Source organism: Meles meles, chromosome 7 (genome assembly GCF_922984935.1).
Source record: "Meles meles chromosome 7, mMelMel3.1 paternal haplotype, whole genome shotgun sequence".
NCBI lineage: Eukaryota > Metazoa > Chordata > Mammalia > Carnivora > Mustelidae > Meles > Meles meles.
In genome coordinates this window covers 61,148,498-61,270,393 of record NC_060072.1, presented here as the reverse complement: position 1 = coordinate 61,270,393, position 121,896 = coordinate 61,148,498, and the positions used below count along the sequence as shown (strand labels likewise).

Here is a 121,896-nt window from a genome sequence, read left to right as displayed (position 1 = left end):
TTTGTAAAAAAAAATTTTCAGTCCTTGTGCATACTTTTCCTCTCCTTATTTTCTTGAGTAGGACTTCTGGTACAAATCGAGATAGAAATAATAATAATGAATATCTTTGCCTGGTTCTGACCTAAGAGAGAAGTACATTTTTACCTTCGAGTATGATTTAAGATGTAGGCGTTTTGTAAATACTATTAATCAGATTAAGCAGGTTCCTTTCTATTGCTATTGTATTGACAATTTTATCCTGAATGGGTGCTCTTTTATCTAATGACTTTTCTGTACCTAACAGAAGAACATATATTTTTTCTGTTCAGTGTTTTGGTGAGATTACTGTATTTGATTTTTGGAAGCTTCTTAGAAGTGATTTCAAATTTATAGAAAAGTTATAAGCATTAATTAAAGGAACATCTATATCCCTTTTTCCAGTAAAACTTATTAATATTTTATTTTATTTCATTTTAAATTATTTGATGCACGTGTACTCTCTTCAATATATACAAAGTTTTTTATTGAACTGTTTAAAGTAGATTGGGTGCATCATAGTCCTTTGCCCCTGAATGCTCCAATGTCTATTTCTTAAGAGTAGAGATATTATTGGGGTGCCTGGGTGGCTCAGTTGGTTAAGCATCTGTCTGGCTCAGGTCATGATCCCAGGGTCCTGGGGTTGAGCCCTGCACTGCATCCGGGTCACTGCACATTGGGGAGTCTGGTTCTCCCTCTGCCTTTACCTGGCTCTATCCCTACTTGTGCTCTTCCATACTCTCTCTCTCTAATAAATAAATAAATTCTTTAAAAAATATAGATATTACCTAATCAAAGTACAGTTACCAAATGTGGTCAATTTACCATCATTTGAAGTACTTTCATTTAAGCTACCATTCCTACTCCAATTTTTTCCATTCACCCATAATGTCACTAAAGCCTTTGTTCCCCTCTAGTACCGTACTAGTCTAGTTCAGAAACTCCATTTAGTCATCTTGCCACTTCAGATTTTTAAAAATATGGAACATTTCTGCAGTCTTATTTTGCCTTTTGTGACATTTAAGAATATAGCTCCCTCACCTTTTATTGAGAGAATGGTTTTTAAATTTTTTTTTTTCTGATTTGATTCAGGTAATGTATTCTTGGGTGAAAAATTACATATATAAGACTGTGTTTTTCTCAGAATATTACATCTCAGGGGCGCATATTTTCCATTTGTTCCTCATTGGTGATATTTATTTTGCTCATTTCACCCGGGTCTGATTTTTCCACTGTAGAATTACCGCTTTTATTTCTGGCAAACAATAAGCTGTCTGTGGGAATATTTTAAGACCATATAATTATTAGATGAAGATGACTTCATTATTGTCAAGAATAGGTTTTCGGCTATGTGACGGCTAATGCACTTCAACTTTCCTTACTCCCATCCATAAACCTTAGGAATCTCAGCTGAAAGCCTGATAACTTGTCTTTATCAGGTCTCTTGAACTCTGAGTTCTGTCTTCCCAGAACTATAAATCTGTTAAAAACTTCTGTTCAGGTCTTTAGCATCCCAGCTCTGCTTTCTGGTGTGTGTGTGTGTGTGTGTGTGTGTGTGTGTGTGTGTGTGTTGAGACATGCCCTTCCTTTGAGCAGTTTTGACATTCAAACTGTCAAAAACAAATTTCATGCAAATTTTGACTTCACATTTCTGCATTTCCTTCCCCTTAATTTCTAGCCCCTTAGAGATCCTAGATTTCATATCCCCTTCTTCAGCTCTGTGTGAGGGGAGTTTTCTGTTCATATTCTATTGTTCTTCACTGACAATTGGCAAAATTAGAAGCAAAGGTGACGATGGAAATCATGTCCATGCATTTCCCTTCTCTCAAGGATCACAGGCCTCAAGTTCTGACTCTGTTGCTGATCTCTCTGACTATTGCTGATATATAAAACATTCAAATAGGTGTTTCATGTATTTTAAATTACTTTTTAGAAAACAATTTTATTTATTTATTTGAGAGAGAGAGAGCATGAACAGGGGGAGTGGCAGAGGCAGAGGGAGAAGCAGACTTTCCACTGAGCAGGGAGCAGGATAAGGGGCTCAATTCCAGGACCCTGGGATCATGACCTGAGTCCAAAGTAGGGGCTTAACTGACTTAGCCGACCAGGGGCTCCTTGCATTGCTTTGATAGTTGTTTTGGCAGACAGGTTATATTTATTTATTTATTTTAAAGATTTGATTGATTGATTGATGATTGACTTATCTGAGAGAGAGGGAGAGAGAGCAAGTGCACAAGCAGGGGGAGCAGCAGGCAGAGGGAGAAGCAGGCTCCCCACTGAGCAAGGAACCCAATGCAGGACGTGACTCAAGGACCCTGGGATCAGGACCTGAGCCAAAAGCAGCCTCTTAACTGACTGAGCCACCCAGGTGTCCCAGACAGGTTATTTTTATACAAACTATTCTCTAATAGCCAAATTGGAAGTCTACTCACTCTTCTTCTTTTTATTAAAAAAAAAATTATTTATTTATTTTAGAGAGAAAGAGAGAGGGAGGAGAGAGAGCTGGGGGAGGGGCTGAGGGAAAGGGAGAGAGAGAATTTCCACTGAGTGCAAAGCCTGATGGGGGCTCAATCCCAGGACCCTGTGATCATGACCTGAGCTGAAATCAAGAGCTGGTCGCCTAACAAACTGAGCCATCCAGGCACCCCTAATCACTCTTCTCTTAATAGCAGTTAAATTGTGCATATCCAGCTTCTTTTCCTATAACCTAAAAGTTACTTAATTTAAAAAATGAAAGTGTCAATAGATATGACAACTATTTTTAAATGTTTTTATATTTTATTGAGTAATTCTTCACCGCTGCCCTAAACCTAATTAAAAATTCAAATCCGTGAATTGTCGATCTCTTTGTTTTTTCAATGCTTGTACCAAAAGTTAATCACAAATCAAGAATAGAAAATGTTTTGTTTTGGTTTCGATGCCATTCTTAACCTATGACATAGTAACCTGAGGGTTGAATACATGTTTATTGCTGTTTCATTCACAACTTCTTTACTACACTTGGTCAAACAGAGAAATCAGTGGTTTAAGTGGCCTAACTGGCATGCCTGGGTGGCACAGTCACATTGATTTCAGCTTAGGTCGTGATGTCAAGGACATGATTTCAGGGTGGTCGGATCTAGCTCCACACTCAGCACAGAGTTTGCTTAATATTTTCTCTCCCTCTGCCTCTTTGCTCTGTGTGCTCTCCCTCTAACTCTCAAATAAGTAAGTCTTAGAAGTGTTCCGACTATTCTTTGTTTTCCTCTTCTTCCAAACCTAAATCTATTCTCTGCCATTTTGCACCTTACTCTGTGCTCTTAGAGACTGTCTGCTATAGGCTGCATCATCTGGAGTTCCTCCATTTTGACATCTAGTTGGGACTAGACACAGGGAATAATTAGGGTAGACACAGTGGGGAAAATTTTCTGTATTCTTGCTAAGCCCCAACACAGTCTGACAATATCTGCATTTCTTTGTGTGTTTGCTTATAGTTCCAGGAGACCTTACCTTCTGACGCTGCCTCAGCAGGTACTAGTCCTGCTAGTTTTCTTCAGGGCTTGGAGAGTAACAGTGTCCACGATTACTTCTCACTGCGTTCTTCACCATTCATTATTAGTTTCTTAGGCATAACTTCACTTCTGAAAATAGCTGATCCATTAAATACGCTTCAGTTAAATCCTCTGGAATAAACCATCACTTTCTTATAGAAATTTTCACTGATACGTTAGATCAGTAATTTTTGAGAAACACTACCAGAGAAAAAAGAGAAAAATATAAATAGAAGAAGATTTAAAAGAGGACAGACTGAGAATTTTTAAAGTTTGTTTCATAGGTTTTTATGTCATATTCTACTAAGACAAAGCTAAGTAAAAAGGACTGAAATGTATTAGTAATAAAAATAAAAAATGTGTAGTGTTTTTTTTTTTAAGATTTTATCCATTTGACAGGCAGAGATCACAAGTAGGCAGAGAGGCAGGCAGAGGGAGGAGGAAGCAGGCTCCCTGCTGAGCAGAGAGCCCCATGTGGGGCTTGATCCCTGGACCCTTGGATCATGACCCGAGCTGAAGGCAGAGGCTTTAACCCACTGAGCCACCCAGGCACTCCACAAATGTGTAGTTCTTATTTAGAAAGCATGTTATGGGCAATGGGAGGGATATGATGCAACTATGTCATTATTATCTTAATGTATCTGCATAGTAGGTGGCTCATACCACTCCCACTTGAATTTCAATGGTCAAGTCATATGGATTAGCCCAATTATAGTGTAGTAGAGACATATAATTCTTCCACAAAATACTGTGAATATTCTGAGCACTGGTGCACTAAACTTATTTGTGGAGCATAACAAAGAACATGGAGGACATGGGGAGATGGAGAGGAGAAGGGAGTTGAGGGAAACTGGAAGGGGAGATGAACCATGAGAGACTATGGACTCTGAAAAACAACCAGAGGGTTTTGAAGGGGCGTGGGTGGGGGGTGGGAGGTTGAGGAACCAGGTGGTGGGTAATAGAAAGGGCACGTACTGCATGGAGCACTGGGTGTGGTGCAAAAACAATGAATACTGTTACACGGAAAAAAAAAAAAAGAATTGCAGAAGAAAAAAAAAATGGAGGAAAAGGAGAAAAAGAAATATATGAATGGACAGCAATTTAGAATCCTCCAGAATTGAAGGAATTTATGAATCACCAAATCAAGTATCTACTCTGTGTACTAAGCCAATCAACATAATATGAAACCATACTCAGAGAATCAAAGTGAATTATAAAATACTAAAGGTGAAATGAAAATGTTAAAATATGTGAGAGGAAAATAACGTACCTACAAAAGTACGATAACTAGATTAAAAGGTTTCTTCTCGTTAACAACAATAAATACCAGAATACTCTTCCAGGATATTGTCTTAAGTTCTGAGAAACTTAGACAGTCTAGCATTTTATGGTAGCCAAGCTATTGTCTGTGAGTGGAAACAATAAAGACATTTGTGTCATAAAACATTAAACAAAGTTTCAACTCACAGGCTTTTACAGAAAGAACTGTTACAGAACATTATTGAGCATGAAGAACCCAAGGTGTGGGGAGGAGGATGAAAAGAAAAATATTAGTGCCCCCAAATTTGATGTTACAATAATAATGCCAGATAAAAAAGATGAGAGATAGGAATACAATTTAGTAATGAAGTGAGAATCCACAAAGATGTAGAATAATTGAACTTGCATACATCCAATAACATGGCTTTAACATTTATAAAGCAAATCTGAAAAATTAATAGAGAAATTCTTAAATAGTGACTCAATGGAGAGATTTTAATACAGTTCTAAAGAAAATAAAGTCATAAAGGAGATTAAGAAATAATCTCCTTTAAAATGAAGATTTAAGATGGGCTTATCTAACAGAAAAATGGTAATCTCTGAAGCCCAATATCGAAAAAATACATTTATTTTTGTGTGCAAATATACTTACAAAAAAATGAGCCATTCACAATTATGTCTATAGAAATTTAAAACAATAAATATTATAGAGACCTCATTGATATAATGCAGTTAAGTGAGACATGCAATAATAACTAACATAGTAAAAAAATTACTATAGGTTGCAAAAGTTTCAAATGCCCTGAAAAGAAAATCCATGCCTTTGAGAGGGAAAAGAATCAATGGACTTTACAAAAAAGAACTGAATGCATTGATTTTAAAAGATATGACAAGGGATGCCTGGGTGGCTCAGTTGGTTAAGCGGCTGCCTTTGGCTCAGGTCATGGTCCCAGCGTCCTGGGATCGAGTCCCACATCGGGCTCCATGCTCGGCGGGGAGGCTGCTTCTCTCTGTCTCTGCCTGCCACTCTGTCTGCCTGTGCTCTCTCTCTCTCTGACAAATAAATTAAAAAAAAAAAGATATGACAAGATTTTGGAATATTGTACTTTTAATCAAGAAAAATTTTTCTTTAATCAAGAAAAATTCCAATTTTTAGCTCAGAATCTAACACAGGAAACTTACAAGGACAGGAATGTAGCCAAAAGAAAAGGAGAATGAACACAATAAAGATAAGAGCAGAAATTAATAAAATAAAAATAAAAATAGTGAATCCTACAATATACATGTGAGGATCATAAAACCAGAGCTAGTTTTTAGGAAGGATAATAAAATAAAAAATCTTTAGTGACATTTATCAGGAAAATAAAACAATAACAAAAGACTTCATTCAAATGTGAAACAAAAACCAGAAATAACTGGAGATATAATAGAAATTAAATATGTATCATAATATATATATAGTGAAAAAGCTTATGTCAATAAATTTGAAAATTTTTATGCAATGGATTATTTACTAAAATAACACCAATAATCAAAATTCTTTTTTTTTTTAAGATTTTATTTATTTACTTGAAAGACAGAGCACACAGAAAGAGAGGAAGAAACAGACCCCTGCTGAGCAGGGAGCTGGATGCAGGACTCAATTCCAGGACTCCAGAATCATGACCTGAGCTGAAAGCAGATGTTTAACTGTCTGAGCCATCCAGGTGCCCAATAATCAAAATTCTTTAAGAAAAAATAGAGATCTTTAAAATACTCTAAGCACTAAAAATTATAATTATTAATCAAGATAAACTACTCATCCCCCAAAGACACCAGAACCAGACCATTTTGAAGGAGAAATTTACTAGAACTTCAAAGAACTAATTGTTAAAAAAAAAATTGAAAAGGTGAGAATGTTTAATGAAAAAAAAAAAAAAGGAGGTAGACAAAGATCTTATGCCCTTAACAAAAAAATTACTCAAAATAGATCACAGACCCAATGTAAAATGCAGAACCATAAAACTTCTAGGAAATAACAGAAAAAAAAATCTAGGTGACCTTGGGTGTGGTGATGATTTCTTCAATACAACACTAGAACCACTAGCCACACAAAAAAACATTGGTTAAGTTAAAAAAGCTAAAAAAATTCTGCTCTTTGAAGGACACTGATAAGAGAATGAGAAACAAGCTACAGACTGGGAGAAATATTTGCAAAATCCAGAGCCATTAGAGAACTGGTATCCAAAATATACACAGAACTTCTCAGACTCTACAATCAGAAAACAATTAAAAATGGTCAAGAATCTGAAAAGATACCTCTTCAAAGATTTACAGATGATTTATAAGCACATGAAAAGATGCTCAAAATTATGTCATTAAAGAATTGTAAGTTAAAACCAACAAGATACCATAATGTCACATATTCAGTAGAATGGCAAAAATTCAGCAAAGAAGCAAACTCCCCATAAAACCTGAAAATACTCAATATTTGAAGGAATACAGACATTGCATTACATTAGGAGTGTAAAATGGTACAGTTTGCTTTCAAAAACACTTTAGCAGTTTCACGCTCCCCTCCTCCTCTTACCCATTTTCCTCCTCTTTCTCCTTGTCCTTTTGTGGCAATTTCTTTCTTTCTTTTTTTTTTTTTTAAGATGTTATTTATTTACTTGACAGAGATCACAAGTAGGCAGAGAGGCAGGCAGAGAGAGAGGGAGAAGCAGGGTCCCTGCTAAGCAGAAAGCCTGATGTGGGGCTCAATTCCAGGATCCCAAGATCCTAACCTGAGCCGAAGGCAGAGGCTTAACCCACTGAGCCAACTAGGTGCCCCTTTTGTGGCAATTTCTTACAAAGGTAAACATAATGTTACTGAGTGATCCAGTAATTACTCTGCTAGGTATTTACTCAATTGAGTCGACAACTATGTCTACACAAAAACCTGCACAACAATATTTTTTTTTTTTAAAGGAAAATACTTATTTAATTTGGTTACCAATGTTCTTTAATAAAGGAAAAACAGCAGTTTTTTCACATGAATATCTTATCTGTCAAGCTTTTCTTTATCAGTCTTGTAATTTTTTAATATTTTTATTGTTATGTTAGTACATCACTAGTTTTTGATGTAGTGTTCCATGATTCATTGTTTGCACATATCACCCAGTGCTCCATGCACTCTCTGACCTCCCTAATACCCATCACCAGGCTCACCCACCCCCCACCCCCCTCCCTTCTAAAACTCTCCATTTGTTTCCCGGAGTCTATAGTCTCTCATGGTTCATCTCCCCCCTCTGATGGTTCATTTTCTGGAGTCCACAGTCTCTCATGGTTCATTCTCCCACTTCATTTTTCCCTTCTCCTAATGTCCTCCATGCTATTTCTTATTTTCCACAATTAAGTGAAACCGTATGATAACTGACCGTCTCTGCTTGACTTATTTCATCAGCACAATCTCCTCCAGTCCCATCCATGTTGATACAAAAGTTGGGTATTCATCCTTCCTGATGGAGGCATATTGTATATGCCTCCATGTATGTATATGCCTCAATGGCCCTATTGCATATGGCATATGGCCATTGTATATATGGACCATATCTTCTTTATCCATTCATCTGTTGAAGGGCATCTTGGCTCTTTCCACAGTTTGTCAACTGTCGCCATTGCTGATATGAACATTGGGGTACAGATGGCCCCTCTTTTTACTACATCTGTATCTTTGGGGTAAATACTGAGTAGTGCAATTGCTGGGTCATAAAGTAGTTATATTTTAATTTTTTGAGGAACCTCCACACTGTTTTCTAAAGTGGCTGCACCAATTTGCATTCCCACCCACAGTGTAAGAGGGTTCTTCTTGCTCCACAACTTCTCCAACATTTGTTGTTTCTTGCCTTGTCAATTTTTGCCATTCTAACTGGTGTAAGGTATCTCAATCTGGTTTTGATTTGAATTTCCGTGATGGCTAATGATGATGAACACTTTTTCATGTGTCTGTTAGCCATTTGTATGTCTTCTGTAGAAAAGTGTTTACTCATGTCTTCCACTCATTTTTTCACTATCTGTTTTTTGGGTGTTGAGTTTGAGAAGGTCTTTATAGATTGTGGGCCCTTTTTCTGTAGTGTCATTTGCAAATATCTTCTCCCATTCTGTGGGTTGCCTCTTTGTTTTGTTGACTGTTTTCTTTGCTATGTGGAAGCTTTTTCTCTATAAATGGTGCTGGGAAAATTGAATGGCTATATAGAGAAGAAAGAAACTGGACTATTCTCTTACACCATAAACTCTAAATGGATGAAAGTCCTCAATGTAAGACAGGAATCCATCAAAATCCTAAAGGAGAACATAGGCAATAACTACTCTTTGACATCCACCACAGCAACTTCTTTCAAGACGAGTCTCCAAAGGCAAGGGAAAAAGTGAAAATGAACTTTTGGGACTTCATCAAGACAATCTTTAGAGTAGTTTTATTTATAACTGACCTAAACCAAAATATCCTTCAAAAGGTGACAAAATAAACATACTGTCTTACATCTGTACAATGCAGTATCATTCAATGACAACAAAAAAAATGAGCTAGAAAGCCACACAAAAAAATATGAAACTTCATTGCATATTACTAAATAATAGAAGCCAGTCTGTAATAGCTATTACATGATTCCAGCTCTGAAAAAGGGAAAACTGTAGAGACAGTAAAAATCAGTGGTTTCCAGGGCCTCAAGGGTCTGGAGAGGGATGAACAGGTGAATCTCAAGGAATTTTTAGAACAATGAAACTATTCTGTATGATCCTGTAATGGTGGATATATGAAATTATACATGTCAAAACCCAAAGAACTTTTTACAACACAAACAGTGAACCTTAAGGCAAACTATGGAATTTAGTTAATAATAATGTATTAAGACTGGATTCATTAATTATAAAAAAGATACCAAGCCAATGCAAAACATTAATAATAGGTGAATTGTGCACAGGGAAGGAGAATATATGGGAACTCTTTGTGTACAACCTCCTAAATTTTTTTGTAAGCTTAAAACTGTTTTAATCAATAAGTCTTTAAGTGAAAAACAAAACAAAGCAAAACAAAACAAAACAAAAAAACAATACTCCCTTGCATGAAACCATAGAAGAGAATGGGGAAGGATGGAGAGTGGTAGTGATGGGCAAATGAAATAGATCCAGCATTTGGGGAACCATTTGGCTTCCAGACATCAAGGTATACTATAATGCTATATTCATTCAGGGGGACTGGTATTGGGAAAAGCTTTGCTAGGACAGTTTAATTAATGAAACCTGAGAGACAGATTCACAGACAAATGGAACTTTAATTTCATGAACTGGGAAGCATTTCAGATCAGCAGAAAGGATAGATTCTTCAACGGTGCAGAGAGTACTGATTTTCTATGTGGAAAAAAGAAAGTTAAAATCCTACATTACTGCAAACATAGAAAAAATTCCTGATGGGCAAAAGAGCTAAATGATAAAAACTAAGCTTTACATTTTTAGAAGAAAACACATTACCTTGTAGTAGTGAAGTTGTTCTTAAATAAGACTCAGTGTCATAAAATGTGAAAATTTGTAAAAATTGTCTATGTTAATGCATGGTTTTATAAAAGATATAACAAAAGTTAATTAAAAAACACAGACTGGGAGAAAATAATCACAACAAATACTTGACAAAGAACTAGTAACTAATATTTCTAAATTATTAGGGAGGAATCAACAGAATAGAAAAATGAGCAAAATATGTAACAGAAGATCTTAGTGAGCAAGGATCATATACATTAATACTCAACCTTATTATTTATAATATTTGGGAAAATGCATAAAATAAAAAGATGCTATTTTACACATAATAGAATGACAAAATGAAAATATTTGCTAATACCAGCCTTTGGAGGGGTGTGGAGAAACAAACATTTCTAAACCATGATAATAGCAATATAACCAGTACAACTTGGTGTGAATTTGGTAATATCCAATACATTTGAAAAATGCACATTTTTTACCAAAGTATTTGACTCTCAGATTAGGGAAATTACTACCTGTTTTGTCATTGCTATACTTTTATTAGTATGTGTGGTTTTGTGTGCCTAATTACTATTCTAAAAATCTTTTCAGTTGTAAAGTATATTTTATTTTAACTTTGTGTAAAGACACCTCTACCCGGCAGAGAGAGCATTGTTCATTGTAAAAGCAAGCAAACAACAACAACAACAACAAATACACATTTCTAAAATTACCTAGTGTCTAGTCAGAAATCTAACTATTCAATAGCATTGTTAAATTTCTTCAATATAGTTGAAAATAAAATTGTCCATTGTATTTACTAATGAAGATCAAACTCTTCTACTTCTTTATTTACATAGTTTATTTTTCTCCCAAAAGAGAAAACAGTTTTGAAGGGCAAACAATATTTGATACTTCTTCTTGAGAATCCTGGGTAATAGACAAAAATCCCATTGGCATTTCCATCATTCACAAGCTCAATGCCTTTTGCATTCTTTTGTATGGGCTCTGACAATATAATGGTGTTTGTTAGCCTTTTATTCTTGATCTTGAACAAGAATCCTAGTGTGCCTGTCAGAATTGTAAGGGAAAGGAGAAAGAAATTATGCACTGTGGTGCCAGAAAATGAGAGGCAAATGAACAGTTTGAAATGGTAGATTTTACAGGGACAGAACAGAATTTGCTATTCTGAAGAAAGTTTACTAAGGCAGTTAAGACAGAAAAGAATATCTAAGTTAATGTATTTCTCTAACTGCTGGACCATAAATAAAACTTATTGATCTTTGTATTTTAAACCAATGTTTTTTTATTTTACCTTCAAATACTCTGGAAATTTCCAAAATAGATTATTTGACTGTAATAGTCTTTATCAAAATGTACTTATTTTGTCCATATAAACTATGTTGTGAGAGAGTACATTATTCAGACAGTACAAAAATAAGAAATTCATTCTGACAGTTTCATAAATTTTATGAGTTTTAGGGAAACATCTATGAAAAATTCTAATCCAAAATGAATATCCAGTGTGACTATATTAATATGAATTAATATATTACTATAAACTATATTACTATACACTCTATACCATTAATATTAATATATTAATGTTCCTGTTACATGTCCAACTTTTCAAGCAGAGAATCAAAAGTCATTCAGACTGGGGCACCTGGGTGGCTCAGTGGGTTAAGCCTCTGCCTTCAGCTCGGGTCATGGTCTCAGGGTCCTTGGATCGGAGGCATCAAGCTTTCTGCTCAGCAGGGAGTCTGCTTCCCCTCTCCCCACCACCCCCGCCTACCTCTCTGCCTACTTGTGATTTCTCTCTCTGTCAAATGAATAAATAGAATTAAAAAAAAAATCATTCAGACTAAGTCTTTCTGACATCTTAAAATAAAACTTCATTAAAATGTTCCAAAATCAAGCTTACAGTTGCTTGAATAATACATATTGTGTCTAAATTGTCATTGTATTCAGTTATAAATTTATTTCACATTTTCGTATCTTATGCAAATTTGTGACAATGTGCATTTCAGCTAAGAAGATTCTCCACTTTCCTTGGCATCGCTTCGGATGGAAGTCCACTGAAATTCTTATCCTTGTACCTCTGTAGGTAAGATGTTCCTTACTTTCAAGACTATTTCTCTGATTTCTGCAGGATAAATAGGATGTGGTTAATTTTTTTTTTCTCAATCTTGGTGGTGGTTTCTGAGTTTCCTCTATTTGTGATTTGATGTCTGCCATTCATTTTGGAAAATTCTCAACCACCATTACTTCAAGTCCTTCTTCAACTCCATTTTCTCTTGCTTCTCTTCTGTAAATCTAATTACATGTGTATTACAACATTTGATAATGTCCCACACTTCTTATATTTTTGGGTCTGTTTTGTTCATTCTTATCCCTTTTTACAATATTTAACCTTCAGTTTAATCTGTGTTTCTGTGGGTCCATGTATGTGGGTTCTGACCTCAGTATTTCTCCAGTTGTATAACTTTTTTTTTCCCCCTCTCCTGTCCCTACCTCATTTCCTGGCTGTAGTCTTTTCAATCTATATTCCTGAAGGCTTGAATTCTGTTGAATTTTTTCCTCCTGTATGTGAGACAGCAAACCCAGATGAGAACAAGTTAAGAGGAATGCCCTTCCCCATTCTGGAAAAAAAGGCTCTGGTACAGGTATTTTCCCTTCAAAGCAGGCTTTCATTAAAGAGAAGGTTCTGAACATATTTTGCAGTGGTTGTTATTCCCCTCCTCCTGCCAGAACCATCAGGAAATCTTTCTTAGACTTTCATAGTGATAAATGGAAGTTTTGTTGTTGTTGTTTGTTTCTCTGTTTAGATTTTATTAATTTATTTGAGAGATAGAGAAAGAAAGATAAGAGAGTAAGCCAGGGAGAGAGGCAGAGGCAGAGGGAGGGGGAGAAGCAGATTCCCTGCTGAGCAGGAAGCCCGATGTGGGGCTCAATCCCAGAACCCTGGGATCATGACCTGAACAAAAGGCAGCCACTTAACTGACTGAGTCACCCAGGCATCCTAATAATCTGGTTTGTAGTTATTCTCTCTCCCCACGATTCCAGCTCCCAGGATTTTCTCACTCCTAAATTAGACTTCACTTAATCTCCAGTACTTTGTAACACTTACCATGAAAGTATTCCTGCAAGTTTATGATTACAGTGGCTTCTGTTCGACATATGTAGGTGGTGACTGACTCTCTAGATTGATCTGATCTGTCCCTCCAGATTTCAGTGTGGCAGTTTGCCCTGCAACCTTAGTTCTCTGATGGAAGCAAGAGAAGTGATTGATTTTCACTTCGCCGAGCTTTTATTTGTAAGGATGACAGTGACAACTTCCATCCTGTTTATATGCAGTAGCTGACACCAGGAATCCAAGTTCAATCATATGTGTATGTGTACACACACACACACACATACACACGCATGCATACATATATGCACACCTTTTACAGATGAGTTACTGAATTTAGAGACTCCTATAAAGAGACATCAATTCAGGGCCTTACACCAAAGTCACATAGCTATAAGATGGCAGTGCCAGACCTAAAGCTTTAAGTCTTCTTACTCAAATTCAAGATGTTTTCTGCTATAACACAGTGCAGTTCTTCTCACTTCTCTTTCTTTCCCATAATTTCTATCATCTGGCTTAAGATCAACTGCTTCCAGTCTGAGCTTCCTCAGTTTGTAGAGATACCCTATATGTTGCAAACCTAATTTTCCACCCACAATAATTAATGTAGTCAAGGTTGCTTCAAGATACACTTACAATTCCTCATAAAGAGCTCCTAATTTTCCTTTATTACTCCACCTGAATAATGTAGGAGGATCACTTGAGTGTTCACAAACACTCAATAAATCATTTCTTCGAGTGTTGTGCTCTGGAACTCAACTTTCTCAATCGATGTTTGTCACTAGCAGAAGTGGATTTAAGCATTTGGGGCCGGGAAAGAGTTTTATTTCTTTTTTTTAAAAAAAGATTTATTTATTTATTTTGGAGAGAAAGAGAGAGAATACAAGTGCAGAGGAGAAAGGCAGAGGGAGAGGGAAAGTCTTAAGCGGTTACTATGCTGAGCACAGAGCCCAATGTGGGGCTTGATCTAACAACTTGAGATCATGACCTGAGCCAAAATCAAGAGTCAGACACTGAACTGACTGTGTTACCCAGATGACCCAGGGGGCAAGGAAATTTAAGATTGCATTCCAGTGAATAATTCAATTTTTCTCTAAAGAAGGTGAACCTCATGAGCATATTCTGGTTCTCTATGAAAGGATAGTACCAAAGAAAATGATTTAATATGGCATCAAGTAATTTGAGGATTAAATTACTGTATGTTGTTGTCTGTGCCTTCATATGCAAGGATACTGACTGAAGCGCTTTTGTGTCTCACTATGATTTCTGTAGTAGTAAACCATATCTTTTCTGTTCCCTGGTAGTGAGTGCTTGAGTTATTTAGATGCCAGTACACAGAATTCTTAGTCATCCCATACATTACCTTCAAAATTACCCTGGTTGCAAGACTGTACAGAATCTGGCCTTCACTTTTCATGTCACAAAACTACCATTTTGTAGGCCATGCTCTATGTACACTTGCTTTTCCATTTCTCAAACACATCAAGGTCATTTTCACCTTAGAAGTTGTATCACTGTTTGGTGTGCCTAGAATGATCTTTCCAGTGACTTCTCTGCTATTCAGCTTAGCTTTGGTGTCATTTCCTCACTCAAAACCTCTTCTGACTTCCCAACTAAAAAGCATCATGTTGTACTCTATTTTGAGTCTATGTATCAGAGTTATCACTAATGTTGTATTTTGTTCATTTTCTTTCTCTCTTCTACTAGGATGTATTTTGTTTAGTCATTAGAATTCCAGTATTTAAAGCAATAATTCATAGTAATTTTCAAAATATCTATTGAATGAGTAAATGATCTTCTTTTTTCTCAGACTCCTCATCTAAGTAAATTGTACCCAGTTGCTTCAGAAAAAAATCCAAAAGCCATCCTTGATTCTTCTCTAACTCCGCAACCTAATACATTAGCAAGTATTTCGGCCCTATTTCAATAATTAACTCCAAATCCTCCATTCCTATACATTTCCACTAATTACTTCTAAAGCCAGACCAATGCAACCTCGTGTTTGGACTATCAGTATTTTTGCTTCTTTTTTTCCCCCTCAGTTCCATCCTTGATAATCAAGATACTTTTTGAAAATATATGAATCAGATCATACCACTCTCTTGCATAAAATCTTTAGCAGATTATGAACAGACTTGGAATACAACCTAAATTCCTCAACATAGCCTATAATGTTGTCATGATCCATGTCCTTGTGGATCCTTCTTTCTTGCTCATTCTGCTTCGGGCACACCGGCCTTCTTTTGGTTTCTTGACCATGCTGCTTTGGACATGTGCCTGGTTTCTACCTAGGGGTCTTTATTTGTTGTTCCTAAGACTTGAAACCTATTTTTTCTCAGAATTTCATATGATTAATTACTTATTATTCAGCTTTTAGCTCAAATATCATAGTCTGAGAGTGAAGCACCAGCAACATCCTATCTAATATTTCCCACTGACACTGATTCATTCTTTATTTTGTCACCCTACTTGATTTTCTACAAAGCATTCAGTACTATATGATTCTTTTTTTTACTTGTTTAGTGTTGAACTTTCTTAGCAAAAGTTATCTTAGAGCCTTAAATCCCTTTTGTTGTTTTGGGTACAACTAAGGGCTCGTGTTGGAGAGTAATAAAAGATAATGCTAGAAAGTAGTTTAGAGCCAGAATGAAATGAGCTTTAAATACCAAGATGAAAATGTAGACTTTATCCCATGGATGATAAGAAGACATTGAAAATTTTGGAACAAGTAATATAATGAGCAAAGTGTTTTATGGAGATTAGCTCGGATTTATAGTTAGTGCAGTAAACAAATTAGAGTAATACTTTAATACTCCATTGTATACATGTGTAGTAAATATGGGAATGAACAAAGAAAGGAACATTTAACTGATAGATAGTAATAATATAGAACTGGCTGAAGGGTTGGATTGAGGAGGAGAGGAGAGCATGAATCTTAAATCACCTGCCATAGAATTTTACAATTTATATTATCTAAGCATACTTGTTCCCCATGTAAATTATCCCATCACTGAAAATGTAAACAACTGATCTTCAGAAATCTGTGTGAAGCTGAATTAGTTTTAGCTATATAAAACAAAAACAAATAACTTTCTATCAAAAACCAAGTAAGATGTACTTTTATTAATTATTGCTATTTCAATGACATCGATTGCAATTATCATTTTATTTGCAATAAAATACCACAAATGGACAGAAGCCAAAGCAAGTAGGAGATTGTAAAAGCTAAATCATATATTCTCATAGCTAGCTTGGATTTTCATAAGTACCTCGTTATCATCAAAATAAGCCCAATAAAACTTTTTGTAAGAAATGAGTAAGCAAAAATTTGGTATGTGTTATTTCAGTATGAGAAATATATTACTATGTTTTAGGTTCTGTATAATTTTTATATAAAAATAATAACTTTAGTCTTTCATTTCTTTATAATAAACTATAACTTAAGCCAAAGGTTCTATGAGCCAAATTTTTTCTTCCCTTAAAATATTCCAGCTAGAATATTTATGTGGAAACTCTCAGCATATCTATTAGATTTCCAGAAAATTCAACCAAACATTTCTTGAAATTCTCCTAATTCCCACTGGTAAAGAATAAGAGTGATATTGATTGAGTGTAATGCTTCACTTTATCAACTGTCACCAAGAATGAGGACAACTGATGTCTCCTTCATGAAACCCAAATAACTCAAGACTTAAAATCAACTTTTAATAACATAAATTTGCAAGAACCCTGTTTACATATTGTTTATTAAGAAAACACAACATAAAAAATTATAATTTTAAGTTAAATTTCATGATTAAAAATATCAAATTGTTATTAGATATACAGCATATTAAATACTACTTAACCCATAATAAATGCCTTTTTTGTTGATGTTTCTCTTTTTAAACTAAGATATATTTTATCTTGTACTACATTTCTAATTTATTGTCTTGAATTTACCCATTTCAACCATATAATGGCAAGTAAATATAATTTTATTTTCTCTCTTCAATTTTTTATGCCTTGCATATATTGCTTTCACACAATTACAGTGGTGGTTATTATTGCAACAATGAACAAAAATGGTAATTGGGTACATTCTTGTTTTATTTGTGACTTTAATGAGAATACTGCAATCTCTTCCTATTAAGTGTAAGACTAGTTCTTTAGATTGTATGTATCTGTGTAATGTATATATGACATATAAGCATGCTAGTTAGAATCTAATTTCAGTTGCTGTACAGACATACAGACTGGACATATTCATGGACGAAGCACAAGAAAAGTTCATTTCTTGGTTGGCTGTGCGCAGAGAAGTTTTAAGGAGATTGACACCTGTCTTGTTGCACTGTTCTACAATCTCACCCTCACCACTCTGGTGCAGAATGTTTCAGAATCACATCTACATGTCAGAAATGGAAGGAAGGGGAAGGTTGCATCACACTTATTGCAAGCATCTAAAAAAGAAGCAATCCAAACTCAGCTTTCTATGATCTTAAAAAAAAAAACCAGTGTTTTCAATATTCCCACACCGAACTGAGCACTTAACTCAATTCAGATAGGAAAGAGGAAAGAAGAGAACATTACAGTTGGGGTTAACAATGTAAGCAATGGTTCTAATGTTCATATTTTCTAGACACATATGATTTTTTAAAAATAAATACAGCTCATAGGATCCTGTTCTATTCCAGTTCCAATGCAGCAAAAAGCATGGTAAGAATAGGAGGTAGAGGAAAAAATGTTTAAATTAGGTATCTTCATTAAAAAGGCATCCTTTGCCCTGGAGCTGTCGCTGCACCACGGTGTTTGATGGTAGTTCGTGAATCCATCGATTCACATATACTAGGTCAGGTGCATATTCTAGCACCTGCTACATATTTTATTCTGCGTGTTTATAAAAATAAGAAAATGAAAAACAAATCATCTGAAAGGCTTTCAGTGTCTTGTTAAAGTAAACTTGAGGGGAGAGGAAATGTAGAACAGTATTTCTGAAATACCTTCAAGTGGTTTGAAAATCAGGAATAGGTTGGAACCCTGACATGGTTCTGATTTACAACTTAATAACTTCAGTTTTTAGGAATAAAGTGGAGTTTCACATTTAAAGGCTGGAATACTACCATTTTCTCTGAATACCAATAATGACTTAAATTCATGACTTCTGTATTCGTGCAGCTCAATTTAATATGAACAGTGTTTCTTGTGTTCAGTGTTTAGGAAAGGTATGACTTGAGGGTGTACTGAGCTGTATAACAAACAGATGCTAAAAAGTAACTGCCCTGTGTGTTGCCTTTATGAGTTGGAGTCTGATATATATATTACCTTTCTTGCAACCCGAATACAAACAACTTTTTTTCTTTCTTAAATTAAAAAAATACAGTAGGGAGATGCGTACTTTAAAAGCAAACATACAAAAATTATTGTTTACAAAAGGAGATTTTTTTTTTAAATAGTGAAAGTCATATTTTGAAATTTGAGGTATATTGATAGTGATTTCTTCAACTTAGACACTGGTGTGTTTATCACAGAGAAACAATGTTTTAGAAAATATTACTAACTGAAAATACACTAGAAGAAAACTAAAGCAGGTAAATATGACATGTTGGGAATGTAGTTTAAATGTTAAATATTACTTTAGATATAATACTAAAATTGCTGTATGAAAAACAGTGAGCATGACTAGAGGTTTTAAACATTTGTTGCATGAAATTGGAAACTCCTTTATAAAATTGTGTTCCAGAATATTTAAATGATGACCGTTGGTGATTTTTATTTATATGTTAAAAACTAATACAACTCAATAACAATAACAACAAAAAATGACCACCTGAATTAAAAATGGACAGTTCTTGTGAATAGCTATTTTTCCAAAATATTTACTTACTTTGTAATTTAAGAGTGTGACTTTTGGGATACAACATGCCTGGCTCTTTCCAAACACTTATTAATTTAACAAATATTTGTTGAGCAAAGAACTGTGCTAAATTCTGCAGGTATAGTCTCCTGTAAGTGTTCCATCCCTAATGGAATTTCAGCTGGTGATGTTGAAATGTAATACTATACAATTAGAGATTGCCTAATTTTTCTAGGCCTTAATTTATACACTATTATGAGGATAATAAAATGGATCACAGGATTGTGCTCAAAATTAAACATGATTATGTATGAAAAGTGTTCATTTTAGTTTTTACTATATTAAGCACTCAGTGAATTATGATAATTAATTTATTGTTATTATTGCTATTAGTTTTTTATTGTCTTTTATATACATATTTCTAAAGCTCTTGACTATTTTAAAAGTTAGTATTGCAAAATCCTTTCTTTACAGATAAGTTGACCAAAGCTGAGATAAGTTGTTCTGTTATCCAGGATTACAGTCAAAATGTCAGCACCAAGTCCTGAACAGCCATGACCCACCAGGTGGGACACCACTTTGCCCACAATCACTAACCTAATAACACTTTATCCCCTGCAAAGACACAGGCTCTTTCCTCTGTCTCCAGAACTCAGATCTGATGTCATCTCATCCAGAAAGGCTTCCTGACTCCTAAGTAAGATTTTTTTTTTAATTCTATAGTGATTGTATGTACATATTTCAATTTATGCTATCCCTTTAAATCGTCAGATTTTATTGGTTTACTTGTATCTCTTCCTTACTCAGCCAAGAGCTTTTTGCAGCCTTTAGTCTAACTCTGTATCTGTGTGTCCCCAGGACCTTTCACAATGCCTGGCAGGTAATAGTTTCTTAATAAATGTTTGTTGAATTGAATTGAAAATAATCATGACATTTATATCTGTAACACTTTACATATTGATTAAAAGACATTATGCATCTTTGTCTTTGTGGTAAACAGCAAGTCCCTTTCCACATTTAGATAGCTATCCTTTTTTCTATATATTATGTACTTGAGGAGATCTTGGTTTATTCATAAGTATCTGTATCTGATAACTTGAAATCCTGACAATTCTTTTTTCCAATATCCTCCCACTCTATCTTCTGCCTGGCTGAAATTAATAAATCAACTTGTTATCAGTCTTGTTAAGAACTGATAACTAAAGGAAGAAACTTGTAATTCCATCATGTTGTGCTTCCATATCTAGTCCATCCATCAAAATAACTTAAACTCTGTGTTGTGAATTTACTTCATGGCATGCCATGGGGATTGCGTGATACTCATTTACCATAGAAATGCTAATTCCTTATGTTTATTCCATACTAGATAGTGTGTAGAACATCTGCCTAGAGCAAAAACTTTATATAGTGCCAGCATTTTCACAGACTAGCCTATTTTTCCATCAGTGGGAAAATATCTCTGATATATTAAACTGTTTTGAGTTCAGGGCCAATTGAGCTTTTGAAAAGTGTGGGTTTCCCATTTTAGACTCAACTTTTCCTCCCAATCCCTTACAAACAAATCAATATCAAGAAAATCAAAATTCTTTTACAAGAAGGATTTTCCACATTCCTTCCCAGTCTTCCATATAATTATGATTCATTTTAGGATTAAAAGAAATAAAGTTTCACTTATTTAACATACTTACTTTGCATCTGGTCAGCTTTAAATATTATAGGAAGTGGTTTAAAAATATTTTGAATAAAAATTCTATGTATAATAGCACTTTGAATTTATGTTATAAAATTAAAACCACTCAAATATAGACTTGTAATGAATAGAGAAATTGTCACACAGAAGAAACACAGGGCAGTTTTACACACCTATGTATGAGGTAATATGCTTATACACATTAAACAAGCAGGGATATGTCAGTTGCAATAATAATTACCCTGCATACTCCACACATGGTAACTGATATAATTTTCCTTTATGTCTCATTTGGTTCTGCTATTTAGTGCTAAGCAATTCTACCAGGCAAGTATTACAGAGCCTTTAAAATTCTCCTATTAAAACTTAAATTTTTCCTTATTATGAAAAAAACTTCCCTATATACTTAATTTTCCTTCCCTATTTGTAATATAATTTATTTGTGCCATCACTTTTTTCTTTATCTGTTTTACTAGAGGTTTCAAATAATTGTTTTTTTTTTAATTTTTAAGAACTATTTCCTTCTGTTTTTCAAAATTAATTTATGCTATTTGTTTTTAATATTCTTCCACTTTTTTAAGATAGGTCTCTGTTCTCTTCCAACCTTCTTGAGTTAACTCTGCTTAACAGTTTCTTTCAGTTACTTATTAAATTGATGAATTTAAGATTGTAAATAATCTTACTTAACAATTTCTTTCAGTTACTTATTAACTGAAATAACTTTTCAGTTAACAGTTGACTGCTTAACAGTTTCTTTCAGTTACTTATTAAATTGATGAATTTAAGATTGTAAAATTTTCACTAAAAACTACTTAGCTGCATTCTATATTCATTGACATGCATTATTTCTGTTGCCTACAATTCTTAAGATTTTGGAAACCTATTATCAAGAAGAACCTATTGTTCTTTGTGAGTCATTGAGGAATATGCCTATATTTGAGTTTTTAAACCCCTAAGAGTTTTATCTCTTTTCAGTTTTGTGCCACAACATATTCACATTATGGTGAGAGTAAATAGTCTGTATGATGTCAATTTTTTAGCTTTATTGATAGTTCTTTCAAGAGTAGCACATGAAAGTTATAAAGAAAATGCTTCATGTATGCTTAAAAAAATAATATCTGTTGTTAGATATAGGTTCCATTTGTAGATGTTCGTTAGAATAACTTTGTTAATTCAAACCTCTGTAATCTTATTAAATTTTGAGCTACTGTCTATAACTTTTTCATAGACATGCATAAAAGCCTCCTTGAATGATCAAATTTTTTATGAGTTATTCTTGGAATTATGTCAGTTTTTGCTTCATATATTTCAAAGCTATATTTTTGTGTGCTTAGAAAATCAGGATTGTTGTTTTCTTTGTATCTTTGTGATATGTGGAATATGATTCAGTTTAAAGATTAAAATTTTCGGTGGCAGCAAAGATTTCTTTCTTTTTCATACAAAATCCATTGTAAATCTACTCGATTCCTTGGGGAAATTGTCATCTGTAAGTTAACCTGGCAACCCCAAGTGATGTGAGCTCCACATGGCAAGTCCACTCTGTAAAACTATGGTGTCCAATATAGTAGGACTCATATTAGTTATTGAGCACTTGATATGTGGCAACCTGAACAGAAATATGCTATAAGCATAAAGTACTCTGAATTTCACTGAAAGAATGCCAGACATTTTATTAATAATTTTTATATTGAGAGGCACCTGGGTGGCTCAGATGGCTAAGCATCTGCCTTCGGCTCAGGTCATGGTCTCAGGATCCTGGGATTGAGCCCCGCATCAGACTTCCTGCTCAGCAGGAAGCCTGATTCTCCCTCTCTCTCTCTGTTGGCCTCTGTCTACTTGTGACCTCTGTCAAATAAATTTTTAAAAACTTTAAAAATAATAATAATAATTTTTATATTGATTACATGTTGAAATGGCATTATTTTGGATATATTTGGGTTAAATAAGATATGCTATTTAAATTAATTTTATTGGTTTCATATTACTTTTTTTTTAAAAAATTGGCTAAAAAAATATTTTTAACCATCTATGTGAGTCACAGTATATTTCTATTGGCAACCTCTGATCAAGAACAGACAGCCTCAGTCTTTGTGGCAGGAGAAGAACCAGACTGGAGAAATCATGTATGGACTGTCCATTGCTTCAGCAGCTAAGGGATGCACATCTTTTCTCCTCTCATTCTATTACCTAGAATTACTCACATAGGACCACCTCCCTGCAAAGGAAATGAAAGTTCCAAGTTTCCATACATCTAGAAGGACGGGATAATAAGATGTCTGTGAGCACTGGTAAGCCTAACATAATTTTTGTTGAATTATGCCTTTTGTTGTTATGTACATGTCCATCTGCTTCTCTACATTTTTACCTTAAATTCAGGTTTATTTCTTTTTATTTTTAATAGATCCGTTTTCCAAATTCACCTGTTTTTAATGTTATTTCATTGGCTCTATTTTGAAAAGCATTTTTCTGAAAGTTTTTTTGCTTAATATATTCTTGTCTTTTTATTTTTTAAATTTTCTATGAGATGAGATATATCTTTAACATTCATCTTGTTAGCAGATTAAACATAGTTATGTTTGGGTTTCCTTATTTTTTTTTTTTAAATATTTTATTTATTTGACAGAGAGAAATCACAACTAGGCAGAGAGGCAGGCAGAGAGAGAGGAGGAAGCAGGCTCCCTGCGGAGCAGAGAGCCCGATGTGGGGCTCGATCCCAGGACCCTGGGATCATGACCCAAGCCGAAGGCAGAGGCTTTAACCCACTGAGCCACCCAGGTGCCCCTGGGTTTCCTTATTTAATAAGTGGCTGTAACTAGTTTATATTTATCATGAGTATATATGCTATGGGATTTATTTTGTGTCTTATATTTACCAGTTTTATTTTTTATCTTTTATTTTTAATTCCTTACTCCCTTTTGTTTTATGCACCTGGGTGGACAGATAATATATTCTCTGTCTCTTCCTCATGCCTCTGTTGTTTTAGAAGTAATAGAACATATAACTCTTCTTACAACAGTTACCTTTAAATATGTAATATGCATCCCTAATTTTTTCTAACACAGTGTAAAAATTATGCAACATTATCTCTTCAAAAGACAAGAAAGTTAATTGTCTTAACCACTCTGAATAATCCCGATCTTGCTGCTATTGTTTTAGAATCTTTGTCATTTTTTTTTGCTCACCAGTTGTATACCATATGTCTCACAAATCATTCTACCATTTTTCATTATATTTTTCATACAATCGCTCCTCACATCCGGGCTCAATTTTCTTCCTGTTCAAGTATATAAGTCTCATTCTTTTTTTTTTAATTTTTATTAAAGACTTTTGTTTATTTATTTGACAGAGAGAGATCACAAGTAGGCAGAGAGGCAGGCAGGGAGAGAGAGGAGGAAGCAGGCTCTCTGAGGAGCAGAGAGCCCAATGTGGGATTCAATCCCAGGACGCTGGGATCATGACCCGATATGGAGGCAGAGGCTTTAACCCACTGAGCCACCCAGGCGCCCCCTCTCATTCTTTTTACGTCTGAAATTATCTTGATTTTACTCATATTTTTATTTTTAGAAATTTATTTTTTTAAGTATGTTCTATACACAATATGGAACTTGACCTCACAATCCCGAGATCAAGAGTTCCATGTTAGAGATCAAGAGTAGTCCACTGACTACCAGCCAGCCCCCACACTGGTATTCTTAAGTAATAATGCAGCTGGAAATAAAAATTTTAGTTGAATGTTATTTTCCTTCAGCATATTAGGCCAATGTCATTTGGCATTTATTATTGTTGATAGTAAGTATATTATAAGTCTAATTGTCTCTAATCAGCTCTAACATGATCTTTTTTGGTGATCTGAATTTCCTCTCCATTTACATTTATAATTATTTGTCTTTAATTCCTGATAATTTGCAGTTTCAATATATAATCTAACTAGGTAAGAATTTATTTTATTTATCCTGCTTGGAACTCAGAATGCAAACATTCTCTCGGGACTCAGGCCTTTCACTCAGCTCTTGTTTTCTGAAGTGATTCTCCACAATTCATTCATGTTTTTTAGATTTCTATTAGAGGTGGTGCCTATCAATTTATCTTTCAAGTCTCCTCATTCTCTTTTGTACTTTTTACATTTACTTGTCCCTCAGTACCGGATTCTATAGAAATTCCTCATTATCTGTATTTCTCCAAGTTTCTGCCTATGTCCAGCTCTCTTCTATTGGACAGTTTTCTTTTAGAGATAGCATTTTGACTTGTCAGATTTTCAATTTATTTACTTTTTCATACCCATTTTCTTGGTATCATTTATGCCTTTTCAACTTTGGGGAAGCAGTTCCTTTATTTAGCTTTCTAAAGACTCTAGACATTTAAAAGAAATCTTTTCAAAAACTTCAATTATTTATCTGGAATGAATCCAGCTTCTAACTGCTGATATTTTGGGCTATCATTCTCTCTTGTGCTTTTGAATACCTTGATTCTACAGCCTGCTATTTCTTTTAATGGATTATCATGAAATTTTTACATGTCATTAAATATTCTTCTAGATTTACTGTTACTATAAATGTTATTGCACTCTCAGCTCTAACATGTTTAGAAAGTTTTATTAATATAGAGTCCAAATGCACATTTTTACACATAAAATATTACAGATAATTTGATTATTTTATTTATTCATAGAATTGAAAGGTTTGACTCAAAAGAGTCTGAACATACTTAGAAATATTTTATCGGGTATATTTTCAACTTGCATAGAAAATTGTGTTGGGGGCACCTGGGTGGCTCAGTCATTAATCATCTGCCTTTGGCTCAGGTCATGATCCTAGGGTCCTGGGATCGAGCTCTGCATTGGGCTCCCTGCTCAGCGGGATGCCTGCTTCTCTCTCTCCCACTCCCCCTGCTTGAATTCCCTCTCTCGTGGTCTCTCTCTCTTTGTCAAATAAATAAATAAAATCTTAAAAAAAAAAAGAAAGAAAGTTGTGTGATTTTCTCTTCTGTATTACAAATTTATGTCAAACAAGTTAGTGCAAATAAAGTAGAACATGATAATAAACATTAACAAGCAGAAGGATTTTCCTAGACTATCACCGATAACTTTAGAGAATTTTCCATTTAATAGCTGAAGCCAAGTTGCTATCAAAGGAGTCATTTTAAGTATAAAGAAAGATGTAGGGGCTCCTGGGTGGCTCCTTTGTTTAAGTGTCTAACTCATGATTTCAGCTCAGGTCACGATCTCATTCATGGGTTGTGGAATAGAACCCCATGTCAGGCTCCATGCTCAGAAGGGAGTCTGCTTGGGATTTTCTTTCTTTCTCTCCCTCTGCCCCTCCATCCACTTGAGCTTTCTCATTCTCAAATAAATAAATAAATACTTAAAAAAAGAATAAAGAAGGACGCATTTGTGGAGTTAGTTATCTCATTAAAGTGTATCTGACATGATGAGATACCACCTCACACCTGTCAGAACGGCTAAAATTAACAACACAAAAAACAACAGGTGTAGGTGAGGAGGCAGAGAAAGCAGAACCCCCTTATACTTTTGGTGGGAATGCAAACTAGTGCAGCCACTCTGGAAAACAGTATGAAGTTTCCTCAAAAAGTTAAAAATAAAACTACCCTATGATTCAGCATTTGCACTATGAGGTATTTAAACAAAGAATACAGAACTATAGATCAGAGGAGTATAGGCACCCTGATGTTTATAGCAGCATTATCAACAATAGCCAAACTAGGACAAAATCACAATTGTTCAATGACTGATGAATGGATAAAGAAGATGTGTGTGTGTGTGTGTGTGTGTACTTACTCAGCCATCGACAAGAATGAAATCTTGCCATTTGTAATGACATAGATGGAACAAGGGTATATGATGCTAGGTGAAATAAGTCAGTTAGAGAAAGATAAATATCATATGATTTCACTCATACGTGGAATTTAAGAAACAAAACAGGTGAACATATGGGAAGGGGAAAAAAAGGAGAGATGGAAACAGACCATAAGAGACTCTTAATGATAGAGATCAAACTGAAGGTTGATGGAGTGTAGTTGGTAGGGGATGGGCTAGATGAGTTGAGGGTGTTAAGGAGGGCACTTTTTATGATGAGCCCTGGATGTTGTATGTAAGTGATGAACCACTGATTTCTACTCCTGAAATCAATATCGCACTATATGTTAGCTAACTGTAATTTAAATAAAAATTTGAAAAAAATTGTATCTAAATCCACAGCAATTTGGCTTTAAATATCAAATCCAATAGAGAGTTTTTATAGGGATAAAAACCTTTTCACATTATTGCATAGTCCATCACTCTTTATCTTTTACAACTGTCATTTTCTCATACTTCTTTCTTCCAGAAATATAAAGCTAAAATAAGTACATTTGGAGAAAAAAAAAGGAAAAGAAATAATGAAGATCAATAATCTAAAAATCCAACTCCAGAAACTGAAAAATAAACAACATATCAAAGAAAATTAGCATATCACAGAAAACTGGAGGAAAGTAATAAAGATGAGAGGATATATTAGTAAAATTAAGGGAGTAAATTAAATTATTAATGTATTAAATTAATGAAATAGATAATTACATATACTAGTAAGTATCAAATAAGACAAAGGTTGGCTCATAGAAAAACCTTGAAGGAATAAATCTCTAGTTAAACTGAACAAAAAAAGGAGAAAATAACTTAATATAAAGAAGATAAAAGGAAATATCACCATGGGTACAGTTCATATATCAAGAGGTATTAAGATAACTTTATGAACAAGTTTAGTTTAAAATATTTGAAAATTTAGATGAAATGGACACATTTTGTTAAAGAACTTAAAAAGTACAAATAAGAGATGAGAAAATCTCAACCATTTAAAAACTATTCAGAAAATGAAACTGTAATTTAAGGTCTTCAAATACAATAACCCAGTGTTTCCTAGTGAATTTCACTGAAAGTTTGTAAGGGGGGCGGTAAACTTCCCAGAGAATAGAAAAAGAAAGAAAGCTTTTAAACTTTTTTAACTAACTAGTAAAAAACCTGACAAGGAGTTTTCAAGAAAGGATCATTACATGCCAATTTTTACTTAAGAATATAAATGCAGGTATCCTAGAAAAATATTAAAAATCCAATCAAGCCATGTATAAAAAAGCATATGTCATGAGAAAGTAATATTGCGAATTCAAGGGTTTTTTTTTTACATTCTTTGACCAAATAATGTAATTCACTACATTAATAGAATAAAGAAAAAAATCATTTAATTATTTGAATAGAGTCAGAAAAAGCATTTGAGGAAATTCCGTATCTATCAATGATAAAAACTTATTAGTAAAGTAGGAGCAGAGAGTTCTTTAATATAAAATGTATGTGATAAGTTTTGGCCACCCTCACATTCAGTGGTGAAACATTTGATGTAGTTTTGAATGTAAGTGAAGCTTAGTTGGGTGGGGTCCAATGCTGTGGGCCAAGACAGTATTCTTGAGACATCTTTGATGCAAAATGGTGGTTTTATTAAACACAGGACAGGACTTGTGGGCAAAAAGAGCTGCTATACCTGGGTTGTGAGGGGTGAGTGATGATATACTTTATTAGAGTTGGGGGTAAAGAAAAAGGGAGGTTTTCAAAAAAATTTTTGTATGCTAAAGAGGACCTACAAGATATTGGAGGCCTTGCTATTGTCAAGTTAAGGTTGTTTTTCCCTCTACTAAGGCATTAACATTAAGGTGGTTGGGAGTTTCCTTCTGGAAGTCAGGTTATCGTTTTTTGTTTTTGTTTTTTATTTAATTTAAAATCAGTTAGTCAAGGTATAGTACATCAGTAGTTTTTGATATCATGTTCAATGATACATTAGTTGAGTATCTCATCCAGTGCTCATCATATCACGTACCTTCTTTCATGCCTATACCCAGTTACCCCATCCCTCACCGACCTCCCTTTCCACAACTTTCGGTTTTATTTCCTGGAGTCAAGATTGTCATTTATTTTGTCTCCCTCTCTGATTGGAAGTCAGGTTACTAAAAAGAATGCTTTTTTCTTGTAAATCACTAAGACATTTTGTAAGTTGAAGACTTTTGTCTTTGGGCTATGATCTCTATTAGTTAATAGAGGATGTTATATTTTAAACTAATAGAGTATGTTTAATAATGTATGTTTTTCCTTACATTAGCTTTAGGACAGCCAGGAGTGCCTGAGGAATGTCACACATATCCCACCTGGGAGTGCGGCAGTGTGGGAGATTGTTACGTGGTGGTCTTGAGGTGTTAGCTTGTGCTGTGTCCTTGGCCTTCTGCTCCCTCATCACATTGAGAGTTTTCTCTCTAACATTGGGAATGAATAAAGGATATTTCATTTCCATTCAACATTGTATTGAACATCCCAGTGAGTGAAATGAAGCAAAACAAACCAAAGAATTAAAAAAAGGATTCAAAGGATTGAACAAAAATAATATTGTCAATATTTAGAAACAATATGTCTTTGTGTATAGACTCTAAGGAAGACTATTATACATCATACAAGAGTATAGCAGCTTCTGATACCAGACAATATAAAAATCAACTGTATTTTCATATTTCAGAGTCAGTTCAAAAATGCAGTTTATTAGAGATATCCTTGCAGTGCTGAAAGATACAACTTCTGTTATTCAGACAGAAAAAGATGCATTTAGAAATGCTCTGAATAACAAAGAATGACTAAAACTCAACCTACAAGCAAAATTCTACCCAAGTTTTGTTCAAAAGCCCTTTATAGTAAAAACTCTAAATGGATCACGGTGATCCTAGTGTGGAAAAATAATCAGACCTGTGAGAGAGAAGTAGGAGAACTCAGATTTATTTTATACCGGCAGACTCAGATGAGCTCATGCTCCAAGTTCTAGGCCCCGGGCAACGGGGTTATAGGGCTTTTATAGGGGACTGTGGGCAGTCAGGTTCCCAGGGCCATGCTGACTACTTGTAGGTGGGTTTAAACAGGAGGTGTAGGAGCTGATTTTGGTGGGAACAGTCATGTAGGAAGCCTGTGGTGGGGACGCCTGTTTACAGAAGCAGAAGCGGCTGGTTACCTCTTGCTCCCAATAGGCCTTAAGTTATTGCTAGCTTATTGTTAGTAACTTTCCATCTTCTGGGACCTCCTGGCCTGGGCCTGCTCTAGGTCATTTTCCTCTTTAGTCCTAGCAAATGTGTTCACGGCAGAAAGTGGTTCAGAACAAAAAGACTAAGTTTGGCTCTGCCAAGAAAGCTAGTTAACTTTAGACAAAGCCTTATCTTGAACATAATTGTAGACATTGCTATTGGAACTTTAGCAACATTTAATTAATTTGAATAAAATTGACAAAAGGCCAATAAGGTGCTGGAGAGCATCACACTGCCAAAGGGCCACCAGCCTGAATTCAGAGCGAGGCTCTTCAAGATGTTGACTTGAAGTTTCCTAAATTTCTACTGGTTAAGAAGTGGCTGAAGAGAAAAAAAGAAAAAGAAAGGGATAACCCGGAGGGTGAAGTCAAAAGGACAAGGATTGGGGAGCCACTCCTAGAAAGCAAGCATAACAAGATTCTAAGGAACATTCTTTATCTTCCAGATACTCTCTCTTGGCAAAATTTGCCCGCAGAAATTCACAATTGCTATGGATCAGTTAGTTACTGCTCTGTGCCTCCTTTTCGTCTTTCTGAATGGGAGGGTTTGTTGTGATTATTTTAACTGTATTTCTGAGGTTGTTATGTCACCTTATGTACAAGGTTGGTACAAACATAGATACACACTTTCCCATGAGCTGTTTGTAAGGGTCTATTTAGCCAGAGTGATTCCAGCTGGTTAAACAATGACTTTGTTGTTTATGCAGTAAAACTTAAACAGTCCCTGCCCCCCCCCCCCCCCCCCCCCAGTCCTGGAAACCCGTCCAAACCAGTAACAAAGCCCAAATACAAGGGTGGGTCAGACCAGGTGGAGACATCCGATCGGTGGGGGGGGGGGGTGTACATACTGTCTCCCTAGTTACCAAGGAGTATGGGCCCCACCTTTTGGGTGCCTTTTGGGCACCAATTCCGACCAAGATGATAGGCTAGTTCAAATATCTACTAGGGTAAATTGATTGTAATTCAACTGGTCACTTATGTGTGACCTAACATGATTGTGCATCTTTCTCTGTGTGTTATAATCTCATTGGCCACCTGTGCGTGGCCAGGCCCAACCCATGGCCTTTGCCCTTAAAAGCTAGTCTGTAAGGCAGAGAGGGGTCACCTCTTTATAAGAGATGGCCCCGGCCGGTAGGTTTGATTCTTCCTGCTTGGTGCAAAATAAAGCTTTGCTTGACCTTTGCTTTGTATCAGTCTTGCTCCCTTGATTACGGACCTAACACTCTTCTCATTTTATTCCTTCAGAATTTATAGAAGTGTATCAGTGTGGGCCATGTCAGGAAAGCAGATGCCACTCTCTCTTCCAAGAAATAGTGGTTTGTTTGTTTTTTTTTTTAAAAAGATTTTTATTTATTCAGCAGAGAGAGTAGGCAGAGAGGCAGGCAGAGAGAGAGGAAGGAAAGCGGGCTGCCTGCTGAGCAGAGAGCCCGATGCGGGGCTCGATCTGAAGACCCTGGGACCATGACCTGAGCCAAAGACAGAGGCTTTAACCCACTGAGCCACCCAGGCGCCCCGAAATAGTGGTTTTTATATGGGGGTTCGAGGTTTACACATCTGTTGAAATGGACTGGGGATGGAGCACCTGGGTGGCTCAGTGGGTTAAGCGTCTGCCTTCAGCTCGGGTCATGATCTCAGGGTTCTGGGATCTAGCCCCGCGTCAGGCTCTCTGCTCAGTGGGGAGCCTGCTTACCCCTCTCTGCCAAGCCTCTCTGCCTACTTGTGATCTCTCTCTCTCTGTTAAATACATAAATAAAATCTTAAAAAAAAAAAAAAAAAAGAAATGGACTGGGGAGTAAAGGTCAGAAAGAATGCTGCCAGAGATTACAAAAGTTACATTGTAGTCAACGCTGTCTACATTGTTGCCTACAACCTCAAATAGGTAATTTGCAGAAACTCACTTAGATGTTATCAACTTGAAAGATACCAGGAAAACCTGCCCATCCCAGGCGCCTAGAACACTGAGATGGAGGATTTATAGGGATTCATTTTCCTATGGAAATGCACATACCTCCCATGTGCTTGCCTCTCTGTTTGCAAATGCCATTGCAAAATAAGGGCTTTTCTTTTTCTTCTGTCTTTCAAATCTCAAATGAGAGGCTCTCATTGTTAGATCTTAATCTAGGACTACACTGGGAAGGGATTCTCTCGAGAATATAAGTAATGAATAGGATGAAGAATTGATAACAGACAATCAGATAAATAGGCAAAACAAAATCTGATGTAGAGGGAAGACGTGTAATTATTTCAGAGTGTTTTGCTAGTACAACTTCTTAGCTTTTGAAACTTATAAATATCAGCCCCAAATAAGTCATCTATTTAGTGTAATTAGAAACCATCAGTGCAACCTTTTTGATATCAAGATATTTTAAGTGATTTTGACATATAACCATTTTACAATTTGTTCTCAAGGACAACCAAGGGGAAGTCCAAGTAGCGAAACTCCACAAGAAAAAAAATGTTGTGTGTAAACATAACAGGTGAGCCATGGTAACTTTAGGTCAAGAATTTAAAAGCAAAACTTCAGTGTTTGCCAAAGCTCTGGTTGATGTATTATTCATACTGCTGTTTTAAAATATCTCATAGATTTTTAAAATATTAATTTGGGAAATCACTCTTTGATATGATTTCAACAATTATAAATCCCATCTTTATTTTCAAGACAGTAAAAAAAAAAAAAAAACCCTGAAAACTTCAACTTTGCTTTAGAAAACTGAAAAAATATTTATACTATTTGACCCGAACACTTGTTCTTATAGAGTAATGTCACCATCTTGTGGTGTTTTAAGATATTGCTGCTGAAGGCATTAAAGGATATTTTTGTATCTAGTAATAATAGGAAGGTACGTCTCTCATTCAGTACGCCATGTATTTAGCCAATGAATAAGCACTTGTGTTTCAATCTTAATATAAATATCTGCTTCAAAACAGATTTTAAAATTATTTTGTGTTTGGGAAATGCCGATCACACGGAAGCCTTTTAGTAAATTTAATACCACCTAAAACTTGTTTGTTTGCTGCCTTTATTTCAATGTAAACTGCATGAGAATAGAAACATTGTCTTGTTCAGGGATTAATCTCCCAGGCTTACAAAGCAATTCCCCCCAGGGTGGGCCCAACAAACGCCTGATGAATGCAAATGTGAGTGAATGGATGCTTTCAATCTCTTGTAAATATTTTAAGACAAATTAGCTTCAGAATTTTCCTAGTTTGCTAACAAACCATGCAAATAAAAGCTTTGTTTTATTTTTTTCAAACCACCAAATTTGGTATGCTCTGAGAGATTTTAGTGTTTTTGTTTTGTTTTATCAAGACTTTCATAAAGTGACTTATTTCAGTAATATATTGATAACTTGATTTGGTTTTAATTAAATCCATTAGAAAAATATGCAGGTATGTTATGAATTATTCTGGCTCACCATAAAATGTGGAGGAAAGAGTGCAGCCTTTGGAGTCAAGGATACCAGTTTATACTTCTGGCTTTGCCGGTGGTGTGATTTGGGAAACTAAACTTTCTAAGCATTGATTTTTTTCTCTTCTGATATTGGAGATAATAATTACCTCTTTCATTGTACATAGGTAAACTAGAAATGTGAGTTTGTATTAATTTGAGCATTTGACTGTTCAAAACCAACAGACTGCCTCCCCCTGGATAAACATGGAAGATGTTCTTTTAACACTTGTTGAAAAAAAGTATTTAGAAACAGCCAGTTAATATTATTTATTCTGAATTGAAACTCCAGTTAAGTCCAAACCCTGACATTTATTAAAATAAATTTCAACTAATATAATTTTGGAAATCTTGTAATGTCAGCAATTAATTAATTTTAGTATCATATTTTAAAAACATAAAATGTTATTATTTTTAATAAGGTACAATACATTTTCAATCACAAAATTCATGATATAATAACTTTTTTTTTTGGTCAGCCATCATCCCTTTAACCTAGCAGTGAGAGCCTCCATTTTTGATTGCACCTCATTAATAGCTTTTTTGATTTCAACTTGGTTAGATTTTAGTCTTTTATTTCTCCAGAAAGGGCTTTTATATCTCCAGAGAGGGTTTCTCTAATATCTTCCATGCCTTTTCGAGCCTGGCTAGAACCTTCAGAATCGTCATTCTGAACTCTAGATCTGACATATTACCAATGTCTGTATTGATTAGGTCCCCAGCCTTCGGTACTGCCTCTTGTTCGCCATCATCCCTTTAAAATGCACTAAATTGGGGTAAAAATTCCCTGGCCCTATATGAAAGTTTTGGTTGGTCCCCTGGTTTTTCTGTTTGCTTATAGGTAAGTCTTTCAAGACATTTAGTTTTCAAATGCTGTCTTAATTTAGTAGTTGGAATTTCAAGTTCTTTACAAAATTAAAAACCTCAAAATTGGCTTGAGGTTTGTTCTTCTTGCCTCAGAGTTATTCCAGATTTCCCACAGCTACCTTATATTTTGCCTTCAATTATATTCAAGATAGAGGGAGGGAGGAGATTTAATTGGATAATCTCTATTTGTGGATCCTTTCCAGCTTCCCATGCAAGGCAGCTGGTTAAAGCCAACTCTCTCCAGGGCTCTTTGGGGGATTTTTGTTATCTCTCCCCCTTGACCTTCCCTCATGGATAACCATTTCTGATTCCCAGGATATCAGGAATTATACCTCCAGCTTCTTAGTGGTTCCCGGTTATATGAGACACTCATCTCTAGAAAACATCTGTGCAACTCATGTCTGAAAATTGTGAGTGCAAACCTATCTCATGGTGATGGTACTCCTTAGATATGCCCCCAGACCGTCTATGAGCTTTCTCCTTGGTCTCTAGATTTTCCACGTAGGAGTCTTAACCCAGTTTAAAGGTGGCTTTGACTTTATCAGACATTAGTCAGACTTTGGTCTCCCATGTCTGCAAATCTCAGGGAACTTATATCTGAGCCCTACCAGAGAGGCCTTCTGTGGTTAGGAGGGAGAGAGGCCTCACATCTCCTCTTTGACAAGCCAGAAGCTCAGAGGGAGGCACAAGTCTTCATCACAGAAAATTTCCTTGCGATGCTTCCACTTGACTATTTTATACTCTCAAAGTGGATGAGGGGAGTCAAGAATCCTAGAAACAGTTCTCATAATTACCTTTTGGAAGATTAGATTTTGGTTTGAAAACTTCCATTAGAATTTCGTATCTATTACAGTTTATGCTTCAGTGTAAAATTATATGTATTTTTTTTATACTCCATTGTACATCATCTGATCTAAAGTTTCAAGCTATGCTGTGGGAAAGTAATACTCTAGTAAGCAAAGAACTGCTTCAATAGTAACATTTCCAAGATCTGGGCAGACCTAAATCCAAGGGACATAATTAATTTTTAGCATTAGTCTTTAGCAGTAGTTATTTCTTGCTATCAGCATAAGTGCAATTGAAGTTTGATTTTAAGATGAATGATTTCACACACCATGTTACAGATATATGACATGTGAAAAATCACTTCTGTCCATTTCGAAGAGATCGATTACAAAACATTATCAAAGGCCAAGTAGAGAAAACATACTTGATGTTTATGGGAGACTATCAACTGCATAAGAAGACATTTAATGATGTGTGAATCAGGTAGCAGAAATGAGAAAGTTCTGTGTGAAATGTAATGATATAAATTAAATTACAGAATTAAAATAAAAGAGCTTAATCGGAACATTTATAAGTACAATGAGTCATTAAACTGCCAAATGTCTGACAGCGCCAAGGCTGCAAAGACATCTTTTGCCCTTTTATAGAATTCTGTAGGGACAGATCGTATTGAAGAGATTTTAGAAGAAAAAAAAATCAATAGACTTTTAAAATTCTGAAGCGATTATTAGGCTGGATTAATATGGTTGTCTTTTTAAGAATTTAAGACAAAAGATAAGGCAACTTAATTAAATGTTCACAAGCTTTCACAATAGTAAATATTCACACATTCTGAAATCAACCTGTCATCATAGGACCATTTCTTTCTTTTTTTGTGTGTGATTTTTTTTTTCATATTGATCCAAATATATTTTAAAGGCAGCCTGAGGATGGGACTGAATTTGTACTAAATTTCTTCCATGTGTATTTTTTCTGACAATCAGACCCAAAAATGTGGCTAAAAGGAAGTTGGGTAGTAAGAATTTTGTGCTGGAATAAGACATGTTAGGCAGAATCTATGTATTTCAACAAAACCAAATCAATATCTTGTATTCCTTGTTAACATAAGAGGTCCTAAAGTTTATACATGCTATTTATGCAGCATTACTATGATAAACTGAAATGTAAAATCAAGGTAAACAATCAGCATATTCAGTGGTATAAGTGAGTTTTGATTAGTCACAGTGCAGCTCTCTGTGAGCTCTTGCAAATGAAAGCTGAACACTAACATTTATAAGTGGGTCATCCCGATCATCATTCCTATTTAAGAGAAGGAAAACTTGAGACCTGTTTAAGAAGAAAAATTCAAATTGTTCTCTCAGAACTATTCTTAAAGCCAAATCATCCTTTCAAAGAACAAAATTGCGATCCGTTAATGAAAGTGAAGACAATGCAGTTATGATTATTTATTTTAATTTAATATATATTAAATTTTAAAACTGCAGTGCTGGATAATTATATGTTCAACTACTTGTTGCAGAGCATAGCTAGGCAGGCTACATCCTGACTTTACAAAATAGAATAGAGTGTAGCGTATGTTTCTTATCTTCTTGGTGGCTTGACTAAGATCAGATCAGATCAGTAAGGGAGAGGATGGGAAGGGAAGGGAAGTTGGAATGTGAATGGTGCCTTGCTCTATGTTTGTATGCTTTTCCACTGGGAAGAGGAGATGGTTAAAAACTCCGTGTGACATGTAGGTGAAGTCACTAGGGATAGCCTTCAGCTTATTTTGCTTTCCACAAATTTTTTAAATTTAAAGATTTTTAGAAATTTAAAAGATTTAAAAAATTTTAAACTTAAGATTTACTTCTTTGAGAGAAAGTGTTCATGCACATGCACACGCAAGCAGGTTGGGGTATGGGGGGGGGGGGTGGGGAAGGGCTAAAGGAGAGGGAGAGAGAATCTTAAGCAGTCTTCACATCCACCAGACCCAAGGCTCATCTCAGGACCCTGTGATCAGGCTCTGATCCCAAACCAAGAGTAGGATGCTTAACCCAGGGTTCCTTACCCCAGCCCCCCTTCTTTCCATAAATTTTAAAGTCCATACCTGCTGGGTTTAAAATGTATGGTGATCCTGTGCACTCTACAGTCTGTAACCTAGAAAACTAGCCTTCTTATATAGCTGTTTTGCACTCTGGAGCCACTGCTTTTTTTCCTATTCTGTTTCAAAAAAAGAAATGACCATTTTTCTAGATGTAACCACAACTATTTCAGGTACATCCCCAAATCCCATATTCTTCATCACCACTGTTGTGCTGTACAAATTGGGTTGTTCATTATTTTAGCTGAACCATAGTTTCTATCTCTGATTTTTACTTCCATCCTAAATAATGCCTAATATTGTTCCCACAGTAAGCTGCTGTTATCAGTCAGCTTTGTTATAAAATTGTGGCACAGCAGTTATCAAATCTCAGTGCCATAATACCTGCATAATACATGCTTAGTATCTGCAGCTCGATTGAAAGAGTTCTGCTGGTCTTGGCTTAGCTAGATAGCTGGGTGTCGGGCTATAAGTCTGCCTGGGCTTGACTTCATGCTGCTAACCAGGCTCTATTCTGCACTTCCTGTGTTCATTCTTCACCCATGTATTAAGGGTCACAAGTTTCTTCTACTCACAATAGCAAGAATGCGAGAGAGCAAGGTCCACTGTACATGCCCATTTCAAGAATTTTTCTCTGGCCAAAGCAAATCCGAAGTCTAAGTCCAGCTTCCATGAAAGTGAATATTTCCTGAATAATCCAAATGATCAGAACTTTTCTTGTTTTAATTACTATTGACATATTAAAATTACCACAGAATAAGTGATTAAAAAAGAATTTACTTTTGCCTGTGAGTTTGCATGTCAGGAATTTGGGCATGACTTTTCCATATAATTTTTATTTGAAGTAGCTCAGGGGTCATAGTGCGAGGGTAGTGGGGGCTTCAGTCATTTGAGGATGGATGGATGGGCTGGATAGCAAAGGACTTACATGGCTGGCCACTGATGCTGGCTGTTGGCTAACAGCTTAGCCAGGCTGTTGGCTAATAGCTCAGCTGGTCTGTTGCCTGGAGAGCTCATATGAATCCTCTCCTGTGTGGAGGTCATAAGGCAGTGGGATTTTTCATGATAGAGTCCAAGCAGAGTCAGAAAGAACTGGGGAATGGAAGAGTAAGGAATAGAAGAAGTCTTACTCGATTGCCTTGGTGTTGGTTCACAACCCTCTTGGAAGCTTCCTGGGTGAAATGTGAGCTGGTTTCTCATCTGGAGGGCAGGGAGAGACACGAGGAAAAGGAAGGCCCTCCAGATTGGCAGGGAGCAGGTTTAATGAGCAAAGGAACTTACTTAATGAGATTTGTCTTGGGCAGCAGCAAGATGAATAGGTCTCAACACCCACCTGCCAAATCTCAAAAGTTTATATAGAGGCCTTACCTGGGTTTAGTCACATGTACTGGCCAGATGCTTTCAACACCACATCACTATGTCAAGGATTTGTCCTTGGGGCAGCTTCTGGGAGTGGGGGAGGCAAGCAGAAGCCACTCTCTAAGGACAAGTAGTGGGTGAGGAGCCTTCAGTCGCTGGGCTCAGCTCACTGGTCAACCAGCCAGTCACATCCTCTTGATGAACTTCCTGGCAATTAGTGGTACCCTCCAATTTTAGCAGGTGGTTAAAGGTAACTCTGTGTGTGTGTGTGTGTGTGTGTGTGTGTGTGTGTGTGTGTAGACATTTTCAGATTGTTAGGAATATTTTAGTGTTAGAAATATTCTTGCAGTTTTCTTTTAAAGGATAATGCATGTCCTCCAGAAAGACACTTATAATATCCCACTTCCATCACTCAATGTCTATCAATGACGCTGTTCTTTCTGCTGAGAATATGTCCCCTATTAGAAAACCTTTCAATAATGACCTCTTGACAACCTCCCTTAAGGTCCACATATGACTGAGGTCTACAGGAAACAAGAGCCTCTGACAGGCTGCAGGTGGACAGCCTGGCTGGTTTCCCTTTAGCTCCCGATCACTTGCTGAGGTCCAGCAACTGAGGTCCACATGGCTCTTGAAATTTCAGGGATGTTTCAAATACACTTACTTACTGCTGTCCCCAAATACCAAACTTTTGGTCCTTTTGCCTCAAGATTTTACTTTCCAATTTCTAAATCTCCTGGTGGCTGTGATTTCTACCTTGTTGCCTTCTCAGACCAGTAAGACCACTCCTTTCAGTCTGGACTCTATGCCATGGTCCATGCAGCAAACTGGAAAGGGGCCTCACGGACAAAGTTAGGTAAATGCTTACCTTGTAATGAGGTTTGAATTCTTCCAATCATGACTACATTTGCATATATATTCAGTGTTTCAATGTTTCTAAACTTTGCCCAAATATCTTTAAATTCATTTGTGCACAAATGTAACACATATATTTTATGCCATTTCATGGTGATTACACCTTATTGAATTTTTTTTTCAAGTGACACATCTACTTGGTTAGACCTATGGCAGTTTGCTTTTATTATCTAATTTTAATTGTGCTTCTTTCTCATCAATATTCTTAATCCATCTTTGTCATTATATTTCCATTTTAGTCCCCTAGACTATTTGATTGCTTCCAATACTCATTAGTATCTAATTTATTCTATTGTTACACATAGTACAGGCATTTTTATACATCTTAGAGCTTTAAAAGCTTGTTTAGTGATTTTATGCTGAAAATACAAAAAATAGGCAGTTACCGTAAGTAGTTCCTCCTTTTTGTAAATTGTAGGCAAGCATTTTATATACATGCATTGATGGGATTGAATAATCATGTAAAATACCTGCCTACTTATACTGGGGTGAAAGATAATATTCATACATCACAATTTTAAAGTTTCTGTAAATGTCAGGTTCTTGATTCTTAAATAATTAGGAATAAGTGCTTTTTAGTGGTTTTATTTTATTTTGTCTGTAAAATGTCTTTCTGCTACTAGTTGTATCCAGCCCAGGATTCTGCTTGATATTTCATTAGACTAAGATAATACAAAGTAATGGGTGTAGTAAACATGATTATTTTTTACCAAAATCTCAATTTCTAAAATGAAAGATGAAGGTAATGATGTTAAACTTTTAGTGGAGCTGTTATGTGTTTTGTTTTCTGTGATACTCTTTCCCAATGTATTTTTTACCCCAAATACCTCATAAAATAAAACCAAAAAGTGTTCACTTACATATAAAACTATGCAAACATTTAATAAACATATGGTATTCAACTTGCAATCTTTTAATTTAATAGTTAAAATAAGCATAATCTAAAGCAAGATGACAAAATTTGATCCCACAAAAATGGTGTAGGGATGTAAATTTAAAACCAGTTTTCTAATTTTCAGAAATCTAGGTTTATGGGCTTGAAGCGATATGGCTTATTTTAATAACAGTAAAATAATCATGTAAACCAAACAAAAATGCACTTCAGCTAAACTTCTTTAATTATAAACTTTGATTAGTATATTGGAATTGAAAATTTTAAAAAACCCCATTAACATGAGGCCATAAAACTTGATATGAACAAATAACATCAATATTTATAAACGAAATTATGGTTTAGAAATAAATGATAAGAAACCAAAATAAATCAGAGATATAAGATACACAGTGGACTGTCTAGTGAATGCAGGCACATTTTCAATGGAATTTAATGTTAGACATTTCACTAAATGAGCTGAAACGTTTTCCAGATACATGTTATAAAACAAGTTAATCTGCAAGTAATTTAATTTACTTATGTGAAAAAGCTCAGCAATGCTCTGTGTGGCATTAGGTGTCTGAGACATATCACAAAAGCAATTAGATCATACTGGAAACCAGCTGTGCATCAAGTAGATTGCTTTTATCTAAGTGATAAAAACCTTGTAGAGTGTGAACAATATTGGGTATAAAATGTAACATTTTAAAGAGCTACATAAAAGAGGGATAGAATGAACAAGGGAAATGGCAAATTTGCACAGGGTGTGTGCAACTGGAGGAAAGGAAAAAGGAAGGGATAAAGATTTGTATTGGATTGTGATAAACTGTTCACGGGTTCTAAATTTAATCAGAAAAACCTCAACATCATTTAATTTATCAAATATGTGATCCCAATTTCTAGTTCAGTCATTCTGGGAAAATTCAGTTTGTAGGTTATATTCTAAAAGAAGGTAGACATGATGTTATCAAGCCCTGTTCTTCACCAGGGAAGGTTTGGAGAAAAAGAGGTGAGAAGGAAGGGAGGCAAGGAGTCAGGAAGGCAGGAAAGAAGGAAGGAAGGGAGGGAGGAAGGCAGGCAGGCAGGCAGGCAGCACAGATGAAGAGTAAGAGAGAATCTGGTTATTGGGTTATTTTGATGGACATTCATGATTAAGAGGCTAGTTCAGACAAACCAGCTCCTATCATCCACACGGGACACTGTGATTTTGGATTCACTGAATAAATGTTAGATGAATGAATGGATGGATGATCTTGCCCAAGTTGGAGAAATAAGTTTCGAGCCAAGGAAAAGGGTAGTCAAGAGTACCACAAGGTTTTCTAAGTATTATTAAGGAGGATGTTACTTACTAACTTTTAACTTTTAACTTTTTAACTTTTAATGTAACTTTTAACATCCACTGAGTCTGTTTCTTACTAATGAGATTTTATATTTTAAATATTTCCAAACTTTGTTGCAGTTTAAGAACACAGCTGCAAACTACATCTGATTATGAACAATCACGTATCTGGGGACAAGAGAGTATTATTTCCCATTCTAAATTATTTATAATTGTTACCATGTATTGAGCATTTACTATGTGCCAGGCCATCTACCAACCATATTATGTTTATTAAGTTTTTTAAATTAATTCAAACAACTTTTTAAATTTAAAAATCTTATTTATTTATTTTTAAAAACTAATTTATTTATTTGAGGGGAGAGAGAGTTAAGTAGACTCTGTGCTGAGTGTGGAGCCCTACATAGGGTTTGATCTCTTGACCTGAGATCATAACCTGAGCTGAAACCAAGAGTGAGATGCCCTCACCATGTTTTTAAAACTTCTTTGATTTGATGGTGATGTGCATCTGTTTTTCACATAGTGATGTATAGACCGAAGCGCTAATATAAAATGGAAAATCATATTTGAATTGTGCTGTTCGGGAGACTGGTGTTATTTAACTAAATTGTAGCCACTGAAATTTTTGCATATCAGAACCACACAAAGCAAGGGCTGTTTGTGTGTGTGTGTGCCCATGTGTGTATATGTGTGTGTGTTTAGAGAGACTTATTTCAATATTGAATCCTTACAGTAAACATATAAAGCACTCCACTTGAAATTTTTAAACATCATCTTACAATAAAATTGAATAGGTCTTCTGTGTTTATTCCTAAGTAGTTCATAATACACTGCTATTTTCTGAATGACATATTTTACTTTCAGCATTTCTACTGGTAATTGGATATTTTTCTTAACATATTGACCATTTGTAAGATAATTTGTTTTCATTTTGTTTCTTAGGTTTCTCAAAATATGACCATAACATCTGGAAATAATTTTATGTTGTTTTTACTTTCATAGCAATTATAACTCATAAATTATACAATTATTCAAAATTTATAAATGTGTAATTTTTCCTATTTTACTGCATCGACTAGTATGTCCACAATTCTCTCCTATGTTCTAAATTAAATGTAAATCTAGTATTTTATACTTGATTAAGTTGTTGATTATTAGTTTCTCATCATGGTTTGGAAATTTTATTACATTATTAATTTTTTTAAAGATTTTATTTATTTATTTGATACAGAGAGAGAGATCACAAGTAGGCAGAGAGGCAGGCAGAAAGAGAGGCAGAAGCAGGCTCCCTGCTGAGCAGAGAGCCTGATGCAGGGCTCAATCCCAGGACCCTGAGATCATGACTTGAGCCAAAGGCAGAGGCTAAACCCACTGAGCCACTCAGGCACCCCACATTATTAATTTTTAAATAATACTATAAAATCAGATAATAAACTATCAAACATTTACCTTTTGAATCACAGATATTTTTATAGGTTTCCAAATACTACTTTCTGAGGATACTGCTTACCCACTGAAAAAAGTTACAACTTTATCCAAGATGCTTCCTTCTATTTGGCAGGTCATGCCTCATGTCTAATTAGAAATGTTCCAATGTGTACTTGATATGCTTCCTGAATTTATAACAATGATTTGGGATTTTCTTTACAAAACCTCTTGGTCATCAGAATAGAGAAATAGAGATTAAAAAAATCTGTATCTTCACTCAAGTCAATTTTTCACAGCCAGAACCTGAACTTCTATATTTTTTTCATAACCTAGTCACATCATCAGAGATGGGAGAAAAATAATTTAAAAATTAAAATAAGAAATGATCAATATAATTGTCATCATAATGTACTGCAAAAGTCAAAATGGCTAGAAATAAGGAAAACTCAAATCTAGAAAATTTTTGTCTTTTGCCTTCCTTTCAGTGCTCCACAGTTACAATCATGAACATATCTACACTGTTTTATCAATAAGTTTTTTCATTACATTTTACTCCAGAGTCAAATACTTTCCTAAGGAATATAAGAAACACATAGAGAATTATTTTTGATATTTTTTTATCTTTTTAAAAAATTTTTTTATTTATTTCTTTTTTTTTATAAACATATAATGTATTTTTATACCCAGGGGTACAGGTCTGTGAATCGCCAGGTTTACACACTTCACATCACTCACCATAGCACATACCCTCCGCAATGTCCACTCTCCTCCCCTTCTCCCAACCACCTCTCTCCCAGCAACCCTCAGTTTGTTTTGTGGGATTAAGAGTCACTTATGGTTTGTCTCCCTCCCAATCCCATCTTTTTTCATTTATTCTTCTCCTATCCCCCTTACTCCCCATGTTGCATCTCCATGTCCTCGTATCAGGGAGATCATGTGATAGTTGTCTTTCTCCAATTGACTTATTTCACTAAGCATGATACCCTCTAGTTCCATCCACGTCGTCGCAAATGGCAAGATTTCATTTCTTTTGATGGCTGCATAGTATTCCATTGTGTATATAGACCACATCATTTTTATCCATTCATCTGTTGATGGACACCTAGGTTCTTTCCATAGTTTGGCTATTGTAGACATTGCTGCTATAAACATTTGGGTGCACGTGCCCCTTTGGATCACTGCATTTGTATCTTTAGGGTAAATACCCAGTAGTGCAATTGTTGGGTTCATAGGGTAGTTCTCTTTTCAACTTTTTGAGGAACCTCCATGCTGTTTTCCAGAGTGGTTGCACCAGCTTGTATTCCCACCAACAGTGTAGGAGGGTTCCCCTTTCTCTGCATCCTCGCCAGCATCTCTCATTTCCTGACTTGTTAATTTTAGCCATTCTGACTGGTGTGAGGTGATATCTCATTGTGGTTTTGATTTGTATTTCTCTGATGCCGAGTGATGTGGAGCACTTTTTCATGTGTCTGTTGGCCATCTGGATGTCTTCTTTGCAGAAATGTCTGTTCATGTCCTCTGCCCATTTCTTGATTGGATTGTTTGTTCTTTGGGTGTTGAGTTTGCTAAGTTCCTTATAGATTTTGGACACTAGCCCTTTATCTGATATGTCATTTGCAAATATCTTCTCCCATTCTGTCAGTTGTCTTTTGGTTTTGTTAACTGTTTCCTTTGCTATGCAAAAGCTTTTGATCTCGATGAAATCCCAATAGTTCATTTTTGCCCTTGCTTCCCTTGCCTTTGGTGATGTTCCTAGGAAGATGTTGCTGGGGCTGAGGTCGAAGAGATTGCTGCCTGCGTTCTCCTCAAGGATTTTGATGGATTCCTTTCTCACATTGAGGTCTTTCATCCATTTTGAGTCTATTTTCATGTGTGGTGTAAGGAAGTGGTCCAGTTTCATTTTTCTGCATGTGGTTATCCAATTTTCCTAGCACCATTTATTGAAGAGGCTGTCTTTTTTCCATTGGACATTCTTTCCTGCTTTGTCAAAGATTAGTTGACCATAGAGTTGAGGGTCTATTTCTGGGCTCTCTATTCTGTTCCATTGATCTATGTGTCTGTTTTTGTGCCACTACCATGCTGTCTTGATGACGACAGCTTTGTAATAGAGCTTGAAGTCCGGAATTGTGATGGCACCAACTTTGGCTTTCTTTTTCAATATTCCTTTGGCTATTCGAGGTCTTTTCTGGTTCCATATAAATTTTAGGATTACTTGTTCCATTTCTTTGAAAAAAATGGATGGTATTTTGATAGGAATTGCAATAAATGTGTAGATTGCTTTAGGTAGCATAGACATTTTCACAATATTTTTTTTTTCCAATCCAGGAGCATGGAACATTTTTCCATTTCTTTGTGTCTTCCTCAATTTCTTTCATGAGTACTTTACAGTTTTCTGCATAGAGATTCTTAGCCTCTTTGGTTAGGTTTATTCCTAGGTATCTTATAGTTTTGGGTGCAATTGTAAATGGGATTGACTCCTTAATTTCTCTTTCTTCTGTCTTGTTGTTGGTGTACAGAAATGCAGCTGATTTCTGTGCATTGATTTTATATCCTGACACTTTACTGAATTCCTGTACAAGTTCTAGCAGTTTTGGAGTGGAGTCTTTTGGGTTTTCCACATATAGTATCATATCATCTGTGAAGAGTGATTGTTTCACTTTTTCTTTCCTGATTTGGATGCCTTTAATTTCTTTTTGTTGTCTGATTGCTGAGGCTAGGACTTCAAGTACTATGTTGAATAGCAGTGGTGATAATGGACATCCCTGCCGTGTTCCTGACCTTAGCAGAAAAGCTTTCAGTTTTTCTCCATTGAGAATGATATTTGCGGTGGGTTTTTCATAGATGGCTTTGATAATATTGAGGTATGTGCCCTCTATCCCTACACTTTGAAGAGTTTTGATCAGGAAGGGATGCTGTACTTTGTCAAATGCTTTTTCAGCATCTATTGAGAGTATCATATGGTTCTTGTGCTTTCTTTTATTAATGTATTGTATCACATTGATTGATTTGTGGATGTTGAACCAACCTTGCAGCCCTGGAATAAATCCCACTTGGTCGTGGTGAATAATACTTTTAATGTAATGTTGAATCCTATTGGCTTGTATTTTGGTGAGAATTCTTGCATCTGTGTTCATCAAGGATATAGGTATGTAGTTCTCTTTTTTGGTGGGATCTTTGTCTAGTTTTGGGATCAAAACCAAGGTGATGCTGGCCTCATAAAATGAGTTTGGAAGTTTTCCTTCTATTTCTATTTTTTGGAACAGTTTCAGGAGAATAGGAATTAGTTCTTCTTTAAATGTTTGGTAGAATTCCCCTGGGAAGCGGTCTGGCCCTGGGCTTTTGTTTGTTTGGAGATTTTTGATGACTGTTTCAATCTCCTTACTGGTTATGGGCCTGTTCAGGTTTTCTATTTCTTCCTGGTTCCATTGTGGTAGTTTATATGTCTCTAGGAGTGCATCCATTTCTTCCAGATTGTCAAATTTGTTGGCGTAGAGTTAGTTGCTCATAGTATGTTCTTATAATTGTCTGTATTTCTTTGGTGTTAGTTGTGATCTCTCCTCTTTCATTCATGATTTTATTTATTTGGGTCCTTTCTCTTTTCTTTTTGGTAAGTCTGGCCAGGGGTTTATCAATCTTATTAATTCTTTCAAAGAACTAGCTCCTAGTTTCCTTGACTTGTTTTATTGTTTTTTTGGTTTCTATTTCTTTGATTTCTGCTCTGATCTTTATGATTTCTCTTCTCCTGTTGGGTTTAGGGTTTCTTTCTTGTTCTTTCTCCAGCTCCTTTAGGTGTAGGGTTAAGTTGTGTACTTGAAACCTTTCTTGTTTCTTGAGAAAGGCTTGTACCGCTATATATTTTCCTCTCAGGACTGCCTTTGCTGTGTCCCACAGATTTTGAACTGTTGTGTTTTCATTATCATTTGTTTCCATGAATTTTTTCAATTCTTCTTTAATTTCCTGGTTGACCCATTCATTCTTTAGAAGAATGCTGTTTAGTCTCCATGTATTTGGATTCTTTCCAAATTTGCTCTTGTGATTGAGTTCTAGCTTCAGAGCATTGTGGTCTGAAAATATGCAGGGAATGATCCTAATCTTTTGATACCGGTTGAGACCTGATTTGTGACCCAGGATATGATCTATTCTGGAGAATGTTCCATGTGCACTAGAGAAGAATGTGTATTCTGTTGCTTTGGGATGAAATGTTCTGAATATATCTGTGATGTCCATCTGGTCCAGTGTGTCATTTAAGGCCTTTATTTCCTTGTTGATCTTTTGCTTGGATGATCTGTCCATTTCAGTGAGGGGAGTGTTAAAGTCCCCTACTATTATTGTATTATTATTGATGTGTTTCTTTGATTTTGTTATTAATTGGTTGATATAGTTGGCTGCTCCCACGTTAGGGGCATAGATATTTAAAATTGTTAGATCTTCTTGTTGGACAGACCCTTGGAATATGATATAGTGTCCTTCCTCATCACTTATTATAGTATTTGCCATAAAATCTAATTGATCTGATATAAGGATTGCCACCCCAGCTTTCTTCTGATGTCCATTAGCATGGTAAATTGTTTTCCACTCCCTCACTTTAAATCTGGAGGTGTCTTCGGGTCTAAAATGAGTTTCTTGTAGGCAACATATAGATGGGTTTTGTTTTTTTTATCCATTCTGATACCCTGTGTCTTTTGATTGGGGCATTTAGCCCATTAACATTCAGGGTAACTATTGAGAGATATGAATTTAGTGCCATTATATTGCCTGTAAGGTGACTGTTACTATATATTGTCTCTGTACCTTTCTGATCTACTACTTTTAGGCTCTCTCTTTGCTTAGAGGACCCCTTTCAATATTTCCTGTAGAGCTGGTTTGGTGTTTGCAAATTCTTTCAGTTTTTGTTTGTCCTGGAAGCTTTTATCTCTCCTTCTGTTTTCAATGATAGCCTAGCTGGATAGAGTATTCTTGGCTGCATGTTTTTCTCATTTATTGCTCTGAATATATCATGCCAGCTCTTTCTGGCCTGCCAGGTCTCTGTGGATAAGTCTGCTGCCAATCTACTATTTTTACCATTGTATGTTACAGACTTCTTTTCCCGGGCTGCTTTCAGGATTTTCTCTTTGTCACTAAGACTTGTAAATTTTAGTATTAGGTGACGGTGTGTGGACCTATTCTTGTTGATTTTGAGGGGGGTTCTCTGCACCTCCTGGATTTTGATGCTTCTTCCTTTGCCATATTAGGGAAATTCTCTTCAATAATTCTCTCCAATATACATTCTGCTCCCCTCTCTCTTCTTCTTCTGGAATCCCAATTATTCTAATGTTGTTTTGTCTTATGGTGTCACTTATCTCTCTCCCCTTGTGGTCCAGTGGCTGTTTGTCCCTCTTTTGCTCAGCTTCTTTATTCTCTGTCATTTGGTCTTTTATATCACTAATTCTTTCTCCTGCCTCATTTATCCTAGCAGTGAGAGCCTCCATTTTTGATTGCACCTCATTAATAGCTTTTTTTATTTCAACGTGGTTAGATTTTAGTTCTTTTATTTCTCCAGAAAGGGCTTTTATATCTCCAGAGAGGGTTTCTCTAATATCTTCCAAGCCTTTTTCGAGCCTGGCTAGTACCTTCAGAATCATCATTCTGAACTCTAAATCTGACATATTACCAATGTCTGTATTGATTAAGTCCCTAGCCTTCAGTACTACCTCTTCTTCTTTTTTTTGTGGTGAATTTTTCCACCTTGTCATTTTGTCCAGATAAGAGTACATTAAGGAGCAAGTAAAATACAAAAAAGGTGGCAAAGACCCCCAGAAAAATGCGCTTTAACCAAATCAGAAGAGACCGCAAACTGTGGGGGGGAGAAAGGGGGTAAAAAGAGGTCCTGAAAAAAAAAAAAGAAAAAAATTAAAAAAAGAAAACAAATAAAAAATATGAAAAAGAAAAAAATATATATATATTAGATAAACTAGTTTAAAAACGTTAAAAAAGAAAAGGGTAAAAGTTTAGAAAAATTTAGCAGAAGAAAAAAGAAAGAAAAAAATTGAAAAAAAAGGAAAATTAAATTAACCGCAAGACTAAAAAATCATGGGGAGAAAGCCATGAGTTCCGTGCTTTGCTTTCTCTTCCTCTGGAATTCTGCTGCTGTCCTAGGTATTGAACCTGCTTTCCTTGGTAGATGAACTTCGTCCTGGCTGGATTTTTTGGTGATCTTCTGGGGGAAGGGCCTGTTGTAGTGACTCTCAAGTGTCTTTGCCAGAGGTGGAATTGCACCGCTTTTACCAGGGGCCGACTAAGTAATCATCTCGGGTTTGCTTTCGGGAGCTTTTGTTCCCTGAATGCTTTTCGGAGAGTTCCGGAGGACAGGAATGAAAATGGCGGCCTACCAGCCTCCGGCCCGGAGGAGCGGAGAGCCCGGGGCCCCACTCCTCAGTGTGCTCCCAGAGAACAGCACCTAATCACTCCCATATCCCCGGTCTCCAGCCGTGCTCCGAGCTCACCCAGCCTGTCACCGGTTCAAGGTAACCCCGAGCTGAGAGCTCAGTCCTCGGCTCTGTCTCTGTAGCCGACTTCCCGTTCTAATACCTGCAAGCTCTGTGACATTCTGACACCCCCGATCTTTCTGTTTCATGTGAACAGTAGAATGAAACTATTCAGTGAACATTTAAAAGAATGAATGTTTGTGTGGCAGTGTGTTTGCTAAGAGCAATTATATTTTAAGCAGAATAAGCACAATTGTAGGTATTTGTTTTCTGTATACTTCTTTTCTTCATCTATGGGTTATTTTGGGGTAGTGATAGGCAGCATGGCTCCTTTTAAGAAGTTCCATACTAGTAGCTTCTTGTTCTCACAATTATATTTCAGCTGTGGACAAGCTTAAATTAATATGGATTTGGTTATAAGGAGAACTTATTAATTTCTGCCATCTGGCCCATTTAATTACCCTTAGCTTCCTAGGCATTGAGCTTATAATTATTCTTATTAATACCTTCTCACATTCACATAGATTTTAAAAGAACTTTGAAAACAATATCATGTTATAACTCATAAGATCACAGGACATTGAAATGTAATATTTTATATGTTGTCATTCAAATTCATTTTAAATCTTAAAAGGGGTGCTTGGGTGGCATAGTTGGTTAAGCATCCAACTCTTGGTTACAGCTCAGGTCATGATCTCAGGGCTGTGAGATCAAGTCTGCATTGGGCTCCATGCTGAACATGGAGTCTTCTCTCTCTCCTTCTTCCCCTCCCCACCACTTGCACACACTCTCTCTCTCTAAAATAAAAAACAAATCTTTAAAAAAATGGTAAGTTATTTTAATATAAAAAAACAAATGCTTCAAAAGAAGTCAAATAACTGAAACCTATTATCAATCAATTATAACAGTACTTAAATGAATAGAGTTCTGTATCCTTATGAGAACAGGTGAAAGATAAATGAGGTAGAATACAAAGTATGTATGTAAATATAAGTTACATTCCAGCTGGGGTCATCCCTCTTCTCACTACTGTCTAGCTGTGAGTCCTTTGCTGGCCTCTCAGTTCCAGTGGCTTATGTGTCATAATCACTTCAGCCTCAGAATTCCTGTCTCTGCTTCCTTTTTGTGTACTCCATATTAGCCTATTGAGGGAAGTCATCCTTGTTGCTTGAATATTAGATTTTGTAGCAGAATATACAAGTTTGAGTATGATAGAATTTTTGTGTGACAGCAATAGAAATATTTTAAAATGTCTTTCTTAACTATCCATCCCATCTCACTTTCCATATGAAGCACCTTCTGTCATTATCTTGTTTAGCATTTTATTTTCTAAATATTGGCCTTAGAAATTTTTATTTATTCTGTTGACTTTGTATTTTTTGTCTTTCCCTCCACCAAAAAGTAAAATATATAAGAGCTTTGTCACCTAATATCTACATTACTCACATTAATGTCTTTGCCATAAGCATTCAATAAATATTTGTTGAATAAAAGAGGGAGAAATCTCCATTCTTTTTTTTTAAAATACTTTATTTATTTGACAGAGAGAAATCACAATTAGGCAGAGGGGCAGGCAGAGAGGCAGGCAGAGAGAGAGGAGGAAGCAGGCTCCCCGCGGAGCAGAGAACCCGATGTGGGGCTCGATCCCAGGACCCCGGGATCATGACCTGAGCTGAAGGCAGAGGTTTTAACCCACTGAGCCACCCAGGCGCCCCAGAAATCTCCATTCTTCAAAGTCCTTCTGCCACCAGGCAAACTATCCTAATATTTCACCTGGGACTTGTTCTGTTATTTGACATTCTCCTTTCTGTCTTTTGTCACTACCCTCTTTAGGAATTCTGCTCCCCTTTTTTAGTTTACATCTTCAGAGCAAATACATCTTGCCCCATCTTCCATCCATTAGCAATTGTCAAAATATTTCTCCTTAAAGAAAGTTCTGGGGGTGCTTGCCTGGCTCAGATGGTAGAGTATATAATTCTTGATCTCAGGGTCATGGTTTGAGCCCCATGGGTGGCCTGCAGTTTACTTAAAATTAAAAATTAAAAAAAAAGAGAGAGAGAAAGTTCTGTATTAAAAGGAATTCTGTCCCTAGCAATTGAAATAATATTCATTTATTTTGCCTCACACAAAGTTAGTTGATAAATAATGAAGGTTATATTAAACCATTTGAGAAATCATTCATTTTATATATAATAAGATAAATAAATTCAAAATCAATTAATAACAGTTAGTAGAATTATTAATTATTAAGGAGAAACATGTAAATAAATACCTCAAACTATCAAATTTCAAAATGGATCGAAAAGTTGAAGATAAGAATCTCATAAACAATTATGTATGGCTATGTATAAGCAGTTATGTATCTAATCTTCTGGTGGCAAAGCATTTCATCACCACTAAAATACATGAAAAAAAACTGTGAATTAAAATGATTGACAATAAATTATCTTTTTTCCAATCAAGGTTTTAATAAGTAAAAATAAAATTGTTTTATTTAGTGCTTATGATTGAGGATTACCTTCCATCAGTCTCTAGGCTAGACAAGAAATCCTCTGCTCATGAGGTGACTGAAACCTGCATATTTACATAGATTGAATACTTGGTGTCGTGTCTCTATCAAGCTGGCATTTAAAAATTTCCAGTGTACCAACATTCTCATATAAGGAAACTAAGCACTGCATCAGTGGTAGCTTCTGGTTTTCAAACATGACTCATTCTCACTAGTAATAGTGGCTCAGTTTCATCTGAGGAATTGGAACCAATCACTACAATGATTCTATACTTTGCTTTCCTGAACCTGCATTGAGAGCTTTCTAATCTTGTAAGGACTGTAATTCCATTTATATATATGGATCTTTAATCCAGGACCAAATTTTTGTAGTAAAAGCTTCAGTAGAGTTAAATATATTCAAAGCAGTAATCAAGGCAGAGTGTGTTTAAATGTTGTAAATGAAGGATAAACTGTGAAGTCTTTTTTTTTTTTGAAATATAAGTAACATATAAAATTATATTAGTTTTAGGTATACAGCAAAATATTTGATATTTGTGTATACTGTGAAATGATCACCTCAGTAAGTCTAGGTAACATCTGTCCCCATAAATAGTTACACATTTTTCTTCTTGTGGTGAAGGCTTTTCAGATCTGTTTTCTTAGTGGCCTTCAAAAATGCCTATAGTATTATTAACTGTAGTCACCATCATGTATATTACATCTCCATGACTTAGTTATTTTATAACTAGTAAGTTTATACCTTTTGACACCCTTCACCCATTTTGCATACCTCCCACTCTGTGCTTCTGGCAACCACCAGTCTATTCTCTGTATCTGTGAGCTTGGTTGTGGTTTTTTGTTGTTGTTGAAATCTTTAAGTAGAGGAAAGATTAAATGTATCTGGATAGACCAGGGTAAATATGAAGGACAAAGTAAATTCTGAACTGGGCCTGATGAGTACTAAGATTTAAACAGCAGATATATTCTTGCTCTTCTTTAAAAGAAGAAATGTGAATTCCAGCTTCACAATGTTCTTTCAACACATGCCAGTTTACACAGATAAAACACTGTTCTTTCACATACGTTTTTGTCTCAACATTTTAGAAGAGAGGACACATCCACAAAACAAATATGTAATAGAAATGATAATTTCTAGGTAACCAGGATTTGATTAACCAGTCTCATATTTCCATAATAGACATTTTGTGCTATTTTTAGAAAAGAACATTCTTCAGAGTTTTTAGCATCAAATTATCAAAATAACATCAAATTTTATCATAGCCATTCTCCATGGCTATAAAGTGAAAAATGTGTGGACATCAATCATATCAAACTCAAGGGTAAAGTTCCTAATTTTTTAAAGTTCCCAAAAGTCATGTGAATGTTTCCTTCAAAACCTATGCCTGAGAAAGGTCAGCCCTATTCTAAAAGTAGAAACAGTAAAGTCATGAGTAGATTCAGAACTTTTCAACCTCTATTTTCTCATTATTTTGGAAATGCTGAGGTTTTAGCATAAACTTCTGCTGATATAGTGAAGGCTTCTTTAGGTCAGAAGGTAAGTCAATATTAAGAAGTCAAGTCACAGAACATATTTCTTAATTGCAAAAAACCTCAAGAATTCTAGAACATTTTTTCATGGATTTTTAACCATTTTACTTTAATGTGAATGTCAAATTTGTAAATAAGTTTAGCTAAAAGGATAGAGTTATTAACAATATGGAAAATGTTTAATGTAATTTAAAATAATAAAATACAGATTAAACTGTTTAAGCTAATATAAAATATTTGCATGTTCTTTAGAATGTTTAAAATTATAAAACTTCTATGTGAGAAACATCTTGAACTGTGAGAAACAGATTGCATCTTGTAAAAGATAATGGGGGAGAAATTGGAATAATAAAGAGACTATTATACCTGCCTCTATGCTGAAAATTTCTTCAAGTCCCTTTATAGTTATTGACTGCAGTTAGTTCAACTGTTGGAAAATGCATGATGTCTACATTTCAAATTTCTCAAAATTATTCTTTCCTTATCTTTTATCAATGCTTCTAAATATTTAAAGATAAAAATGCATATTTCTTATTGTAATAAGACTCTGACTCCATTTTTAATGTTTTACTGCTGAGAGCTATAACACCATACCATTCCCCCTCCTCCTTCTACCACACATTTGGGCAAGTTGAGAAAAAAAGCCTAAGGGTTTCCACATTTGGTACCAGCAGTTTGAATACTATCAGCCCTCTCCATGTGCCCTGGAACCTTCACCCCAGCTCCACCCTGTAATCTTAAAAAAAGTCCAGAGAATGTCCTTTTTTTTTTCTTTTTTTTTTTTTTTAAATAACCTAAGCCATTTTGGATCCTCCTGGAAGCCTCACTGCTCTTCCCAGAAAGCCTCAGTATGTGAGCAATGAACCTTCTTAGAACCCCTGGGTGTGTGCTATTGGTCTCAGCATCCAAACCAAATTTTTGGTTGGTGGTACAACCTGTGCCTATGGGTATAGCTGCAACACTTATTTATGAATAAAAACTTTTAAAAAGTTTAATTAATCTGTGACTTATTTTGATGTATTTCTATTAACGATTCACACACACAAAATGGTCATTTAGTTTTAAAATAAAGAGTAGCTTTTGGTTAAAAAAGAAGAAGTTTTAACTAAAAAGACGTAATTGTAGAAGTCAAATTACATTATAATATTAAAGAATAATAAAAAGAGTAATTTAGAGAGGATGATGTTACACAGCGACAAAGCATATGGACCTTGTATGGACTTCATGAACCGTGGAAGTTTAAAAGAACAGTTGAGAGAAAAAAAAGTGGTCTGGAATTAAAGTGATATAAATTTCTAACATGAAACAATGAACTGAGTAAATTCTTCCAAGAGTGCTTCCTTTATTTTATTTATTTATTTTTTTCAAGTTTTTATTTAAATTCCAATTAGTTAACATACAGTGTAATATCAGTTTTGGGTATAGACTTTATAATGATCATCATTAATCCCCATCACCCATTTAACCCATATCTCTGCCCATCTACCCTCCAGCAACCTTTTGTTCCCTGTAGTTAAGAGTCTATTTTTCGGTTTGCCTCCCAAAAGTCACCTTTAAAATACCTGCTAGCTTAAAGGACTGAATTAATCTCTAGGATATCCTTAGTTACACAGTTTACAGTTCTAGATGAAAAATTGCTCTGAATTTGGTCACTTGCCTTCAGTTTCCCCTTGAGATGCCATATACTGGCATTTACATAAAAATCATAGATAGGTATTGACAATATGTAGATGATGAAAATATTATTCTAGACCTCCATGAAAACTATGCATCTTTCTCATGGTAATGGTTGGTGAATCCTTTTGCATAACTGTGTGTAGCAGCAAGAGAAGCAAATTAAAGTTTGATTAGAATTGTTTTAAAACACTGGAGGCCAGGTCAGAGGCCCCAGCTCCACATGTATAGTGGTAGTACTGTCTCCCCTTAATTCTTTTTCCTCTTCCCCACCATTCCATAAACTAGCGTGGTGTTATCTTGTACTTCTGTGTGCATATGAGTGTCCTAGGTATTTTGTTAAAAATATAGATGCTAATTTAGTAAGTCAGGCATGGGGCCTGCAATTCTATATTTCTAACAGGATTCCAGATTATGCTGACCCTGCTGGTGTTATAGCAAAAGCATTCTTAGAAAGAAAACTCTCCTTTCAAATGAAATTTTACAAGAAACAGTACATAAACTAGAAAAGTGGTGATCGTTGTTTCTCAGGCAGTTCAAATCTCTATGGATTGGCAGAAATGTTTCCTTTTATATTCGTCCTCCATTTTTAAGCTGCCGATTCAAAATATACATATTTATCCAGACATGTCCTCTGAGAAGCTGACTCATATCTAACATCCTGAACTTTAAGAGATGAAGTTCTTGATTCTTCATATCTTCTAAGTTGTTCCCAGATCCCACCAACTTTTTTTTTTTTTTTTTTTGAATCTTAGTACCGGTACCATAAATCATACATCCTGTTTCTCCCAATTCAAAATCGTTAAAGGATGTTGATTTCTTCCGTTACCTTTTTTCATTACTTTCAACTTATTTCCAAACTCTTGCTTATTCTCTCATCATACATCTTGAATCCAAACTCTTCTTTCCATTTCTGTTGCTTCATTTAAATTACCATTGTTCTTCCTTGCACAGATTGCTCTGTTAACCTGTCTCATCTTTCTGTTTCTGCTCTTGCCTCCTGTAACACATTCTCTACACAGGGGCAAAAGTGGTCACCAATAAAGGCTTCCCCTCGCTCTCAAAATACAATTGAAATCTTTGCTTTAACCTACAAGTTATTCCATGGCCTGCTCCATGCCTATCTTTACATTATCTAGTATAAATCCTTCTCCTCAATTTGCTACATCAAAAAGTATTAGTTTTCAGTTCCTCAGACATGCCACATATGCAAAATGGCTCACCATTCCATAGTGCATGGCTTAAACTTCATGCTCACTCTATGAAATACAACCGAGGAACATCATGTTCCTCCAACGAGATGTATCATCTTCTACGGCAGTGGCCATGGAATATACTTGGACAGGCATTACTTTGAAAATTGGTAGAATATATGAGGGGTGACCTGGTCTCTGATTACATTAGATTGACTGGATGAAGAAGTTCATTAGGCCTCTGTATGCATCTCCTTTACTTGGACCTTTAGTTATGACTCAAGTTGAAAAGTGTTTCCAATCACATTGTAACCAACTGCAATCTGCTTCAAGATTACTTAAGGTACATGTTAAATGCCATTTCTTGAGGCAGATCCCCACAGAAATTCTTATTTAGTAGGTTTCGTTGTGGCCCTGGAAGCTGTGGTTTAACAAGTCTTCAAGGAGCTCAGTCAGGGGCACTGGTGTGTTAAGACCACTCATTAAGAGGAAATCATCTTTCCAGGTATAATCTTGGCTTGAGATTGTAACTCTGTTGCACAGAGGTTGAAAGAGCCTTCATCATAATAAAGCAGTAAAAGTTGCACTTACTATACTTCATGTCACCCGGGACAGATAATACAGATGTGTTACCTGCTAATTTTAATGTGTAAGTAAATTCTACAGAAATGTTCCGAATCCAGAAAACCCAGAGTGAATATTTGTTTGCTTGTAATTGTGGGTTTTGATACAACACATTTTCCCCCTTTGCTAAAAGAAAGAAGGACAGGAATAATCTCTCAGCGTTCCATAGAAACTGGAGATTTGGAGAATGGTAAAGTTCCTAATCTGAAAAGGAAGAGTGAAATCGTAATGAGGGGGCATTTACTGTGTGTTTATGCATTAACTTACTTATTTCTCCATCATCAGCTTGACAGAGTCACTATAATTATACCTACTTTATGGATAAAAACACTGCCACCCAGAAAGATTAAGAAAATTTTCCAAATTTATATGGTGATGGTGGCAGATGTTGAGAATTTGGAGTTCAAACTTCTAACCACTACAATTTTTTGTTGGATCTTCTATTGTCTCGGGGGTCAATTTATCACATGGAGGACGGTTGAGACTGCCCTGCTGTTAAAAAAAAAAAAAAAAAAAAGTCAACTTTATCAGCATATACTCTGTAAACACCTTAACAGGACATTTACCACCCACAGATCAGATGCTTTCTCTAGAAGAGGTGAATTGTTGATTTAAAATGACAGTAATGTTTTGTTTTTGGTTTTGTTTTTGTTTTGTTTTGCTTTGTAATCAGTATATTAAGGAGACATTCATACATTCCAATTGCTTAATTCTGATAACCAGATTTAAGCTTGTGAACATGACTTTTAAACATACAATTAAAGCTATTCATCATAATTTGCTATACTACCAACATTAAATTACAGTTACTTCAGAGCGTTATTTAAAATAAGCCTGTAACATACTTTAAAAAAAAAAAAAACCTTCCTATCTCATACATGCAAACTTCTCCACGTAAATGTCTCTTCACTCTAAGTTACCCTGCTCCCGAAGCCACTACCTGAAGCTTATCATGGTCCAAAGAGAAGGAAAAAAAGTATAACCAGGACTGATATATATATATATTTAAAAAAAGGGACAAAAAAAGATGGCACAGAAGGGAATGCAATTCTACAAGTGCAAGCCCTCAAGCAGCAGCATATGATAAACCCCTTCTTTAAAGAGGTATCCTTTCTATCACTGATACCACAGGCCAAATTACATAGCATGCCATCTTCAAATAACAGTTGAGGCAATAAATGCAGAGGCATCACAATGAATCCCACTTAACATAACTATAGATCAACACTTCTCTACAAATTCTTTGTCTGATTGCCAATTAAATACAAGTTTTAACTTCATAGCTTAACAATTAAGGGTCGTACACTGAAGTCAATACATACACCTAGCATTTCAGTCTGAGCTGTTTCATATATACATAGAACTGAAATTAATTATAAGGTATGGCCTAACAAATGCTGGGGGAGATTTTTTTTTTTTAAGCAGTTTTTACAAATATTAAACTTATCTTCCACACTGAAGTCATCATACATACAGGGCAAAGTCAGAGCTTTTATATTTGAGTTTATTCTTCATTTAACTTTTAAAACACGAGTATAGTTGGATATTAAAAGAAAAACAATAGCAAGTAGTGAACTATGATTATAGTCCTTCACTCATTCACTACTGCACATAAAATGCCAGCAGTGTTATTCATTGGCCCCATTAAGAGGTCTGACACTGAACACCACCCCTGGGATGATGTTCATCATCCTCATATGCTTCCCCATTGTAATGGTGCCGTCTTTCCTGATTTGGATCAAAGTCCACCAGTTCTACCTGGTCCATTTCATCAGTCTCTTCTACTTCCTTCCTCTAGGTAGGAGTTTTTCCAGCAAAGAGAGTTTATCAGGAGACAGAAAGCCATTCTCAGGAAAGTTTACCTTAAATTCAATGATGAGGCCACCCTTCTCATATGGTCTACGATAAATTGGCATGCCTTCATTTAGCACACACTTGATAGCTCCATGCTTGACAATTTGACCTGGATGAGAGGTGATGACGATGGTTTGGTTGTCAAGAGTAGATATTGGCTTTTGAAAACCGCACAGTGCTTCAACCAGCTGCATGTCCATACACATGAAAAGGTCTTCTCCTCGCCGAGTAAAAACAGCATGGTCCTTCTGATCTAAAACAATGATAATATCTCCTGGTTCCAGTCCTGGTTCTTGGTCTCCTTCACCATGGAATGTTATCTTCTGGCCATCTTTCATGCCTTTGTCAATATGAACTTCTAGAATCTTCTTCTCTCGACCTATCTTCTTTCCATTGCAGCTTTTACATCTATCTTTAGAACTGATCCGTTCCCCATGGCCCTGGCACTCCATGCACACAGACTGAATTTGCTGAACCACGCCAGGTCCTATCTGATGAATTCTTATTTGCATTCCAGTACCTCGGCAATTGGGACAACACTCAACTGCTCCTTTCTTACCGCCTCGGCCTTCACATTTATCGCAAATCACATTCTTTTGCAGAGCTAGTTTTCTTGTTGCACCATTATATAAATCTTCTAAGGTTACTGAGAGCTGATGCACAACATTTTTACCTCTCCTTTCTCTCTGCATTCTTCCTCCTCCTCCAAAAAACATATCAAAGATGTCCCTGGGGGAGCCAAAACCACCACCAGCTCCACCTTCTTTAATTTCCTGTTCACCTCCTTTGTCATATAATTCCCTTTTCTTTGCATCAGAGAGTACTTCATAAGCTTGAGAAATCTGTTTAAACTTCTCTACTTCATTTGGATTCTTATCAGGGTGGTACTTCAAGGCCAGTTTCCTGTAGGCCTTTTTCAGTTCTTCTTGAGTGGCATTGGGTTTGACCCCCAAAACATCATAGTAAGTGGTTTCTTTCACCATTTTCTACAGCCGGTGAGAGGGCCGAGGCTGATGTCGACAGTAATGTTTTTAATTTGTTTTCCAAGTCTCATTGATATGTGAAATAGAGGACTTAAAAAATGTCAAAAACCTGACTCTATCAGACTTAAAGCTGAGGGAGGTTTTGGTTTTAATATGGTGGTCTGCAGTCACGAAACCACATTAAGGAGAACTAGGAGACTTGCTAAATTTACTTAAGTATGAGCAAATTTTGAAGAGAGATGAACTGTGGGCAAGAGGGTGAAAATTAGGTCAGAAATTACATATACCAGAGCCAACAGCAGAGACAGAAGTGTTTAAAAAAAGGTAAGCAGGATTCTGGACAGAGGAAGTGGGAAGCCTGATATGAAATAAGCAGCAGAAAGGGTAAGGTGTGAAGAAATATAGATATGTTAAAAAAAAAAAAAAGTTAGTATTTGGAACAATGGATTCTGGAATTTGCTCATGTTCTTTGGCTCTCCCACCAAGCTTGGGTGGGGAATTAAAGACATAGTCTACTATTAAAAACCAAGGACTTTTAGTCTACTCGTCCTTTAAAAATGAAGTTAGATTACTCAAGATTATTTACTATAAATTAGATGGTAAAAATCACAGAACATATATAGGATCTATTCCTAATGTTAAGCCCATAGTGTTCTTTTAATACCTACAAATCCTTCAAAATAACTAAGTTATTCCTAAGTTACTTTCCATGAAAAATCTACATAGTTGGAAATTACAAAGATTTGGAAAGACTAATTTTCTGAGCTCTAAGTTTTTGAGAACACTGTCAAATGAATTTAATTGGCATAATTATCTCTTCACAAATAGATTTAAATTGTTTATTTGGATCTGGTTAAAAATGATTAAGGGAAAAAGGGAAGAGCAATTAATTTCATGAGTCCAGATTTTAACCTTTTTGAAACTGCATGGAGGCTATTTAAGGATTATACTTTTAAACTGATAAATTATCGCAAACTAGAATTTAAATCAGAGACTAAAATTAATTATCCTAAATTTTTTATCTGACATTAGTCTAAATTATCATACATGAAAGAGCATTGAAATGCTTTTTTAAAATTTAAATTCAGCCACAGAGATTTTGAGAGTAGTAGTTCTCTTTTTTTGAAGATTTTATTTATTTAATTGGGAGAGAGAGAGAGATCGTGTGCATCCAAGAAGGGTGGGGAGGGGCAGAGAGAGGAGAGCAAGCAGACTCCAAGCTGAGTGGGGAGTCCCACTCGGAACTCAATCCCAGGATCCTGATATCATGACCTGAGCCAAAGTCATACACTTAACCAATTGAGCCATCAAGATACCCCAATAGTCATATTTTTGATGATGTTAACAATGATGATAATAACAACTGGGGGAATGAATAAAAATGAAGATGAAACAAGTTGAGTATTAGACTTCTGTGTTTTTGCAAAAGAAAATTTCACCACATTCACTCCAAAAGTGAATGCCTTAATGAATAAATCTAATATCTACTTTATTCTCAGTACTTTAAAAAAAAAAAAGGATTTTATTTATTTGTGTGACAGAGAGAATGAGTAGGGGGAGGAGCAGAGGGAGAGGGACAGGCCAATGCAGGGCTCCATCCCAGTACTCTGAGACTATGACCTGAGCTGAACTCAGATGCTTAACCAACTGAGCCACCCAGGTGCCCCTATTCCCAGTACTTTAATGAACTTTTTGACTTCAATAGTGAGTGAAAACAGAGGACAACATCAGGTTTCTGTGTTCAATGACTCACATATTTCTAAAGAACTTCACCACAGCACCCAATACAACGGCAGCAGTTGCTTCTTATTTCTTTGTTGTTGTGTTTTTGAAAAAAAAATTTTAAAAAATAATTGTATGAGGGGGTACATTCAAAAAAAGCATGGGAACTTATAAGCATGTAACTTCAGTAGAAGGAAATTATTCTATAGGGAGGATTTGAAATACAAGAGGCAATGGTGAACATTTGTATTTGTTTTTAATATTTTATTTATTTATTTATTTATTTATTCATTCATTCATTTGGCAGGGGGTAGGGGCAGAGGGAGAGAGAGAATCTCAAGCAGACTTCATGCTGAGCCTGGAACCTGACACAGATCTATCTCACAACTCTGAGATCATGACCTGAGCTGAAATCAAGAGTTAGATGTTTAATGGACTGAGCCACCCATGTTCCCCTGAACATTTGTATTATGAGAATAAATCTTTTAAAAAGTCACTTTGACTATAGAAACTGATAATAATAATAACATGTAATTTTAAGGATTAGGAAAAAGAACTGTTATTGATACCAGTATTGCGAGGTTTGAATGATACAGGGTTTGCAAAAGTTTATATTTTTACCTAACAATATTTAGTAAGGGTTGCAGCTCTCCAATTGGATTCCTTTCAGGATAAGTATATTTGTTTTGTTCCCATATGTTTTATTTTTAGCTTGTCTTATAATTTATTTTCAACTTTATTTTTGGTAATGTATTCCTTCTCTTTTTTGGTTTTCTCTGTGAGATATTTTAGTCCTGGATTTGAACCAATAGTTTAAGGACATAAATCTTGATTTCTTATGTTTAGGTGTATTCAAAATTATTGAAAGTCATAATCAAGTTATGTTTTACATCACATTAAAAATTGGAAAATTTGCAAGATAATCCAAAATTTAATCACGTGTAAGAGGGTTTTAAAAACTGGTGATTTGGGGGACAAGTCCTGCCAGAGAATATTAGCTTGCTTTTTCTAACTTTGTATTTGAACACCTTTAAATGGGTTTTAGACATAAAATCCATTTCATGCATTTGTGTTACCTAATACTTAAATGTATTTTAGTTCTTGATTAGTGTCTTACAAGATGACAACTATCTGAAAATAAGTGTATTCCAGTTTAAAAAAATACTGGAAATTCCATAAACTTGCTTTTACTCTTCTAAGAAAGTCTAGCATGTAAAATTGATGCCAAGATTTATTTAAAGCATATATTTGCCAATTTTTTTTTATGTAAAATCATGAGCCAATTATTTAATACCTCTGAGTCTGCTTACCATCTGTAAATTAAGTATAATAATAATTACCTGGTCCATTTCAACCAGTGTGCTATGTAGATTTCTAACTACCACATTCCTCCCCACCCCCCAGATCAAACATAGCTCTCTATTATGTGAGGAGCTTAGAAGTTCTCGCCGCTAACAACACGTAACAAGCTGTACAAACTGGGACAGGACATTATGGGATAACTAAGGGTTATATGGGCACTATAAGGGGGATTGTTATATCAGAAAGTTTTAAAATAAACATATCTTTAGAAGATTGAAACACGGGTCATCTCTCCATATGGACTATCTAAGATACTAGTTCATATTCATATTTTTCATATCCAGATACTCTTATTTTCCGCTTTCTGAAACTGAGTAATATCATTGAGATTCTAGGTAATATATTTCTTCTTAAAAATTTGATAGTTAGTGGAAAGAACCAAGATGCCCTTCAACGGATGAATGGATAAGGAAGATGTGGTCCATATACACAATGGAGTATTATGCCTCCATCAGAAAGGACGAATACCCAACTTTTGTAGCAACATGGACAGGACTGGAAGAAATTATGCTGAGCGAAATAAGTCAAGCAGAGAGAGTCAAGTATCATATGGTCTCACTTATTTGTGGAGCATAACAAATAACATGGAGGACATGGGGAGATGGAGAGGAGAGGGAGTTGAGGGAAACTGGAAGGGGAGATGAACCATGAGAGACTATGGACTCTGAAAAACAACCAGAGGGTTATGAAGGGGCGGTGGGAGGGGGTGGGGTGGGGTGGGAGGTTGAGGAACCAGGTGGTGGGTAATAGGGAGGGCACGTACTGCATGGAGCACTGGGTGTGATGCCAAAACAATGAACACTGTTATGCTGTAAATAAGCAAATAAAAATAAATTAATTAATTAAATTAAAAAAAATAAAAATTAAAAAAAAATAAAAAAATAAAAAAAAAAGAGTCAAAAAAAAAATGAGAAACTAAAACTTATGAAACAAAGAAATGTTCAGCATGTGTAAATAGTTACATAAAAGAAAATAAAAACTTGCTACAACACCTTCAAAAAAAAAATTTGATAATTCTTTTAAAGATAATCAGCTTAATCTCCAATGTAATAGATCCTGAAACTAAAATTATCTTTTCTAATCAGTTTCCGTACTGATGTTAATAAGGCAGTTAGCACCCCAATATGATAGACCTGAAAAGTTTTCATTGTCCTTAACCTATTCTGTTTTTGCAAACAAATTTTCATAAATGTGAAAAAAAAATTTTCATAAATGTGTTTCAGAATTTCTCATTCATTTTCATTACCATTTATCATTCCCAAAGTTATTACTATATATAGTTGTCTCAGACATTTTTCACCATTTTTTGTTTCTTTGGACATGCCTCATTTTATTATACTTCACAGATAATGCATTTTTTTTAAAATTGAAGCTTTGTGGCAACCTTGCCCCAAGCAAGTCCATTGGCGCCATTTTCCTAACAACATTTGCTCACTTTGTATCTGTATTAAATTTTGGTGATTCTCACAGTATTTCAAATCTTATTGTTTTTTTTTTTAAAGATTTTATTTATTTATTTGACAGAGAGAGAGAGAGATCACAAGTAAGCAGAGCAGAAGGCAGAGAGAGAGAGGGAAGCAGGCTCTTTACTGAGCAGAGAGCCCGATGTGGGGCTTGATCCCAGGACCCTGAGATCACGACCTAAGCCGAAAGCAGAGCTTAACCCACTGAGCCACCCAGGTGCCTCTTCAAATCTTATTGTTATTATGATATTTATTATAGTGATCTGTGATCACTGATTATGACCATTGAAAGCTCCAATGATGGTTGACATTTTCAGCAATAAGTATTTTTTAATTAAAGTATGCACATTTTTTAAGATATGCTATTGCACACTTGATAGACTACAGTGTAGTGTAAACAAAACTTTAAAATATACTGAGAAACCAAAAATGACTTTTATTTAGGACACCTGGGGGCTTTAGTTGGTTAAGTGTCTGCCTTCAGCCCAGGTCATGATCAGAGATCCTGGGATCGAGCCCCACGTGGGGCACCTTGCTCAGCAAGGAGTCTGCTTCTTCCTCTGCCTCTGTCCCTCTCCACACTGATGCTCTCTCTCAAGTAAATAAATAAAATCTTTCCCAAAGAAAAATGACTTTGATTCACTTTGTTATGATATTTGCTTCATTGTGATGGTCTGGAACTAACCCAGCCTATAATATCTCTGAGGTATGCTTGTATATATTAATTCTGTTCAGTTTCAGCATGTCTTGATTGATGTATTAAAGCTTACTTGATATCAGTGATCACTAAAGAATACAGCATACCCAGACTGAAGGGTATGCTGGGTTGGGATGGAGGTGGACATGTGGAGCCCAACTCCAAAGATGAGTACCTGAGGAGCCGGCTTGTCTAGTCCTAAAGTCCAGAGGAGCCCAATGGTCGACTTGAATTCCCCAAATGGTCATTATTATAACTTCACATCTGGTGCATAGTAGAAACAAATCCAAGTTCCTAGGAACCAAGCTAGTGGTGGAAATGTTTTTTTTTTTTTTTTTTCTAGTCTTTTTTTTTTTTTTTTTTTGGAAATGGTTTTTAAATATGTGTCTATATAGGGCAAAAAACCAACCAAGACATTGGTGATATGAAAAAAAAAAAAAAATCAGTCTTGAGGAAGAAAATTGTCAACATGGTTCCTTAATCAAGTATACTTTTTGTGATTGTATTTTCAAAGATTCCTGGCAAAATATAGTTCCCTTTGCAACTAGGGAAAAACATAGCTAAATATTGTCACCACTGAGTAAGAAAAACAAGTGTAAGAATAAAGACCACAAATTAAAGAGATTTGCAAAAGGAAATTCTACTTCATATTCTAATGGGGAGGTTTCTGTTTTTGGCTGGAGTTCCTTTGGGAAGAATTTATTTATTTATGTTTTAAAGGTTTTATTTATTTGACACAGAGAGAGAGAGAGATCACAAGTAGGCAGAGAGGTGGGCGGAGAGAGGAGGAAGCAGACTCCCTACTGAGCAGAGAGCCTGATGTGGGGTTCGATCCCAGGACTCTGGGATCATGACCAGAGCCAAAGGCAGAGGCTTTAATCCACTGAGCCACCCAGGCACCCCGGGAAGTATTTAATTAGTAGAGTGACAGAGACCAAGTCTTTGCTTAGATTAAAAAAACAAACAAACAAACCCAAGAACAAGTCTATCAGAGACAGAAGATTTCTTTGTACTATAAGTTATAAAAATACTTGGACTTTATACATCTCATCATCTATTAAAACTAAAATTTAGTAATTTGTCTTGGTTTGATTGCAATCAAAATTGTCAGTCAACAATTAATACATGACATTTGGGACACCTACTGTATATTTCATGCATGCTATATATTTATAGGACTGTAATTTGTTTTGAAAATTAATTTCTGTAACATTCTCAGGTTTTTATATGATACTAGAAGCTGATTTTAAAAATCAGCTTCAAAAAATGCTAGAAATACGAATCCTTTAGCTTTGCAAAGAGGTATATTAAAACCAAGAGACAGCAAGTTACAGAGGAAAAAACATTGTAATTATGTATCAAAGAAACTGTAGCTTAAATTCTAGGTTCTACTTACTAAGAGTATTTCTCTGGGTTACATACTTAAAATCCCCTCTGAGCCTCAGATAGCATGCCTACGAACTGGGACAAATACGGACTATAAGGCTTATTTATGGTTGTTAAAATAAGCAGAAATATTTTATCTAGTGGTTTTTTTTTTTTTTTTAGAATTTCCAAAATATCTAAGGCATTTTGGCTTAAGAAACCATCTAGAAAACCAAATGTGGAGAAGTTTATGTAAATAACTTCCCTCTTCTCTAGAGATCAAAGTGTGTGTGTGTGTCTGTGTGTGTGTGTGTGTGTTTTCCAGAAAATCACATAATAATTTGCAATCCCTGTTATAAAAACAAGCTTCACTCTGCACTGAAAGTGTTTTGATAAGATGAACTGTCTTTCCCCTCGGTTCTGAAGTTTTTCCTCATGTTAGACTTGTAGAGTCAGCTCATTACTAGACACCCCCATGATGTTTCAAACCTAACATGTCCAAAACTGTAAGCATTTGCTTCTTCCACCTGCTTCTCATAGTGAAATTAAACAACAGTAAATACTCCGGTAATGACACCACTGTCGATTTAATCATATGAAGTCCCAACTTGGTACCCATCTTTAGGTTTATTCTTTTTCTCATACCACCTCCCCAGACAAATAATCACCAAATCCTGCTGATTTTAAAACTTTCATTGGCTAAGTATTTCTCAAACAATATTCCCTTGATCTCATTGCCACTCTGATTCAGACCCTTTGTGAGTTCAAAATAGCCTTGGAACAGCTATTGCTAGCTCCTTTGTTTTTCTACTTCCAAACCATATTTTATATTACTTTCCAGAATGGAACATTTAATAATAATGCATTACGTCCTACTTTAAAATTCTTTTTTTTAAGATTTTTTATTTTTAAAGATTTTATTTATTTATTTGTCAGAGAGAGAGAGTACAAGCAGGGAGAATAGCAGGCAGAGTGAGAATCAGGCTCTCTGCTGAACAAGGAGCCCAATATGGGACTTGATCCCAGGACCCTGGGATGGTGACCTGAGCCAAAGGCAGATGCCCAACTGACTGAGTCACCCAGATGTCCCAAGATTATTTATTTTTAAGTAATCTGTACACCCAAAGTGGGGCTTGAATTTAGAACCCCGATATCAAAAGTCCCATGCTCTATGGACTGAGCCAGCCAGACATCTCTCCTACTTAAAAATTCTTGATAACTATTGATGTCCTATAGGATGCAGTGCTTAGCATGCCATATAAGGCCACCATAATTTCACTTGGCTTGTGAATGAGCCCCACTTCCCACCATTTCTGCTCATTTTTTTGCTTTCAAGTAATGTAGAGTTACTTCAGTGCCCAGTACTATCACCCACTTTCTACCTTCATGACTGTTAAAAAGCTGATCTCTCTGTCTGTAACCTTCTCTTCTACTAGTTTCCAATGGCTTCTGTAAAAAATTACCACAAAGGTTGTAGTATAAAACCACATACAAATATCTTTTATAGTTCCTGAGATCAGAAGCCCAAAATTTGTTTCAGTGGGTTGAAATCAATGTGTCAGCAGGGTCCTGCTCCCCCAGAATCTCTAGGGGAGAAGCCATTCCTTGCTTCTTCCAGCTTCTGGTGGCTGCCAGCATTCTTTGGCTTGTGGCTACATCACTCTGGTTTTCATCTCTGTGGTTACATTGTCTTCTCTCTTGTGTCAAATACTTCTCTGCCTCCTTCTTACAAGGAAGCTTGCGGTCCCACTTAGGACCCACTCTAATAATCAAGGATAATCTCCTCATCTCAAGATTCTTAACTTAATTACATTTGCAAATGCTTTTTTTCTATATAATTTAACATTTACCAAGGTTCCAGATTAACTAAAACCTGACATCTTAAGGGGCCATTATTCTGCCTATTACACCTGCCCTGTAGAATGTAGCTAGGTTTCTCTTATCTGGCCACCCATGGCACCCTGTGCTTACCTCAATTTGTACTTGATATATAGATATTAAATCTTCCTCTCTAAAATGAAAACTTTTCAAGGGCAAAGGATGGATGATTTTATTCATTTTCCTTTCTTATTTACCCATAATAGGGACTCAATGTGTATTTCTTGATCTTTTGAAATGAAGGCAACTCTGCTCTTTTATTTTCAAAGTAGATGATTTAGCAGTGGGAATAAAGAAGAAAGATAGTATATGCTTATCTCACTGTCTGAAGCACTCACAGCCAGTGTGGCTTGCTTTCTGACCCCAGTGAAATAGCACAAATAAAAATACTTCACTTTTCAAATGCTTATTTGAAATGATGCTTATTATTTCAAACACTTATTAATTCATTTTCTTAGGATAAAAATTCCAAGACAAAACTGGTTAATGATATTATACAGAGAATACTGACTCAGAATTAAACAATAGTTTAATTGTCCATACCTGCTTATCTAGTAATGTGAAATATGATCTAATCACCACCATCAATTTTTGCATCTATGAAGAAAGAAAACAAGGATATACTTTGTTCAGAACAAGCATCAAATAGAAATTTAGGGCACATGACTGATATACGCTGCAGTGATCCCCAGTGAGTCCCATCTTATATAAGTGCAAGCAGGGCCTACGATTTGCTTCTAACTACTAGACTATGGCAAAGATGATAAAATATCAGTCCTAGAATTATGTTACAAGATAAATATACATAAGATACACACAAACACTAGATCAGTATCTATCATCTATCTATCTATCTGCAAGGGCATATGGACAAAGCCAAGTGACAAGGAATCATGGGGGGCATCCAAGAACCGAGAGGCCCTGGCTGACGACCACCACCACTACCCGCACCACCACCAAACAGAGGAATCAGAGTTCTCTAACTGCAGGGAGACTGGAAGTAGCTCTTTTACCAGCAGGGCTACAGAGGAGATCACAGCCCCAGATGCACCCGGATGGCAGTCTGGTGACATCCTAAATCAGAAAATCCAGTTGAACAGTGCTTCCTGGATCTGATCTGTTGAAGTTCTGAGATAAATATGTGTTGCTTTAAGTCATCAGTTTCTGGTAATCTGTTATGCAGCCATAGCAAACTAATGTAGGACATAGCTTTTTTTGGTAATACATAATCAGAAAAAATGTGAGGAAGTCGTGGTCTCACAGTAGTAAAAGCCATAGAAGAAAATAATTGGTATAAAGCAAAACTGAAAAAAAAAATTACATTTACTTCAAATGAGGAAGAAAATAGAAGGATATCTTAAAAATTAACCATGGCTTTATGTTTATGAATTTAAAGAGACAGTGCTCTAATGACACAACTTTTTGAAAAAATAACCAATGAGATGAGGTAAGAAAAAAAAAGTCACATGTAAACACGTATCATAAATCTGTTGGAATAACATCATTGAGGCTAGAGAACAGGTGTCAAAATCTTACCAAAAAAAGTTGAAAAAGATAAATGCTGCTTCACATAAGAACAGATGAACAGGAAAAGGAGAGATCTGTGGTGGGTGGTGGTGTGTTACAGTGGAAAGACTGCAGGCTTTAGGCCCACCCGCTTCACTGTTTATGCTTTATGTAACCCTGAGCAAATTACATTTTGAAATATGCTACTAGAGAAAATAAAATTAATTCTTGGAAATTACATTAGGGTTCTCCACAGCAATAGAACCAATAGGACCTGATACCCATCCATCTATCTATCTATCAAGAAATATGTATATAGGGGTGCCTGGGTGGCTCAGTGGATTAAGCCGCTGCCTTCGGCTCAGGTCATGATCTCAGGGTCCTGGGATCGAGCCCCGCATCGGGCTCTCTGCTCTGCAGGGAGCCTGCTTCCTCCTCTCTCTCTGCCTGCCTCTCTGTCTACTTGTGATCTCTCTCTCTGTCAAATAAATAAATAAAATCTTAAAAAAAAAAAGAAATATGTATATATACATATATACATTATGTATATGTATACAAATATATAATATATAATTATACATTATATAAGTAATGTGTGATATAATGTATATTATATAAAGATAATATATAATATATAGTTACATAAAATAATATATAATATAATATGTATAAAGAAATCTATATAGATACACAAATAATGTACAAATAATATAGACATTATAAGAAATTGACTTATATGACTATGGAGGCTGAGAAGTCCTAGGATCTATAGTCAGTGAGCTGGAGATCTAGGAGAATCAATGGTGTAGTTCCAGTTCAAGCCCAAAGGCCCAAGAACCAGAAATGATGGCATAATTTTGAGTCCAAAGGCAAGCACATGTGAGGCCCAAGAGGAGGCAAACAGCTGATGTTTCATTTATGATTCAAGTTTATGTGAACAGAAGCGAGGCGCACCTATTCCAGGCTAGTCCCCCCAAACCTCCCACACATGATTTGTCATGCTCTTTCCCTTTCCACTTCCCCCAGGGGCAGGATGTTTGGAAGCCAGGCATTGAAGATGTTGGATGAGAGCTGTTTCACTGATCAGGAACACATATTTAGTATTTTATGTGAGCAGGAAATACACTTTTCTTCTGTTTGAACCATTACATATTTTGAGGTCTATTTATAACAGTCTTTCAGAGGAATCATACTTTTTATTCATTCAATTCCATTTAATTGTAGGATTCAGCTTGAATTCTGGAAATTTAATTTTGGAATATTTATTTCTAAAGGGTAATGAAAGGAGTTTAGAAAATAAGAGTAACGTATCCTTCTCACATCTGCCTCTCTCAGCCTTTCAAAGTCCTATTTCTGTAGAATGTGCACTTGGTGAAGTAAACCATGTGTTGCTCACTCAAGCTTCCTGTTAGAGCAGCTGCATTACAGAGGATGACTGTTTTTGAAGACCATAGTCACTTTGTTCTACTGACCAACTTCAAGTGATTAAGAGAGAGCTAAGAGCTAACTAAAATTTTAGTTTACTTGCAAACTTCTGACAAAAACTAAAGTAGCTTCGACGAAAATTACCAGTGTCTGCAGAAAAACTGACAGACATTTTTAGAAAAGAGAAAGAGGGCGGATGGTTGAGCTGTAATTACTATTAGCTATCATGTTTCAACTATTATAAACGTAGCAGGAAACTAAAACATTATGAAACAATAAACACTTCAAGAAATAATTTAAAAGAGTAAAATAAATTTACCTTGAAAAGATAATTGCAATTATAAGTATACACGCTGACAAAAATTAGCAGAGGCATTCAATTATTTAGTCCCATACATGCTTTGAAAACCTTTGTAAATTGGTGATGTATTCATTATTTTTCTTTAAAAAAAAAACAGGTCCATGTAATTTAGTTAATTACAAACATTACATATTGAATAAAATTTTTCTTTAGACTATGATACTGAAATGAAAGATTATCTTTCAAAACTTGTTTTAAAAGTGATTAGAATTATAAAGGCATAACTGTCATAGGTCAATTCTATTAATGATGTCAACTGAGTTTTTGAATTGTTTGGGAAAGATATAAGCCTCTTTACCTTGTTTAATTGAAATTCACACACACACAGTATACCTATAGTAAAAATCATGTATTTGTTATGTATTGCAGTGTAACAGAAAAATACTGGTTCATAAACATGAAGTTAATTATGATAGGGATGATATATTCAAGTTCGACCGAAGAATGTATCAAACTTTATATTTTTCTTTAAATTGAAATTAATGTGTACAATATTTCAATATAATAGCTGCAAATAAGAAAGCACTCTTAAAAATTGTGTGCGTGTATATATATTTTATATGTATACTCAAGGTATAATCTTTGTAATAAGCTATCAAGGAGAAGGTAAAGATATAGAACAGGTCTGTAGAAGAGAAGATAGCATTCATTACGAATCAATCTTCTAATTTCAAAATCTGATTAACGTCAGCTTCAACTGGGAAGAACACATAAGACAGAACTGAATAAATTGTTAAAGGAATGATACAAGAACAATTCCTCGAACTGAGAAGCAGGAATCTCTAGATTGAGAAGGCCAAAGGAATGACAGTACAATGAATGAAAACAATGACATGTCCCAGAAAATAAGGGTGTGAAGTTTTAGAACACTGCTGATAGAGAAGAGCATCTGAAAACTCCTAAAACCAGTCAAAAATAAAGGAAGAGAGAGAGACACATTCACACCAAGAGGAAGGGAGCTGGAGCATGACGGGGAGGAGAGGAAAGAGAAGAGGTAAACCCAAATTAGTTGCAGTTTGTAGACTAGGTTGGTGTTCAGTATTCAGACTGATTTGTTAAATTTTAAGCAAAGACACTTGAGAGGCTATAAGCCAAGAACTATAACCATAAATAGGTAGAGACTCTAAAAATAGTCTTCCCAGACCAAATAATGTGAGAGTAATTTTGTTGCATGCAATCTGTTTCACATACAAGTTCAGATAAATAGCCAATCCATCAAAAAGGAATCACATATACCAAAAAGAAATCTATGTGGGCAAATGTATTGAGCAAACTGCTAGAATATAAATTGATGAACTAAGCAATTATTAGTTCTAAGATACATATACTATAGCCAAAAATATATTGAATAGAAATTTGTGTATTCTAGCCACTATTAATACTAATCGAGGTTTCGTAGCAATTGCAATAGCTTCAGCATTTGGTTAGGTAAATGTCTGGGTCTGAATAATTTCTTTGCAAGAGATTTGGAGGATTTGTGATTGCAGAGAAATTGCTTCTAATCTCTGGCTGAGAATGCTATCTGTGCTATTTATGTCATGATACAAGGCATAGAGTGCTTTTGGAACAGAAGACAGATAGAGCTTAGCAATCAAATGTTCTTTTTTTCTGTAAATTTTCCCCCTGGATTGCTTACCTAACCCCAACATAATGTGGAAACACCTGAACACTCTAAATGTAGTTTAAATCTGTTAGCTGTTTGAAAACATGTGCTTTGTGAGATTAGAAGAATACCATTTTCTTCTTTAAAAAAAAAAGCTACTCTTTCCTGAAAAATTTCCATATTATCACATAAAAGTATCCAGAAGTAGTTCCATTTTAAAAACGTTTGTTTCCTGCTAGAACTTTATTTCCTTCAGTAACATGGTATATAATTTCAGATGAAAAAAAAAACCCTCAATTCTGATTAAAAGAATCTATTTGTATCTAGATACTTACTTTGCAATTAATAAATCTACGAATTCACACAACTTGGTCAGTCGTCCCATGGAACGAACATAACCAACACTTAAAGATCAATTATGAAGTTATTAGATAGGTTCTTTGGTATATATGTTTCATTATGTATTTGTATATTTTTTTTAAGAAGACTGTTCCCTCCCTACACGTATTTGAAAGATTATCTGATATATATGTCAAAGATTATGTAACTTTTCTTAGCTTAACTTTCAGACTAAGATTTTTAATATTCATAACTTATTTTTCTGCATGGTATGAGGTACACACATAACTTATTACATGATTTTTTTCTAATAGCATTTGCACAATTTAAAAATAACATGCATCAAAAATGTTATATTCATAATAAACTCAGTTTCTGTACTCAAAAATCTATTCTATTAATGAGCATATCAATCCCATTCTAATAAAATAGTATTTATTTTTTAGTATTATTTAGTTCAGGAAAGGTATTGTGTCACTCTCTTGCCTAAAAATATCTCAATTACTCTTGCATATTTTCGTTTCCCAAATAAGCTTTCTACATTCAATTGAAACATCTTTGTTGGGATTTTAATTTTCATTGCATTTTACTTTTAGATTAATTTGGAAATCATTACAATATTGGATCTTCATATTTGCTTGTCCATGTATTCAAATCTTATTTCATAAACTTCAATGAACAGAGAATTTGTCATAGAAATATTATATATTCTTTTTTGGTTTTATTCTTTTTATTTCTTTTTTTCCTTTCTTTGTGAAAAGGATTAGGATTCTATTATATTAGAAGTTAATAACGTACCTACTTGAAGTTTCTCAGAGGATTAAATGCAGTATACCTGGAAAGTGGGTTTGTTATTTTTTAAGTTTTTATTTATTTATTTGACAGAGAAAGACACAGCGAGAGAGAGAACGCAGCAGAGAGAGTGGGAGAGGGAGAAGCAGGCTTCCCGCCAAGCAGGGAGCCCAATGTGGGGCTCGATCCCAAGACTCTGGGATCCTGACCTGAACAAAGGCAGACGTTTAACAACTGAGCCACCCAGGTGCCCCCTTGGAAAGCATTTTATTTTATTTTATTTTTTTAATTTTTTTTGGAAAGCATTTTAAAAACTACTTGTTATACACTGGGTTAAACATGTGTTAGTTGTTATTTTTATCATTTGGAACTACTGTTTTTATGTTTATCTTTTACCTGGCCATCTTACTGAATGGTCTTATGTATGCTAACAATATAGATAATATAGTTAAGGAAAAAATGCCATTTGTAAATCATAACAATTTGTCTTCCCTTTTTCATATGTGCTATTTCTTCCCCTCATTGTGTTGAATAGGACTACCCGTTCTATACTAAAATTAACAGATAAAATACTTTTTTTCTAGAGGAATATTAAGAGTAATAATTCTATAGGTATTTGTTATTTTTCTAATATTTGATTTTAAAAATATATATAACCTTAATAAAGTTAAGAAATCCCTTGTATCTGGATTACAAAATATTTTGGTTTTTTTTAATTTACTTTTTTAAGATTTTATTCATTATTTATTTATTTGAGAGAAAGAGAAAGCATGTATGATTTGTTGGGGAGTGGAGGAGGAATAGAGGGAGAAGGACAAGCAGATTCTATGCTGAGTGGGAGCCTGCCATGGGACTGTATCCCTCAACCCTGAGATCATGACCAAGACAAAATCAAGAGGCTGACTCTTGGGGCTCCTGGGTGGCGCAGTCTGTTAAACAACCAGCTCTTGTTTTCAGTTCAGGTCATGATCCCAGGGTCATGATCCCAGGGTTGTGGGATCAAGCCCCATGTTGAGCCTTATGTGGGAGAATCTTAGTTTGCTTGAGAGTCTGTCCCTCTCCCTCTGCTGCCCCCTGCCCCACATGGGAGTTCTCTCAAAATAAGTAAGTAAAAAAAAAAAAAAATAGAGTTGGATGCTTAACTGACTGAGCCATCCAGGCCTCTCTCTTTGTTTGTTTACTTTAGGTGGCTGTTAAATTCCATAAAATGCTGTAAGTTGTGTGTTATTCATATAGTTTTTCTCTTTTATCTTGGTGCAATGTATTGGAAAATTCTACCAAACTTCTTATTGTTCAATCAACTTGTCATTCTACTAGTTCATGACAATTGGCTCTTCAAATGACATTTCTGGATTTGATTTGCTAATATACTTAGGCCCTGGGAATCTATATTAATAAATAACATTGTATTTATATGTATTTGTTTACTATTTGTACATGTGCACCATTCATGTCTTGTTTAGATTATGATAGAAACAGAAAATGAGGTGGGAAGTAGCCCATCTTTTCAAGGTTCTAGAGTAGTAGAATGGAAGAAAGATATTCTCTTTCCTTAGAGATTTTATTTAATCCACCCTTCTGAATCTAAAACAATTGGTGGAGAAACTCTGCATCTATTCTAACAGAAATTATAGGGAAATGAGATTAGCTTAGAAGGACTGGTTAACCTGAACTCGGAAAAACAAAAATTAAACATTAATATTATAGAATTAATTAACACCTGATGTGTAATTAGTTGTTTATTTTTTAATTTTAATGTCCATCTCCTATGACCAGAATCTACAAGTACTTTGTTCATGAATACATTTTTAACACTAAAAATAAGTCAAGTCCATATTAGACAGTCAATAATTTTTTTCATTCAATAAATGAATAAAGTAATAAACTAATTTTGTTTTGGTTGTGAATAAATATATATTTAGGGAAAAGTGAGAGGATTCTAGGTAGTATAAGTAATATGTCTATCAGAACATTAATATTTTAGCACACTTTATAAACACTCTGTTTCTTAGAAAAGTATGTGCATAGTTATATTCTCTCTATTCTGGTTTATAACTTCACTCTCCTCCAACAGTAGGCTGCTTTTTAAATCAGATTATTTTTGGAATTCAGTAGAAGTGGGGAGGAGGAGGATATGGTGTAAGAATGGAGGTATTTTGATAACCATCTATATAGTGTTTTCAATATCATGCATACTATGAAGTTAAGTTTTTCCTTCCTATCAGTAGATACACTAAACTTCCTAAAGGCAGTCATCAGAACTTTCTTAAGAAGAAGAGAATAGAATTTCTCCAAATAGAGGGGGAAACATCCAGTTCCATAGTATAATAAATCATCTGGTAAACTTCTTTTTTAAAAAAAGAGATTTTATTTATGTTTTTGAGAGAGAAAGAGAGAGAGAGCATGAGCAGGGGGAAGGTGTAGAAGGAGAGGGAGAAGCAGGCTTCCCTCTAAGCAGGGAGCTGGATGGGGGATTTGATCCCAGAACCCTGGGACCATGACCTGAGCCAAAGGCAAACGCTTAACCTACTGAGCCATCCAGGTGCCCTGGTAAACCTTTAATTTTTAAATAAAAAATAATTACTTGTTACTTTTAATATAGGTGCATGAGTTAAAGAGAACATAGCTCATTTAAAAAAATTTTTTATACTTTGTAATGAAAGGAAAATTTTGTTTTAGCTGTTAGTTTGTTGATCGCACAATTTGCCATACATTCTCTTGCCTTTTTTTTTTTCTTTACAGAATATATTTCTTCTTTTGGTATAGATACACCTCCATAATCCCCAATCACTCTTTCTTTCTTCTGTTGGGTTTCAAACTTCTGCTTATGTTTCAAGCTTTATCTACTTTTTGAAGTCCTTGCCATCCACTTCCCAGTTTTCCCTAGCCTTTGGTTAGAGCCCTATTTTAGCCATGATCATGTTTATTGTAATTATAATTGTTTAATTATTCATTGTAGTATACGTAGCTTCATTAAGGCCAAAAAAGTTCTTTATAATTATTGACCTTTGAAACCCAACATAGCTTCAATAAAAAGTGGCAGTTACTCAACATTTGTTAAATAAATGCACTTTAAAAAATCATGTTATACCTGTGATCAATCCAGCTTAGAAATGGAACTCCTTTACTGGGGCCTCAAAATTGAGTAGATGAGATTGAATTCTTGTATTTGTTATTGTAGTTTTTTCTCAACCATCCGATTTATACATATACAAATGGGAAAAGAGAAAGGGAAGAAAGTAATACAGGGATTTGTAGTAGGGAAAAGTGGTTAAAAGTATGAAAGACCCATCATTTTGCATATTAAATTTACCTCTTTAGGTCATAGCTGGAGTAAAGTATATAATACCCCTTCCAAATCTTATTCTTTTTTTTTGAATTTCTTTTCTTCCTAATTATTAAGTACTCTAGAAGGAAATGTAGGTTTCTGTTTATTGCTTTTTTTTTTAAAAAGATTTTATTTATTTATTTGACAGCAAGAAAGAGAGAGATCACAAGTAGGCAGAGAGGCAGGCAGAGAGAGAGAGAGAGGGAAGCAGGCTCCCCGCCAAGCAGATAGCCCGATGCGGGACTCGATCCCAGGACCCCGAGATCATGACCCGAGCCGAAGGCAGCGGCTCAACCCACTGAGCCATCCAGGCGCCCCTGTTTATTGCTTTTTAAGCAAAATGAAGCTGCTTGGTTTATTATTTTTTTTTCTCAGAAAAGTCACTGTTGTCTATTGGCATAAAACTTAAAAAAGAGAGAGGGATTGTTTATCAGGAAAGACAATGTAAAACCCTTTGTGTCCATATATCTCATTCAGAGCCTCACATGACTCACATGAGCCCAAAAACATGGGCTGGATATTTGTGTGCCCTGTTGTCAACCCTAAACTAACACATTTGAGGTAGCCATCCTTTTCCTCCTCTCATTTATTTTCATGACTGAGTTAACTTATTCCCCTTGTCTTTCACAGAAGAAGCCCAAGAAACTGTAGTCTCACATATTAATAGAAATATCAAAACTGATCCAATCTAAGTAGATTTACAGGAATGTATACTCATCATCTAAAAGCTTTCTTAATGAAATCATTTTTCTACAGTCTAAGGAAAGGAAGATTCTGTGTACATAAAAATAGAGGATTGGGAGCTAAGCTTTCTTAGTTTAGTCTAGAAATTTTTTTTTTTTTTTTAAAGATTTTATTTATTTATTTGACGGAGAGAGAGATCACAAGCAGGCAGAGAGGCAGGCAGAGAGAGAAGGAAGCAGGCTCCCTGTGGAGCAGAGAGCCTGATGAGGGGCTCGATCCCAGGACCCTGAGATCATGACCTGAGCCGAAGGCAGCGGCTTAATCCACTGAGCCACCCAGGCGCCCCTAGTCTAGAAATTCTTAACTATTGACTTAAGAAAACTTTAAGTCTAAACAGTAAGTGCAGTGTTTTGTTTTTTTTTTCTTAGTGAAATATGTTTAAAAGGACTCCAGGAAAACATTTTTTAAAGTTATTATTGGATGATAAGACTATGGGGCGGAGTTGGCCTTAGAGAAATGATAGCAGCATTAATATAAAGTATTTTTAAAAGCACATGCTGGACTCAAGTCTGTATAGCTCCAGAAGACAGGAGCAGAAAGACAAGATGAATGATGTGAAACTTGCTGTCTTGGGTGGTGAAGGAACAGGCAAATCTGGTGAGTGGTGTTGTTTCCTATGGCATGGTTCAGAGTGGAGAAAGAGAGAGAACCATATTGACCTAATAGATAGATACAGCTGTATAATTATGCATATTACTTTTCATTAGGAGTTTTCATTTTTATGAGTAAATAACACAATTAACTATATATAGAATTTATAGACAGTTTGAGAAAGATATGTGTTAATTTATACTTTTTAAAAATTCACAGGAATAATAGTAAATTCCTCCATCACTGTCCTACTGTCACTCCACCACACTGGCCCTCATATCCACTAGTAGCCAAACAATGGTCTTGAACTGACTCCTCTGCTCTGAGACTAAGAGGAAAGTTCATATAGACCTGTGGATTTTTAAAAAGATTTTTAATTAATTAATTAATTAAAGAGAGAGCATGAGCAGAGGGAGAAGGAAAGGGACAAGCAGACTCTGCTGAGTGTGGAGCCCAGCTCAGGGCTCGATCCCAGGAGCCCGAGATCATGACCTGAGTTGAAGTCGGTTGCTTAACAAACTGAGCCCCCCAGGCATTTACTGTTGTCTAGTGGCTTGAATTATTTTTTTAAATGCAACATTATTAGAGTGAAAAAACTAAGGATGGGCCTGGCTTTATAGATGCCTGGGGACTGAGCAACAGGTGTCCTGACTTTGGAAGCCATGGAATTTTTTTTTTTATTTCACTGGATTTCATTTTGGGATCCATCATGTAACTTTCTGTTACATAAAGTAAGCTGCTTTACCTGTTCACATTCATCAATTAATGACATAGTGTTTTGAATAGGCAGATCAGTTTCTTTCTAGTCTTTTAATCTTTATGGTTGTACAGTGAAAATCTTGCTGACTATTATTTAGACTAGAATTTAATAAAGCTTTAAGGACTGCATTAATGCTTGGTAATTTTTGAGCTGAAAGATAAAACCTTATGTACATAGCTAAGTTGTCTGTGTCCTAAAACAGGAAAAAAAAAAAAAAAACCTAAGTTCAGCATGTTTGTTTTGCAGCCCTTACAGTAAGGTTTCTTACCAAGCGATTCATTGGAGAATATGCCTCTAATTTTGGTAAGTTACCACTTGAGACTTTTTTTCACCTTTAAAATGTCAGCATTTTAATTAAACCACAATTAAGATCACTGAAGCATTTTGATAGAATTTTCCATTGTTGCACTTTTATGCAACTATTTATACAGGTTCTGATTGGAAATGCCAAAATAGGTACTTGAACTGAATGTCCTTATATGATAGAATTCACCCAACTTGATGTTAAGTGAGATGGATTAGAAAGACTGTGTCAGGCTAGAATTAGAAGAACATTGAAACTGAGATTCCCCTCCCCCAATATTGTAATGCATGTGAGTATGAATAATTTTGTAAACTATAAAACAGTTCTGAATTAAATTAAATAAACATCTGTTGAAAGATAAGGACAAATTAATTATAAAAGTACTAGAACTACAAAATAAAGCTTATTTTAATTGTAAAACTGTGTGAAAATAACAGGAAAATTATGCTTTGATTAAAGATCATATCATAATTATCTAGGTGGCTTATCTAAGTTTCAGAGAAATTCAAAACAGGTGCCAGAACACCTTAATATAATCTGAGAATCATTTTACTAACTCTGCTCTAAATTTATTTTGATCAGAATTAGCATGACATATGGGAAATACCACAGTGGGGCATTAATAAAATGTGAGGAATTTTGCCAGAGTTTGAGTATATTTTTGGGTTAGCAATTAATCAATATAACGGTACTAATATCTCACCTGACTTAAGGCATGACGGAAAAGTGTTTTTGCGTTTTAAACAATTAAACAGATTTATTAAAAATAAACAAACATGAGAATTGGGAAAAAGGGATGGGACGCCTGGGTGGCTTAGTGGGTTAAGCCTCTGCCTTCAGCTCAGGTCATGATCTGAGGGTCCCGGGATTGAGCCCCGCGTGGGTGGGGGTCTCTGCGCAGCAGGGAGCCTGCTTCCCCCTCTCTCTCTGCCTGCCTCTCTGCCTACTTGTGATCTCTCTCTCTGAGTCAAACAAAGAAATAAAGTCTTTAAAAAAAAGAGTTGGGAAAAAGGAGAATGATTTTGATTTTTTTTTCAATAATTCCTCGAGTAATAGGAAGTTATCATTGCAAGTATATTTTTCCATGAGAAATAATTCCCTCCACTAAAAAATATTTTTATTGCCTCCATTCATGAGATAACATTTCTAGAGAATTTTAAAAGTAACTTTAAAGTATTGTATTGCTTTCTACATGTATCTAAGATACTCTTTCAGTAATAAAACATTGTGAATATTTTAGGGAAAGTGCTTGGAAACTGATTAAAAAAGAAATACATAGAAAGAGAAATTCCAATTGTTTCATTTCTCAGGTCAAAAACTTCAGTCAATATAACACAAAATTGGGGCTCCTGAGTGGCTCAGTGGGTTAAAGTCTCTGCCTTCAGCTCAGATCATGATCTCAGGGTCCTGGGATAGAGCCCCACATAAGGAATCTCTGCTCAGCAGGGAGCCTGCTTCCCCCTCCCCCTCTGCCTGCCTCTCTGCCTGCCTCTCTGCCTACTTATGATCTCTCTCTCTGTCAAATAAGTAAATAAAATCTTAAAAAAAAAAAAATATATATATATATATACACACACACACACAAAATACGAGTCAGGCATGAAAAAATGTTCCAGAACAATAAAACAAAGCAAAATATAACATAAATAAAACCACACCCAAAAATAACAGCAGCAACAACAAAAACGTCCCATTAATCTTTTATAAGATATAGTTATGAAAACAAATGAAGTGTATACAATTTTGGCTGGTACATTTTCATTAAAAAAATAAGACTTAGAGACATTTTGAAAAGATAAGCAAATGAGCAAAAGGTTATCCTTGCATGAGGACAAGATAGAAAAAATGACTTCATCTTGTAAGTGAAGACCAGAAGGGAAAAATAATAACATTCTAAAAAGTTAAGAGTTTAGGACCCCTGCTGGCAGTTTTTGAGTTGAGAGTAGATGTTTTTAAATTTCTAGAAGGACTTTTATGGTTCACAGTCAGTAGTAAACCTAAGAAGTTAGAAGGAACTGTCTGAAAATGTACTTTAAGGTTTAATGAAACTATAACAGATTTTATTAAATGTAACCTAGAAGGATTTTAATATTCATCCCTAACCCCCTGAAGTTAGTTTCCCAAATGCTTGTTACATCTTTTAAACTATGGGTTACATTGCCAGAGTAGGGCATGATTTTTGTCAGTGTACCATTTTGGAGGGATGTAGGTCTTAAATTAAACCCCAGAGGAAAAGTTACATACAGAAAGGTAGTCCTTTGTTCATTTAACAAATATTTACTGAGCACCTACCATGTCCCAGATACTCTTCTAGATAGAGAAGCTATAGCAGTGAACAAAAAAGATAATTATCTAAGTCTCCATAAGATTTACATTCCAGAAGGGAGGGTCAATTTAAAAAATTAAGTTAAATCACATGATCATAAATGCTATGAAGAAAAAGAAAACAGCATGGGGGAATGGCACGAGTATGGTATGTGGCCATTTAAAATTGGGTAGTTAGGGTAGACTTCTCTGAGAGGGTGACATTTGGACAGAGACATAAAGGTGGTGAAAACTGAGCCATGAAGATATCTGGGGGATTACATTGCAGGCAGGAGAAACAATTATCAAAACTCTGAGGCAGGAAATTTCTGAAAAAGTTGAGGAATGGTATGGAGGATGGTGTAGCTTAGGTGCAAAGAATTTGAGGGAAATAGCCAGAGAAGTCATGGGGGACTAGACAATGAGGGCCATTCTTAGCCATTTTAAAGACTTTGCTTTATCCAAGTGAGATGGGGAGCCATTCGGAAAGATTTGATCAGACAAGAGATATGATTTGGGTACAAGGTTCCCTTTTACTCCCATGTTGAGAATAGAGTAAACATGAGAAGGGAATTAGGAGAGGGGTAAAGCAGAGAGATGAAATAGGAGGTTTTGTAATAATTTAAACAAAATATAATGATCTTCTAACAATAGAGATGATGAGAACAGATAAATTCAAAATATACTTTAAAGACAGGATATAAAGGAATTTTTAATAGGATAAATTGGAAGGCAAGAGAAAGACAGGATCAAGGGTGACTTAAAGCTTTTAACCCGATCAGCTGGAGTTATGGGTATGTCATTTAATGAAATGGACAACTGTGGAAGATAGAGTCTCTTTAGGGAGATCTGAGATTCATTTTTGAGTGTTTCAGGTTGAGATGTCTGTTCGATGTTTAAAGGGAGATGTGCAGTTGCAGGAGTTGTTTGCATCTGAAGTTCAAGGAAGTGGTCTAGGCTACAGATATAAATTGGGTTCTTTAGCAAAAATTGTTCTATAAAACTCTGAATGAGATTAGCAAGAGAGTCTAGACAGAGAAGAGATCCATAAACTGGACCCATGTTTGAAGAGGGAGAGGATATGTTGGGAAAAAATAAAAAAGATTAATACTGAGCAACAAAGAATAAAGAAACAAAACAAAACAAAACAAAACAGGGGAATATGTTGCTTTGAAAACCATGTGAAGGAAACCTTTTAAGGAAGCGAGAGTGATTGACTGTATTAATGCTAGTAGGACAAGTAAGATCAAGATACAGAATTACCCATTGAATCTAAAACCATAACTTTGATAAGAACAGTTTTAGTTAGGTTATTGGAGCTAAAGCCTGATTGGAATAACTGAAAGAACTTGGGGGAGAGAAATCAGACACGGGGCAGGGGTATTTTAAAGGATTGTTGTTAGAAATTCAGCTGTTAATAATGATGTAGTAAAGAAAAATTTATCATGCAGAAGAAAGAGGTAAAATTGGTGGTGTCATGTCTTTCAGTAGATCAGAGTAATTGGTAACTAGTGTATAATGAATGCATTGACCTTAGATAGAAACACAGATAACTCATTCATAGTTATAGGATGGGAGATAAGTATATAAGCACAATAGCATGTAGTTGAATAGATATGGTGGTGAAGTTTATTTGTAAGAAACACACACACACACACACTATATACACATATATATGAACAAATAAAACAAATACATGTATTTGACCACTAACATTTTTTAAAAAGCCACTGTACTATTCTATTAGAAGATAACCAATTGCATTTGCAAGACTGTGATTCAAATATGAGTTCTTTTTTTTTTTATTCTGGAGTATTTCCATACTGCAACAAATATATGCATATTTTGCAGAATCTATCTATAGCAAGCATTTGTATTTGGAAGGGAAGCAACTGAATCTAGAAATATACGATCCTTGTTCTCAAGTAAGTAAAACAAAATATGCTTTTATTTTATTTTTTCAATCATGATTTGAAGAAGATTGGAGAAGAGTAAATGAAAATAAAGTTGCCAGTCTTAAAACTGAAATTTATTCTCAATTTTAATTAAAGTTTTGAGAGATTATTTTTAATATTATAATTTCCATTATCTAGCTTCTCTGTAAAGTTATGACAAAAATTACCATAGGACAAATATCTTTAAAATAGCAATATCAGACTGCATTTATATTTCTAGGATTTCACAGGATAGCTATTAGAAGTTAATAATTTAGGGGCGCTTGGGTGGCTCAGTTGGTTAAGGTCATAACCCTTCGGCTCAGGTCATAATCCCATGGTCCTGGGCTTCAGGCTCCCACAGGAGCATCTGCCTTAGGCTCAGGTCCTGGTCCCAGGGTCCTGGAATCTAACCCTGCATCAGGCTCCCTGCTCAGCGGGATGCCTGCTTCTCCCTCTCCCACCCCCTGCTCATGTTCTCTCTCTCGCTGTGTCTCTGTCAAATAAATAAATAAAATCTTTAAAAAATATATAAAAAATAAATAAAACAACTCCAGGACATAGATTCATTTATTTATGTAAAATATCTTAAATACCTTAAATGTTCTTAGCTAAACCTTATCAGTATTTTTTTTCTCTGATTTAAATCTAGTATCAAAAATCAATAGATAACCCATTTACTAATATGGATGGAAAATATTTTCTCTTTTCAAAACAAATATGTGAATATTAATTCAAAGGGCAATTATTACAGCTTATCCAGCTTTTAAAAAATTTAAGATATTTTCTTAAAGAAAAGTTGCAAATGAGATAGATAATAAAACTTTATTATACTTTCTCTTTATTTTAAGCATTTAATCACCTTTAATTAAAGAAAGAGTGATAAGGAAGAGAGAACCAAGGAAACTACATTTTAGAAAATATCATCAGTCTTTGACTTATTTAATGTCTCTTTTAGGTGAAATGGGCTTTCCATTAATTAATTGTCTAAGGTATAAAATGCAGGTGAACTGTACTACCAGTTTCAATGTGCTTGATTTGTTTTCAGCCACAGAAAGCAAAATTTTCCCTCACAAGTGAGCTACACTGGGCAGATGGGTTTGTTATTGTGTATGACATCAGTGACAGGTCCTCATTTGCTTTTGCAAAAGCACTGATCTACAGAATTCGGGAGCCACAATCTAGTCATTGTAAAAGGTAAGATATTCTTCATTCCTCTCTCCTTTCTTTTGAGTAAATCATCGTATAGCTATAAGCATCATTAGGAAGAGTTTAATACAGCCTTCCAATTACAAAATTTAACAGCCCTGAACAATTCACCTTCCATTCCACAGGAGTTACACATGTAGTAAAAGGAATAAGATGAGAATACTTTATATCCCGGCTGACATAAACAGTTACTGGCTCTGAGTAAATGGCTATTTTACAAGACAGATTCTATTGTTAACATGACACTCACTTGCAAAACCCTGGTCCTCTGTATACAAGACAGTTCACTTTGCAACCTTTTCTTTTCATTCCCACAGAAATGTTAAGGATACTAAATAAATCCAAATTTATTACATTTGGCATCCAATTCCTAGTCATTGGGTTGTTCAATCTATCAAAGCAAAATAGGCTGAAGAGTCAAACCATTACAATTTCTAAGTATGAGAATACATTTTTCTCTTTCACCTCCTAAAATAAAGAGCTGATCAGTGATTTCCCAATGTAATTGTTTTGACACAAGTAGCTTGAAGGAAGACAGAACTGTCTTTTAAACCCTTCTTGTATTAGTAGGTGTAAGTTTAACCATATGAATTTCCCACTTAGCTTTCCTTGTTTTTTGTTTTAGCCTTTTGCATTTAAAACATTGATGTTTGTTCAAGATGTTGCTACAAAAGATTCTTTGTGCTCTGGATCAGATTTACCCTGAGAGTCTGAAATAACATTCTAATCTGAGAATCAAGAAACACAGTGTCAGTTCTGAAAATGTGTATATGTGTTTTATATCTATTTTAATGCCCCCTATCAAGAAAACATGGATAATAATTGATCAAGGGTATTTCCCTGGAGTCAATCAGCATACATTCTTGTTTATATCTGATTGACCTTAGGAAAACCACTTTAATCTTTAGAACTAATTTTTCTGATTATAAAACTGATAGAAACATGGTAGAAGAAAAGGATGTGATTTTACCAAGGTACCTCACAGCTCTGATTTCCTTTAATATTACAGATTTTTTTTGAACTCCATTGTTTTAAGCATTAAATACCTCATATTTAAGTAGCATGACTTAGATAAGTTATAGTAATAAACTTCTTTTGCTATTCCTCCAAATCAAAAGATTCACTTAAGAATAATCAAAAACATAAAAGTGAAAACACCTATACTTGATATTTTCCAGGCAATTTTATTAATATACTAAGTATTTTTCAGCATTTCTGGTTCTCAGTTTGTAGATAGACTAGAATAGCAAAATATGTTACTTTTTTTTTAATTGCATCTGATATTTGTGACTCAGTCTTCAAAATATTTCACTTACTCTTTCCCATTAATCCTTTACAATAATTTTCTGAATTACACAGAAAAAGATATTAATACTCTGAAAAGTCTACATACTGTGCTTTTTTTTCCCTCACCACTCACACCATCATGTGAATGAAACCAGCTTTGAGCAGAATATAAAGACAGTACCTCTTCAGATAGAGTTGAAGACTGCATTTGTCCATACTTCCCCTCAAGTGGATAACTTGGCAGAGTTCCATGGCATTTGAGACCAGTTGTCTTTCTATAGACTTCAAATGAAATTCTGTTTTAGAAATGTGTCACTATAACCAAGGAGAATACATTGATATTTGCTGAAGATGTTATCTTAACAAAGAAATATATTGCTTAAATAAATAGAAAATTGTACAAGGTCCTGCGATCATAACATTTTTCTCTAGAGTATGGTATAATGGATATTAACAAAGCACAAACAGCAGTGAGTATTGAGTAGTATTTTCTCTGGAAAATTGTTAAATTTACAGTAACAGTAATTTACTGTCTAAATTGTTAAATTATAGTAACTATTCAGCAAAGAGACATTACTTAGTCCTTCTCTTTCAATTGATAAGGAAATGAAAAATAATACTTGGTAAGCACCTTTTGTTGCCTGTCACTGTGCTAGGTATGTTTACATCCATCATTCAATTTAATCTCTATGAGAATTCTGTGTAACGAGTGTTATTTTACCATTGTTTTACATATAGGAAAATTGAAAGTGGGAAGAGTAACAATCATGCTTTATTAGTAAACAGACCCATAATTCAAGAATAGGTTTATATAAGTGCAGCTTATATAATGTGTATATATATATATGTGCTGCTTCTGTGTCACATGCTACATTCTATCTAAAATAATTTTTGCAAGTAAGTGGGCTTATGTGTCATAGACATACATAAGACTGTAAGGAACACAAACGCATGTGTGCGCGTGCACACACACACACAATATATATATTATATATATATAATCCATAATTCATTTTGATATACACTTAATGAGAAAAAAAAAGATGCAAAATAATCTTGCCAGAGTTGTGTTCTGTATTTCAGAGCTGTGGAATCAGCCGTGCTTTTGATTGGTAACAAGCAAGATCTCTGTCATGTACGAGAGGTTGGCTGGGAGGAAGGGCAGAAGCTGGCGTTGGATAACCGATGCCAGTTCTGTGAATTGTCTGCAGCAGAGCAGTCTCTGGAGGTAGAAACGATGTTTTTCAGAATTATCAAGGACATCCTGACAAACTTCAAACTCAAAGAAAAGAGAAGACCCAGTGGATCTAAATCAATGGCTAAATTGATCAATAATGTATTCGGAAAGAGACGGAAATCTGTTTAGCAGACGTGTAATCCTAGGGGATTTATTATATCAGAGAGTTTCAAATATTCACACGATAATGAAATTTACCCTTTGTATGCAGTTTTTTAAAAAATAATTCTCTTAGAGAAGTGAAATGGCTGAACATAAGCCACAGCTTTGTTTTCAGATACACAGTTGCCTTTTTAGTTGTTTGTATCTGTACACTCTGCTTCACACGAAACCTCTTTCTCTATTACACAGAATAGCACTCGCTATAACTTATTGATGCATTGCTATCCGATTTGCCTTGCCAAATAAACTCTGCTTGATAATGTTATTAAACTACCATTCCAGAGGCCTCAGTTACCCTTTATTTTATTTATTTCTTTTGAATGAAGTATGTAATTATATTTCATACAGTTAATGTGTTATAGTGCTGAATTTATAAATTTGTAGATGTTCACAATTTAGTAGAAATGCATGAATTTAATTTTGAAAATGCCTTTACAGGAATTCAGTGAGTTCTTGATATTGCTTACGTCTGGATATTACTTATTACTCATACTACTTTTACCTGTACCTTAGGCCTTAAAGATTTAAATTCCTTGCCTGTAAATATAGTCTGTATTTGGTCTGATGATAAAAAATTCTGCCTCTCCTCGTATTCTTTGCTAAGAAGGGAAATTGTCATAGAGAAATTAACTTATACAGCTTTTCATATGAAAAAGAGCAGTTGATTTTAATTCACATAGAGATCCATACATCACAGGGAAAGAAAAAATAAATGCCGTTTGCTAAATATATTACCTTGAAGACCTTATCGCCCTGAAAGAAACACCGTATTAGACAGACATTTGGGCCTTCTCAGATTTCTTTGAGTACAGTTTCCTTCAGAAACCAACCGTTGACTCCCTCCACTTCAGTACCACCACCATTGGCCTTGCTCCACTTCAAGTCATGGTCCTAGACCTAACTTCAGCCAAATCACTGATAAATTAAGGTTAGGTCTCCAAGAAGTTAAACTGGGAGCACAAGCAATGGTACATATGTTGGTTAACATGTATTGGCAGGACCCTGGGGGCCAAGGTGGAAGAGGATCTTGAGTAGAGGGTGGTACAGAAGATTCAGCTGCGAAGGGGAGAATTCATTGACGTGGCGTTACTCACCATGAGTCATGATTCCGCATTGTAGGAGTGATACCTAGAGGTCATCCATGTAGCTTAACTGTTCCTCAGGAGCCTGACCTGGATACACTAGAGTAAACGTAGTGGAAATAATAAGACATCATGTGGTAGATACAAAATAGTTCAGGACATTCATAAAGGTAGGGAAGTTAGAATTGATATGGTGTAGGTTGACCCAAGAACCTGCCATCTTGCTGTGCTGCTTGGGACAATTCAGAGGCATTTCCTTTACTAAGGGAGTGAGGAGGCACAGACAACTTTGAGAAGCTTCACAGTGGCTGTGCCTACAGGTCAGAATTGGCAGTGGGGACTTTGCCGTCGAACTCTGCTCCTCCGTATCAGTGCAGGTGATAGAATCCTGGAAGAGTAGAATCAGGGTACCGGCATTTAACTAGGTTCCTGTTATCCACTCACTCGGCCCCAAAGAAGTGATACTATGTCCAGGGTAGAGGCTCTGTTTCTAACACTGGCTGGTTGGAAACTTAGAAGTAATGTGCTCAATCAGCTGTGATTGAGGCAAAGCCCATATTATAAGCCCAGGCATCTCTTCCATCTGTGGAATGCCACTGTGACCACTATTATCCTGGATCCCTTTGTAAGCGCAAGGATGGCCAAGAAAAGAGGCAGGTTGATATCTGCAGGACAGGTCATTCTGTCCACTTGGTTGCAAAGTGAGTTCTCATCGGTGGATGCTCTCTGATGGGCAGTAGCATGATACACAAATATATGTCTATTTTATGCCCTCTCTAGGAGATCCATTCATATAATTTTTCTCTAATTTTTCTTGTCACTGTCTTCCACTTTTACTTTATACCGATCTCAGACCAACTGGCAAAACCACTGATGGCTGCATAGAAATCTGTACCATGTGCCACCTTTTCTAACATACAAAGGGTAGATAACCAAGTATACACCTTGAAGCTCTGGCAAATGGGACAATGAATTTCTTGGTAACCTCCATGTAACGAGGCCCAGTCCTCTTATGGCTGGCACTAATATCTCAAGCTTAGGAAAGCTTTCTATCATTTTGGAACATTCAGATTAGATTGCTATGTCAATGAGAAATAAGCTTTTTTTTTCAAAGATTTTATTTATTTATTTGACAGAGAGAGACACAGCGAGAATGGGAACACAAGCAGGGAGATGGAGAGGGAGAAGCAGGCTTCCCGCTGATCAGGGAGCCTGATGCAGCGCTCAATCCCAGGACCCTGGAATCATGATCTGAGTCAAAGTCAGACACTTAATGATTGACCCACCCAGGTGCCCCGAGAAATAAAGTTTTTATTGTGTAATGTTATTTTAGCAAATTCAGTGATACAATATTTTTGGTCAATTATTTACAGGGATTTTGTTAATCTTTTATAGCTTCAATATTCAATGACTTTATATATATAAGTATATATGTCAATATATACATACCGATTTAACCTTTATACCTTAATGTTTTTGTTTTATTTTTTTCTCCTTATTCTTTTGGATAATCTCAGTTTTAGAGATTTGGTCTTTATTCTTTAAAATTTTTTTCCCAGTTTAAGAAAGATTCTTTTAGGATGATTTTGTGTAAAAAACACACAATTATTAATTAATTAATTAATGTTATATGCAAGAACTCTAATGTCAAAATGGTATGAAAATTCTTTAATAACTTAATCCATGCATATGTGTCTGTGATGAGTCAGAGTTTAAAATTCCTCTGTTAAGGATACTAATATTTGTATATATTTTAAAATTTCATTTATTGTACCTTGATTTTTTTGTCAGGATGACTTGGATGACACGTCTTGTTATGAGTCAATGGAACATAGTAATGCAGACAGATATTCTCATACATACACACAGGCACACAAAAGATAACTATGTGAGGTGATGTGTTAATTAACTCGATTGCAGTTTGATTTTGGTAACCATTTTACTATATATATGCATATTAAACTATCATATTACAATTTTACTTTTCAATTTACCTCCATCTGGGAAAAAAACAGTTTTACATTAAAAAAATTTACATTTTAAGTGTGGTTTCTGTGAAGGAACTTTAGAAATGCACACTTGATTATTTTCCAGAGTGAAACTTAAAAGTGCTGGATTAATTTCCCCATTTATGCTGTGACAATTTTAAAACATGTTCACACATTTTTTTGACACTTCTCCTATCAACAGGTTAAGTCTAATTCCCCTCTCCATGATTATGGATCACCCTTGTTGACTGTCTTTTAACAAACAGAATAAGGTGGAAGTAATGGATAGGACTTAGGAGACCAGGTTGGGAAAGGTGCTAGAGCTCCCATCTGTTCCCGTGTCATCTGTTCTCAGCTGTCCCACCTGTGCCTCCCTGGGACTCAGCTTTGGGAGCCATGAGTCAACAAGTCTGAATCAGGCTGCCCTAAAGGCACCTGACTGGAGATACCACCTGGGATTAGTAACCACACAGCCACCCAGCATATGAGCAAATCTTCAGGTGATTCTAGCCTCTAACCTTGGACTAGTTGATGCCGAATAGAGCAGAGATGAGTTAGCCCACAGAAACCTGGTCCAACTGCAGATTTGTGAGAATAATTAATATCGTCATTGTTTGGGCTTTGTTAAACCATTGCTTTCAGGTTGTTACACAATAATGGATCAGCAGAACAGACAACTTATTAAAACTTTTGGTAATTCAGATAATACAAAATATTTGGCTTTCTTCTTGGGGGAAAAATGGTGAAAAAGGATTCTTCCAAACAGCTTCAAAACAGTCCAGAATCTGAAGTTTTCCACTGTTAGTTTTTTTCTTGGGAATGTAATTCACAAGTAAAGCAACTTGCAAAACTTAAAAAATAATAAATTACAGTTTTCCAAAGTGAGAAAACCACATCTGCGTACAGAGAAACAAATACATCAACATTAGACCATAGAATATTGTAGGTTGAGGATAGCAAGTGTGCCTATAAATCTTGGAGATAGTTAAGCTGTATCACTAGGCTGGGAATTGCCTATGCTGCTTCTTGTAAAAGGATGCTGTCATTCACTTTGGATGAGCTTCAGTGAGATAACACATAATGAGGGGCAACAGCAGAGGAAGGGAATGCCAAAAGGGAGGGGTCTTTAAAATGGTTTTGATTTAATACAAGGCATGCACTATTAATAAAGGGGTTGAATGATACCTGTATGTTTTATAGGTTTATAAATTGGCTGTAGTAAAATATTTTACATCTTAGATCACTAGGTATTGTTTCAGCTTATTATGGGAGATATCTATCTAGAGTTGACTGAATTGTATTAATCTGAACCTAGTTTAATGATGCCTTAACATTTTTATGGGGGAATTTAATGTTTGCAATATCCATGTTCCTTATTTGAAAGCGTGACTTATAGGTTTCTCATCTTCCTTAAATTATGAAATCCTTCAGCTAATAAAGGAAAATGATTATAGTTTGCAAAAAAGGCAAAGTCATTTAATAATCCATATAACTGTCTATTGTAGGACTTTGCATAATAATTGTAATTTAGCTATTAGGGATTCTAAAGGCAGTTATCAGTCATACTCTACAATTCTGGGGGAATCACGCAAAGCCCAAATTATTGAAAGTATTTTAAATTGCAAAAGAAAAAAAAAGACATACTATAAATTGGAAATATACTTTATAATGACAATGTATTATTTCAAATCAAAGAAGAAGGTCATCGTAATTTTCAAATGTATACCAAACAGATTGTTTTTCTTTCTTTTGGATAAAGATACAATTTAAGTTTACTTTTACTAATGGAAACCTAAATTCCTCTAAGGAGGAAATTAGCAGACTGTAAAGTGCTGTTGCAATGTGGATTTTCACCAACATTTAGTAATCCTGGAACCACTAAGCTTAAAAAATTAAGAAAAAAACCCCCAAAAACAGAACACTGAAGACGAGTAAGAGATCAAATTACTTGCCATGATATGAGAGCATGACTGTGAGTTACCGCCCTAGTATTCAGACCATTTTATAGGACCAAAGATGACTACTTAATAACTAGACACTTGGAAACATTCAAATACATATAAAATTACACTGGTATTTTTTCCAGATAATTTACTTTCAAGGTAATAAATTATTCAGTTTTGCATAATTTGAGTATGGTTCTACACATAAACACATTTGGGGGTTAAAATTCTTGGGTTGAATTGGAGGTAGAAGGTTTAATTCATTCAAACAACAATCATTTAAAAAATAACCAGTTGGTTGATTTTATCAGAAAATTTTAAGGCCTAGACAAAAAGAAGTCTATGTTTTACTTATGCAATATTCTCCACAATAAGAGTGGTTTTGAGCAAAACCTGCTAAGAAGTAGTTAAAAAATTATGGAATTTGATCATTCTAAATTACAATGCATTTTTTAAAAGATTTTATTTATTTATTTGACAGAGAGAGATCACAAGTAGACAGAGAGGCAGGCAGAGAGAGAGAGAGGGAAGCAGGCTCGCTGCTGAGCAGAGAGCCCGATGCGGAACTCGATCTCAGGACCCTGAGATCATGACCTGAGCTGAAGGCAGCGGCTTAACCCACTGAGCCACCCAGGCGCCCCTACAATGCATTTTTTAATAAAATATTTTTTAAAGTTTAACATATTTATAGAGTAAGACTAACGCATGTGTCTGTTTCTGTATATGTCTATAGATAGACTACTATACATGTATATCATATGTATATGTAAGTATGTTACTATTTAATCCAATAACCCGTTCAGTCAAAAGAATACAAAATATCAAGTGAAATAATGGTAAAGAAATAATGGAAATAGCAGAAAAATTTTAAAAAGGAGGATTAACATATGTGAGAAATGCTGCATTCAAAATTATAAAATTGGGGACAGATTCTAGGATGGATCCCTTTAGAACAGGAAAAAATATAGTGCAATTATAAAATGGGGAATGACTGGGTGCATATAAGTGTTAAAAGAATTGGTTTGTAGCTATATAAAATGATTAGCTGCTTATCAGTTTAGCATTATAGTTAAAATAAGTGGGCATGAGACAAAAATGAAATTGAACTGTTCAGAAGAAACAGAAATACAACAGATACTATGAGATAATGTTCCCATTTGTCTCGGCAAACATTAGAATTTGAAGAAGAATTAGTGGACATCTATAAAGTATTAGAAAATTGAACTAGGAGGAAAGTTCACAGAGGAAGAATTTTTTACCAAAAACAAAATATATGTTCTTTGGGTATCTTATTTATAACAGTGACTAACATGCCAACTTAGAAACTACATATAAAATGAAAAAAAGATATTTTGAAAATACATATTTTCTCCCACCACATTTTGTGTTGTTGAAATAAATATGTTAGTTTGTGACACTCAGTCTTCTAAGAATCGGGAATAGAACAGCAAATGCTTATATTACTTTTTTCCTTTAACATCTGTGGCTGTGTCAATTATCTTGAGAGGACACTCACCAGAGGTTGTTGAGGGAAAATGATGGAAGATAAGTGCAGAACTTTGATTATGTTCTTTTATTGAATCTTTAAGCAAATTGAATTTCCCCTATAAGGAAAATATAAAACAACATAGCTTTAGTAATTTTATTTTACCTTTAGAGAACCACTAGTAAGGAATAGCTATGAAAAAACTTTAATTTGTACACATCAGCATATATTTTTTCATCGTGAGAATTTCACTGAGACATTGACTAGTTAGGATGACTGAATCTGCCACTTCCCAATTTTCTATTGAAATTCTAATTTTAATTTGAATAATGACAGTTTATAATAGCATTGAAATTTCATATAACAGAAGTTAGCAGAAACTCAGTGTTTCACTAAGTGAACTGAGAACTGAAATGAGAGAAAAATCATAGTTTATGTTTGTGCTACCTTCTTTACTGAAAATGCATAATTTGCCTGGTACAGATAGCTACAATATACTGCCCTTTCCTTAAGAAAGCTTATACACAGGGCGCCTGGGTGGCTCAGTGGGTTAAGCCGCTGCCTTCGGCTCAGGTCATGATCTCAGGGTCCTGGGATCGAGCCCCGCATTGGGCTCTCTGCTCGGCAGTGAGCCTGCTTCCCTCTCTCTCTCTCTGCCTGCCTCTCTGTCTACTTGTGATCTCTCTCTGTCAAATAAATAGATAAAATCTTAAAAAAAAAAAAAAGAAAGCTTATACACAGCTTTGCATAATTGGAAAACTGGCCATCCTTCTCTTCCTTCCATGAACATGGTTCTCTGAAATAGCTACATGCCTTAATTTCTCTCACTACCACTACCAACACCTTCTCTTCCTTTAAACATTCACAGGTAGAAGAGTAAGAAAAGTGGGAGTGGCAAACTGCTTCTTGGCCAGGACAGTGTTTATTGGGAAAGGCAAACACAGAGAGAAGTAGAGATTTGGTTGCTGGAAATGTTAGGGCAGAGGCTCAGAGATTTGATTTACTATGGTTCGCGTGTTGTATTTGTTTAAAAGGAAAACAAAACAAAATAATTTGTGTCCTATTATTCACTACATATGATGATGGCAAGTTTGGGAACCACCCCTCATGGCCAACTAAATCAATCCTGATAATGTATAGAAATTATGCTGAGATGGGCACAATAGCCAGACTTCTGGAGTTGAGACTCGAGAGAGCGAGCTACACCATTCCCTTCCCAAAATAATGATTGGAAGGGTGAATAAGATAAGGAGAAGACAGGTGCACCATATGTTGGCAAATCAGACCACAGAGCATCATTCTTTTTTTAGAGATCAAGAGACATCAAACAAACAGATAAATCCCCCCACCACACATATACATTAAAAATAACGGGCTTTTGAAAATGTTCCTTAAGACAAAAACATAGCAATATTAATTGGAAAGGAAAAAGTATATATCTAAAAATAATTTTAAAAATGAAAATTAGAATAGAATTAGAATAGAAAGTCTAGAGCAGACTTTAAGTTCTGCATTTTTCGTAGGGAAGAGTTGAATTGGCATTTCAGAACATCATTTAAATGGCGTTGATGTAAAACAAGAGAAGATTTTTAAGAACATGAAGAAGGACAAATAAATGAATGTATTAAAAAGCATATAATATAATATTATAGATGTGAAGAATATAATTAAGATAATAGTCATTACAGTAGATAATACTTATTCCTGGAATATAAACTTAGAAATCCACAGAAGCAATAATCCCCATCCTGGTAGTACAAGCAGATAAAATTCTACATCTCAAATATGATTCAGTGTGTTTTAAGAAAAAGATACATATACTAGTCTCTCAGAAAGTAGAAGCATGTAAAAATTAATTGAAAAAACTCAGCTGACTTAAATTTCTTTGTAATTATATAAACAAGTTACTTAAGAAAAGTAAAAAATCTAAAGAGTTTTGAGGGTAACTGGCAAAATTCTAGTTAAAAAGACAGCTGAATTCTAGTTAAAATGTGAAGGCAAAAGAAAGATATTTTCAGATATGCAAGCATTCTGGAAAAATATTCACAGTTAGTGTTATTTAAAAATTATCAAAGTTTCAGTTCTAATAAATAGAGAATAATTGAAATTAAGAATTTAGGAACTAGAAGGCTATAATATAAAAGCAATTGTGGTAGGTCTAATTATATGCATAGAATGATATATGTGATATTTATTATCAATGACTAAAGTGATACTTGTAGAAATCTAGGCTGTGAATAATCAGAAAAAACAAACTATTTCATGTAGACTTTGTTAGAGCAGAGAAAAAATTTAGGTAACATTATTGTCTAAGAATGTGGTTAAGCTAGTTATGACAGAAAAAATAGTTATGTGGACTATATAATCATTTTTGAGTATTTGCTAGGTATGTAGCACAGTGCTAGATGGTGTAAACATATTTTATAAGAAGATAGGAAGTGCACTGCAAAGAAGATATTGTTATCTTATTTTGCATGGCTTACATCTTTTACACACCTGAACAGAATTAAAAAGATTAATCTAGATCAAAGGCCAGTTATTGCCTGAGCTGGAATTCACGAATAAATGTAGCTGGCTCTAAACATCTCTTTCCACTTCCTCCCTCAATACTACTGGAAATTCTAGACACATGTTAAATCATTTCTCCAAATGGTTTTGAATTATACAGGGAGATGCCTATGTTTCGGTAATAAAAATAAAAGCAAGATACAAAAGTACAGGTAGGTATGACTTTATGTACAAATGTATCGCAGAAAAAGGGTTACAAAGGAATACACCAAATGATTATAAGCTCTTGGATGCCTATCTCTTTGTGTTTTCCAAATTTCCTGTAAGTGAACATTAATCACTTTTGCAATTAAAAGACAAAGATTATTATTTTTATTTTTTTTAGATTTTATTTATTTATTTAACAGAGAGAGAGCATGTGAGAGAGTACAAGCAGGGGGAGAAGGAGGCAGAGGGAGAAGGAGAAGCAGGCTCCCCACTGAGCAGGTTCTATCCCAGGACCCTGGGATTGTGACCTCAGCTGAAGGCAGATGCTTAACCAAGTTAGCCACCCAAGCGCCCCTAGAGATTATTTTAAATTTACAAATGTTGGAAAAGTTTATTGGACTGATTTACAGTCAAAATTTAGGGATTATATGGATTATATATGAATTACAAAAACCTCAACACATTTTGCCCTTATTATTAAGATCTTATTGATCTTTATTTTTTAATCTAAGTCAAATCCCAAAGCTTATTAATCACATAGATTTTCTATTTTACAGATGGATTTTCTTCTTCCAATTTTCCACAAGAACGTGTTATATTTATAATTTGGAAAAAAATAAAGAATATGTACTATTTGTATCTTTGATCAAGATAATATACATACAATAAAATGCCTATATTTTAAGTACATGGTTCTGTGAATTTTAAAATATATTTTTAAGATTTTTATTTATTTATTTGACAGACAGAGATCACATGTAGGCAGAGGAGACAGGCAGAGAGAGAGGAGGAAGCAGGCTCCCTGTAGGGCAGAGAGCCTGATGTGGGGCTCGATCCCAGGACCCTGGGACCATGACCTGAGCTGAAGGCAGAGGCTTTAACCATTGAGCCACCCAGGTGCCCTGGTTCTGTAAATTTTAACAAATGTATTCATCTGTGTAACTGCCATCAAATCATGATTAAGAGCATTTCCATCATTTTGGAAACGTCCCTTGTGGTCCTTTCCAAGCAATCTGGAAACCAATTTGCCATTTTTCGTAAACATAAATGTAACTTTATAAACAATAATAAGAATATGCAATTATTATAAACAACAGAAGGAATATTCAGTCTTAATGAGATGAATACTCCCACATCACATGACTTCAAGCTCCAAGAACGTGGATTACTTGTGTGTCCTGTTCACTACCACTTCACTAAGACTTAACCACAGTGCCTGGCACAGAGTTGGAGCCCATAACACACTCACGGAATGAAATTTGAATGCATTTTCTATGCAGGCACTTATGTGAGAGATTTTAGTATAAATCACTTTTCAGTGTTTTGTGGATTCTAAACTGGTGACTCTTTCTAAGTAATCCGGTGTTGAAATGGACCTCCAGAAGGCTCGTCGCCAGCAGCAGCGACTCCATCAGTTGTAAGTGTTTCTGACGACACCGAGGTCTTTGATACCAGATGTCAGATGTCATGGTGCCTATTTTCTCAATCCTCCCTCTTCTATACTACAGATGGCACGATTCCTTCTTGCAGGTATATCCATGGTAACCCCAGCTATGACCTCAATCAAATAGGAATTTAAGAGAATACCAGAGTTTTGTATTACTATGTGAGAGAACTGCTCATGCATGGAATCTGTTCTTTATCTAAAATTTGCAGTTACTGGGGTCCCTGGGTGGCTCAGTCGGTGTAGCATCTGCCTTCACTCAGGTCCTGATCCCAGGTTCCTGGGATAGAGAGAGCCCCATTTGGGGATCATCTCCTACCCTTGATTGTGAACTCTCTCAAAAAATAAAATCTTAAAAAAAATGTGCAGTTGCTTATGTAACTCACTATGTCTTTCTCCTTGTGCAGCTAATGACCTTTATGTCAAGGTACTCGTCTAGAAACTGGTGAACCCTTAGGTCCTAGTCTGTGTGAAACCTACACATATCTTCACTTTAAAAACAAATAAAGTAATGTTGATCAATAATCTGTTATGAGCCAGGCTTTGTTCTAAGCTTTGGAGCGAGAGCAGCAAACACAACATAAAACTCCATACCTTCATAAAGCTTATATTTCAGTGGGAAGACACAGTGATAAACAAAATATGTAATTAGACAGGATGTTGGATAAAGATGAATCCATAAGGACTACAGAGAAAAGTTAGTTCACCAAAAAGGACAGGCATGTGGCAGGAATGGCAGGGGAGAAAGATTCTGAGCTATTTTAAATGAGCGGCCTGGAATTTTTGAGCAGATCTTTTGAGCAAAGACGCGAAGATCACCAGAGAAGCATTCGTGGAACAACAACACTGTCGTCGTCGTCCCCCCCGCCACACACACACACCCAGTCCAAAGCGGTGTGGTTTATTGGGGTCTGGGGCCATGCAGGCTGTGGTGGGGTGGAGGGCCCCTGTGTTGCAGTATTATCGGAGGCTAGAGGTGATGAACGAGGGTCGCCTGCCGCCTAGGCTTGCAAAGCTCTCCACCACCGCACTATCTCTGACCTGAGAACTGTGAGGCCAGGCCGTCCTGGGCAGGGACTCAAGGATGACCTTGGCGGAGTACAGCTCCAGCTCTCCAGACGGCTGGAGTATCGCCACCATCATTTTATACAGTCCTCAGCGAGCTGGTTCCAGGGCTTGTGCTGCCCCGTGAGCTGTAGTTCTCCATCTGGTTGCGAATATCCACACAACTCCGCAGGTGCACCTGCCTATAGCCCCACTCGGTGCACTTGGACTTCTGCACCGCCTTGGGCCCTCCTATGTGTACACCCAGCTGCTGACAGAAGTGGGGCCGACCCTCTTGGTGGCTGCTGGCCACCGACTTCAGCCGGAACTCTTAGGGGAAGGGCTGCTTGCAGAACTCACACCCGAAAGGCCTGATCCGTATGGGTATGGTTGTGCTTGTCCAGGTTGGCTTGGGCACAGAGGGTCTTGCCATAGAGGTGGCCCTGGAAGGCCTTCTTGCCCATGTGCGTGCGCAGGTGCAGATTGAGATCAGCCTCCCGGGTAAAGGCAATGGCTGCAGAATTCACACGCAGACGGCCTCTCCTTCCTGTGCAGGCTGTCTCTGTTCCAGGCTGGTGCCCCCATTCCTTGCGCGCACGAACAGCTTCTCCACAGGAAGCTCAAAAGCCTCCAGCAGCCGCAGCTCCCTTGGGACACGAAGCACTTGGCGCCGGGCGGGGGGAGGGTAGGTGGGTGAGGGGCGGGGCAGACCTGGGGCTTGGCAGCTCGGTGAAGCTTGATCCTGGGGCTCTGCAAGGCCTCCTTCGTGAACTGCTGGGGGCCAGAGGAACACTTGTCGGGCGTCTTTCTTCTCCATGTGGGACGCCAGGTGCCGCTACAGCTCCGTCCTCCAGTGGAAGGTCTCCTGGAACACTGAGCACCTGAAGACCTGCTCCCAGCCCCTCATGTAATTTCGTGGTTTATGCTCCGAGAGTTTCTCCTTCTGAAAATAGCACCTTGCACGTTGGAGACACTGGAAGGGATTCTCCCCAGTGTGTTTCCTGTTGTGGACTTTTAGATTGTATCTGCTAAGGAACTTTTTTGACAGAAAAAGGAAGGCCTGACTGTCCTTTCGCCTGTTTCTTAAGTGCCCTGAATTAAAAATAATTTGCCAAAGGGACATATTTTGAAGTGATACATTCTAATTTCCTTCAAAGGATCATAGATATCTTCTAGGATGACAGGGGTTGGGTGCCTATTTTTAGAGTACAGTGTGTGTGGGGGTGGAGAGCTGCACCTAGAGCAAGTATTGCAAGCCCAGTGAAAAAAATTCTGACTAGAAAGTCAGAATAGGACAGCAGTCAGAGGGAAGATGATGGCACAGTGTGGGGAACGGACTGCTTGGCCTCAGTAACAGTGAAAAATATAAAGAAATTTATAGCGTGTGGGAGACCTGCTTAGAATTACCAACGAATGTTTCATATACTTCTTCTAGCCCGGAAACATTTCTTTAAATTTTTAAAAAATTTTTAATTTATTTTTTATTTTTTTATAAACATATAATGTATTTTTATCCCCAGGGGTACAGGTCTGTGAATCGCCAGGTTTACACATTTCACAGCACTCACCATAGCACATATCCTCCCCAATGTCCATAACCCCCTCCCCCTTTCCCAACCCCCCTCCCCCCAGCAACCCTCAGTTTGTTTTGTGAGATTAAGAGTCACTTATGGTTTGTCTCCCTCCCAATCCCATCTTGTTTCATTTATTCTTCTCCTACCCCCCAACCCCCCATGTTGCATCTCCACGTCCTCATATCAGGGAGATCATATGATAGATGTCTTTCTCCAATTGACTTATTTCACTAAGCATGGTACGCTCTAGTTCCATCCACGTCGTCACAAATTAGCCTGGAAACTTTTATGTTTATAGTTGTTTGATAAATATCTCATTGCAGAAACTCCTAATCCTTTACCCAGTTTTAGGATAAAAGATGCACGCATGTGTCTGGAATTATGAAGACAGACTGAGTGTATGAACTTGGCAAAGGCAGGCTCAGTCTAACTCACAAACCGATAGGAAACCATCTTGACAGTATGCATCAGCGGCTGTGTCTCTGGACTTTTTTAATCCTCTTCTTTTGTTATTACTTTTGCTTTTATTTTTAACATTAAAATTGCTTGTGTTTTTACTTCTAAGTATCTAATATAAAAGTCATTATCTCATTCTGCTCCCGTAAAACACAGTTATAAAAGCATTTCTTGTATCACCATTAAATTTATTAGTTTCAGTGATATTTTGTTCCTTGTACGATAGGAAGTTAATAGACCTCATGAACTGTATCTAGAATACAAGTTGTACCGGTAGCATATTCCAACCTCTAAATGCCTTTCATGTCAGCATGAGAGATACCATCAGGCATTTGAAAGCTCCGGCCTATTTATAAAGATACCATCAAAACCTGCCTGATGTAGCTGACTTATGAATCAATTATCTGAACTATACCAAGTGATGTATCTATTCTGAATTTTAGAGTCATATATTTGAAGCTAAACTACAAACAGATAAACTATTCAACAGCCTATCATGATTCTTATCTTCATGTTTATATCCATCAAATGTGGGGAGAATAAAAGCAAAATCTTAGAGATTTTACTGGGAAGCGTTTAAAAAAAATAAATCACACACAAGTTCTCTCTCTCTCTAGCACACATGCACACACACCTGGCTGTCAAATTACTTATGACCTGAGGGAAAATGAACACAGATCAAAAAAGTAAAAATTAAATAAAATCAAGTGCACAGGAAGGATTACTCTTGTAAAGGGGAAAATAACAATTGGTAAAATTTATTCTCATGAGCTCTATGTCTTAAATGGTTGAGTAGTGCTGTAAATGGAAATGACATTGTTGTATTAAAGTTACAAAGCCACTGGATGTGGAGAGGAAATGGTCCTGCTTCATCCCAGATGTTGTCAAAAATAAGCCAAATGTAAGAGAGATGTGTTTCCTTTCTGTTCCGTGTCTAGGCGATACTCCACAAGATATATTCAATGTAAGGAGCTACACTTTGTTTGTAAATATTAATTATGTCACTTGCCTTGGAGGATTCAGCTTTCAGGAAAGTGTTGCTCAGGCTGACCAACCAAACCCATGAGAAATGGAAACATTAAGGTAACAATGGATTAATATAGACTGAGAAAAGTAGCAACTTTACTTAATGAATTATCTTCTCAATACAAAAACCTGTGTAGGATACCAAATTGATATTAGGAATTTGCTTTTCTGCACAGAATTGTAATAAAAGAAACTCAACTTACTGCTTCCTCGAAAGACAGTAACTGCTAAAGTGAAAGTAAAAAATAAGAGGCAGGTAGGCAAAAATGCTGATGAAGGCATTTGGAGTTTAAGACAACAATAAACCAAGATTTCCAAGGGTGTGTTCCCTATAGCAGAATCTCCTGGGGAGAGGGTGTTTGCTGTGAGTGGATGGAGTTAATTCAAAATGCAGAATCCTGTGTTTGGAAGGGTTGAATTGCTGTGTGTACACCAGAAGCTGACACTGCTCTCTGTTAACTAACTGGAAATTAAATAAAAACTTAACAAAATGCAGAGTTCTGGGCCCCCTTCTGGATTTATTAAATTAAAATCTGTGGGCATATCCTAGGAATTAGTCTTTTTTTTTTTTAAGATTTTATTCATTTACTTGACAGACAGAGATCACAAGCAGGCAGAGAGGCAGGCAGAGAGAGAGGAAGGGAAGCAGGCTCCCTGCTGAGCAGAGAGCCTGATGCAGGGCTCGATCCCAGGACCCCGAGATCATGACCTGAGCTGAAGGCAGAGGCCTTAACACACTGAGCCACCCAGGTGCCCCTAGGAATTAGCCTTAATATATATATTTTTTAGTACTTCTTAGGCACACTGAAGCTTGAAAAACCTTTTTGTTAAAGGGGGAGTCAAGAAAGCTGGCATGGTAAGCAGGAGACAGGTCAGGAATGGTGGAGGCATCACGATAAAAGGTTTGGTATTTACACTGAACATGGTGGGCAGCCACTGAGAAGGAGCATGATGGGCACACATGTGTGTATTTAAAATATTATTCTACCTGCAGGATAAAGAAGGACAATGTGAAGAGAAGTGTGAAATCAGAAGTGGTTGTAGGGATCTAGTCCCGAGATGGTAGTGGGTTGCACTCATAATAATTAAAACAATATTAAAAGCTATAGCTAATATTTACTGAACTATTATGTGCCATAAAAAGTGCTTTCTAAGCATTTTCTCACTTAAATTTTAAAACTACCTAATAAGGTAGGTGGGAACTATTACTATCCTTATATAGACAAAAGAAAAAACCTCAACTCAGTAATTAAATACTTTGTATAATTAGTAACTGGTAAGACAAGGATTCCAGTCCACATCTCTCTGACTCACCTGCCCATATGTTCAACTGCTGTGATATTGTCTAAAAAGTGAAGCAGGGGCACATCTGCCTTTGGCTTGAGGCACGATCTCAGGGTCTTGGGATAGAGCCCCACATGGGGCTCCACGCTCAGTGGGGAGTCAGTTTCTCCCTCTCCCGCTGCCCCTCCCCCCTGCTAATGCTTGCTGTCTCTCTCACTCAAATAAATAAAAAATCTTTAAAAAAAAAGTGAAACAGCAAATTGGGGAACTACAGGGAAGGCAGAATTGACAGGATCGATGGTTGCTTATATGACAAAAAAGATAGGGAGGCCCGAGATGAGGTGGATTTGAGGTGGATTGTGACGCTTTCCACAGACATAAGGAAGTGCAGTAGGAAGAAAAAGAATATATGCAGTTTGGGGTTTTGAGTTTATGATGCCTCTGGAATATCCATGCAGGCAGACGAACACAACATTTTGGGGTTCCAGATACAAATCGCTATAAGACTGTAGTCTGAAGAGTCCGATGCACAGCGAAGAAACTCAAAATCTTATGAAGGGATGTTAAGGCCCAGAGGCTTGAATGTAGTGAGAAGAAAAGAAGGCACACTACAAGAAGCCTTAGGAACACTCATGGGCTGAGGAGGAAGTAACTAAGAGTGTCACCACAGGATATCTTCTCCAAACTGCGTCCTTCTGAGAGTGACACTAGTAATAAATACAGTGAGGTGATGGGCATTAATGGGTTCTGACCCAGGCTGGTCAGGACGTAAAGCCACCCTGCTCTATGGAGACTAAGAAATGAGCATTTCAACAGGCAGGAAGAAAACCAGCCAAGAGTGTTAACATGGTTAATTATGTTTCTTTAACTCCTTTAAGACACAAAGAGGTACACACATAAAACTGTCTTTTGAAATAATATTTATATCTTTTTGCCATGAAATACTTAGTATTTCAAGATTCATTGTACAAATTATTTTCATTTAAAATTTTAATTTAAAATTATTTTCATTTAATGCATGAAAAATCTGTTTTTTTTTCTGTCTATGTGCATGGCACTGTGTTGACTTAGTACATTTTATTAAAAAATCAAATCAAATTAAAAACACAGCAGAATGCTTTAGATAACTTTGCATTATTCATTTCTTCTGACATAATTCTTTAATTATTACTAAATTTTGAGAAGACCAAAAAATATATGTATATTCCCTTTTCCCACATATTTGTTCTGTTCTGTGAAAGTTATACATCCAATGATTTTGTCTAAATTTTCAAATTTAGAATAGTCAAAACTATATCAAAATGTAGAAGAGTTTACATTTCTATAATGTTTTCTTTAAATCTTTAAATTATTTCAGTTATGTTTTTATGTGAAAAGGAGGAATGAATTCTAATTTTCTTGTACCATTATATGTTGTTATATTCCACTTGATCACAAAAGGTAAATTTATGTCAAAAATTACTTTTGAAATTTAAATGATATGTTTTCACATGGACATATATTTAAAACTATGAAGAAAATGTTTTCTTTTTTTTTCCATAAGACCCATTCTTTTCACCTGGGTCTGAATTATAGGCAGCATTTTATTCGTTGCACTCTAATTTTTGAAAATATAAAGATTAAAAAAAAATAAGGATCACATTTTCTTCAATGCCTCGTCCAAGCTGACTTTTGGGTAAGAGTTCTTACTCCCTCTGGGGTACTCTTAATTTCATTGGCCTATTTTAAGGACTAAATACACACCTTGTAGTGTATTTAGTCCTTAAAATGTTTTTTATGTTTTTCATGTTTTAAATTTCTACTGAAATTGGAAAGAAGGAGAAATAATACACAGGGAAATTATGTTTCTTTAACTCCTTTAAGACACAAAGAGGTACACACATAAAACTGTCTTTTGAAATAATATTTATATCTTTTTGCCATGAAATACTTAGTATTTCAAGATTCATTGTACAAATTATTTTCATTTAATGGGACCCATAGGAAATTTTAAGGTATTCAACTAGTTATTCAATTAATATATATGTTAATTTTACAGGTGTGCATACTTAGTATAAATATTATCTATTTCAGTGTTATACACTTAATGAATTCCACAAAGTTATTTATAAAATTTTACTTCATGTTTTTAACCATGAATGCGATTATACTTTTTTCATATAATCACCTTCATTTTGTCATTTTATTTTATAGGTATGACACTTATTTAATGAATGTTCTACAGTTACATATTTATGCTTTTTCAATTTTGTTATATTATGTGTTATATTATACATTTATTACACACCTTATATGTGTTATTATGCACATATTATGTTACTATTATATGTGCTATTACACACATATTTTTTCATAGAATTATTATGTAAATAAAATAACATTCGAGAATAGGAAAAAATGTCAAATAATTGCAATGTTTTAAGGTGTTTGATACCTCTTGCCAAATTACTTTCCAAATTATACCATCTCCAGGACTATCAAAAGTATGATAGTATCTTTGCTTGTCCATTATTTCTTTGTTTTTTCAGCATCTTCTACATTTGGTCCTTAGGAGATTTTTTTTCTTATGGTGAAATTCATTTTCTATATTTCAAGAAAATTCATTCTGCTACAGAAGAAAGGAAAATGAATAGAGTAACCTATGTATTAAACTGTGGTGCATGTTAGAAAGATAAAGTGGATCATATATCTGAATATGGAAAGCAGAAATACCTAACTAATATTCACAAGGCACTAAATATACATGAGGCACGAGGGGCACTAAATATTCATGACATGCTAAATATACATGAGACATTCAATATTCTTGCAGTCTTAATTCAGCCAACATTTGATGACTGCCATCGTGGCCCCATGAGTCCTCTGCCCTTGCAAGGCACATTCAGACCTGTTTTTGTCCTCGTGTTCATACCATCCTCACACCACGAACATTGCAAACCCCAAGAATCAGGTAGTGTCCTTTCGATTTAATTGCATTATATCCTTGGCCAGTTAAGCACCCATCTCTCTTGCTTTGTTTTGAGCTGTGTGCTCTAAATTAGCTCAAGTCATTCAATTTGTTCTGTGAGCCTTTCTGTTCCCTCATGTCTGGGGTAGTTTGTCTGGTAGCATACTTGTACTTGGAGGTTACTATTGTGTGAAGATAATTTTCCGCATGACACTTTCTTACCTTTGCCACTGTACATTTAAGCACTTTTCATACATTTTAAACATTTTTAGGTGGTTGGGTTTTTTCTGTTTTTGTTTTTCTTTTTGCTTTGTTTTGAGAGAGAGTGTGAGTGAAAAGTGGGGGTGGGTTAATGAGGGGCAAAGGGAGAAGAGATAGAATCTTAAGCAGGCTCCGTGTCCAGTGTGGAACCCCATTCTGGGCTGGATCTCACATCCCTGAGATCATGACTTGAGCTGAAATCAAGAGTGGGATGCATAATGAACTGAGCCACCCCGGAGCCCCGGTCTTTTAACAAGCATTTAAGTGTATGGTGTAGTAGTATTAACTGAAAGCACAATACTGGACAGCTGGCCTTTAGAATTTTTCACGTTGGAAAAGTCACCATTTTTATGACATTTTTTCCCCCTATATCTCACAGGAGTTCTGGGGATTAAGGAGGACAATAATGAGAGTATGTTTTGAATGGTCGAACCAGCTATCTGAGAGTAAGGGATTTTAGTATTTGGGTTGTCATACTCTTTATTCTTGGCTTTCTGTTGGTGCACCAGAGTCAGCTGTTTTTCAGCAGTTTTAAATGTTGATAAAATGCTTTTTCTCTCACTCTGTAGTAGTATAATGCCATAATGGTGAACATACAATTGTATTATATGTAGTTAAAGGTGATGGTGTTTGCAAGAAAGCTCCTTACAAAGATAGTTTCATTTTGATATATCCAGACATAAGGACAAATGAAAAATTCTAGGTCCCTCCTATGTTACTGTTGAATTACCAGGAAAAACGTAAAATGTGTTAGCTGCTACTACTAGATTCCTTCCAGGATATCTATCTCTATCTCTATCTCTATCTCTATCTCTATCTCTATCTCTATCTCTATCTATCTATTTATCTATCCTGGGAGGATTATATATATATTTATATATAAATAAATATATATATATGTGTGTGTGTGTATAGTGTATATATACTATATATATATTATGGAGGATTCTAATATATATATGGATTCTAGTATATATATATACTAGAATCCTCCATAATCTTATATGGAGATTAGGAGAAAGGACTCACCAGTATGACAAGTGAGGATGACAAGCTATGGGCACATGGGTTCACTGTCTCCACTCAGGAATAATAATTCTCTGGTATTTAGAGTAAAACTTTTCCCTTCCTAGGCACCAAAGAGCACCAAAATGTTCTTTCACCCTTTCAAACTGAAACAGGGACCACAAACTTATATAGTAAAATTCAAGGTGTAAGACTCTTAGATCAAGTGAAATACTTTTATAAAAGTACTCACGGAACACAACCATAAAAGAGATGAACACCTAGTGTGGTTCCCACAAAATAAACTTTATCAACCGACAATTTAACTGTAGTCTTGAAATAAGAGTGGCTTTATTATTAGTGGAATATATATTTCTTGAGGAATTGAGAGCTTGGAATTAAAAATAGAACAGATGCCCTAGAAGTCATTTAATCTATACATCCACTAGGTTTTAATTAAAATATTTTATACATACTATTTGCAAAAAGTACTTCTGTGGTAGCTATTGTAAGGATGTTTTCTAGTTTATGGTTTCACACATACTAGGACCTAACATACTAGGACTAACATCCCTAGTTCCTTAGAAGAGTATCTTGACCTAAAAGTCATTAGCTGCACAAGGAGAAAGACATAGTGAGTTACATAAGCAACTGCACATTTTAGATAAAGAACTGATTGCATGCATGTGTGGTTCTCTCAGATGGTAATAAGAAACCTTGGCTGTCTCTTAAATTCCTATTGACTGAGGTCACAGTTGGGGCTACCCATGGATATACCTAAGCTTGCAAGAAGGAATCATGTCACCTATAGCAGAGAGGAGGAAGGACTGAGAAAATGAGTACCGAATTCGCGGTCAGCAGGGCACATACAGCGGAAGCTGACGTAACATTTTTGCTGCTGGGGTAGGGATACGTGGTCTTGGGATTCATTTCAGCATCAAGTAACATTCAAAAGAGTCATCAGTTTGGAGTCTACAAAGCATTGAAGAGCAATTTTTACTATCTTTACTAAAATTTCTCAAATAAGTTGGCGAACACATTCTGAAATAAAAGAATGTATATAGCATGTCAGAGTCAAATATGTTAAAAATCCACCTACTTTTGCTCATCTCCATGAAGTTCTAAATATTGCAGAAGTCCCCAGCCCTGACTAACCTTTCTGATTTCATCCAAAATGTTTTTCTCTCTCAAAACATGAATTCCAGCTTTATAATATTATCTCCTGTTTCTTTTATATTATATTGGAGACTGATTTAATCCTGCTCTGATGAAGCAAACTCTTCATCATCCATTATCACGAATGTCTCCATAGTTTCAGCTAGAAACTTCCATATAAAACAGTGAGGTGGAAAAGTTTGCTCTTTGTCCCAGACATACCAGCGGTATAAAAGTGCCTTGGGACTGTAAGTTTTCTCTTCTTTTGGTTTCCTTTCTTTTTTCCTGTAATTTCTTATTCTACCCCCCTCCTTTATCCATTTTCTTTATGTCCTCTTTTCTTTTCTTTATTGTTTTTTCCTTGGGTAGATCACAAAAGTTTTCACAAAAGCAAAAGGTAAATTAGCCATAACTTAAAATAAAGTCAATAATCCTTACCACAGCCTCAAATGCTTTCTGTATTGCCTTCCTGTGTCAACCTGCTGGAGCTTATCTAATTACAGGATGCAAAGTCCCTGAGAAGGATTAAAGTTAAGTCTTGGTATTAACTGGGGTGACAGTCATAGTCATGTAAACTTCACCAAATATACTCAAAGCACACACACTTCCTCTTCTTTCTCTTTGTGTCTGTTTTTCTCTTCTTTCTCTTTGTGTCTGTTTTTCTCTTCTTTCTCTTTGTGTCTGTTTTTCTCTTTCTTTCTCCATTCCAGTTCTCTTAGTTCATTCCTGATGGTTACGTCTAAGTAAAATTATATATATATATACATATATGGAGAAAGAAAAAAGGATTATTGGATTTCTGGAATCCAGGGATGTGCCTCACCAGAGTTGTGAAGGTAATGAAGCTATTTTGAGGCCCTCATTCTCTTTGTGTTCTTTGAAACCGCCCCCCTTCTATTTGTCTCTGTTACGTTTACATTTAATGCTTCGCGGGTAGAAAAATTTAGACACACCTCTTTTCAAATTAGAGCTTCACCCTTACCAGCTGCTCAATACCTTTCTTTGTCAGTTGTCACATCTTGAAAATAAAAATAACAATGTCTATTTCATCGAATTGGGGCATTAAATCAGAGAGTATATCTAAAGGACTTCATGTAATATAGAGCAAACAAAAACCAGTCCACACATGTTTCTTATGTCCTCACTTACCTTTCTTTACTGGAATATATTTTCCTGAAAGGGTCTACTATCAAAAAGCTAAACTAAAAGGAGAAGTTTTGTCACTGAGTTGGTTGTCCTGAAAGACTTCAATTTTAAGCTTTATATGTAATAAAAAATATCAAATTTATTCTATATTGAAGGAGATTCTAAAATGTTTGAGCTGGTAGAATTGAGATATAATTTCTTTCAGTAAATCTTATCTGTTGGAGAGGATAATGTTTGAATATTCAGTTTTATTAGTCACAAAGCTTCTTTCACTATATTCTTGTTAATAAAATCATTTAAATATATGAAACACGAAAGAAAAGTGAAACATTATGGTTTCCAAATCTTTACCTGGTTGTAGATTATCAACATCTGAATATCACAGTTTTACTTTAAACACAATGATGTTTTATATCTTGCACTAGACACCATAGGAACCATTAATCTCTATTTCTAATAAAACTTCATAACTAGTTAAGTGTAGTTGTTAAATAATTTCTTTTTATAGTAACAGCTTTTACAATTAACAAGCCAGACACTGATTCAAGTCATTATCAATTTCTCCGTGATTATTATAGCTTCCATAATAATCTGCACTCTATTAACATGGATTGGGCTGTACTTTAAAGAGCAGCATCATTAGCTTTGGTTTCACAAAGAGATAAGAAGAAAGTAGACTTCTAAATTCACGGGGTCTCAGAGTTAGAAACTAACACCAAATCTCTCAGACCAAAGACACAATGTTGTACTTAATTTTGAACACAACTTATTTTTGTTCCAACCTAACTTTGGGAATTTGTATTAATTAATCGTCTTTACAATTGTCTATTTCTTATTTAGATTTCAAATTTGAACAGAGTAACACCTAGAAACTCTGCAGTTACACCGCAGAAAACCTACTTAGTTATAATTAACATTTACCATCCAAAGAAAAATCATCCCCCTAGGGGTGCCTCGGTGGCTCAGCGGGTTAAGCCTCTGCCTTCTGCTCAGGTTATGATCTCAGGGTCCTGGGATCGAGCCCCACATCAGGCTCTCTGCCCTACAGGGAGCCTGCTTCCCCCTCTCTCTCTGCCTGCCTCTCTGCCTACTTGTGATCTCTGTCTGTCAAATAAATAAATAAAATCTTAAAAAAAAAAAAAAGAAAAAAAGAAAAATCATCCCAGAAGGAAAGGCCAAGAGGGACAGTCATGCCTCAGATATTTTGTAAATGTGGTTGAGTCTAGACAAATAGTGACTAGGTAAGACAATAACGATATTCTATTAATTGAACAGATGAAAGTTCAAAACACAACTAAACATCTAGAAAAGAGCATGCGTTTCCAGGAGAAGATTCAAGAAAATGATTAACTTTATACATTGTTACACATGAATTTATAATTACTATGATAAGGATTTCAGTTCTATTGGAGCTAGATTAGTTCTTGGTGGATCAGCATCCTCGTCTAATATAGAGAAAGAGAAATCAAATACCTGTAATTAAATAAATGAAATAAAAATGAATAAAATATATCTGACAGATAAAACACAGGGAAAAAACCCATCTGTTTGAAGGAAGTAGACAGTTCCTGGAACAAAAAGAACCAGAGAGAGAATTCTGAAGGGAGAAAAACTCAGAGATAAAGGATGGCTTCCTGAACACTCGAAACCCCCAGGGCATCTACTAGGCTAGGCATTTGGGGCAGCTCAAAGTCTACCGCAAAGCCCAGAGGAGGGTTACTGAGAAAGGATGGGGGAAAACAGAGGAATTATGGATGGAAATTTAGAGACTCATATACATAGCTCATAGCTAATTTCCTTCAGTACATTTACCAAATGCTGAGGTTGCATGGAGCACAGGTCTAAGGTTTTGCAGAAGAATTTTGAAGAATGTACGAGACTGTTACCGTTCTCATGAGGATAGAGATTAGAGGTTTTACTGCTACAGGAAAACCCCACAGAATACATACTATTTTTATTTAAAAGTAAAAGCAAAAACAAAACAGAAACCTGGGAAGCTGTATAAATCAGAGGTGGACTCAGCCTTACTAAACTTCAGCCCAGCCTTGATTTATTATAATCTCTGGTAAGAGTAAGATGATCAGCCTCTTCTCTATCTGATCTGTGAAATGAAGGAGAGAACTTTCCAAGATACAGAAAATAAGACATGAAAATATTATACAAGCCTCTATAGTATTTTAGAAACAAAGTGTCTGGAATTTTATGAGAGGTTAAAAAACATGCCAAAAAACAGGATCATAAGAACAAAAACCAAAGGAAACAGAAAATATAAATTTTGAACATCTATGTAAATGCTGATATAGATATATCATATAGATAGATAGATAGATAGATAATAGCTAGATAGATTTAAGCAAAGTGACTAGAAGCATCTAATACTAAAGTAGATACAGTATAATATAAGATTAGAGAACTAAATGATATGACAATAGAAAATTTTTGAACATTTGTATAGTGGAAAAATTATGAACATTGAAAAAAAAAGTGTTGTAGAAATAGACTTAAAAACATTACTGTTGATGAAGTCCAGAAGTAGAGGGCATAGAATACAAGGAAAAAATCAATACCGGAACCATTAGGATTCGAACAAAATTAGAACAATACATTATTGGAAAGATTAGTTAAGACATATTCAAGAAGTACATAAATACTCCTTCAGTATGAATATAATGGTAACTCTACCTAGGTATATCCCAGTATGAGCACTGAAAATCAAAAATAACAAAAAATAAAAGCAGGCAGAGAAACAAAATCACATTTCCTTCAAAGTAACAAGGAAGCTGATGGCTGACCTTTCCATGGGTGTGATGAGAGCTGGAGGAAATTGAATTAAATCTACAAAGTGCTGGAAGCAATTAATTCTCACCTTAGCAATCACCTATATCCAGTGAAAATATTTTTCAAAAGCAAAGATGAAATCGTTTGTGGACAATTAAAAACTGAGGGGTAGTTCACAAGTTTAGAAAAACAAAAATTGAGACAAATTGTCACTAGATGATCTGTAACAAAAGAAATATGAAGCGAAGTTCTTCCGGCAAAAGGACTTTCTAGCAGAAAACAGAGCTACACAAGAAGGAATGAGAGCCCCCAGAAAGGGCACATATAAGGGCATATACAAATGAATATTAATTGAATACCGATTTACAAAACAACATAATGTCTTACGAATTTTAAATCTCCATGAAATGTGATTAAAAAATGGTAAATAAAGTTGAAGTTTCCTAGGGTCTAGTATTGCTGAGAGAGTGGAAAAAATAGTGCCTGGATGGCTGAGTTGGTTAAGCAGCTGCCTTGGGCTCAAGTCATGATCCCAGGGTCCTGGGATTGAGCTCTATGTCAGGCTCCCTGCTCAGAGGGGAACCTGGTTCTCCCTCTGCCTGCCGCTCCCTCGCTCATGTTTTCTCTCTTGCTCCCTCACTCTCTGCCTCTCAAATACATAAATAAAATCTTAAAAAAGAAAAAAATGAAATAAAATATTTATATTAGACTATGAAGTGTCAAATATAAAATATTTTTAAAATACGTAGTGACTACTAAACAGGGAGTAAAAGATAAATTAGAAAACTAGCAAGGTAAATCTAAATAATAAAAAAATTTTAAAAGATTTTATTTATTTATTTGACAGTGAGAGAGAGAGAGCACAAACAGGGGGAGCGGCAGGCAGAGGGAGAGGGAGAAGCAGGCTCCTTGCTGAGCAGGGAACCCAATGTGGGCTCGATCCCAGGACCCTGAGATCATGACCTGAACCAAAAGCAGATGTTTAACTGACTGAGTCCCCAGGCACCCCTAAATAATAACAATTTTTGATTTACACATAGAAGGGAAGAAAAGGGAGATAAAATCATAAGACAAATGAATTAAATGCCACAAAATTTTTGATGTATTTAAAAACCCAAATACATCAATATGTATGTTTTTATGTAACTGAACCAAAAGTAGAAGACATAGATAGCCAGACTTCCTAAACAAAAGACAACTATAGCCTGGTTATAAGAGATATTTTTAAATGTAAGGACACAGAGTGATTCTTACAGGATGGAAAGCAACAAAGCATGCAAACACTAATCAGAAGAAAGCCAAACAACCCACAAAATGAACTCAAGGCAAGAAGGACTTAAAGTGTTGTATTTCAAAATATGTTTCAAAATATGAAGAATCTGTCAAAAGTTGACAGAAAACAAAGAGACAGACAAATGCATAATCCTAATGGAAGACTACATTAAGCAAAAAAAAAAAAAAGAGAGAAAATACACAGAAGATTTTATTATAATTAAGAAATACAACCTGTTAGACATATAGATAGTATGTGGATTCTTTTCCATTGCATATATAGTACTTCCTCAAGTTAACCATGCACTGTTATTAAAATTAAATGATTTAATTACTGAAGGCATGGTCTCTGATTATAGTGAAATTCATCTAAACGATAATCAGAAAATTCTCTATTTCTCAGAAAGGAAACAAAATGCCAATAAATAATTGAGAGATCAATGAAAGAAATGTGGTAGAAATTGGAAAAAAGTTAAATCAAATGGAATGTTGATATGACTCTTGAAATAACTTAGTCACACAAACAGGAAGGAACACTTTCGAAGTTTCTGGGTTCAATTAAGCCTGACAAAGGAATTTAAAAGGAGACAATTACTGACAAAAGTTACTGAGCAAAGTAAATGAAAAAAAAAAAAAATCTCAACAAAGAATACCAATAGAATTTAGAAATATATATGCATATATTTGAAGTCTATAAATGTATGTTTATGAACACTATATGAATGCTTACTTAAAATTTACTATGTATATGTACATATACACATATACGCATATGAAAATCTAACAAACTAAAGTTTATTTTAGGGTTGAAAGTTTGGTTTAACGTTAGAAAAAAATAATCCACACAATTCACCACATTTTAAAAGGGACAAAACTCATTCAATCAACTTGATAGTTACAGAAGAGATAGTTGACAAAATTCAGTGTACTTTCTACAGTATACTGTCCCCAAAAAACACCCACAAAAAAAAACTTTTAACAAATCAGGAATAGCAAGGTACTCCCTTAACCTGAAAGGAAATTCTTAGCAAGAGCTCCTACAAAACAGAAACATATATTTGATGAAGACTTCATGAAAGGAATGGTCCCTCCTCTTGCCATTACTGAATATTGATTTGAATCGTGTCCATGCCCAAATAGTCATGATGACGAATGCTCAGAGCAGCAGTATTCTCCATAGCCACAAACCTGGAAACATTTCCAATGTTCAAATGAACTAGAATGTATAACTTCTGGTCTGTCCATTCAATGGAATAGTGTAATGTAATAACGACAAATAAACCACATTTACCCACAACAACATGAAGCAGTGACATGGAGGAATCTCACAAACAGAACTTGAATGGACAAAACCATAGTACAAGAGTGTGCACATATATTAGACACATTATATGCTGTTGTGGGTGCGGAGAGTGCGGAGAGTGTGTGCACTTGGGTGATGTAGCTGGAAGACAATAGAAGGAGCTTTGAGGGTTTAGATCATCAGTTCGTTTTTTTATCTTGGTGCTGGTTACATTATGGTTTCATTTCTGCAAATTCATCAAGCTGTATGCTTTTACACTGTATGCACTTTCCATGTGACTGTTTATTTAAATTAAGTTTATTTAAAATAACATAAAGATTCTGAGGGAATAGAGTGGTAAAATCCAAATACATCAGATTTAGGGGCTAATTTCATATTGTAAAGGCATAAAAGAAAAGATGATCGCACACTTATTTTGTGTAATTATCCTCCATAAAAAGAAATTGCTTCTTTTGATCCTATCTCTTGGTATATGTATATGTGTATGTGTATGTGTACATGTACATGTGTGGATATGGATATGGACATCTCTTTCTGATGCACAGATCATTCCTCATTTCTGTGGAAAAAACCCACCATTTTAAGATGAGGGCAACCCAATTACTGTAATCAAATCATAATTCAAGTTTAGATCTGAAACCTATTTACTCCAGCATGATGGATAATGTTGCTTGTGAATTTCAAACTATTAATATTAGCCTCATTGCATTTCTCAGTAGTTGGTCTTGAAACATGAGGGCAATGTTTTCTTCTGCCAGTGTTCAAAACAGACTTTATACAAAATTTAATAAAAACTTACAAAGAATTTTCATCCCAAACCATCCTGTTCCTTATTCCTTTTCAATGGAATGTCCTAACACAGTATATACTAGAAGACTTAAAGTGCACACACACACACACACACACACACACGTGTGTGTGTGTGTATGTTCAGCAGTAGAAGGCATTTTTTATCTGTAATCTAATTGTAAATAATCTATATGTAAAAGCAGCCATTAATGTAGTTCTTTATCTTTTTGGAATAATGTGAAAAATACTGGACTTTTAAAACTTTGATGAATAATGTTCTTTGCTTTAATCAAAACATATATCTCGACTGTTGTTAACCTACCATACTAAACTTGAACCTAATAAAATATTCTGAGCATGTGTAAAAAAGTTTCATGACAATGAAATGTTTTTCATCTACATCTTCTCCTTAAGAACCTTTAGAGCTAACCATGTAATAAATCTATTTTACAAATCTTGTTATTTTTTGCCTTTTTCTCACATTTCATTAAGTTACTCTATGTATATCACTAATGAATACATACAATAGCTATTAATACATTTTCACATAAACAAATTAAAAATTATATTCAAGGATATGTCAGATTTTTTTCCAAAGTACTTTTATGTTTTTATAATAACTTAAAAAATGAGTTAGAATAGTGTAAAATTTTGTTATGTCTTCTGTAACAAATTATAATTAGCACTTCCATTTATATGGTTATATATATATGTTAATGTTATTAAATTATACCAACGATATATGATTTCTGAATATCAGTAGAGCATTCGAGATAGAGATACAATAATATGATAACATATTATGAGGGTAATCCTGTATATTTTTCCCATACCAGCTTGCTTGTAAGAAATGTTTATTGATAAAAAAAAATGTAGAAATTACCTTCAAAGAAAATTCCAGTATTCAGTACTATTTGTGTATGACAAGAAAATGCTCATAAAAATTATAATGCTACCGGGGTGCCTGGGTGGCTCAGTGGGTTAAGCCTTTGCCTTCAGCTCAGGTCATGATCTCAGGGTCCTGGGGTCGAGCCCCGCATCAGGCTCTCTGCTCAGCAGGGAGCCTGCTTCCCCCTCTCTCTCTGCCTGCCTCTCTGCCTACTTGTGACCTCTCTCTGTCAAATAAATAAATAAATTCTAAAAAAAAAAATTATAATGCTACCAAGCTAAAGCAATTAATGTATTTGTTGATACAGGTAGGGATTCACAGATTTTCAAGGATTTTTTAACTCTTTCATGGAGACAAAAGTAGAGATGCATTTATGGGTTTTAAACAAGATGCTAAAATGATAGGTTGGTATTTCTGAAGATTTTCTTTGGCAAGGTAACAAATGGATTGAAAATCTATATGACTGAACTACGATGCATTTCAATGATGATGTTTATTTGATAGATTAAATTTATGTCTGTGGAAAAAAGTATTAAAAGTAGTAAATGATATATTTATGCATTGGAAGACTACACTTGATCTTTGCCAAAAGGCTGAGAAGCGATTATGCATGGAAGACTGAACATAGGAAAAATGTCCATGCTCTTTTATTGGTCAATAGCCTAAAAGCTTCTATCAAAACTTAAGCAAGTTTTTTGTTTTTGTTTTTGTTTTTGTTTTGGTAGTCACAGGAAGGTTTTTTGTAAATTTATATGAAATAGAGGCTCTACAATAGCCAAAACAATTTTGAGAAAGAGGAATAAAGTGGGAAGAGTGACTCTCCCTGGAGTTGAGGCTTCCTAGATAGCTAGAGTGATGAAGACAATGTGCTATTGGCAGAGAGAGACATAGAGGTCAATGCATTCCAACAGAGAGCTCAGAATAGGCCCATATCATATGTCCAATTGGTTTTTGACAAAAATGCAAAAGCAATTCAATGGAGGAAAGAGCCTTTTCAACAAACTATGCTGGAGGAAGGGGGCATCCATAAGAAAAAAAGAACAGAGCATAAGCCTCACACCTTATAAAAATTAACTCACAATGAACCATGGGGGTGCCTGGGTGGCTCAGTCAATTGAGGGTCTGATTCTTGATCTCAGCTCAGGTCTTGCTCTCAGGGTCCTGAGTTTAAGCCCCATGTTGGGCTCCATGCTAGGCATGGAGCCTACTAAAAAACAAAAACAAGACAAAAAAAAAAAAAGACAACAACAAACCATGAACTTAAATATACAATAAAAAACACTAAATTTTCTAAAAAAAAAAAAAAAAAGAATTAGGAGAAAATCTTTGGGACCTATTACTAGGCAAAGAGTTTTGGACTTGTTATCAAACAAACAATCCATAAAAGGGAACTCCAATAAATTGGATCTCAGTAAAAGTAAAAAAGTTTTGTTCTGTAAAAATCCTGTTAGAAGAATGAAAAGACAAAATGATATATTTGCAAGTCACATATCTGACAAAAAAAAAATCCTTTAAACTATACTATATAAAGAATTCTTAAATGTCAACATTAAGAAACCAAATACCTAATTAGAAAATGGGCAAAAGGTATAGACAGACATTTCACAGAGAGGCTATACCAAGAGAAAATAAACATTTGAAAATATGTTCATCATTGGCCATTACCAAAAGGGAAAATAAAATCATTTAGCATTCACAAGACAGAGAATAGGAAAGAGAGAGCTGCACAAGAGAACTCTTTAAAGGTCTCTGGAGATAATCAGCAGAGCACTGATTGGGGAAACTGTTCATAGAGAGGATAGAAACATATGAAAGTCTTAAAGAGTACATGGTGATCACATAGGGCCAGGAATCGTGCTTATTCCCACCAGCCAGACTAGAAAAATCTCATAACTCATAGGACTTGGATAAAGTTTGGAGATAGGTGTTACCTTAGGAGTAGTGAGGAATTCACCTTAAACTAAATACTGCTCTAGTTTTGCCAAACAAACATAAAAGATAAGACACAAAAAGATCAAACTATTTCTTTTTTTTTTTATTTTTTTTTTTTAAAGATTTTATTTATTTATTTGACAGACAGAGATCACAAGTAGGTGGAGAGGCAGGCAGAGAGAGAGGAAGGGAAGCAGGCTCCCTGCTGAGCAGAGAGCCCGATGTGGGGCTCGATCCCAGGACCCTGGGATCATGACCTGAGCCGAAGGCAGCGGCTTAATCCACTGAGCCACCCAGGCGCCCCAAGATCAAACTATTTCTGAGTAAAAAAGATCAAACAGCATACCAGCATGAAATGTGAGAATATTTGTAAGAATAAAAAAAAACCATCCAGCACCCAGCAAGGTAAAATCCAAAATGTCTGGCATCCAATTAAACATGATGAAGCATGCAAAGATTCAGGAAAATATAACCCGTAAAAAGGAAAATAAACAATCAAAACTAACTGAGAACTGACATATATGTTAGATTTGGTGAAAAGGGATATAAAAGCAGTTACGTTAAAATAGTTAACAAGAGACATAGAGGAAATAATAAAAAGACCCAAGTATAACTTCTGACATGACAAATACACTGAGTGTAACTGACAGCAGATGACATTGAAGGAGAAAAGAATTAGAGAACTTGAAGACATAACTATAGAAACTTTCCAAAATGAAACACTCAGGAGAAAACAATTAAGAGGTTAAAGTGAAAAAGTGAACTTTGGACAACTTCAAGAAGCCTAATATATGCATAATGGTGATCCCCAGAAGAAAGTAGAGAACAGGGAGGCAAGAAAAAAAAAAAAAAAAAACCTCAAGAAATAATGACTGCAAATTTTCTAAATTTGATAAAATATATAAATTCATGTTTTCCAAGAAGCTCAATAAATCTTAAGCACAGAAGCCTAAAGAAAATTACACCAAAGTACATAATCAAATTGCTCCAAGTGAATGATAGTCTTTTTTTCAAAAGATTTTTGAATCTTTTGAAAAGGGAGAGGGAGAGAAAATCTCAAGCAGACTTTATGCTCAGTGCAGACAGAGTTCTACACGGGGCTTGATCCCATGACCCTAAGATGATGACCTAAGCCAAAACCAAGAACTGGAAGTTCAACTGACAGTGCCACCCAGGTGCCCCGAGTGTTAAGTCATGATCCTAGGGTCATGGGATCGATCCTTGCATCAAGTCCCATACTGGGCTCCCCTCTCAGTGGAGAATCTTAAAAAGAAGCCAGAAGAAAAAACAAAATAAAACATATTACTTACAGAAATCAGAAAAAGATGACAGATTTCTCACTGGAAATAGCATAAGCAAGAAGAAATTAAAGCAACATCTTTAAGATATTGAAAGAAAAAATAAAAAAATACATTGCCAACATAGAATTCTATATTCAGCAAAAATAAATTTTACAAAAGAAGATAAAATGAAGTCTGTCAGACATAAAACAATGAGCACACCTGTCAATCAGAAGGAAAATAATATCAGGTGGAAATGTGGATCTTCACAAGGAGTAAAAAATATGGGAAAGAACTATATGGCTAAAGACTTTTTTATTATTTGAATTTCTTTAAAAGGTAATTCATAAAATGGAAATAATAGCAGTGGGATCTTGGGTTTATAATACATGCAACATTAAAATGTATAACAACAGTATCGCAAAAGCCAGGAGAAGAGAAATGGAACTATACTGATGTGAAATCCGTATGTTACACTTTTGATATAAAAGCGTAGGAAGGTGGATATATTCAGTTAGAGGTGTACATTATAACCCTAGACCAATCAATATAATAACAAAAGAAACAGACAAAATGGAATCATAAAAAATACTAGTTCTTCTAAAGACAGAAAAAGAGAAAAAAAGAGAAAGAATGGATGAAACAAATAGAAAATAAATAGCGAGGTAGTATAAATTTACACATATAATTACATTAAGTTTTAATTAAATACTTTAGTTAAAGGCAAAGATCGTCAGATTGCATAAAAAAGTAAGACCCA

At 35.4% G+C, this 121,896-nt stretch overlaps 1 protein-coding gene and 1 pseudogene across 4 annotated transcripts; one reads left to right on the top strand and one right to left on the bottom strand.

The window, feature by feature from the left end:
• Nucleotides 1-23,052: 23,052 nt before the first annotated feature.
• On the top strand, nucleotides 23,053-90,555 carry RERGL (RERG like). Of its 4 annotated transcripts, XM_046010526.1 has the most exons (6): nucleotides 23,053-23,227; nucleotides 66,757-66,825; nucleotides 80,147-80,203; nucleotides 84,360-84,433; nucleotides 85,491-85,639; nucleotides 88,022-90,555. In XM_046010526.1, exons 1-6 carry the CDS (start codon nucleotides 23,212-23,214, stop codon nucleotides 88,302-88,304), a joined length of 648 nt encoding a protein of 215 aa, XP_045866482.1. In that variant the 5' UTR covers nucleotides 23,053-23,211; the 3' UTR covers nucleotides 88,305-90,555. The 4 variants fall into 4 exon arrangements, with proteins under 4 accessions (XP_045866482.1, XP_045866483.1, XP_045866480.1 ...); XM_046010527.1 differs by lacking the exon at nucleotides 66,757-66,825 and having other exon boundaries at nucleotides 23,054-23,227; XM_046010524.1 differs by lacking the exons at nucleotides 23,053-23,227; nucleotides 66,757-66,825 and adding an exon at nucleotides 79,044-79,146.
• Nucleotides 58,614-59,985, bottom strand: LOC123945717 (annotated as a pseudogene).
• Nucleotides 90,556-121,896: the final 31,341 nt, after the last annotated feature.

Coding starts and splice junctions, on each gene's coding strand:
- RERGL (XM_046010524.1), top strand. CDS start 79,044: ATGCTGGACTCAAGTCTGTATAGCTCCAGAAGACAGGAGCAGAAAGAC. Junction 80,204..84,359: donor AGAATATGCCTCTAATTTTG/GTAAGTTACCAC, acceptor CATATTTTGCAG/AATCTATCTATAGCAAGCAT. Junction 85,640..88,021: donor CAATCTAGTCATTGTAAAAG/GTAAGATATTCT, acceptor TCTGTATTTCAG/AGCTGTGGAATCAGCCGTGC.